Source organism: Clarias gariepinus, chromosome 11 (genome assembly GCF_024256425.1).
Source record: "Clarias gariepinus isolate MV-2021 ecotype Netherlands chromosome 11, CGAR_prim_01v2, whole genome shotgun sequence".
In the NCBI taxonomy this organism is placed as follows: domain Eukaryota; kingdom Metazoa; phylum Chordata; class Actinopteri; order Siluriformes; family Clariidae; genus Clarias; species Clarias gariepinus.
In genome coordinates this window covers 23,681,843-23,826,021 of record NC_071110.1, presented here as the reverse complement: position 1 = coordinate 23,826,021, position 144,179 = coordinate 23,681,843, and the positions used below count along the sequence as shown (strand labels likewise).

Below are 144,179 nucleotides of genomic sequence, written 5' to 3'. Positions count from 1 at the left end.
ACATCACTGCTAATTTCACTGATGATACCTGTAAAACCATGCTTGATTTAGCAAGTCAGAAAAGTAAATTATAGTAGACTACGAGAAGCACTAAATTAACTAATGCTATCCCTAGCAAGCGCCACCAAATCCAGGAAGAATCAATCATTTATACAGCGTCTAAAGAAATCACATTATGATAACAAATCAAACATCTTCAAATTAATAGCCTTATTGCCCTCTTAATCCATTTTCACACATTTGTTTCTTTTTGATAAAGAGTAAGTTATGAGTTCGACCTCTACATACTGTATATGAAAATAATCAGCAGAACTGAATCAATTACTGTATCAATTACTATCAATTGCTAGGTTACACTTTTGTCTGAATGGCAAAGACTCAGGTAATCTGAAGGGTAATCTTATAAAGTAATCTTTCTGTTATTATTTGGCTCCGAAATACACCTCAAATGTCAATATCAGCGATAATACATACTAGCCTAATGTGAGTTAACAGTACTTCTGCTATCCACTGTTGTGACTAATGTCAAGGTAGTCACTTGCACCGATTTTCAACCCTACATCACTGACAACATCCTGACCAGGTGTTCTGTTATATTCTATGGAGTTTGCAATGGTACTAATGTCTAAGAATAAAATGCATTAAGATATACAAAAGTAGTGCAACTCTGGAAAATCCTTTGGGTTTGAATAGCTAGCTAGCAGGATTTTTTAGGTGACCAAACATTATGTCAATGTTAATTTGGCAACATTAATCACATTGGAAGGGCCATTGGTTGATCAGAGGGTTGGGGCTCAGATAAGGCTGATCAAAGGGTTGGGGGTAGGGCTGTAGCTATAGAATATTTTAGTAATCGGGTATTCTACCAAAAATGTAATCGATTAATCGAGTAATCGGATAAAATGGTCAGTGGTTAAGGCATTGGACTACGGTTTGGAAGACCCAGGTTCAAACCCCACAACCACCAAGTTGCCACTGTTGGGCCCTTGAGCGAGGCCCTTAACCCTCAACTGCTCAGATGTATAATGAGATAAAAATGTAAGTCGTTCTGGATAAGAGCGTCTGCCAAATGCCTAAATGTAAATGTAAACAGCAATGTAAAATTAAAAGATTAATTTGTTCCCTTTTTAGAAAAACCTACTTTTATTTTTTAAATGTATACAGGATTATATCAAAAATAAACATTGTCATTATTCATGTTACAAGGAATAGATTATACCCATATCTCACCTATGCGGTTTGACTTGCGGTGAGATGTGGGATTAGGCACCGTGAGCCGGCGCAATTGTCTGCCGACGTTCTGCAAGGTCTGCAAGCTTCAGTTAGGGCCCCTAAAAGAATTAAACATTTAAACATTTTTGCGCGGAAAGATAAAAACTTAATCACAGCGCCAAAACTCGCGATGAATGATGATGAATTGTACTTCCGGCTACCGCGCGAAACCGCATAGGTGAGATGGGGTATTAAAGTTAACTGAGATGAATTAAGTGCATTACAGTGCCATACATTCTTATTTTAAAGCCTTTCCTCAGATGCAAAAACTAAAAAAAAAAAAAAAAGGTATTTCAAATGACTTTAAGAATCAAAAAAACTAAGCCACTATTTAAAATAAATAATTATATAAACACTTAGTGTGCAACTAAACTTTCAGAACTAAACGTTTCAAAATCTATAGCTCAGGCACAACATTTACAAGCCTTCCTGACAATTTCTGTCATTTCTCTTGCTGGTTTCCTTACCTCTTGGCTTGCTGATAATTTTATCGCTCCGTTCAATTTTGCAGCACGCAACAGAACGCCATATACCCTCTGCCCATACAAGTTACTTTGTCGTTCCAATCCCCAATGCCTGGATGAGAAAGGAGGAGGTTTGGGTGGCAGGCTAGGAACCTGACCCTGTAAATAAACCACCATTGGCATTGAAATGACAGAACTCATCACCTGGTGTGCTCAACAACATGGGAACAACAAAATCACACTGTACACTCTTAGCATTGGGTTGTTTTTGAAAGTTTTAATTTCTTTGATAAAATTAAGTTGAACCCAAATTAACTACATGACTTTGGTCATTAAATGAATGACCCCAAAACAACGTTGTGCTTAATATTGCTTCTAGTGTTTCCTCTGTTGGAGATTTTTAGTCTTCCACTTGTTAATGTTACCTAATTATAAAACATTAAACAAAAGCTGTATCTTTAGAACGACTCAGGACTTTGCGCAGATCTGGATGAAGTAAGCAGGATTTATTGCAGCAATAAAACCCAAGTGAGCCGCACTTGTAATGCTTAGGTCGTAAACCCAAGCATTATCAAGAGCAGATTGTCTGACAGCTACATGCACACTCATTATATACAGTTTTCAAGGGTAGGGATGCACACCTTATCTTCTCCACTGTACTTCTTTTTCTATTCCTTACTAAAGTTTTAACCCATTATAGGCAAGCTTTTCCCAAGGAATTCTCCCATTATGTTTAAATTTTTTCTATTATATTATGTTACATCATATAGCTCTATTATATTTTTTCTCATTCTAATTAATTTTACTTGCAAATTACTTTCCATTATCTTTACACTTCTTTTCCTTATTTTGTAAAAAAAATAACAGGGCAGTGCATATTTTTACTATACATTCCTGACTATGGGTAAGCATCTCTTTGTTTGGTATTATGTAGATACACATACTAATTTATTTTTGTGTCTACTCTTTTTAAACTCAGTATTCGTAAAACTGATTATGTGTCTTTTGGTTATTTGACATGCATAAACGACTGCAGGTCCACGTGTAGCTCGCGTATCCAACACATGTTTCAATCCTGCATTAAGTGTGCTCGTGTCTCTGCCAAGTCCGGCACCTGGCGCCTTATCTTATGCTTGTGTCTCTGTCGGGTCCGGCACCTGGCACCTTATCTTGTCTACAGTGCATCCGGAAAGTATTCACAGCGCATCACTTTTTCCACATTTTTTTTTATGTCACAGCCTAATTCTAAAATGGATTAAAAAAAATTTTTTCCCTCAGAATTCTACACACATCACCCCATAATGACAACATGAAAAAAGTTTACTTGAGATTTTTGCAAATTTATAAACAAAAATAATAAGCACATGTACATAAGTATTCACAGCGTTTGCAAAACTGAGCTCAGGCACATCCTGTTTCCCCTGATCATCCTTAAGATGTTTCTGAAGCTTAATTGGAGTCTACCTGTGGTAAATTCAGTTGATTGGACATGATTTGAAAAGGCACACACCTGTCTATATAAGATACCACAGTTGACAGTTCATGTCAGAGCACAAACCAAGCATGAAGTCAAAGGATTTGTCTGTAGACCTCCGAGAAAGGATTGTCTCGAGGCACAAAGCTGGGGAAGGTTACAGAAAAATCTCTGCTGCTTTGAAGGTCCCAATGAGCACAGTGGCCTCCATCATCCATAAGTGGAAGAAGTTCGAAACCACCAGGACTCTTCCTAGAGCTGGCCGGCCATCTAAACTGAGCAATCGGGGGAGAAGGGCCTTAGTCAGGGAGGTGAGCAAAAACCCTATGGTTACTCTGTCAGTCGGTTCTCCCCCTCTTGGTCACCTCCCTGACTAAGGCCCTTCTCCCCCGATCGCCGGCCAGCTCTAGGAAAAGTCCTGGTGGCTTTAAACTTCTTCCACTTACAGATGATGGAGGCCACTCTGCTCATTGGGACCTTCAAAGCAGCAGAAATTTTTCTGTAACCTTCCCCAGCTTTGTGCCTCGAGACAATCCTTTCTCTGAGGTCTACAGACAAATCCTTTGACTTCATGCTTGGTTTGTGCTCTGACATGAACTGTCAACTGTGGTATCTTATATAGACAGGTGTGTGCCTTTCCAAATCATGTCCAATCAACTGAATTTACCACAGATGGACTCCAATTAAGCTGCAGAAACATCTCAAGGATGATCAGGAGAAACAGGATGCGCCTGAGCTCAGTTTTGCAAACGCTGTGAATACTTATGTACATGTGCTTTCTCAAAAAAAAAAAATTATATATATTTGCAAAAATCTCAAGTAAACTTTTTTCATGTTGTCATTATGGGGTGATGTGTGTAGAATTCTGAGGAAAAAAAAGAATTTAATCCATTTTAGAATAAGGATGTGACATAACAAAATGTGGAAACAGTAGCGCTGTGAATACTTTCCGAATGCACTGTATTTATCATACACACGACAGCTAATTATAAAATAAGCATAGTTCATGTCTGGGTCACTCCAGGGTTTTTTTCCCATGTACTTTTTGGTACACACTGTAGACTGAGTATCACTACCCATCCCTTTACTGTTTACGTTTTATGACCTGCTTTTCTTGTCTCACCTCTGAGTGAACCCATTATGTTTTATGCCCTGTCGTACTCTCTACCTACTTCTATATTAATTTCACTAAGAATAATATTAGGTTGATTAATATTATCATATTGTTACATTGCTGCATACACAAGTCGCGGGGGGCTTAAAGCCTATCCCAGGAGACTTAGGGCATGAGGCGAGGTATACCCTGGATGGGTGTGCGCAGGGCACACACACACTCATTTACACACTATGGGTGGGTAAAAATCTAAAAATCCCACCCGGGGTTAGCACTAACCTATTCCCACAAAGCACAGGACAAACATGCAAATTACATGCACACAAACCCTTGGTGAGAATTAAACCCAGATCCTGGAGGTGCAAGGCCACAGTGCTAATCACTAAGCCACCGTGCTGCCCGCAGATATATAGCCTTGTCAAATGATGACCACTGAAATCAAATAAATCTCAAAGTCAATACATCCAAGACTTAACACCCAAGATCCATTTGTGAAATCAGGCATAATTTAGTTTGGATGTGGTGCAAACACCATATTACAGTATAGTATTTTAAAAGCTATTATGCACTTTAAGGTAATATTTCTCGAAAGAAATTGAACAGAGAGATACCAATACACCACATGAGAGATGTGTGGCATGACATGCAAGTGCTCTTTCTAAGAATTTCTGTACTCTGTTAGAAATTAAACATCATAATTAAACATCATAATGTTATGAAGATTGAAATTCTGTTGTTTTGAATTTTAACTTGCATAATCGTGCTGGTGTGATTTATTCAATGTTATTTTATGAAAGTCATTTTAACTGGTAAACACAATGATGTCCACTGTTTTTGTTGAACAAAGCCACAACTTCATTCCAACATGAAAATGTTCATCCAACATTAGTCTTCCTGCTCTGTTAGTTTGTTAAAATAATCTGCCCAGAGGAAAAGAAAATTAGCGAAGAGTCGGTAAACTGTTACTATGGCATATTTCTCCAGTTCTTTAGCTGCTTTTAAGCTCCTTCTTAGGCAGAGAAATCAGTGAGCTTTCCATATAGCTTACACCCTTACTTATACATCCCATGCTGAGCTCAGAAAGCGCAAATAAACAGCTCTCCGCAAGCACTTACTGAATTCTTATTAACACTTAATATGATAATGTTATTGTTATCTGCATAATTCATTTTAATGATTAATTATATTTGTAGGCTGAATGAACAGATGATTGATTGCTGGTATTACCCAAATTATAATTTATGTGAATATCTGTAAGTATTTCACTAGACATTCATATTCAGTTTTAAATCATATACATCATTTAATATGGCAGCATGGTGGATTAGTGGTAAGCAAGGTCGCCTTGCCCTTCCAGAGTCCGTGTTAGATTCCAGCCTCGGGATCAGTGTGCATGGAGTTTGCATGTTCTTTGCTTGCTTGGTGGTTTATCTCTGGGTACTACGGTTTCCTCCCACAGTCCAAAGACATGAATGTGAGGCTAATTGGCGTTCCCAAATTGCGTATAGTGTGTGAATGTTGACAGAGGTCCTACCTTGGTCAGGGATAAATACAATAGTCACATTCATCCTTAATGGTCCCTGGTTGACTACAGAGGTTCCTAGATGTATGGATGAATGGATATCACTTAAAACATTATGATGATCATGTATTTGTGATTGATTTATTATGTGTTAAGTCTATAGAAACTGTAAAATAAAAACAAATATGATTTATTTGTTATTGTAGTGCAATAAAGTTACATTTTATCAAAATTGTTGGTAGTGTAATAGTGGGGATAATATTTTATTGGCATACTTTGGACCCATAGTATAAAAAAGGTGCATTGTTTAAATGCCTACACAGAGTTGCTGATCATATACCCACCTTTACAACCACAGAATACCATGCCACCAAGCAAAAATTAACCAAAACTAGTTCCTTGAACATGACAATGAGCTTACTGTTCTAAAATGGACTCCACACTCACCAGATCCCAATCCAATAGAGCACCTTTGGGATGTGAAACAGGAGATTCGCATCATTAATGTGTACCCGGCAAATCTGCAGCAACTGCATGTTGCTATCAGGTCAATATGGATCAAAATCTGTAAGCAATGTTACCTACACCTTGTTGGATCAATGCAACGAAAAAATAAAGGTAAATCTGAAGGCAAAAGAGGGTCCAAACGAGTAACAGCAAGATGAACCTAATGAACTGGCCAGTGAGTGTATATTATATAGACTCACATATTACTCCATAGTATTGCGTCACTAAAAGAGGAAAAAAAAGATCCATTAATAAAACAGAGTGGAGTTTAGTGAGGTTACCTCCATTAACTGTATGTCTTAAAGATGAATACTGTTGCTAACAGACCTGTCTCACCTATTTTATTTAAGTAAATTAAAGGAGAAACACATCAGAAATATATCGGACAAAACAGAAACGAGTAGTCTCAGAGAGTGATTCGTTCGTTTTCTACACTGTAAACCCGAAAAAGTTGGCAAAACTCAAAAAATTTAAGGTAATCAGTTACATCAAATGTTTCCAGTTTTAAGTAAATGGAACTATGAGTTTTTGAGTTTGTTGTATTCATTCATATAAATAGTTTTTTACTTGCATTATTGAGTGGCCTAACTCATACTATTTAATAGCAATTATCTTTTTTTTTTTTAGTTGTTGCAAATCAAATAAATTGTTGTTGGTCTTTCGGTTGCTACCAGCAAAATATGGATTCGGCCCTTCCTGACACAACCCTCCCATATTATCTGGGCCTGGGACAGGCACTTCATCCAGTTGTTGGGAATCGAACCCAGGCCTTTCGCATGGCGGGAAAAACACCGACCACTGAGCCACCAGTGCCCTATTGCAGTACTCAATATGTTTAATTACTTTGAGCATTAGGGTTTACAGTGATACTGGGTGCGCATGCATGAGCAAAGCATCCCATAACCTCTGTAGGTTATGTACAGGAAACAGAAATGAGTAGTTACCTTTGAGCCTCGGTCTGAATAGTTTGTTCTTTTATCACATGACTCCCATAGACGCTATGCAGTGCAGCACACAGGAAACAGAACTGAGCGGTTCTTATAAGTCTTCTGGTCTGAACGACTTGGACCAGAAGATATGAGAGGTGAGCTGCTCATTCTGTTTATTATAATATGTCCTTAGCTGCATTGTAATATTTTCATTACTGGAACTATATATGGGTGCTGGAGCCTCTCCCAGGAGACTCAGGGCACAAGGCGGGGTACACCTTGGACAGGGTGCCAATACATCGCAGAAAGATTTCAATTTGCATTTATTAACTCAAGACATTATTCACTTACCATGACACAATCAGACTCTAAAATGTTTGTGAAGTCCCTATGCAAAAATGATTAACAGTAAGTCTGGTAATACTTTATAATTAAGTAGTGATGCCAATCGATGAAATAGTTAATCACAGTCATTACAATTTTAAAATATTTAGAATTTTAAAATTACTGGTATTTTAAACGTGCAATGTTAAAATAAAGAAATGCATGACAAACTAGTTTGAGAAAACAGATTGTGCAATTTTATAAAATCTTAAACATTAACATTTAACAACTTTAAATGAAAATCTCTCGAATCTCTTTAGTAAACTCCATTTTAACTTGATTAGCGCAATTTCCTAACACATGCGTCGGCAAAATGTCTTTATTTTTGTTTTTAACACCCCGAGTGAAATGTGCAGTTTTCATTAGTCATTAATTAGTTGTGTTGTTACACCGAGGTAGTTATGGTTACTTACATCTCACATGTCCAGTAGTCCTCAGTTAGTAACTGCCTGACTTTCAGCCTTTTTCAGTGTCATAGAGTTCATGTATTCTTGTAAAAAAAAGGTTCCCCTCGAATGTAGCTTGAGCACCTTTTTAAACTTAAATGTATTTTTGGTTTTATTTTAACTTATATCTGGAAGTTTTTTTTATAAATTAAACTTGCCCTTCAGCACATATTGGTGATGTTTCCGTGGTCATCTTATTATCGGCGTTAAACTGCACACAGCCGTGAAACTATGCTGCGATTATGGGAAGCCATCAGGGTCAAACTTGGTCCGATGGTTAATTGGCTAAAAAAAAAAGTAACGCATTTAAATTTCTAAATTAAATACATGTATTAACGTGTATATTGACAAGCAATATCACACGAGAAGAAGTGCTGTTGTGCTGGATATCAGCACAGCTGTGATAGGGTTGTTTAAGATGACATACCATTATCAGATGTGTTTTCTTGATGAAAGTGCTTCTGTGACTAATTTTTAAATGTGGATTTTGCCAGGCAGTTGCTCCCTCCTCAGTATAACGGATTGTACCTACCCACATATAGTTAAATGTCCCAATGCAATCACTGGCTTTTATTACCATTCATGGAAAGCCTCTCGTCCAATCAGATTGCTTGATCGGAATTAATTGTTGTATAATGGGCAACTTGACATCATGACAACATAACACTGTATGGCCAATGATACTGCTATATTATGCAAACCTATTCTCTATTAAAGCCTACTTTTGTAGTTTACAGAATGTGATTGGCACTTCCAGGAACTGGGTGCTATGAATATTTGAAAGACCCTAATGTAATTAATGTTTTTTTGTAATGTTCTATGGGGTGATGTTCAACAAGCTCTTTATACTTCAGGCCTTTGTTAATGATGTCCTCTGGGATAAGTTTGTCATAGCCTACATGGGAGATATGAAAGATAATATACTTCATGCTAAATTGCTCATTAAAGTTGAGAAGTATGAATTTAAAATACCCAAAAGTGTCTTTCATGGGGCACATTATTAGCAAATTGGGGATTTTCATGGATGACACAAACATTGGTGTGGTTTCACAATGGTAGACACAGCTAAAGTTTAAGGACCCCTAGAGGTTTTTAATTTTACCACTGTATCCTAGGTGCCCTGATTGTAATTGGACAGCACCAGTTACAGATGTGAATAGTTTAGTGTGTTGTAGAAACACACTGGAAACGAGTCAGTCAACCAGCTTTAGAGATGGTCTGGGTCACACAACCACAAAACTTTTGTAATGTGACTGCAAATATGTCCCAGTGCGTCCGAAGGAAACAAAGGGCTGGCTTTTCAACTGCACCATTGCTGGAGCTGAAAAATATGTAAACTGTGCAGGATAGTTTGGAAAATGCACTGCGCAGTAGAGGGCTACCACTAGGCTGATTGATAAAAGCAATGCAGAGGAAGGCGAAAGTGATAAACGAAAACAATCCACAAATATTTACACAGTAACAACATTTGTAATTTTCCTCCACACACCATCACAATGGATTTGAAATAAAGCAATCAATTGGGATTGATGTTTTCACTTTCAGCTTGTATGCTATGTGCTAAACACTGTTTGGGAATCATAGCCATTTTCATCTTAGCCCCTTCATTTTTTCATAGGCTCAAAAGAACTTGAACAACCTAAAATAATTATAATTGTTTTAATCCTTAGATACAAATTCCTTGTAGTCAATCATAGTCTGAAGTCTGTAATCCATGAATATTATCTCACCAAATGCTGAGTTTCCACCCTTTGCCAGACCTTTATTGCAGCCTCTTTCAGGTGCTGCATGTTTGTGGGGTTTTCTGACTTCACTTTTGCCTTCAGTAAGTGAAAAGCATGCTCTACTGAGTTGAGGTCGGTGACTGATCTGGCCATTTAAAAAACAATCCATTTGTTTGTCTAAGAAGCTCTTGGGTTGTTTTCACTGTAGGTTGCAGGTCATTATGCAATGGTAGTCCTATCAGTTGTGCAGCATGTGACCGACTGAGCGGAGAGTATGATTCAACGCACTTCTATCATCAATCCCAATACCAAAAACTACCGGTTTTTGGTATTGGGATTAACTCAAAATTCAAAATTCAAAATTAACTCAAAACTCAAAATTGGGACAAAACTCAAAATTCCAATTAATTTGGCAGTCATACATGCCCAAACTAAAACATGCCTTCATCATGCTGACAGATAATGTTGAATGTTTTAAATAATAAACCCTTCTCCATACTCTTCTTTTCATTTGGCCACACTGTTTTTTTGTCCAAATAATCTTCTTCTGAGCTATGCATATGTTTTCAGATGTGTTCTATCAAAATCCAATCTGGCCTTTCTGTTCTTGAGTTTGCATCTTGAGATCTTGAGATAAGATATTCGTTAAGGCATCTCTTTAGTGTTGTCTTTGACTGTAGAAGACTTACTTTCTTCAAAGTGTTCTTGACTTGACTGAATGTTGTAGTGGTGTTTGTCCTTACCAGGGAAAGATCCACTTTAATTGTCTTCTGTGTTTTTACTGGCCTTTTGGTGCTGCTAAGCTCACAAGTGCAGTAGTTGTTTAACAATGTACTAAATAGTTGATCAGGGACTACTACATTTTCTGCTGTCTCTCTGACATCTTTTTTTTTTTCCCAGATCAACATCATCAAGATGGTCTTTGATTAAAACTTTTTTGGACTGCAAAATAAGGGTTTCCATGAACAGCTACCAAATGCAAATCATCTCCTAAATGGTTCATTAAATAACAAGGAAACAGTCCATAAATTCCCATTAAACTTATCAGTTAATTGTCTGTTTACTTTTGACCATGTAAAAACAAAGGGACTTTGCAAAATGTATTTAGTTTATAAGTTTACAGTAGAAAAAAAAAGTAAAATTACCATAAAGTCACTGTTCAAATACTTATGGACCTACCCCTAAATGTGCCTAACAACGTTCCCTCTCAAAAATATGTATAAAAATCACTCAAAATGCATTTTGGCTGTCCATCCACTCAAGATAGATGTTAATAACAAGGAGTTATCAGGTTTATAGAATATCTGAATACCCAGATGGATCTCAGGATCTGTGATTGGAAATTAATGTACAGTATCTATCCCAGCTCCAGAATTAAACAGACTCAACATGCAGGACATTATTCTTCCTAATTCTCCTTTCCCAGGCACCATAATGACAACTTATACAGTGGGGCAAAAAAGTATTTAGTCAGCCACAAATTGTGCAAGTTGAAAAGATGAGAAAGGCCTGTAATTTTCATCATAGGTATACCTCAACTATGAGAGACAAAATAAAGTAAAAAATCACATTGTGGTTTTTTTTTAAATAATTTATTTGCGAATTATGGTGGAAAATAAGTATTTGGTCACCTATAAACAAGCAAGATTTCTGGCTCTCACAGACCTGTAACTTCTTCTTTAAGCGGCTCCTTTGTCCTCCACTCATTACCTGTATTAATGGCATCTGTTATTAGTATAAAAGACACCTGTCCAGAACCTCAAACAGTCACACCCCAAACTCCACTAGGGCCAAGACCAAAGAGCTGTCAAAGGACACCAGAAACATAAGTGCAGAGCTGCATAGAGCTGGGACCAAAGTAACAAAGGCTCCATCAGTTACATACTGCGCCACCAGAGACTTAAATCCTGCAGTGCCAGACGTGCCCCCTGCTTAAGCTAGTACATGTCCAGGCCAATCTGAAGTTTGCTAAAGAGCATTTGAATGATCCAGAAGAGAATTGGGAGAATTTCATATAGTCAGATGAAACCAAAATAGAACTTCGTGTTTGTAGGAGAAAGAATGTTGAGTTGCATTCAAAGAACACCATATTTGTTAAAGCATGGGGGTGGAAACATCATGCTTTGGGGCTGTTTTTCTGCAAAGGGACCAGGACGACTCATCCATGTAAAGGAAAGAATGAATGGGGCCATATATGAGATTTTAAGTGAAAACCTCCTTCCATCAGCAAGGGCATTAAAGATGAAACGTCGCTGGGTCTTTCAGCATTTTGATCCCAAAACACACCGCCCAGACAACGGTGTGGCTTTGCAAGAAGCATTTCAAGGTCCTGGAGTGGCCTAGCCAGTTTCCAGATCTCAACCCCATAGAAAATCTTTGGAGGGAGTTGAAAGTCTGTGTTGCCCAGCGACAGCCCCAAAACATCAACAGGAATGGGCCAAAATACCAGCAACAGTGTGTGAAAACCTTGTGAAGACTTACAGCCAATATCAGGATCTCACTTACAGTACAAGCACATAGCCAAATACAAAACAATCAGAACAATCATGGACAATCAAGCGACTGGGAGGTTCCTGACACACTTTTATCCTGAGAGACTTGTGCAACCCTCCATCCAGTGGCCTAAATATAGTTGTGTACTTGGAAACCAACATAGATTTTATTTGCCTTTGGAATTATAGTCTTAAAACTGTGGTCCATTAGAGGAGGCATCTCCAGTTAAGGTGTCCCCAATACATACAATAAGGGCCATTTTTAACACTCCTCATTGCAGAAGGGCATTTACAGTACACTATGTCATAGACTTTTGATTGTGGGTTAGTACTGTTAACCAGCACTATTCATGGAATTCTAACCTCTTACTGGACACAATTAGTATACCCAATAGATTTATTGTATATGTTTATTTGTTAGAACTATAAATTAGTACAAAATGCACTTTATGTTCTGTTTACAAATTTAAAAGACTCTAATTGGGATGGTCAAGGTACCTGGATGCAACCAAACAAGTGTACATTATTTTACAGAAGGTCTATAACATTGTGCATGAGGAATTCAAGTATTACAACTATCCAAGATATTAAATTTTCATTAAAATGGGGATTCTGTATACTGCAATTTTTCAATTGTAGACTTTTGTGGTAATTGTAGACAATTGCGGTAAAGTTTTTTTTTTTAGGCAACTAAAAGAACAATTACTACTGTTATCCAACCTAATTTGTTTTAGTATGTGTAGTAGAAAGTGCACATACAAAATGAATTCTTTATCAACTTTACATACTGTAAACAGACCCCCACCACCATGTTGTTCTATGGGTAATCTTAGGCCACAGCAAAGTCTAAAAGCTCAGATTACAGCCTTAGTTATCTATGAGACACAGGCAACAAATGAGCTAATCACTATAAGGGAATGAATAAAAGGTCATAAAGTAAAATGATTAAAATCCTGATCTACAAGAATACCTCTGATGCTATGCGAGTTAATAGGAAGAAATTTGTTTACTAGTTCTAAAACTCTAAAAACTCATTTTACACAACACATATTTAACTAATGAACTGATGCAGATATGTTTTTAGGACTCAGGCACTTTTAGGTAGAAATGCAATTAGAAATATCATGATAATGAGATAATAATATTAGATATGTTATTCATTAACATTACTAAACAATAATAATAATAATAATAATAATAGTGATAAATAAGGCACTGCCACAGGTCATGCATACAGCCAAAGTCATTTATAGTCATCTATTGTTGTATGACAGATTGCAACTATTTTCCTTAGAAACATCCTACAGTAGGATATACTGTACAGTCCCAAAACATCTGTAGCATTTAAGTTTTAAAGGACAATCTCTTTTTTAGTTTAAATGTTCCCAATATGTTCATGATTACACCCACATTGCACATTTCCGATCTATTAACCCCTTTTTCCCAACACATACACAGCATTAAAATATCTCTATAAAGTTCATGAATCAGGTCAAATATTAAAACAAGCAGATTTTTTTGTCCTTAAAGCCACTAAGCCAAAATACTGACCAAAATTGCAGACTATGAGTTTGTCCCTCGACTTCCTCCTCAAACTTCACACCTTCTGTTCTCTCTCTCTCCCAAGTCTCAGAGGCAGAGGCGGTGTAAGGGAGGGAAACCTCTTCACACACTTGTTTTGTGTTTCCTTGTTTCATTTGTTTGTTCCTTTTTTAAGACGAATCCACTGTCCATCCCTCCTCCCACTCGGCAGGATGTATAAAGATGAGGCACGCAGAAAGAGAGAGAGAGAGAGAGAGAGAGAGAGAGAGAGAGAGCTAGACAGACGAGTGCTACATGAAAAATATCTACAGGAGAACTTCACCTCCCTATTAAGAGGCTGGGTTTCAGGGGAGCCAAGCAAGCCTCAGCAAGCTTGTTCTGAAATAAAAGACACACTTTTATACACATAGGACTTCCTCTTCCAGCCCCTGGGTCCCTCTTTCTCTTTGCTTGTGTCCCTCCCTGTCTCTCTCTACAACCTCCTTCTCACTTTAAACAGAACTCACAGACTTCATGTGACTCAGCAGTATACCTTAGTGTAAAATTCCGTCTGAACTATAGATACTGTATATAAATACAGTAGGCTGATTAATACATCAAACGGATAATTAATGAATCGATGGGTAATAAGGTCCTTTTTGTTAAATCAAATGATATGAGTAAGATGACTGGATTGAGACTATTTCAGGCTTAAGATGAGTTATTATCTAAACCCGATAAATATTAGATTTGTTAAGAAATCAATACGTGTCAAGACATGTAAAATGCCTTTATATAGACTATTAAAACCAGACAATGGTTACCACAGCCACAACACTGTCCTTCCACAGCTGACGAAGGATTTTTTTTTTTTTTTTTTGAGATTTTTCTGCAAACTTTATGCTGTATACTGAACTGTTTGCTGACAGGAAAGCCCAGTCCATTATATTACCTCCAACATGCTTGACTCATGAGCTATGTCTTGGATCAGATCCTTTTTTTTCTCCTGACTTTCGGATTTCCATTATTTGCTAGAGGATAATCTGGGTTCCAAAACGTTTGTGGCTCATCTCTCTACTTCTTAGCAAATTCCACGTCGGTCTTTTGAATCTAACTGCTGATGAGTGGTTTGTGTCCTGTGGTATGGTTTTTATATTTCTACTGTAAAAGTCTTCTTCTAGTGATGGATTGATTTATCTTTACTTCGGTTTTATGAACTCTGTTGGCAATGTCACAGAATGCTGTTTTGGGGTTTTTTTCTTTCACAGGTCTCATATTGTTTCTGTCATCATTCACTGTTATTTTCTTGGCCCAGCTGTTTTGCTGTCTGATTGTCAGTACATCATTGGTTTCTTCCATTTTTAGGACATTATATTACATTTTGTATTGGCTACTGTATCTCCAGTGTTTGTTTGTTTATTAACTCCTAGGTATGTCAAGCATTTATAAGTGGTGAAATTTACTGCCTGGCCAAAAAGAATTCACTGCACCTTCAGAAAGGTCATATTAATGGCCTAAATCAAGCAAAAAAAAAAAAAAAAAAAAACTAAGAAAATCTTAAAATACTGAAATTGGAGAATTGGAAAGTAAAGAATTTCTATCACATTATTAAAACCTGGAAGGTTAGGGCTAAACTATCACCTTTGTGGAAGACATGTAGACATACAGTAAATGATTATAAATAAGACAACCTAAATGCTTGTGAAAATGCATTGTACAGAAACAAAGAACAAGAAAAAAAACAAACATCTAAATCTCTGATCAGAATTCTAAACCAGTATCAGAAACTAAAGGGATTGTGGATGTGGTTGAATGTTGTGGAAATGAATGTTAATCAGCATAAATGCTGTGCTAAGGTTGTACCTCTAATGTTATGTTCGCATTATTCAGATGTTATAAAAGGAAAAGACCAACTTGCCTGCAAGTTTTGAACATAAAAACACTTGTAAAGAACCACAGCATAAACTTTGCAGGGACAAATTTTTGTTATTGTTATTTCTGTAAATTGTCTTTTTATTCCAAAAGCATTTATAATTTATACAGGTAGGCCCCAAAGCTGAGAGCATTTTAGCCATTATTTGCCCCCCGCCTTTTTTTTTTATAAACATATATATGGCTCAGTATATAGTGCAGTATGGATTGACATATCCTTTTTGTATTTTAGCAAAAAATAGGCAATATGATGACCAGAATTTCAGTGCATTGTAACCAACTATATAAAAATGAATAAGCAAAAAAAAAAAAAAATAGGTCACATACATTAGGCAAAGAAATAGTACAGATATACATGATCACATGAATGCAGGGTCACAGGAGAGGTAAACCATGGACATTGTGCCAATCTTGGAGCAAAACCTTTTGGAGCAGTACTGTCCTGTACTACAGAACTATACTTAATAATACAATGATCTATGTGGATTAAGCCGTGCCTCTAAGACTAGTTAATTTAAAGCCTTACAGTACATAGAATTATACAGGAAATACCTAATCTCTCACCTTTGCATACAAGAACAACAACAAGAACTTATGCTAGCATAAAAGAAAAAAAAGGTATGAACTAGGTGTATTGCATAAGCACTCCATTGCATCTACCGTAATACACACTCATGTTAAATAACATTGCCTCCGTTACATTAATTGCACAAAAGGCTAGTTTTGGTTTGTGTAGGCGGCCGCCAATACTAAAAAAAAAAAAAAAAGCTGTTGGAAATTAATTAAAAAAGTTACAAATTGGGCTGTAGATTACCTTTTGTATTTTGTTTTGCCAACACTGTCTATAAACTCTACCTTCTGAATTTTAGATTATTTTATATAACGTCTCAGCAGCAATGTGGAAGAGAACCTGTCAGAGATGAAAGTACAAGATACATGTTTACATCTAGTATAAAGTAGCACATAAAAAAAAAAACAAGTTTTCATGTTATCTTTTATCTATGGTTTGGGTATTTCTATAATTAGTTGATTTAGCTTTTTTCTGCATATTGTGCATTCTGCATATTGTGAACATAAGGCTCTTTTTTTTACTGTCAGATCAAAAGTTGTACAATGAGTGCATAATTTCCTAGAAGCTAGTCTTCTTTAAACTTGCAGCTTTTATATCTTCCTCTCCCTCTATCCCTCTCTCTGACCTCAGTTTGTCAGTTCACAGCTGCTCATTACTGAAACCACTGTCAAAGTATGCACAATAATCAGCTCATTGTTAATCAACCTGCTTCTCTTTATGTGGTGGAAGACTTGCAAATTAAGTGCTTGAATTGCTTGTGGGTAATTCTTATTTCACAATATTTGCAGAATCGTTAAATAGTGGAACTGACTGCAACAGTTCGTAATGTAAAGAACCCATAATATAGTATCTGTGAAAATGTACAGTAGAACAAAAGCATTTCTGAACTGCGCAATATAGTACTGTACTGTATATTGACATCTTGCAGTGCGATCTATGTGCACTCTATTGATGGTTTTGCTGAATGGCACAGATACAGGTATAAAAACGTATAGTGTCAGATAATTGCTGTGTATGGGGATGCCACAACAGATGAGGTCAAAAACCTGGAAGACAGTTTTATTGCTGTCCCACTGACAAAAGAAAAAGGAGATTTGAAGGGTAATTCTGGACAAAGATGAAATGCTGTTGGTGAACATCTTTTTTTTTAGTCTTGATTTCTAAACGCTTTGGTTTTAGCAGTTCTAAATTGCTAAATGGCTAATCATAACTTCAGCGTATCCTCAATCACTTGTCATCAGACAGACAGCACAGATGGCAGAGTGTCAAGTGAATCGCAAGGTAGCGAGGAAAACTGGTCAGAAACTGACACGTTTAATAACAGAATGCAAATTGTGCTGATGTTCTGCCTTAGCAATGTTTCAGTTTCACTAAATGATAGTTTAACATTTTATACAAGACAAGGATGCAATAGCACACAGTTATCTGGTGTCTCACCACATGTTCAGTAAAATGTTTGGGAGTAAATTTAGCCAGCGTTAAGTCTTTTTTTTTTTTTTTTTTTTTTTAATTGGTTTGGCATTATTATGTATGGCATACATGATTGCCTGACAAAATTGAGAATGTTTTGATTGGATTTTGATTGGATTGCGTGACTGCAGGAGTGCTACTGACACAATATTATATTATTTAATTCTGTGATGTAAATCGAAGTTAAACAGGTTTATTATTAAAGCATATCATAAAGCACAGTTCCGATCTGATTGGATGACAGACATTCCACCATTGGTGAAAATAGACAGCAACAGCTCTAGGACATTTACAGTACAGTACTGCATGTATCACTCCACATTAGTACACTAGAGAAACAGGAGAGCAGCTGCATGCCAAAACCCACTCAAAACCCACATCATCTCAAACATCCATACGTCTATAAAATAAATGATTATGAGTTGTTCTGAATTGCCTCCATGTCGTTTTATTTACATCTAAGTGTGGCTAAAAAGCTAGCTTCTAACACAATGCTGAATCCCAAATCCCTCTCTAACCAAATGTAAGACTCACTGATTATTCCTAGGGATGTAAGGGGTTAAGCTGGACACCACAACAGTTCCCTCCCTCTGACTGCAGGAAAAGGGAATTAAAAAGCGGAGTTTTTTTTTTTTTTGCATGCAGAGCTGTCAGAAAGGTCAGAGGCTACAGGGGACAAAGACAGATGAGAGCACTTACACTGACGTGAAGGCGGTGGCCAGACTGCACCAGAACAATACCACCTATAGAGGTGAGGAAGGGGGTGGAGGCTTGTCGACAAGGTGACCAAAATAAAAGCACTAAGCTCAGGACACTTCAAAGCCTGAATATAAAGCCTCTTAAACATTTTAAGAGACCGTGGCATGTAAACAGCCAGTGCCCTAAGCCTCTGGTCTCATTAATCACTTTTAATGTCTAGTCTAAACACTGGAAATTGTCTCTATACAAAAACTACAAGGCAGAACAAAGCTGGCAAGTTTACCGCTTTACAAAGATCAGTTTTCACAATGTTCAATGATCCGAGCATCTCATTAAAAATAAATACGTTTCGGATTATAATGGAGTTGGTGTGAGCTGGCACATTCAAATGCAAATTCAATTACAAACTGACTAGCCCAAAACTGAAAAGGGGAAAAACACTTTTTGAGACTTCATTTCAATTCCACTGGAACCTAATCTACTACAAAATTTAAAACCTAATCTATTATGCGAAAAAATAAATTACTGCCACATTTAAAATTCAATTTGATGACATGATGACTGATGTAATTTGTTCCCAAATGTATTTGATTAAGGATTATGATGACAGGTAGCTACACTCCAAGCAATAAATAAATAAATAAGTGGTTTAAGGTGGCTTGCTGGCGTAGTGGCTAGCATGTTTGGCCTGCACCTCCAGGGTCCAGTTTTAATTCCTATCTTAAGTGTGTGTGCATGAAGTTTGCCTGTTCTCCATGTGTTTGGTGGGTTTCCTCTAGGTACTCTAGTTTCCTTCCACAGTCCAAAGACATGCAGATTTGGCTAACTGTGCTGTGGTATGTGTATGAGCATGTAAGTGTGTGTACAGTATGTGTGTCCTCTGTGACAGTGTGTACCCTCCCTCATGCCCTGAGTCTCCTGGGATAGGCTCCAGGCCCTCTGCGACCCTGTATACAGAATAAAGCAGTATAGAGGATGTGTGAGTGAGTAGTTCAACTCACTCTCATCAATACAAGATCTCAGCCAAAAATAAGCCTCATACAGTATGAGGACCACTAAGTAATACTCTTTTAGCATTCTTCTTCCTATCTGACATTGACATTGATCAAGTTCAATAGTTTTGAGGTGCAAATAAACACAGCTGTAAAAATAAATGACAAGGCACATAGCCTTAGAGTTTGGATCTCAGGAGGTTAATGGGATTACCTCTTTAATTTTCAAATAAATGCTTTGAAAATTGTCAATGCAACAGCATCTAGCCATCATAATCAAAGCTAAAGGCAGTTGAAGAAAATATTAATGTGTTAAAAAATCTTTTTGGCCTGGCAGTGTAAAACAATCCGATCATGAGAGAAGCACACTCTTTTTGCAAGGACATCTTATTCAAATTGACTGCATTTATCACTGTGTTTGTTAAACTGGGCAACGTCTGAAGATGTCAAGGCAAAGTAAGAAAATGACTAATAAAATTGCATTTTTTTTTGTTATTCATGCTTTTTCAATAGATTCAAAGCATGCTACTGGCAGAAAAACAAATTTTTTGATTATGCTGGTTTGTTTTCCTGCTAAGGCCACTTTGAACACCACCGCACAAAATACTACACATCCACTAAAAATATTATTACTCCAGTTTTTCTATCCATACCAAGGACAATTTTTTTCACATTGAATGCAGCCAAGGTAATTATAGTCCCAGGGTCGTGTAATACTTGCAATATGTAGGATTTACACAGTAGATATAGATTATCCGAAAATGCTCTAGCGGGCAATAAACAGAAATGTGAAATTATAGTAATTTGCGTTTTGCAATGCATTTTGTAGATTACTCTGACAACTTACCCAATGTACACATTTCACATACAGTGAAAATCTGAAAGTATTGGAATGGCAAGATTTTAAAAAAGCCACTGCTGGTATGGAAGTCCTGCCAGTATGTGTCAGCAATGGAGGACTATAAACATCAATCTCTATTTGAGGTATTTGAGTTTTTGAATACAGTAGATCACGTAGAACTAAAATTATCATTGTTTTTTTTAATACATATATTTTTACCACTACAGAAATATAGGAATGACATTGCGACAGTGTCAAAAATTCAGTTCATCATATTGCAAAGGTTGTACTAAAAAAGATGTCATTCTATATTGAACAATCCTGACCCCATAAAAAAAAACAAAGTAATGCAAAAAGTGGATAAAATTATTCTTTTACAATGGCTTGCTTTTCTTTCCAATGGACAGCTCTCTGGTCTCTATGTTAATTTAACCATTTAAAAAAATACAGGCTTCACAGATGAAACTTAAAGCACAAACCAAGCGTAGACATCCAGAGCTATTTATTGTTTGAGTAATCAATATAACAGGGCAAACCTGGTCAACAATATATTACTGTCAGTAACATGTTTTAATATTTGAATCACATATATGGCAGGTTTAAACAAAAGGTGCCATGTTCCAAGTTGTTCAACCCATCTAGATTTCAATACCAGGAAGTGCAAGCTGATCTGTTATCTCATAGTAATTTTTTTTTTTTATCTCGCACCCAAATGTCTTTACTGTGTAGGAAAAACAGCAGAATTGGCTTTTCCATTTCAGTCCTTTCAGATGTATTACAGGTGGATTAACAAATGAATGAGCAATGGATTCAATGCCATTTCATTCTTTTTATCCAGCATTGACTATGCAGTATGAACATTAATCAGGAGGCAGATGTGAGCAATACTGTAAATGCACAGCAATATGTTACCTAGCTGGCTGTAGCTTGGCTAATGCATGATAATTCTATAGTCATCGTGTCAATTACAGTGCACTTACATTCTGACTTACATTTAATAGGCTTCAATTAACTCATGCTAGTGACAGATAAATCTTCTGGTCATGGTATTACACTAGTTGTGTTGTGGCATTGTTTTGATTTAATCAGAAAAATGCGCCATACGTGTATGTTCTTTATTAGTGCAAAAAATATCACTCTATAGTTTTTCCATTATTTATCTCCTTCAATTCCCTCATAAATCTGCACAAGTGTCCGCTTATATCATCGGATTAAACTGCGTAGTCTTAAAACTTGGAGGCATGGTGGCGTAGTTGTTAGCACTGTTGTCGTACACCTCCAGGGTCCAGGTCCAATTTCCACTCAAACTGTGTGCATGGAGTTTGCATGTTCTCCCTGTGCTTGGTGGGTTTCCTCTGGGTACTCCGGTTTCTTTCCCGAATCCAAAAACGTAACCAAGGGACTTACCACAGTTATAAAGATTTACAGTTTATGCATTTGGCAGACGCTCTTATCCAGAGTGACTTACATTTTTATCTCATTACACATCTGAGCAGTTAAGGGCCTTGCTCAAGGGCCCAACAGTGGCAACTTGTTGGTTGTGGGGTTTGAACCTGGGATCTTCTGAACCGTAGTCCAATGCCTTAATGCCACGGTCCCTAGCTGAACTACAGAGGTTTTAAGAACCAATGGATGGAGTTTTAAGACTTGCCACTTTAAATATAGATGACAAACAGGATTTGGGATTGATTTCTTTTCACACCTTTGTCTCTGACATCATGTGACAGATCATGTGACACTTGGATTGCACACTGGTTGCACTTACTTCTGATGTTAATTTTCTGGATAAAATTTTATATTTTATAGCAAGCGAATAGTCTGGAACCCATGAACGTGAAGAATATGCAATTTCTTTGCCTTGAGTAGTTTTCCTGTATGTTTTCTGTCATTATTCATCAACAATATGAAGCAGCATCTTATCAGACAGTATAGCCCTACTTCAGATTCAGCCCGCTACTTTTATCAGCAGTCAGGTCATCAATAAACACCAGTGACCTGGGTCCACTGGCAGCCATACATGCTATTGCCATCACACCACTTCAACCCTGATTGACATATGACGTGGTATGCTTTGGTTCATGACTAGTTGGTTTTCTTCGCTATACTTTCCCCATCATATTGGTAAAAGTTACTTTTGACTCCATCAGTCCAAAGAATGTAGAAAAGTTTTTAGGCAGAGAGTTTTTTGGTGCATTGTGAATTGTCTGTCTCTATTTCATAAAGCTCATAAAGTCTCTTGACTTTCTACAGTACTTTGACAATGACACATCCAACTCCCCAAAGAGTGTTTCTTGGCTAGATTAAGTGTTTTTCTTTATCATGGACTGGATTCTGTAATCACTTCTGTGATCTTACAGGTGTTTAATGTTTCTGAGCTTGCCAGGTAATTCAAATTATAAAAAAAGTGTTTCATTTCACTTTTAATGGGGTGGTGTACAGAGGACAAATGCCCAAAGCTAATCTTTGTTCCAAAATTTATGAACCTTACTTTATTCTTTAAGTAATTATAGGTCCATTACATTAAAAAAACATGAAGGTTAGTTTTCTCTCTCTAACTAATATAAAAAGCTATTCTGTTAGAAATATTAAGTGCCTTTAAACACTGAATGTGTATAGATAGACTACTGTGGTGCAGTACTGTATGTTTACTATATCTGAAATACAATTAATCGTATTAATATTGCAAAATATGTCAATATCATGGACACCTTGTAAGGTATTTCATATATGGATTAGTTATCCAACCAGAACCTGGATCATTTGAAAGGAATGTAGCGAGACCAGTTAAATTAGTCTAGAACATTATTTTGTGGAGTTATGAAAGAATTAATTATATTTCTTGTACATATATTCAATTAATAAAGCTTCATGAAAAAAATACATTCAAAGAAAACTATACAACATGGGCAAGCAACATGAGCTTTTTAAATGACTTAAAAAAACATCTGTCACTTTTAGAATTGAAAAATGAACACAAATGCCAGGTAGATGGCAGTATTGCAGCACTGGAAAAACCCTACAGTGCAAATATTCTGGTAACCTAAATTTAGACTTCTTCAACATGTAGACAAATAACAACCGCATAGTTACTTGTCTATATTTTATATAATATTGTGCATCTGACTCCAGGGTCTAATTGCTTTACAAAAACCAGATCAGTAAACCTGGAGCAAACAGTCTTAAAGTCACTGAACACTTTATTATGTAAACTGTACTAATACTGGGCAGGGCGTACTTTTGCTCTTAAAATAGCCCAAGTCTTTATGGCCTTGATTGTACAAGATGATGATTTTGGCCCATGTTGACCATTATGATTGCATAACTCAATTCCTGCAGACTTTTCATGTGTACTTTAATGCTTTAACTCCACAGATCTGACACTACTGGATTCAGAGCTGGTGACTGGGAAGCCCACTAAAATACACCAACTTACCATCATGTTCATGAGACTTTTGATCTGGGACATGCATTATCATGCTGGAAGTAAAGTCAAAAGATAGGTAAATTGTGGTTGTAAAGGGAAGCGCATGGTCAGCAATTATAATTGAGTGGGCTGAGTTGGAACCCGATTCAGTCCTCTGCATCTGTAGCTGAAACACCTCATGGTTTCATATGTTGTGCGCTCTGAGGTGCTTTTCTGCTCACCACAATCGTATAGAGAGAGTATTTAATTCACTGTAGTCATCCTGACAGTTTGGAACAGTCTTTACGCATTAAGGCATTTTATATTTAGAGAATCACTTTTTTTTTTTTGTGCACTATTCTGAGTAACCTTTAGAGACCAGAGTAAATGAAAACCACAAGAATTATAGATCAGAAATTTTAGGAATACTCAATGCATGCCATGGTCAAAAAGCTGCTCGTCCATACTGCCATGATTTTACTCATTCTGTTGCAAGATGATTAGCTCATAAGATGAACGAGTAGGTATTTCTAAATAATAATAATAATAATAATAATAATATGCTCTGTGAGTGTATATAGTATGCTTTTGCTCTGTCTAGGTGCAAGAAAACATAGTAGTTCAGCACTGCTGCTGTAAACCTCTACTGCCTCCTACTGGCACTGATTGCAACAAGTGCTTAAAGTACTGGATTGTCTGAGTAAAGAACTAGCAAAATATGGGTGTGCTAGTATCAGTCAGGAAAGTAAAAGTAAAAAATGATCTCATGTAAAACAATAAAATATCTTTTAAAAAATAGTTAAGAGCAACTAAAAAGTGATGTGATTTGATAAGTAATAAAAGCAGGCTTTGTAGATACTATTTGCACACATACTAAATGATTTCCTGGTTATATAGGTGCATACAGTAAAGTGCAAACAACTGAAAATACAAAAGGCAAATCACTCACCTATACAGTGCATGTCATCAACAAGTCTTTAATTCTCAAGATGTTCTCAAGTTCCGTGACCAAACGGTGCATTACAGCTGTGACTGTCCTAATCTGTGATAAGCAAACATGAAAGCAGGATTCATAACCAAACCTTTAAAGTATGTTAAAAAATTTCATTTGAAAAAGAAAATTTCACCTGGAAGCTTATTCTCACATAACTAGTGCTTCAGAGTCTTTTAACTTGCTGCTCTTGTTGCACTCAACAGACTTATATATAGGTTCAGTCTTTAGACAGGCATTTTCTCTTCCTCTTTCTCTCTTTCTTTGACTGGAGCTGAAATCAATGGTCACACAATTAAGGACTGTGGATCTGTCAAGCAAAGTGCATAGGGAGGAAGGTATTAAACAAATGCCCAATGAGAAGTTCAATAACAGCAATAACGATGTCGGGTGGCGAGGCTACGGTACTATCAAAACCAGGCTAGACATTTATGTGTCAGGTGGTTTATTTTTGTTGAGAAGCAATTTCCAGTATTGGCAAAGGCCATCAATGATCACTCAACTGTCTGGCGGCTGAGTATCGACTCTCTACCGGGGGGAGGCCGATTCGACCGTTCGAAAGTTATAGGCCCTTTTAAACAGTTTGGAGATAGGAACACATGCTTGGAATGGGAAAGTGCAGTCTCAAGAGGCTCCATCACTGATAATTAGCAATCAATCACAAATTAGTTTAAAAGCTTGAAAAGAACACTGAGAGCATTATTAGATTGCAGGGATTCAGAGCTCTCAGATAATGACTTGCATTTTTAGAGGAATTGAAGGCCCCAGCCATTTATTGGCCTTTTTACTTTTTCTTTTTTTTTTTTTTACCAATCACTGCCATAAATCAAGGGAAAATGCAACTGCCCACAAGCTGAAATACTACAGGTGTCAGAAGAGAACCATAGGAAGAAAAATGGCTGCTTAAAACCTGTGTAATTAGTCCGTAAGGATTTTCCAGATGTGCCGTTACAATGTGATTAAAGATCCTTTTAACCTTTACAACCTTTGGGCATAGTGCACATACAGCTCCTGGATTCCTTTATTATATGCATTATAATGGCTTCTTAGCTATCTCAAAATTTACTCACTTGCCACTTAAATAGGAAAACCTGTACCCCTTCTTATTCATGAAGTAGCAATCAGGCAATCATGTGAGAGAAGTGCAATGTACTGTATAAAACTGTGCTGATACAGTCCAGGAGTTTCATTTAAGTTCACATTTAAATTTATTTCTCATTAATGTTCTGTACTAGGCGTGGTACACCCTGGACAGGGTGCCAATCCATCGCAGGGCAAACAAACACACTACTGATAAGACGCTGCTTCATATTGTTGATGAACTATGCCACCATGCCACCCACTACAAAATTTAAAATAAGAAAAATACAAGCTTAATATTTACCCATGACATAATTATTGGTTTTGAAACTACTGTACTTTCCTAAACCATTTACTCTAGACAAGAAATTATACATAGTGGTGCAAAAAGCAACCACTGCCACAACAACAAACACATCTACTGGGCAGCAACTCTGTGGGCCAAGTGAAAATGATGAGGTGAATGGTTAGAGGAGAATGATGCACTCTTGAGAATTAAGCACAAAGCACATTGAACCTTAGGCTGTAGTTATCACGATTCTAGTCCTAATTGGTGGCCACTGGTTAATTGTGAGATTAAATGTCTTTACTGCAATTTAATTTGGGAACTCTAGGAAGAAGACAACACTGAAATTGAAAAACAAATATCTCCAGTTAATTAGGGTATAAACCATACACCTAATAGGCAGAAGGGGGTCATGAAGAACATGTTTGCTGCTGAGCTTTATGCCTTTCTAGGCAAGAAGCTGCATTTCGCTGTCAACTCTGATATGTAGTCTAGAACTGAGCCCCTAATACTGCATGCATTAATTTTAATTTAACTAAACAAAAAATGTGTTCCAGAGTCACCTTATACAGGTCCTGGAATACATTTACATTTATTAATTTAGCTTAATGTAGATGCATCCCAGGGTTGTCTAATACTGGTCCTGGGATACGTTTACTGTACATTTATTAATTGAACAAAACATTAATGTAACCCAGAGCCACTAATACCCACTCTGAAATATAGTAACACTGAAATCCATGCATAGTTTATCTAAAGAAGTTAATATATGAGTCACACCTGGGCCTGGACTGGAAAATATACCATATATACATTTTATAAATAGAAGTATACACAGTACTGTGCAAAAATCCTGAGAAACCCTTCGTTTCTTTATATTTTGCTTCCAACAAGCTGGAGCTCAACATTATTGAAGCAGTGTGGGATCATCTTGACAGAGAACGGAACAAAATGCACCCAGTGTCCAAAAAAGAGCTTTGGAATGTCCTTCAAAAAGCGTGGAGAACTATTCGTGAAGACAACTTAAAGAAACTCAAGAAAGCTTGCCTAAGAAAGTTCAGGCTGTCTTCAGGAATAACACCAGTCATTAAATAATAACTTTAAACCTAAATAGAATTATACACTTTCTCTTTGTACTATACAGTATAATGTATTCACATGTACATTATGTGTATCTGTCCTCATTGACTAATTTTCTAGGAAAATATAGAGAATTATGTGTTTCTCAAGTCTTTGGCAGAATACTGTAGGTCTAAGGAATTTATTCTGTTATTTACATAATTAATAGCCTAGCAAAAAGGTCGTCTCACTGTGTAGTATGGGAAACAAGAAACTATAATGAACTGTAAAAAGAGTTGAAAAGATCATTAGGGTCACTCTACCTACCATCAACACCTCATACAACAACCTCCATACAGTATCTATAAAGCAATGGATATGGCCTATCCCACCTCCCACCTCTATCCGCAACTCTTCACCCTCCTGCCATGTGTCAGAACTGACATGACCATCTGTGCCACAACACCAGCAGACTGTGCACAGTCTCGCCCCAGAGCCAGTCAGATTACTCAACATCCTGCTGCCTTTGAGTGCTCACCTGGGCTTGTCAAACACCTAACCCAGTATGACTCGCTACACTTTTTACACATTGTTGCTACACTGAAAATAATTTAAAGATTACAGACCATGTTCTGTATATTAACTGCCATGTGCTTTTACAGGGTCTCGCAAATTTATACATACATACAGTAGAGGAAATTCACATTTTAGCAAATTGTTGCACCAGGGGCATTTGAAGGTCATGGTGTACCAGGTACTGCACAAACATAATTTCAAGGAACGTATCCAACATGCGTACTCATACATGCTCATTTACAGAGGTGAAAGTAGTTTTAAATTCATCCCTGAAGTACTTCCACAACCTTCACTGATTCAAGTTTTTCCACAAGGTTTTATTATTTTATTACCTGTATGGAGTATAAAGAAATTAGAAACACTTGACATTGTGAATAGCAAAAGATTTGTTTTAATGATTAAGGTGCAACCTTTAACAGGCTTATGTGAAAATTGACAAACTTTTAAAAACCTTGTAACTTCTTTCTTTTTAATTGAACCTCCCAAAACAATAAATCAAATGCACCCTTTCGTACCCGATCCTTAGGAAGTATGTCCTTAGGAAGTACAGAACGACATGCATGCACAGCCGCACACCGTTTACGGGGAAAATCCCTGTCCGTCACCTTACACACAACTTGTTTTGTGTTGTTGGAATAAAACATAGACCTATTCTTCGACGAATTTTACTTGGGATATTTTTGTAAACGACTGCAAGCCAAAACCCCACAGTACAGGATATCAGTCTTCTGTAGTGGGTTGGCAGAAGCTCTTACACACATTAACTTGCAGCAGTGAAAGATCAAAACACAACACAGATGGTTCAAGAGAAAATTCGGAATGGCTTAGAAGCATTTACTAAGGAGACTAAGTGCTGTTTAAGATGACATAACGTTCAATCAGGAGCGGTGGTAGCTCAGCATGTTAAGGCTATGAGTTCCTGATTGGATGACGGTTCCACTCCCAGCTCTTTCAGGTGGCCTCTGTTGGGCCCTTGAGCAAGGGCCTTAACGCTGCCTACCCCAAGGGTGCTGTATAATAGCTGACTCTGTGCTCTGACCCAAGCCTACTTACAAAAACAATGGGATATGTGGAGAATAAAGAATTTCACTGTATGTGTGACAAATAAAGGCTAAACATAATTAGATGTATTTTCTTGAGTGTGGGGTTTGGCAGGCTGCTGCTCTTCCCTCCTTCCAGTACTGCAGACCACCACTGAATCTAGTGGTACACAGTACCAGACTGTACCAGCCTACATTCTTCCATGCTCACTCATGTGTTAATACAAGTACATCACATCTGGGTGAGACAACTCTTTGAGTGTTTATAAATAACAATCATGGTACAATAATTTTCCTTAAAGATTGACAGAGACATACATACATACATGGTTCTCAAAATGTATATTACATGTGCAAGAATGTATGTGAAAATAAAGTCACTATTACAAATACAATTGGTATAATCATTGAAATTATTGAGCACAGAGGAGACTGATCCTGTGTACACGTCCATACAGTATAAAATTAATGAGTATGCAAATGCAACGGTTACATGATAAGGTGTCAAAACAAACAAGATGTAGGGGGTAAAAAGCTTTTTTGTGTCTGTTGTTGTTTTAAAGAGAAAATGATAATGAGGTCTCAGGTCACATGATCTCAGCGCCATGAAAGAGAGTTAAGGCCTAATTAGCATACTTTTTTTTTTTATAGCAAGATGTGCAAGGCCAAGACCATACCGGTATCATTAGTAATTTTAATGAATATTCTTTTTATTTATTGTAAACTTGTATAGTCTGAATTAATCTTTAAGTATTAAGACATTTGTGACATCTCGTATTGTCATGTGTATTTATTGGTTTGTTTTCTGTATTTACTGTACTCACATACATGATATTCATACTTTTTTGGTCTGTCGTATTGTAATGTATTGCACCACTCTCATGGAGAAACAGCATCGTGTTTTAACGTAAAGGACAATAAAACTCTACTTGACTCAATACAGTCCAAACTAATTAATTAACTTACAGTTTAATTCCCTTCCAAACAAATCTGTTGCATTTTTTTCTGAGAATTTTATTCCCTCTATAATTACACATTTTAAGTAAATTAGTTAATCCTGAGCTATGGCTGTTTTCCCCCTTTTTAATTAATAAGCATTTGTATCAGAGACCTCAGAATAATAAAAAGGCCCTCAAGGTGTTGAATCCCTCTTTGATTTTACAATTAATTTCATTTACTTCAATTTAGACAAATAAATAAAACCCTAAATAATGTTTTCCGTAGTGTTTAGACGCCTCTGGTTTCTAATTAGGTCAAAAGGAACAAACACTTAAAAATATCATTATATAGAAATTCCTAAATTGATATATTTTTCTTCATAAATACTTTTTTTGCCTTCTCCATATAAATTCCATACTGATATTATATAAATAACCATCAAAAAATCCCCACGAATAAAAACTTGACCTGTTTCCAGCAGGATTGGATTTGGTTGCAACACCATGTACAATATACCACGTTGTGTTAAAATGTGACATTTATTAAATCCAGTCCAACTGTTCTTAAGATTTAAAATGCTCGCCCTATCATCCGGAGGTCGCTGGTTACCTCTCACAGCCGGAGGTCTAGGGAGAGCTGATTGGCCGAGCTCTCTCGGGAGGGATGAGAGGTACTTACGCTCCCACATTAATCACGGCTCTACGGCCATTCAGGGGCATCTGTGAGCTCGCGCACGTTGAAGGAGCGGCTAGCGCTTTCCTCCGAGTGTGTTACTCCGCCCCTAACGGTGCGTGAGCAAGCAGTTCGCAAAGATGCGGTCGGCTGGCGTCACGCGGTTCGGAGCAAACACGTGATAGTCTTCAGCCCTCCAGGCTGAATGGTAGTAGTAGCCTTAATGTGGGAGCCCCCTAGTGACGGGGAGGAATTGGCCATGACTAAATTATGGAGAAAATCTGGAAAAAAATTTGAATTTTGAAAAATTTGAAATTTGATTTGTCTGACTGCATAGCTTTAAGTTCTATGTTTTAAATTTAGTCTTTTTTGCTCTGGTGCTGTGGCACATGAATTTACCTCTAATACAAATTTGTTCAAATGAATCCATCATACGATTTAATAGGGTAAATATTTCAGCTTCAGAAGTGTGCAGTAATGAGAAATTGGTAAGGCTTTCCTACAGTTTCCTCATTAACATGTCTTTACTGTTTTCAAAAGTATATGAATTAGCACAATTACACAATTCAACTTTAAGGGTTGTCTCTCATTTAAGCCCTTGATACAATAATGTCCTCATGTAAGGACATGATACGTTCTCCCAACTACTCTTTTTCCAAAAAAAAGTCTTTTGGCTGTTCACTTTTAGGGGTCGCCACAGTGAATCATCCGCCTCCATCTAACCCTATCCTCTGCATCCTCTTCTCTCACACCAGCCAACTCATGTCCTCTCTCACTGCTTCCTCCTTGGTCTCAAATCTCCTCCATGGTCTTCCTCACACTACAGTACTGTAAAATAGTCATAAGCCACCACTCATTTTTTCATACTGTATTTTTGCTTTGAAGGCATGAACCATTGAGAAACAGGTACAGATATGTACCTTACCGCTCACTCTAAACAGTATATCCTTGTATTTGTATATATATATATATATATATATACTGTATATATGATGGCTGCACGTGTTTCTTTGCACCATGGTTAACAATGGAAGAACAATGATTTCAAGCATCATCCTCATTTTAACATGTCAAGTCTGCCATTATAACCGAATCAGCCTGACATTAAGATCTCCAGCCTTGTGCTCGTCAACATTCTCAGCTGAGTTAACAAGACGATTACTGAAATGATCTCAGCAGGTCCTTTAATGACAGCAATGAAATGCAGTGGAAAGGTTTTTTTGGGATTAAGTTAATTTTCTGATCACTCTTCATAACATTCTGGAATATATGCAAATTGCTATTATAAAAACTTAAGGAGCATAAAAACATTTGGCCACGACTGTATATATATATATATATATAGCTCAAAAAAATTGAAGAGAACACTTAGTCCCCGTTTGACTTAAACGTCCCTCATACAGTATGTGTATGTATACACAGCAAAAAAAGAAACGTCCTCTGACTTTCAACTGTTTTTACTTTCAGTAAACTTAATGTGTAAATATTTGTATGAACACTAAAAGAGTCAACACCATAAGACATAAACTAAAAATGTTACACAATGTGTCCCTGAATGAAGGGAGGCTCAAAATCAAAAGTACCAGTCAGTATCTGGTGTGGCCACCAGCTGCTTGAAGTACTGCAGTGCATCTCCTCCTCATGGACTGCCTATTGCGGACAGTCTGAGCACTGATGGAGGGATTGTGTGTTCCTGGTGTGACTCGGGCAGTTGTTGTGGCCATCCTGTACCTGTCACGCAGGTGTGATATTCAGATGTACCGATCCTGTGCGGGTGTTGTTACACGTGGTCTTCCACTGCGAGGATGATCAGCCGTCCTTCCTGTCTCCCTGTAGCGCTGTCTTAGGCGTCTCACAGTGACAATCTCACAGTCTCACAATGGTAATTTATTGCCCTGGCCACATCAGCAGTCCTCATGCCTCCCTCCTCATGCCTCCCTTTTTCAGTCGGTAGACAAGTCTCTTTAGTGTCCTGCGTTTTTAGAACTGTGACCTTAAATGCCTACTTTCTGCAAGCTGTTAAGGTCTTAACGACCATTTCACAGGTGCATGTTAATTAATTGATTATGGTTAATTGAACATGCATGGAAAACATTTTTTAAACCCTTTACAATGAAGATCTGTAAAGTTATTTGGATTTTTACATTATTGTTGAAATACACAGTCCTGAAAAAGGGACATTTCTTTTTTTGCTGAGTATATAATATATTAGTGTCTTTGATTAAACCAGTGCTAGACTTTTGATAAAATAACTCAGTTGCTTTAAAATGTAACGCAGGTTTTCAATAGCAAACCACAAAGAACCCAGTGCAAACATATGCATTTAATTCTACGTTAATTGACACACCAAAAACCTTACCTTCAAACCTAATAAAAGATACTAGTAAAAAATAAACCTTTGCATTAAGGACATACTATTGTTAGAGGACATCATGTCAATAATGTTTTATCACATAGGGAAAAAGAACGGCGACACCTGCCTATAACTGATCAAAATTCTTCAATAATTCAATAAGGTTGTTTAGCTGCTTGTTAGTTAAGTGTCTTTATTTACTTACAGACTTTCAAAGTAAAACACAAAGCAGTGCCTTAATACAATTTTAAAGTTTGATCAAGTTAATATGCATAGCATGATTATAAAAAGTGCTAAAAGAGTTGCAGATATTTCCCTGCCAATCATCTTTTTCAGATCAGAACAATCTTACATAAGAACAGAACAAGCTGTTCTATGCATCTGGCCCCAAACTCATGTCTGAAGACAGTCTGGGGGTATTATACTGTTTGTGCAATTGGTCTTGTGCTTTAGAGTGATTACCAATGCCCTGAGAATACCCTGCCTCCAAGATAACCATATCACATGTTTAAATAAATACATCCATCAGTTTACTGTTCCTATTCCATGTACAGTATAAATGTAAAACATGATGTTAATATCCCAGAGATTAATTACACAAGCACAAAAATCTTGATCAGAGTTCCAGTGCACCTAAGACAGCAGGATGAGCAGCCCTATAGAGGTGTTAGCAGACAGGTCAGGGAATGTCATTCCTGCTGTAAAGTTTCTCGCCAACTGAAGCTGTGATTGGGTCCATGGGTGAGGGGGAGGATGGGTGGTTCTACCAGCTGCCACACACCAGTGTCTTGCTCTTCACATGCGCATAGACCCAGATATGGAATCTGGTAGGAAAGATGTTAATTTACTAAGCATTATTAGCATAATTTTGGTTGAAAAATTTAAATGGTATAGATGTTTTCTGAAGGCCAGATTTGTCATGAATAAATATTTATTCCAATCCCAATAATCCAAATCCCAATTGGGATAAATATCCCAATTTATCTAAATATTAATGGAATATATCTATGTGGAGGTGAAATTAAAAAAGCTATCAAAAGGTGCAGAAGAAAAGAGAAAGAAAGAATCACACCTTCCTGACAACTTGGACAAACTCTTTGGCGTTATGTGGGGTAAGGCCTTGGAGCTGGCGGGTGCAACCCTCTAGAGATGAAGCATGGGCCACGATGAGAACGTTGTTTCCTAACAACAAAAACTCAAGCACATTATGCACTTGTCTGTAGCAGTAATACCATAAACCATTGACGAGTGCACACTTATTTGGTGCTCACCCTTATTTTTGCAGTCTGCTAGGATGTCTTTAACCACCCTGTAGCTGCGGCTCATGTAGGTGTCATAGGACTCTGACACATTTAGTTTAGTAATTGGTATATGAGGTCTGTGGATATAGACATATTTCTTCTGATGATTTATGTTTAATTCTGATAGCAGTTGCATGATATATAGATTGAAAAATAATGTAGCATTGAATAATATTCAGGTGAATTGTCTGTACTTGTATGTTGTGTCAACACTGAGATTGGCTGCAGCAAGGCCTATAGGAGATATCCATGCAGGTAAGGAATTTCCAGAGACCCATTTTGTCCATTCAAATAACCCTGGCTCCACTCGTATTCTCAACTTTCCTTCCTGCTTCAAACCTGTACATGGAAAGACACAAAAAGGGGGGGGGGGGGGGGGGAAATCTGTATATAGTCAAACCCTTAAATTGAGGTATTTATTAAACATAATCAAAATAAGACTTTTCTATCATTTACCATATTTAATAGCTTTCATGGATAAGTAAAAATATCACTAATCAAATAAAAAACTTAGACAATAAATTAAATTGTACTGTACATTAAAGGTACAGTATCATGACATGGTTTCAAACTGCACATTTTAAGTCAATGATTTAAGGTATTCTTTTAATCTGTCAGTGAATTCTTAAAAATAACTTGTCATTTTCACACACTTTATCTGTTTTACAGGACTCCTACCTTTTACGCTACCAACACTTTAACATTTAAATATTTCTTCTATTTTATTTCTTGCCATGTCCATGTAATTAAACATCAAGGCTACTACAGCTTCTGGTTCTGAGCTACTCTGAAATACATGAATGAATGTCTGTGTCTGTGTATGTATGCATAGTGCACTGCATCAGGAAGCTGAAGATGAATTAAATATTTAGTTATTGGATTGAGATCTTTTCATTTACATTTACATTACATTACGGCATTTTACAGACGCCCTTATCCAGAGAAACTTACATTTTTATCTCATTATACATCTGGGCCCGATTTCCCCAAAACGCACACCCTTAGCGCGCTAAGAAGACTTTTAAGATATATCTTACGTAAGTTGATTACTTTTTAAGTGTGTTTCCCGAACTGTCCTTTAGAAGTCTTTTTAAGTCGCTGCCTCTTACGTCCAACGTTAAAAGGCGCTGTCTACAGTGAAGGTACTGAAATAGCTGACATCGATTGCTCAGGAAACGATTTTTCACTTACAGTATTTTGCATGACAGCGTTAAGAAAGACAGCACTTTCTATGCAAATTAAACATTTAAAATTAAATGTTTTAAAAATTCTTTCAATAACGTTTATTTCGACATGGGTTAACTTACTATATCAGTAGCATTCCACAATAGACAAATATATAAATTAAATCACTGTCGCTAATATTTTCATGTAACCTGTAGTGGCGGTGAAACGAACCAGGTATACAATCATAGTTGATTAAACAGCTGACAATACTCTTCAATAGCTTCAGAAACAATGTGAAGCATGTCAGTTGTTGGGGTTGTATAGGGCACTTATGGAATGAATATGATGAGATAACAGAGTAGAGGTTTAATACCCCTAACTCACCTACGCGGTTTCTTGCAGTGGCTATAAGTACAGGTCATTATGATTCAGTGCGAATTTTTGCGCTGTGAGTATGTTTCCATCTTTCTGTGCAAAAAATTAAACGTTGAATATTTTGGGCAGTCCTCACGTTTTGCCTAAAGAAAAAAATTACATGAACCACACGGCTCCGCGGACTTCAGTTTAGCACAATAACACGCTGTATTGCTGCCAGATTGTATGCCACCTGTTTAACATTAAAAGTGATTGGCAATTTTAATGCATTAGTCACATTATGAAATAGGCTAATTAAAAGTCACTCTATTAGTTCTGATATTAAATAAAATAAAATTCTTAACCCTGTAAGACCCAAATATAGAAAAACATGAGCAAATTTTTTTGACATCTCAGATATTGTTTTAGGAGGCCTCTGATGTAGGAATTAAAGATTTTTAATTTTTTTTTACATTTTAGTAAGTTTTTAGGGAAATGTTATAATATTGCAACGTTGGGCCTAGTTGAGAAGCAGAATTTCTGTATTTGTTCTCACTTTGTCTGATCAGGTATACAGAACATTTAGGCATTCATTTGCAGGGTCGTTCACTTACGTAGCCCCATAGCAGTATACTGTATATCATAAGTAATAATTACACAACAATCATGTTTTTTTATGAATAAGCATTTATTCATAAAAATATTAAAAAATAATAATAATTTGATCACATTCAGCGTGGTTTGAATGAAGTCTGTGTTTACTTGCAGTGATAGTCCCTAAGACAATTCTTTTTATCTGAGAAGCACAGGCGAACATTGCACTTGTTACACAGAGTGTTTGCGTATCCATTATTGCAGTGTCTGCAGCGTCCTCTTTTCGTCTTTACTGGGAAATGTACAATCATGTCTTTGCATACATCCAGTTTAGCCATGGTCTGAGTTTCCAGAGTTTGTCCTTCTTTTCCATCTCTGACACAAATAAGTTGTTTATGAAGTGTAATGAAGTCAACAGAGATTGAAATCTGTTGCGGGACATCACATCAGAAACAGGTGTACCGTGTGTCTGTCTCCCAATGCATACGGACTAGTGATCCGCGGGTCATCTGGAAACTTGCGGACCCCCACGGGTCGGGTTGGGGCGGGTAAAGAAATTGTCACTTTATTTGCGGGGCGCGTCATTAAAATCTAAATTTAATTTAAAAAAATTATGTATATTGTGTGCAATTTCCTATAACCTATATTAAATATTTGGAAATATTGATTTTCATATTTTATTAAGTTCACAAAAACATTGGTGTTTTTTGTCAGAGCCTCAATCATATCTTCTGTCACAAACTTTTGGAAGTACGCCAGTGGGGTGAGAAGATAGGTAGCATCATTGGTAATTTCTGAACCAGAAAAGTCAGAAACCTGTCACAGGCCACTGTATGTTTTTTTGGTAGGGGCTTGATGTCCACATCATCATTGGTTGAGCAGTCAGTGGGTTGGTGGTTTTGTTTGACCATTTCACCTGCATCACCTTGCATCAGTGTAATCCGAGTCCATTTCAAAATCGCTTTCTCCATTTTGGACTGCAGCAATCACATCCTGCACACTGAATAGATGACCATTCTTTAGTGGTGGCATTCTGAAACTGAAAAAGTTTTGGAAAAATGTAAATAAATATGTAAATAACACATATAGATCTTATATTGTAGCAGATAAACAAAGAATAGACAGGGTGGTAGACCGTGTGTCAAGAGTGGAGATCTAAGTATTATCCATCAAAGTACTACAATTTCAATGCAAATGCTAATCAAAATTCCACTACATACATGGCCTGTTATGTTCTCTACTTATCATACTAAAAGAGACACAAAATTCCCCCCCTAGAGCACTAACGGGTTCACATTCACACCTGTCCCTGAACAATGCAACAGGCTACCACTCTGACCCAACGTTGTAGAATTACGACATAGACATAATAAGCTCTGAAACAAATTTAATTAATGGTTTCTAAAATAAATATATATGTACAGTATGTGTTCTAGACATTGTAATAAACACACAAAAAATATTTAAGGAATTTTACTTACTTAAATCTTGACAAACCCAGTCATGCAAAAAACGAAGATCCATTCAAAGCGAAGTTTGTAGGTAGAGTAAGTTCATGGCAAGATGACCAGACCTATAAACACTTTTTCTATCCAATAAGCATCGTGAGGACAAACAATAAGACCCACTAAATATGTATATGTGGTTTTGAGAGAAATAACCATTTGCTGGCCTTTTTTTAGAATTGTAAAAGTGAGTAATTCTGCAACAGTGGGCTTCACAGGGTTAAACAGGCCTAGAGTATATTCCATCATTAATACCACTTTGATAACATGCCATAATGTGCTTCCATACACCGCTGATTTATAAAGACTGCTGCACAGTGGCGGCAACTAGCGTCTTGAGCTGAAACAACACTAAGAGTGAGTTAAGGTTGGTTCAGACCAACCTTATGAACGTGTGACTTACCTAAGAGATACTTAGAGTACGAATGTTTCGGGAATTGCACCATAATGTTAAGAGAGAGGTTAAGGTACAACTTAAGAACTACTTGCAGTAGCAATAAGAAGCCTTCGGGAAACCGGGCCCTGAGCAGTTGAGGGTTAAGGCCCTACAATGGAATAAATAAACAAAAAAATAATAGGAAAGTATCTATTCTAATTCATGCTTTTCTGTATTGACAATAAAGAACGGACACTCGAAACTAAACAATCACACGCAAATAAATGGATCATTAATACAAGTAAATTAAAATAAAATCAGAGAAAAAGTAGAACCATAGTGCAACAATAACGGTTTAACGTCGGCATGTTAATTGCAGAGGAACAATATATAAGGAAACATTCGGTATTATATATGTAATTTAATTTATTCCAGTGTGTATGCTGATGTTTTTGTATTTTTGTTAAAAATTTATATTTTATCAGGCAGTACTAGTCTGTATGTAGCTTAAAGACAATGTATAGAGGAAATATATGTGGGTATCTTATTTACGGGATTATTTACGCAGCTATTGAATTCGGAGATGCGAATATCAAACTAACTTTACGCGGACACAAACCGGGTCAGTAGCGTACTGTATGTAGTGAGCATAATAACGTCAATGGATACATTTGTTACATGGACCACAAAAAAGAAAGCAACACTATCAGCCTAATCAACTAAAAAGCCAGCTGAAAGGAAAACATGATGAAGCCTATGTTGTGCTTGGATTCATGGTGGGGATGGTGAGGGCAGAGGAGAGACCCGTGTGTGTTTTGCGTCTTAAACCGCTGGCAGCAGACAACATGAGACCCAACAAAGTAGGAAGACACTTAGAGACAACACACCCCAGTCACGTTAATAAGCCACTTGACTTCTTTGAAAGAAAGCTCTAGATAAGGGACGAAGTAAGCCTGTTATAACAATTGCACATGTATTTTATCTGTTTTAAACTTGGTGTTATTTGATCTTATTGGTTTAGAAATTGATATTTCAATGAATTATAAACTTGCCCCGATTTCGTTATCATTTTGTTGACAAGTGGGGCTTGAAAATTCGCCCACCCCCTTAATTAGGGAATGAGAGAAAATGTTTGAGAACCACTGATCTAGTATAAGACCAAAATCTCGACAATTTCAGAAAATTGCTTCTCTTTGTTATTTTTTTTTACACTGCAATCCCAGATTCACAGATAAGTATATTAGTCCATAATGATTTGGTGAGATAGCTGTTTATATCTGAATATACCCATCATACCAATGTAATATTCAGACATCATAATATATATATTCTTTTGCTATGTAGAGTTTGTCCTAATGGGAGCATGTAATCAATTAAATGAAGAGAGCTGAAGAATTGAAATCAGTCATAATATCCTTATAATATATGTATGGCTACTGTGCAAAAGTCATGAACTACCCCTCAGATCTTACATTCTGCTTCCAAATAGACAGACTTTTAATTGTATTTTTAATGTAGTGTTAAGGAATAGTTCCTTCCTGGTAGACTTTTGCTCTCAATTTCAGTTCCTGTACCTGACCAGGTTCACACAGACGATTTCTCTTTGTTAAGTCATTACGTGACCGATGAATCATCCAAAAAAAAAAAATATATATATATATATATATATATATATATATATCTAATTTAAGGCAGTGAAAAACAAGTCCAGATGATGGAAAGCAATCAAAAAGCAGTTTACTGGTGATGCTGTATGCTGAGTGGTTGGAACAGACTAGAGGAGAAAAGAGGTTGCTGCTGAGGTTCTTAAATACAAAACAAAACATTTGTTTTCATTAATTTAAATAATTTATCTTAATTTAATTTTGAATTTAATGTGAAGAGAAATGAGGGGTGGCTCAAGACCTTTGCACAGTACTGTATTTTACCAAAGAATTTAACATTTGTTGGATAAAAATAACAGATATTGAATAGTGATTATTAAAGAAACAATTACCTTTGAGAATCTCGTGGGCGGTTTGGACACAGCGGAGACTGGGCGAGCAGTACACAAAGTCGATAGCAGTATTATTCTCTAGTAACGCTTCACCTGTGACACACATTCAGACAGCTGAAGTGCCTTTAATATGTTATGGTGTATATAAATGCTAAAAGGTTCCTACATACCGACAGTCTTGGCCTGTATTGCTCCAAACACTGTAATGGGAGCATCCATGTCATAATCTCGGTTTCCACCCCAAGCAGGTAGAAAAGGGGGCATGTTCAGGTTACTTCGCACATATCTGCCTGCAGAAAGACCAAATTACACTGAACTTACTCTTTAAAGTGTTTGCGTGAGAAAATGAGAAAGTGTTCGTTTGAGTGGTATAGGGATCACTACCTTTGGCATCTGAGCACTGTGAGAGCCAGTGTTTCCCAAACACCACATCCATCCTCTCTCCATGACGACATATAAACAGGGTCCTTTTAGGTGACTGAGAGCGACTGTTAACTCTGAGTACCTGTACCAACACAAAGCATTTTGTAGTCAGCTTTACTTCTTTGTATGAGCTTTTTTAAACAAATATGAACTTAATAAGAATATGGAAAAAACTATTAAATTACTGTTTGTGTATAGCAAAAAATACATTAAACACCATAATTATCCTATTAACTGATAGTAAGTGATATTCCTTTGAAAAATAGCACCTGCATGGGTTGGCAGACCACATTCATAATAGATGAGTCTCCAGCTTTTGTGTTATCTAGGCACTGAATGCTGAGCAGCCCATCCAGTGTTCTGCTCTCTTTGTTGCTTTTTTCTGAAGGTAAGGCACTGAAGAATGAGTGCGACCTGTGTATAAGGAAAACAGTAACCTTCTTATGATGCTTAAACATGTGACAATACTATTACAGCAAAAAAGTATTTGAATAAGAGATTACGTTCAGATCTTTTTCACTTTCATAAAATAATGACACTGAATTGGCCACACTGAACTTTTTAAAGTATGAACAGGCATGTGAATATCTCTTACATCATGCCTAGTTTTTAGAGAATAGACCAAGATAAAGATGTTGCAGAAGGTGCATGAATGAATGAATGAATGCATGACCTTGCTAAGTGAAATAATTTTACTCATTAATAAATAAAAAGACAGATTACGAGTGTTAAACATGCTCACCCATGGAAGACCCAGGTGTCGCACTCGTCAGCCCGATTAATATAATTTTCAGGAAGTAGCCCTGAAAGCCCCGTGCTTAGAGAAGTGCCATACACCCATCCCTCACTGGTGCTCATATGCTCCACTGTAGAGGTGAAAATAAAGTCGCCTGGTACCAACTCCAACTCATCTTCATTCTGAGGAATGTATGGGTACATCACCTTCAGAGTCTGAAGAAACAGAGAGAAGAGGTTAGACACATGCATATTTTGTTCCAAGACATGAACTACAGTATATTACTTCATCAGTTATTTAGCCGTGAATTGCGTAGGCCTAAGTTGGGTCTAATAAAAACCAGAATAATTCAAGCAGTCATTGAACAATCCTTCAGTCAGAATTAATCTCCAAAACCTACCTCATGATTCGCAAATCTAATGTCCCGTGAGAAAAGAACAGCAAGCCAATCACAGCTGAGCTTGACTTCAATTCCTCTTGCCAATTTTTCCAAGGAAGCCAAATGGCTGCTTGGAAAGTTGTAGGCTAGAGTTACATGCAACTGTTTTTTATGTGGTTCCACTTGTACATCTATGAGATGATGAAAAGTTTCCATTAGCTCACATCCTTTCAAGCTCATTTCCTTTTAAATATTGTACAGTACAGTAATCATTTAAATCACTTAATAGTTCATTATTGTGACGGATCAAAATGGTCTCATTTACAATGAGAAGTAATATGATTATATGTTTTGCAACCAGCTAAATTTTAACTAGAAAAAAAGTAACTTCCAATGTATTTTAATAAAACAAGCAGTATAAATAGAGGTGAGTTGGTGATATTAGGTTACTAGATTTAACAATTAGTTGATACAAGGTATTCTGGTTTTAAACTTATCATATAAATATTAAGTTTAGATCGCTATTAAGTCTAATCAGTTTCCTCTTTACACCACTAGTTTCACCTGCTTTGGAGGCAGCCTCTGCAGCAAAGTCAAAAGCAAACTTCTTTAGGGTCTCAGCCACCTGTTCCTCGACAAAGAGGCCAATAAAATTGGAAGAGGTATAGAGCTCTAAGGGCAAAGGGCTAGGAAAGCGGCCTCTCCACTGACTAACTGTGGACTGCAACGCCCCACACAGAGCTTCCACTTTACTGTCTGCACACTAGGAAAGTGAGAAACAATCAATAAGATAACAATATGAGCTAATTGTAGAGTTCAATCACCTAAACAAACACTAGTAAACTATAATTATAAAAATTACCATTATACATGTTATTCCAGCAGTATGTATAAATTTATAGAAATGTTTTTTTTGTTTGTTTTAAAAATAGGTATAAGACAAAAAAAACTTTGCGAAGACTATATTATTACTATATTATATACTATATATATTTTTAAAAAGAAATTCTGTGCTGGCCAAGCAATGCAGTTAGAAACATTGATCCAAGATAATGCATTTTAATATGTATGTCATTTCGATTTGTTGTAAAAAAGGATTGATGTCATTTTGGTGTTACTTGCTGATTTCATAGGTAATATCCATGTTAAACAAATGTCAATTCACCTTCTATTATGTACAGTATACAGTATGGTATATGTCTAAAGAATAAAAAAAGCCTTTGGGTAAGCCATATTAAAGTAAAAAAATTCAGAGAACCCAGAGGGGACCCACACAGACATTGTGAAAAGCCGAGGATCAACACGAAGAGTCTGGATTTATCCACTGTCCCAACATGCCAATTAGTATTGATAAAGCATAAACTACCTTACATATTATCTTAAAGAGAAGGTAGGAACATAAACTACCAGAAAAAAAGCTCACCATAAAGAACTGACAGAGTGTGATGTGAGGAAATATGTTGTGGGCTTTGTTCTTGCCACAGGTGAGGCGTGACTGCTGCCAGAAGTGAGAGAGCTGGTTCTGAAGAGGGCCACTAGGCCGTAGGTAAAGTACATACTCTCTGGGTAAGGGGTCGTCCAGAAAAGGGTCATCTACATGGGAGAAAAGCCTACAGAGAGGAGCTTGATAGGTCACATATCTCAGACAAGATTATATTTTTACAATATAGCACAAAGAATTATGTTATATTGCTATGAATAGCCCAAAGACTTTTAATTACTTCACTCATATTAAATAACTACACATTTACACACTCTTGCCCAGGGACAATTTAGATTTGCTGACTAACCTGCTGCCATTATGAGAAACCAGATTTAAAAAGAAAAGATACCATGCTGCGTAAGAGCAATGCAGGGAAATGTTATTTTCTCTAAATAAATCCCAAAAAACTGCATAACTCTAAGCTCCACAGCTCCAAATTATTTCCTTTTTTGCTATTTTTACAGTAATTGTCTAGACATATGGGTACCCCTTCTAAAGGACGTCATATGTAATGTACACCTGCAAATTACAAAATCCCAGAAAGTGCACTTTTAAAATATCTTTTCTTGAAATTTTTTGTCTTTTCTTTAAAGAGAGCATTAAAAGGCATCAAAAGCATTAATGGTCATGCAGGATAATTAGCTTATGAATAATACATCATATTTATTTTAAAAATTTGCAGTCATTATTACATGACAAAACAATGTTTCAGCAGGTAGGATAAAAAAATTGAAAAAATTATGAGGGGCATTCAAGTCAAACAGAAATTTGCAGAATAACTATCCATAGTTCGGAGAATATAAACTTTCTTCCTCATGTATTAAATGCTGGCCTCCCAGGAACTACTTTAAAGGCCCAAACATGTGGAAATGGCTTGGAGCGAGGTCAGGACTATACAGTGCATCCGGAAAGTATTCAGATAGCTCAGTTTAAGATGGCCAGCCAGCTCTAGGGAGAGTCCTGGTGGTTTCAAACTTCTTCCACTTACGAATGATGGAGGCCACTGTGCTCATTGGGACCTTCAAAGCAGCAGAAATTATTTTGTAACCTTCCCCAGATTTGTGCCTCGAGACAATCCTTTCTCGGAGGTCTACAGACAAATCCTTTGACTTCATGCTTGGTTTGTGCTCTGACATGAACTGTCAACTGTGGGACCGTATATAGACAGGTGTGTGCCTTTCCAAATCATGTTCAACCAACTGAATTTACCACAGATGGACTCCAATTAAGCTGCAGAAACATTTCAAGGATGATCAGGAGAAACAGGATGCGTCTGAGCTCAATTTTAAGCTTCATGGCAAAGACTGTGAGTACTTGTGCTTTTTCTATTTTTTTATTTTAAAATAAATTTGCAAAAATCTTAAGTATACCTTTTTCATGATGTCATTATGGGGTGTTGTGTGTAGAATTCTGATGGAAAAAAATTTATTTAATCCATTTTAGAATAAGGCTGTAACATAACAAAATGTGGAAAAAGTGATGTGCTGTAAATACTTTCCGGATGCACTGTATGAGGGGATGTCGCAATTACTTCACTGAGTTCCTATTATATGCAAGTAATGTTGGCGAATGATTGTGTGTACATTTCCCACAGACAGATGTATTTCTTATGCAAGTGGGCGACAAGTTATCTCTTGATTTTCAAGCGCTCCAACTACAGTGGGCTCCAAGCCACCTTGGCTGGGATTGTCATTTATGGACATATGGCCGTCTGTAAAACTTTTGAACCATTCAGATGTTTTACTGTGAGTTTCATCACATTTCTGTGCTTCTGTAAAAATCACAGCTTCATTCACAAAAAAAATTATCACAATTCTTGGTTTGATTTGAACACCATTGTATTTTGATTCAGGGTGCCAAGACAATTATTAAGGCATTTCCCTTGCTGTAAACATTATAACCACTTTTTGTTTTTGCAATGCAAGTTTTAAAATGGTTCACGCTTGCAAGAAAAAGTGTACAGCATATTTCACTCAGAATTGTTAAAACATTTAAACATCATATAAATAATATTTTATTTCTTGCCTTAATGTAAATACAACAAAACACATATTTGTCAGGCTTTTTAATTAATACAGTATTGTGCTGAGATATGACATGACATAAACACAGTATTGCCAGTAGGAGGCAGCAGAACACAGTGGGAAGGAACCAAATTTGGGAGTTGCATATAGTTTTTGTTTTCTTACAAGATGAAGGAAATGAAAAGAGGTCTTACCAGTCACATGCAAGTTGTACGTTTCTACCTCCTGTAGAAACCAGTGCCTTTAACCTGCAGTCAGGATAAAAGAACAGAAGCACAAACTCAGTGGACAGCAAAAACATTCATCTTTCATTCAAATACAATATAAATGCCTGATGTTCAACCTGTTTTTTTTTTTCTCGTTTCATTTCTTTATGTGCATGGTGGAACCATATTGATTTCCTACATTCATTTTGTTTTACACCACATTAACTGTAACACCTTTAATGAGTGCAAACGGAAAATATGAAACATATATTGATGTTTCTTTAACATATTGCAACAGTGTCTCTTTTTCTTGTTGCACATGGCTTATCATAGGAGGGGTTCGTGCTTGAGCTGACTAAAACCGTGTGGGCGGACATGAAGCTACAGAGCCAAGAAGTGATACTCTGTGTTCCATGATGTGACTCACAATCAAAGACATGACATACTGGGGTTTGTATACAATACAGTGTATTAACGTGACTGGTGACAAAATGGAGAACGTTTGACAGAGAGATCTGTATGATGGATAAAACTCCTCTCTGATGCTTTCGCAAGAGTGTGTGGAAACTGTAAAGCTTTGTGGAAGAGAACATGAATATACTGTTTCCTTGTATATTAAGCAATTAAAAATAATGGAACCAAATCGTCTTTCTCGGCCACTTGAAAAAAAAAAAATGAAATCATGGCAACTATTTGTAGAAGTTTAACGTACCTAATACTGGCTACTATGTTTCGCATAGTAATATGCTCCTCCATACCATATGGAAAAATAAAGTTGACAGTAGCACAATTAAGTAGAACTAAGAGTTTTCAGTATTCTTTAGCACCACCACAAAAATATGCTCTATATTCATATCAGGACATAGTTTTTATGCGTGTTCCTCTTTTTACCTCAACTACATCTGCCTGAATTGACTTGTACTCAACAGGGACTTGTTTCGTGGTGGATTTTGTATATCTGGGATAATTAATGCCGTCTGACCTGACGCGTACTCGCTAATGAGATAATTAGCAAAAATGAATCATTAGAAAGTGTGTCAAATCCATTGCCTCAGTAAAATAGCAAGGGAATGAGTATTACAGAATATTTTTAGCTGGATTTTTATCCTTTTTTTTTTGTAATGCTTTACATTAGTTCCCTTATTTGATTCTTTAACTTTTCTTAAATTTTATTAAATCAAACCTAGAAATGTGAATTTTGGTAAACCTAATGTAACATTATTAAATATATATATATATTTTTAAGTTAATAATCCAAATAATCATCACCTGCATAAAAAGTGTTTATTCCACTTATTAAAAAAAATATATACATGTAACCTGACGTACTGTACATAACATGGGAAAAAAAATCCACAAAGAATATCATTGTTCACAATTTATACTTCCGAGCTCAGTAAGTTCATCATTTAATGGCAGACGTTTTGTTAATCAAGGTGTTCCTATTTTTAGCTATGAAAGGAATAAACACAAGTAGCATAGTAGGGTCTCTTTGTTAGATTTATTTATCGTTTATTAATTTCAGTTCATGCTAACTAGTGCAAGACATAATGTTAGATAAGAGAACAAGGAACGTGTTATGTAAATATTGTAGTGTATTTAGACTGCCTAGCCAAAAATAAATGATTGTTTTATACGGGTCAAATTACTATCCTGTGTTAAGCAAGGGAAACATTAAAATGACTTAAATTAGGTTAGGAACATTGGCATTGGCATAATTAAAAAAAGATAAAGCGTTACCACACACAATGTGATGAGAACCATATGTTAAGGAAAAAAGGTTTCAGTTTGCAAGGGAGCATAAAAATTGGACTAGGGCACAATGAGAAAAGGTCATGTGGTCTAAAGAATCCAGATTTACCCTGTTCGAAAGCAATGGGTGTGTCAAGGCAAGATGGTCAAGTCTAGGCTTAGTTTAAGTTTCAAGCTTATTTTCAGAGGTGTCAAGTAACAAAGTACAAATACTTTGTTACCTTAATTAAGTAGAAATTTTGGGTATCTATACTACACTGAAGTAATAATTTTTTAGCCGACTTTTTACTTCTACTCCTTAAATTTTCACGCAATTATCTGTACTTTCTACTCCTTACATTTTAAAAATAGCCTCGTTACTCCTATTTTATTTCAGCTTGTCATTCAAAAAACGAAACAAAAAAAAGCATCCGGATAAATCGCGCCATCCGGATGGAGCGAATTTGATTGTGGTTGGATGAGAAGTATAAACATACCCTTCCGATACCCTATAGGTTGGCACGCAATCCATCGCACCTGCACATGATGTCACGTCACACACTCCAGCAAGGACGTTTGAATATATATATATATATATATATATATATATATATATATATATATATAAAAAAAATTATTAATCACTTGGATTAATCATTGATTCTGATAGCACTAATGTTTATTGTATACAACCATACAAGTGTAATTGTTACTAAGCCTGCCCTGGGTACACTAATTTTCTTGTATTCCAATAAAGGTTACTGATGACATGCCTCTGAAGTTTGCATCATTAAAATACTTATAAGCAACTAGTTATTATATTTTCTTCTCCATGAAACATGTTAATGCTCAGTATTTGCATTGTACTAAAATGCATCCTTTTTTAATTGCCATATACAGTATCACAAATCACTATGGCCGTTAAAAAATACAACAAAACAACAACACATTTTTCTTTTTTTTAAATGAGGTGTTAGTGCAGTATATAGGCCCGTGGCACAGCCTGAGCTTTTATCCTTAATGCTTTTTTACCCCTCATGTTACTTTTACTTTTATACTTTAAGTAGTTTTGAAACCAGTACTTTTATACTTTTACTTGAGTGAAAAACTTGAGTTGATACTTCAACTTCTAAAAAAGTCTTTTTAAACCCTTGTATCTATACTTCTACTCAAGTAATGAATGTAAATACTTTTGACACCACTGCTTATTTTATTATGTGATTCTTTCCTAATGACATTAGGGTTGGCTATCATTTGTTTATTTACTTTTATTTTTTACGATACCGGTGTAAAATCGATACTTTTAAAATGGTACCGGTGACTACACAGCGCCTAAATCAATACTTTAAAAAAAGAGCCACAAAAATGGTAGATAACATTAAGGAGTGGTTGTTTTTAATTTTACAATATATTGAAAGTTTAAAGTATACATAAATATAAGTTAATAAAAATCAACAAATTTAGAACACAACTACAAAAATGTAACACTAATAGCAGCAAAGTAGTTGCTTTCCGGGTATGCTACAAACCAGCTTCAAATTTATTTTTTTTCTTTTATACTTGTCTTATCTGGCAAAGTACAACACTTCTCCTGACTGCTAGTGTTGCTCTGACTGGGGATGCCCACACTACCAGCTGATGTTTGTAAACTGTTAAACATGGTGCATCCATGGTGTCTCCCCCTTTACACGCAATTGTTGAAAGACGTTTGTTGCATGTCACGGTGTCTGAATCCTTTGTTGTGAAATACAGCCACACTTTAAAACCTTCAGCTTTAAGCATTTTAATTTAACCATGTTTTGTATTGGGAGCTAACGTTACCTGCTGCCATCAGAGCAAGTAATTACTGCATTCATGATCTCAATTCTGAGTTTTGCACTTCTTTTCTCACAGTCGGAATGTGAAAACAACATGGACACCCGTTTTACTGTAAAGATTAGTTGAAATTGTCAGACTTGTGTTCACATGCATTTTCTTAGCCCGGAAAATTGTCACTCGAGTGTGTTCTTCTTCTTTTTTGTCTGGGTAGCAGTGGATCTGACAACACTGAATACAGTTGCAATTTTTTTTTTTAAGTCTGCTGCACAGCAATCACTTGCCTTTCAGTCTGAATAGGATTAGTAGGTTAATTTTACCCATAGCGTGACTGCATTAAAACCTCATGACTATGATACAGGTGTCCAGAAAGATCTTTCACGATGGCTTTATTAACTATTGAAGTGAAACCCCACAGTTAGAGCTTCCCGTTAAGGTTACGGTTTCCAAATGCCTCTCAGACACAGTACTAAACTGTACAGTAAGGCAATTCTTTAGAAATTGCCCATCCAGAGACCTTTAACCTAGTACACAATAGAGTCTTCACAGTCTTTGATGATTTACTATAAACGCTGTTATATAACAGAATCTATTTTGCAAACTGGAAATTGTTTGTGCTATTGAAAAACAGTGGCCCATGGAAGGTAGTGGTGTCACATGAATGTAATAAAAGCAGTGGTTTGTTACTTTTCACACAATTAAATTAAGAAATGCATGCAAAAAGGCTTCTAGTCACCTTTACCCTTAATCACACGCAGATGGTATATGACAAGCAACTTGTTTAAATGCACAATTACCAGAAGTTGATTTTAAGCCTGAGGTTTTATCAAGCTAACCATTACATCAATAAGCTGTCTTCTAAACGTACACCACAGTGGTGAGCTAACCATAATGCACTTACAGAAAGGCCACACTTCCTGATTACTTTGAGAACACTCAAGCCTTACTCACACTAAACACAGAAATGAGAGATCAGATATAAGGCACGCAAAATTACAGTAAACACGTTTTAACGGGTCATGCTCATTCTCTAATCACTGGTGCACTGACCTGAATAAAATACTTATATAGTAGTAATAATTCACTTAAATGTAATGTAAATGTACAATGCATAAAACAAGCAAATTCAAGTTTAAGTTTTTCTGCTTTTTCTAAACATGCATATTATGATAAATAACCATTTAAGCAAATAAACTAATTATTTGGCTAGCTAGAGCTAGTAAGGTTATTTCACGTTATACCTGTTTCTAACGACACAGTTGGTGTCTAAAAAGATGCCTTTATACAATGTCGTTAGGTATACGCATTAGCACTTAGATATAAGTGCGAAACAAGAAAGTTGTAAACATTTAAGTTTAATAAAAAAATCTACATACAGTACAGCTTCAAATATCAGCCTGGTAGTGTAGGGTTGCCATTTGTCCCGGTTTTCCCAGAAATGTCCCTTTTTTAACCATGTGTCCCAGAAAATAGTTTGTGACCACTTACAGTATCTAAAATTTATTAGATTTTTGCCACCCAAACAGCCCTGACCCTTTGAGGCATGAACTCCTCTACACCTAGGTTTGCTGTGGTATCTGATACCATTAGTAGCAGATCCTTTAAGTCCTGTAAATGGTAAGGTGGGGACTCCATGGCTCAGCCTTATTTTTTCAGCACCTCTCACAGAAATTTGGTTAAGGTTTGGATTATTTGGAATTTGGAGGCCAATTCAACACTTTGTTGTGTTTCCTCAAACCGTTCTTCAACCATTTTTGAAATGTGGATTATTCTGCTGAAAGGGGCCACTGCCATCAGGAAATCTCCAGGAAATTGACACACACCATATCAACATCCCATCCACAAGATGTGAAAGAAAACGTAATTAATTAGACCAGTCCACCTTCTTCCATTGCTCTGTGGCCCAGTTCTGATATTCAAGGGTCATCAAGGTCTAAGCGCCTAAACGGTCTCTGGGCCACTGGAGACTGGGGATACTCCACAGTACTGGGGTTAGGAGTTTTGAAGTTGCTCTATCCATCACAATTTGGCCCTTGCAATTTAACCTTTTTTTTGCTTCCAACACATTAAGTTCAGAAATAAAATTTCACTTGCTGCCTAAAATATTTCACTGGCTACCAGATGGAGATAATCAGACTTTACCTGTCAGTGACAATATGACATTTTTTGACAACTTTATGGCCAGTGTTGGGTATAGTACTTGGATTACTTTTCTGATGTTACAAGTAATCTACTGCGTTAGGTCCGCCATTTAAGTACTCAGTTATTTTTTCAATGTAATCTGTTATTTAGACAAGTTATGTAATCCGTGAGGCAGACAGCAGTCATTCCCAATCCGTTGGTGTGTGTGTGTGAAAGTCGTCCTACAAACCCCGCCTACGATAACCCGCCTGTTATCCCTGCTGTTATACCCCATCTCACCTACAGTATGCGGTTTGACCCAGAAGGATCGGTGAGGCTACAGGGAGCAGAGGTAAAGAAGGTGCAGGATTTTAAGTAGTTAGGGTCAACGGTCCAGAGCAACGGAGAGTGTTCAAAGGAGGTGAAGAGGCGGGTACAGGCAGGTTGGAATGGGTGGAGAAAAGTGTCAGGTGTGTTGTGCGATAAAAGAGTATCAGCGAGAATGAAAGGAAAGGTGTACAGGACAGTGGTGAGACCAGCGATGCTCTACGGCTTAGAGACAGTGGCGCTGAAGAAAAGACAGGAGGCAGAGTTGGAGGTAGCAGAGCTGAAGATGTTGACGTTCTCTTTGGGAGTGACAAGGATGGATAGGATTAAGAATGAGTTCATCAGAGGGACAACCCACGTTAGATGTTTTGGAGATAAAGTCAGAGAGGCCAGATTGAGGTGGTTTGGACATGTTCAGAGGAGAGATTGTGAATATATCGGTAGAAGGATGCTGAAGTTGGAACTGCCAAGCAGGAGGTCTAGAGGAAGACCTAAGAGGCGATTTATGGATGCAGTGAGAGAGGACATGAAGTTAGTTGGTGTGAGAGAAGAGGATGCAGAGGATAGGGTTAGATGGAGGCAAATGATTCGCTGTGGCGACCCCTGAAAGGGAACAGCCGAAAGACAAAGAAGAAGAAAGGTAGAATAATTATAAAGGTCTTGACTAAAACAACATGCATGTAAAAAAAAAAAAAAAGGAAAAATTTGCAACCCAAAGTTGAGCTCACTCTGTTACGACTTACCCATACGTTGTTCCAGTTTGTATGTTAAACTGTTAAATACTGCTATCCACGAATTTGGCTAACAATTATGTGGTGCACATAATTATCATGCTACTTTCTCATAGGCATTTAAGCATAAGCATAACCATAAATTGGGCCAGGGATGCTCACATGTTTCTACTGTCAGACACTGCTGCTGTCTAAACACTTGGGTGTACAGACTTTTGGTAGACTTTTTTTTTTCTTCTCATGTTTTGACTAAGATTTTAAATAAATTAACTAATATTGTTATTAGATTGCTTTCAACACATTTATATTCTGTAATGATGAAAAAAAGTAATATGATTTAATTATATTCAACTGAAATGACCAAAAGACCAGCTTATAAAAATTGAGTATTGCAGCTGTACAAAATAAATACTAAATTTGCACATGATTTCAGACATATAAAGAGGAATAAACCTTCAGAAAAAAAATCTTATCTACATGTATAATATAAACAGTATGTATTATTCTAAGGGGGTCTTCTGTAGTGATACTTCTGAAATGAGTACTGTTAGTGAAACAGTTTCCACTCTTAAACAACAAAGTAACCACAAATGTGGAGAGAAAAAAATTATGAATTTCCGTTAGTATAAAAAAAAATCAAAAAAGTCTGTGATCAGCAAATGCCCTTATGAAAAAAAAAACATCCGTTTTTGACTATCAACATGGAATAAAAGATCACTGTGTGCTGAGTTATTCATCATATTTATCTTCACGCAAGGGTGTAAAAATGTTAAAGTTTATGAACTGTAATTATTCTTATACTTACGTTTGTTTGCTTTTTACATACTTGGTACAGCTTGACTTTATACCATACACTTATAAAAAGTAAAATTATTTATAATTACACCATCAGTGTCACCCGGATGAGTCTGGTTTCTTTCAAGGATGTTTTTATTTTGTCACCTCAGGGTGTGTTCCTAGCCTCTGTCACTTCTGGCATGCTTATAGGGCATACATTTTAAATTTTACATCCAGATTTCTGTAAAGCTACTGTAATTCATGGTAATGGTTTTTGGTTAAGTCACCAAACAAGTAAAAAGTGAATTAAACTGAATTTAATTGAATGAATTTAGCAACATTAAAAATAGATTGGGAACATCTTGTCATTTAGTGTAAAAAATCTGTGTTATTATAATTCACACTTGCCTGAGTCTTACCCTAACCTCAGACACTAAGGGAGTAGGGAGTGGGCGCATGTAGCAATCTTTATTATTTTTTTTTGTATACAGATTTGAATATGAGGCGCTTTTAAGTATTTACCAGAGTAAAAATGTAACTAGAGATTTTAGGTTAAGCAGACAACCAACTTGTCCAGTAATAAAGAATTCTGCTACCATTTTTACACACTAACATCGTACTGTGATTGTCAGATTTTTAAGGAAAGCGCAATAACAGCAGGAAAACCCTCTCATAATGAAAAATGTTTAATTTATAATAAAGTAATGAACATCAACAACAAGCACAATCTACGATCTACTATTTAGCTAGCTATTTAGCATGTTAGCTAGCAGTGCTTATACCTCTTATTCACTTAAACTTGTTTTCTTAGATTATTCAAGCTACAATATTTAAAAAAGAGAAAGGAAGGAAAAATAAAATAATATAAGGCCCTTTACTGCCTTGGGGGCAAGGTTTTACACCCAGTGGCACATAGTTTTTACAGTAAAAGGTATAATTATGTCACAGTTTTGGTGCACTAAACAGAATTTCACAGCATATTCTGTAATTTGATCGAAATAAATGCCTATCATCGGAACCTGGCTGAACAGATGGTTGGAGACCTTAATTTGTGTCCCTATGCAGGCCTCATAACAACGATGATATACAGATGGAGCACATAAAGACATTTTCAATCCATATGCAAGCCTCCTGTGAACCAAAACCACATGATTAAATTACTGCAATTGCACTGTGCATCTGTGCATCAAAGTGTTATTGTTTAAGACTTAACAAGGTGACTATTTTTTCATATTTAACTAATTTAACATCATCTGCTGGAAACTAGGCCTAACTGTTCGTTGTAAACATGGCTTTTTACATATTCCAGTATGCCATTAGAGCTTGCTGACCTTCACCCTGCGTTTACGTTTTTCCACCCCCACACAGCTGTCCATATAGGCACTAGCACACAAGCACATCTCCTCTGTGCTGCTCTTCAGAGGGGAAATCTCTCCGCATTAGGCGCAGCATCCTTATGCTTCCTGTTTATAGTGATGATTTGTGATAAATTAAAGAGCAGTTCTATTTATAACCATCATTCATACACTGTACACCAGGATTATATGTTCTTTTTGCATCTACAGTAAGTGGCCGAAAAAGTAATAAAAAAATAGTGAAATTTAATGATTTGGTGAGATTCTAAAATTTATTTAATGATGGATAAGAATAAATGCTCAAGATAATAAGAATAATTTGAGATTTTATTTAATGAAATGTCTAAACAACAATCATTATTCAGTATGAAGTCCTTTACAATTCAAAACCTCCTGGATTCCGCAGGGCATAAAGTCAAAAATATGTCTATGGTGCTCTGGTGTCAGTTGCTCAATCCATATCTTGCTGAAGTTTACAATTTAACTGAGAATTCCCTAGTTGTAGTCATTTTGTGCAGTGTTGGACACCCCAGCTTCAGAAAGTCCTGCCACATATTCATTCCATCCATTATCTAAACCACATTGGTTTGTGCACAGGGAGAACTATTATACATGGAATATGTTGACCTAATACATGGCGGCCACTGTACAGTATATGACCTTTTGTATTTCATGTTCAGGAAGAGAGACAAAATACAAAATGTACAAATAACTTTTTATTTCCTCTAACTGTTCTATGAAGTCATCTCTGAAGATCTATCAATATAATCTTCTCAGCAAACAGCCATTCACAGGTACTAACCATACCATCTGAAAGACTGTGCAATCCTGCAATATGACTTTATTTGCTCCCTACACTAATAATACTTGACCATCAGCACCAGCTATGTTTAAAAAAACAACAACTAGCAAGTAGCAATACCATTTCTGGATACATAATTTATTATACTGTCGTCTTGTGGCAGTAAAGTTTAATCAAAAGCAAACAAAAGCCAAATTGTGCCTATGGGGGTTCCCTTCATAACTGTAATAAGAACTTATTGTATGTTTGTACTGGAAAAGTACGGCAGTGTTCAGAATATTATTTTATTTGAGTACATATCTGAACTGATCAACAATCATGCTAAGACTGTGGGGCAAGGAGTTTGTAGTTCGTCAATATAACTTCATTAAAAGTTTAAATTGAAAATAATACACAATTGTTTCGGGAAGGGCATCATTACCACACTTTAATTTTAAATTAAATATATTGAGTAGCATTTCTAAATTCAGCATGTGTGGGCAACATGGTTACTGCATTCCTTTTGCTTGGCAGATCGACACAAATTGGATCTTCTCACAGCTATATTTCTTATAATAGTTTATGGAATTTGCCAAGGAACATGCCAAAAGGTCTTAAAAGTAAAAAAAAAAAAAATTAAAAAAGAAGGAGAAGAAAAATAGAAACAGAAGAAGATCCATTACTTTCTTCAGAAGCTCTGCTCAGGAGGATAGTAGTGTGACAAGATGTTCTCTAGGCTACAAAAGATAACTACAAGCCTTTCCATTTAAAAATGAACATGTTGTCACTATTTAAAAGGCCAAATATTCAAACAAGAATTTAAAACACTCTCTATCCATCTGACTGAGAGCATGAATCTCCCAGAGCTTAAGAGTGAGGCTCTGTAGCAGCACGTTGGAAGGACACTGACTTTTGGATGCACGTTCTTTTTTTGGCAAGTGCACAAAAGACACAGATGGTGGACTCACTACTGAGAGGATACCCACACAAACTCTGGCGAATACATTCTCTACAATGATGGTGGTGAAGCAAACTACAAAAAAAAAAAAAAGGCAGAGTGTATGCCTTTACCAGAGCTTGTCAGTGCTTTTCAGTGTTTTTTTTTCGAACATTGCTAAAATTGTCTCAGTAGCTCCTGTGGTCAGAGTGTAGTGCTGCATCAGATTCTGTTATTCTCAGAACATGAGTTGGCATATGATGGAGTGGCAGCAATGAGACTAGTCCAAACGCATTCCCGTTGGCTTAAGTACAGCCCATGAAACAACAGCTGCTATGTCTGCTAAACATGAGCTCGAATCAGGAATTGAGTGAGGGAACAAGAGGCGCACAGCTGTCTATCCAAAAACATGAACCACACCCCCTGCAAGCACAACTGCAAGTGCTGCCCAGCCTACAGCTGGGCTCGAACAAGATGTCTTCAAAAGGCCAGGGTATACCCTTTAGTTCCACAGAAATAATAACAGTCAGACCTGAATAAACACATTAATGATATTCTCACTCAATGAAATAATAGCAACGTAGAGTAATCTATTTAAACTGCTGTGGGTATAATTTTTCATGATGGAAACTGACAGCAACCCAACTAAACCATAATGACACAGCATGGTTTGAATGTCACCCTGCTTGTAGGAAACTTAACTGCTAGCCTCTGATGCACAGGACATCGAAACAGGTAGAAGATTTTACTTTGATACCTCACAAATCGAGGTATAAAAATAATCAAATATTTATACATAATCAAAAAGCTAACGAGATTTAAGGTAGTTTAAATGTAAAGGGAAATTCCTCTAAGAAAGGATATGAAAGAATAAGGTTTGATGTAACATTATATAGCGTTGGCAACCAATGGATTGGCAACCGGTCCAGGGTGTACCCCGGCTCGTGCCCTAAGCCACCTGGGATAGGCTCCAGGCCCCCCGCGGCCCTGAATACAGGATAAAGTGGCGATGAGTGAGAGAGAGTAAGTAACGTTATATTCAGTCTGTATTTTGGTGGCTTCTACAGGTAAGACATTTAATAATAAATTACTACATTCAGTTTAAAATTTAGTCCTGTACAACCCCTGATACCTTTAACTAATCAATGCAGAACTGAGTGTTTTCATATTAAGTAGTTTCAGTTTTAGGAAGCTAAGAGCCCTTGACTTGACAAAGAAACTATAAAGGGTTGTACAATGTACAGTTTAAAGAAACCAACCAAAGGAGAGTCCTTTTGCATTAAACCCATGAGTCAGAGATTACAGGGAGGCGTTCTGGTCAGAAAACATCCAGATCATAGCTGTCTTTAAAACCAGCTGCAAGGCTTTAGACTCCCACACATGGCAAATGTGCTTGTGTCAAAAGAAGATTGAAAGACAACACCTTGTGACTTGAACATCGGTCATGGGGTGATAAGCACAGATGCTATCTGCCCTTGTGTTTCCACTCTACAGCGCACCCATTTAGTTATTAAGAATACAGTGACACTTCTGAATGTCTCTCATCAGTCTGTAAGGTTATGTGATAATTCTCTTAAACAAATATGGGACATTCCCTTTTCATTTGGGAGAACAATAAAATGGGCCAATATTTCAAAAATAAGATGGTGATAAGTGGTATTAATAACCGCCGTGGTAAAGCTCAAAGGAAAACTTCTCTATAAAACATTAAGTATGTTTACGATGGTATTTTTTGTGATATGAGGAGTTATCAGATTTGCGGTAACTTTATTTACAGATGAAGTCACTAACTCTAACCTCTAAAATAGTGGTCGTCCACTATGCTGCTCTTTTAGGGCTACACAGTGGTCTTTAACAAGGGAGAAAAATAAATTCAACATTCTCAAATAAAATTGCGAGCTTTTGCTTTAAGCTCCTAAAAGCAGAGGAGCACTTTTCTCCTCACTATATTCCAGCTATGTTTAATATCATATAATGAAAAATCCAATAAAGAATATTATACTGTTAGTTTAGACCAAGTAATCTGAGCGAGAGAATGAGAGGCAACTGGTTATATAGAGCTTACTGTAACAGCCCTGGGACATTTAACTATGTTTCGCTCTAAGCAACAGGCTTCCTAAATATAGTTAATTACAGTACACTGATTGCTGGGCAGCACATGGGTGAAAGTAGGTATACGGTACTAATGAAAACTATAAAACTAACTAGCTTTAAACACAAGACTGAATCCCAAACCCCTATCTAACCCCAGATCAAGAACACTACTTGGCATGTGGAGCATGGAATTGTACACCCTACTGTACATAGCACACTAGCTTTTCATATTACACTATTTGGAAATTAACCCTGGAACCCAGAGGTAACTCATATTCTACAGCAGGATAAGTGGAAACATAAAAAGAACCTTATAAGATTTAAAGTACTGTCCACCACCTCTAGGGTTTATTCTCCTTACATTTTGGCTACAAGGTACTGGTAGGAAAAAACTACTTATACCCCTGTTAATTACACTAACTCGGTCGCGATACATATAGTTAATTGTTCCAGTGTACAAGGTCATGTTGTTGTACTGAATACCAGGACGGCTGTAATATCTTCAGCACTCGTACTGCACCCTTATGCCTACAACCACATCCTAGCTGTGCTAATATTAAGTAGAACGGCACTTCCTCTTATGATATTGCTTAAATACATACCCCTACTAGTTAAAGATTCATGAGATGACAAGAATCATGTAATTAACGGCTGTATTAACATCACATGTGGAAGGTCTGGAACCTTATTAGTTTAAGCACAGTCTACAGATTAAAAGCTGAGAGAGCTGAGCAGAATAAAGGACCGAAGTACTAATGCATTGTGGGTAATATTGGAAATGTTAGCTAATATGATAGACAAACATGTCAGAAGTAAAATAATAATAATAATAATAATAATAATAATAATAATTATTATTATTATTATTTTAATTTTATGAAAAATTAATCTAAAAAAGCTTTTAAGGTCATATTTTAATTCTAAAAAGAAATGTGTCTTATTTTATGGTTGTGTGTAAAAGTAAGTGCCCCCTCTATATAATTCTATGTTTTTGTATAAAAAATCATAAAAGTATAGACAAAGTAGTGTAGTAAATAGAATTAGGCAAATTTATGTAACAAAAATAAAGCCAAAAAGAAAAAAAAAATCATATGAGCAATACTAAGTACTCCCTTGTAAATCCACCTTTAGCAGTAAGATGTTGAAGTAATAGTTTCCTGTGTGAATTTATCAGTCTCTCACATCGCTTTTGGCACATTCTTTTTATAAACATTGCTCCAGCTCATTAAGTTTTTTTTTTTTTTGGCATTTTCTTATGCACATCTCTTTTAAGGTAATGCCACATCGCTTCAGTTAGGTTGATGTCTGGATTTTGACTAGGCCAAACCTTTTCAAAACCTTGTTTCTTGTATTTTTCAGCCATTCTGACGTAGATTTACTGCTGTGCTTCAGATCATTGTTGCATGACCCAATTTCGACCAAGCTTTAGCTGTTCTACAGATGGCTTCACCTTTGTCTTTTAAAATACTCTGCTACACACAGCAGTTACTGGGTAATCAGTGACTGCAAGGTGACTGCAAGGTGATTGCAAATTCCTGTGGCAGAAAAAACTATCCCAAATCATCACCCCTCTACCACTGTGCTTGACAGTGTGTATAATGTGTTTCAGCTGAAAAACATGGTGCTGGGCATTAAGGCTGAACAACTCTTTGGTCTTATTTGTCCATAAGGCATTGTTATAAAAGACTTGAGGTTTGTTCAGATGCAGTTTTGTAAAGCTCAGTCGTACTTCCATGTTTTTTTTTTCAGACAGAAGAGGCTTTGTGCTGGCAACCCTTCCAAGCATACCGTACTCGTTCTATCCTTGTACTTGTTTTGTACTTGTTTATCTAATTCTGCTGTCATGGCAGGGAGGTCTGTATGGTCTGAGATGTAGCTCTTTTTCTTTTTTTTTTTTTTTGTATTTCTTTGACCTTGGAGTGAATGTGCTGCCATGTCCATTCCTGGGAAGATTGGCAGCTGTCTTGAATGCTTTTCACTTGTGAATAATCTATAACTATTTATGGTTGTATAACCTTTTCCAGATGGATGTCAGCAGCAATTGCTTGTCTAAGACCAATAACTATGTCTTTCCCTCTTGGCATTGTCTTAACACACACCTGAATGCTTCAGACTGACAACCTGCCAAAACCTTCCACTTTTACAGTATATAATTCTGCACGCCTGCTGATGATCAATTTAAAGAATGATGATTAGAAACTTACTCTCTTAAGTGAAAGCAGTAAGGGAGTATGTACATGTTTTTTGGCTTAATTTGTATTAAATAAATAATTATATCATAATTGTATTTCATAAATAAATCATAAAAGAGAGGCACTAACTTTTAACACATGACTATACATGGACTGCAAACACAATAGCATATTCCCAGAGGAATCAGAACACATTCTTTTTTCCTTTACCAAAAAGTCACATATACTTTTTCTTATCTGCTTCCTGATATTAAGGATCAGAGGAACTGTGTGGAAGGCTAAATTTCCTGGGCTAAAGCTAAAAACTTTGAGGTAATGTCTAACATGATTATTTATACAATGCAAAAATTGCACTGAAGGGAATTTGTAATCATAAAGCATTAATGGACACATCTTAAAAGGATGAGTTGGCTTAGGTTTAAAAGTAATAAAGAAAAAACTGAAGCTCCAAACACTACTGGAGTGACCGTAGCAATATGATCCCGTTAAGTGTAATTCATTTCATAACTAAAACTCCTTCTCTGATGAATTTCCATTAGTCCAGTGGGTAGAGTCAGACCTGATGTGAGAGATCCACTCATAATATCTTTCCATTGTTCTAAGTCAAAAACTTTTTTTTCCCTCCCTTTAATTTTTTTTCCTACAGTAGTCTGGTCTAATTATGCATCGCACCACACGGAAGTTCAATGGTTGACATACTACTCAAACATTCGAATGGTCTTTATTTTGCTAACCTTTCACTTCTGCCTGCTTAAAACATGAAAGTTCTGACCATGAAACATTTGCTAACCTCTTTTTCTGTTCTCTGCAAAGAGATCCACTTCGCTAATGCACTACTAACATTTCGCAGTTGTTAACTCCAGCAACTCCAGCAGTGGGAAGTTGTTAACATAAAATTTATGCTATAATGATTTAGATACAAATTTAGATATAGGAACAAAATAGCCTACACAAGTTCCTGATCAAAATTTCTTTCCATGTCTTTGTAAAAGGGAGAAGAAATTGTCAAAGATTTGTAGCAATCCCTGGAAAAGCTATTCCTACATGTTTTCTGTTATTGAAAAATCTAAGCAGGGGTGCGCTTCTTGGTTTGTCTGTATCAAGCGGCATTATTTACTGTATTTTTTTTTAATCAAACAGTCGTGAGGCAGCAACTGCAGTATATAGCTGCTATAAGAAAGATTATATATATATATATATATATATATATATATATATATATATATATATATATATTTACACCACTTTAACAGTGAGAAGCTATAGATGAGACTCAAATTCTTGTAACCAATCATAATGCAAAACAGAGAATTTATCTAAAATAAATTCTTAATTATTTTTTTTTGTTTCATTTTACTGTATCTATTAATCCTCTAACATTTCTAGTCGCTTGTTCTTCGTACAGTAACACTTCTGTTACGAGAGAAATAAAAATTTCTCAGTCTCAGTTTTTGCTATTTTTTTCTAATTTAAGTGTCGGCATCTGCCAGAAGTGTGGCTAACAGTCTAATCTTATTTATCTAAAATGTCTGTGGTGTTACTTTTTAATTTAAAAAAAATATTTAATCATTGGCACATTGCTGTGATCATTACTGACCATTTAATGAGTGAAATGCCTGATAATTAAAGAATCAACTAATAACTTGTTGCCAACTTGTGTAAGACTACAGTACATATCTGTCTGTGAGAACTGCACACACAATCATTGACGAGCACCACTTGTACACTACAGGAACTCGGCTAAGAGTTACTGCCACATTCTCAGTGCAGTACCTTGAGGGTATTGATGCACTAGTGAAACCCTGGAATAATTGTAATAGTATAGCAGGATATTATACAGAAAAATTTGGGTATTTTTTATTTTCACAAGTATGTTCTCTTAACCTGCACAATTAAAAGTCCTGTTTTGACTTATACATGTTTTATATACAACCATCCTATATAAAACATATTCTGTTATTTATCTTGCCAGTTGTTTTGCCATAGCTTAGTGCATGGACATATTTATCTTTGAAAAACAACTAGCTGGGCAAAAATTGAGTAAGAGAGTTTCTGATCCCCTATAGTGTACGCCAATAACAAATGACTCGGGAGTTGGGTCAAAGCCAACCACTTACTGTACTTTTTTCACAACAATAACCAGCTGTAGTGCATGAGATTATATTATTAAAAACAAACAAACAGAAAGTATGACCACAAGAAAAACATCAACAAAGATGTTGCAACTGTGCCAGCCTAGAAAATGTAGTTTTTTTATACTCTACTGTGTACACCAATAAAACAAGAAATGAGACCTGGATTACAGTCAACCACCCACTGCACTTTTCCATAACAACAACCAAAACATGTTTTCTTTTTTTCAAGTGTGGTGCAAAAGATTACATGTTAACGAGTGAAAACACAGTGAATGTCATAGGATTTTGTTAGTATTTCCTTTTATAAGTGTACAAGACACCAAATATAATATTACTAAGCCAATTTCTGGACTTTGTAACATTAGGATAGGAAGTACATTTGACTATTTTTTTAAGGGTATACTGTGTACACATTACCAGGTGAAAGGTAGATACTAAAAGTAGACGTTTTGTTACCTCTAATACTGCCACTCTGTTAATACATTAAATGCACTTCAATTTGTTTTATTGTTTAATAATGTATTATTCTTGATTAATCTGTTATCACATTTTGATCACATTTGTGGTTTGTTTATTTATCCGTATTTTTTTTTTGATAAACCACATCTATAATATCTTCTCTCAACCTGTAGCAATATAAACGCAACAGAATAATGTTTTCTTACTGGTTTCTTTTTTTCACTTATTAACAGTGCTGAATTTTAAAACAGACTTTATTCTCTACCTACGTGGCATCAGCATAGCATGTCCTAGATCCATGAGAATCTTGTTTCCTGATTATTCATTCCCCTTTATTAGGAACAGTGGTATCACAACACACTTATGCAATTATTTTAATCTAATCATGCAGATTTCAACCAAATCCATCCTATCAATATCCATTAAAAATGAGAATGGAAAAAAAATGTGATCTCTGTGAATTTGCCCAGTGAAATTGTCTAGTTTCAGATTTTACAGAAACTTCTGATCTCCTGGGATTTTTACACACAATAGACGGGAAAGTTTTCACAAAATGGTGCAAAATACAAACAATAACATACAGTATGTTTGGCCGTTCTGTAAGTGAAAATGCCATGTTGGTGACAAAGTCAAAGGTCAGACTTGTTTAGGTTGACAGAAAGGCAAGTGTTACTCAAATAACCATGGCTTTACAACAGTACTGAGTAGAAAAGCACATCAGAGCACACCAAATCTTTCACGTGGACGGATTACAGCAACAGAGGACCTAGTCACTTTTTAATTTTCTTTCTAGTTTTTAAATGCAAACATTGACTGAGCTGCATGATTTTGTGAATTGCACCGCTGCCACAGAACTGCATGACACAATAATTGCAAGTATGAGTTTTCCTATTAGAACAGCCAGTGAGAGCTTGTGTAACTTTATTTGTCACATACGCCTTATAAGCACATCAACTAGTGTGTAAACACTTTAAATCACAACACAATTTTTCTGTATTTAGAACCCAAATCTCTTGATCACATGCACTCATGCAACGTTACATGTTTGTTTCAATCCATATTAAGAAGAGTTTCCCTAAAATCTGATTATTGTTGTATATTATACTGGAAATTATAGTATTATATTAATATTATAATAAATCAATTATATTTTTAGTTCATATTATATATGGAAGATTTCTTTTAAATCAATAAATGACTGGAATTTCAGAGAAAGCTTATTTTTGGAAAAACAAACAATACAAAACAATACAACGATATTTCTCTCTCTCTCTCTCTCTCTCTCTCTATATATATATATATATATATATATATATACACCTGAGACCCAGTACGTGAAAACCCAGCTGAGCATTTTTATTCAGATTTTTATAATTTTTAAAATCTGTACTGTAGTGTCACTACTTAGCAGCCATAAAAAGTTCAAGTTGATCAAATGTCCAAACACAAGCGCTGACAGAGACGCGAGAGCCCCATGAAGCAGGTAGAATACAGACCCAGTTGTCCACAGTGTACTCACGCTCTGTTGTGAGGGAAGCCCATCGATAACAAGACGTCCAAATGCGAGCCGTGTTTAACAGCGTTTTGTCGGTTTGGCCGGAGTCTGCGTGGAATAATTTTGGAGTAAATGTCTTCCTTTGCTGCCATGCTTTAGGACGCCAGTTCACTTTTCGGTCAGGGGATAAAACGGCACAGAGACAGAGCGTGCTACAGAGATAATTTCGAGTTCCGTATGACCATGTTGGTTGCCCTCCTCCCCCGCTACTGTGAGGCAGCTTTTACTGTACTAAACACCCCGTTATACAGGCTAAATACGCCGTACACTACATACTACACTACTACCACACGGTGGCGGACTAGCCTGACATACTACTTAGCAGAGGAGTGTTTAGTACGCCAAAACACCAAGGCAGCAATTTATCAACTTTAAATACACTGTGGTCAAAGAGTGGTAGAAGAAATAGAAAACTCTCTATTTTTATCACGATACATTCAGTAACTTTCAAAACACTAGCCAACACTTGACACTTATGCTTGTACCTCATAACTTTATCATAATTCTTCTTCTTTGTCTTTCGGCTGTTCCCTTTCAGGGGTCGCCACAGCGAATCATCTGCCTCCATCTAACCCTATCCTCTGCATCCTCTTCTCTTACACCAACTACATGTCTTCTCTCACTGCATCCATAAATCTCCTCGTTGGTCTTCCTCTAGACCTCCTGCCTGACAGTTTCAACCTCCTTCTCTCCTCTTAACATGTCCAAACCACTTCAATCTGGCCTCTCTAAGTTTATCTCCGAAACATCTAACATGGGTTGTCCCTCTGATGAACTCATTCTTGATCCTATTCACCCTTGTCAATCCCGAAGAGAACCTCAACATCTTCAGCTCTGCTACCTCTAGCTCTCCCTCCTGTCTTTTTTTCAGTGCCACTGTCTCTAAGCCGTAGAGCATTGCTGGTCTTACCACTGGCCTGTACACCTTAACTTTATCATATTTACCACTGTAGTACCACTTTTCCTGTACAGGGTTGCAGGGAGCGCATGGGGATAGGGGCACGAGGTGGGGTACACCCTAGACAGGGTGACAGTCCATACTCACTACAGGCATTTTATTATTATTATTATTATTATTAATATCCTTTTTGGAAACACCAATTAGCCTTATCTGATAGAAAATGCACACACTTCACACACACAGACTCGTTGGGCCCGAACCCTTGACCCTGGAAGTATGAGGGCACAGTGCTAACCACTACGCCACCATGCAACCTATTAAACTACTTGTATGTATGTACACTGAACATTATAGAGTAGGTACAACCAAATCTGTAATGATCTGTGACACCTTTCTATTGAAATCAGCATTAAGCAGTACAAATATTTTGTGTAATAATGTAATTTCTTTATTTAAGAACAAAAAAAAATCTCAAAATTCATTTACAACCTCAAAATATACATAATTTTATCATCATTATGGGTGTGGCGTACAAACTTTTATAAGATAGTACGTTTTCTATCAATTTGGTGAATTGTAAAGACAACTGTAACTATTTTTTCAATTACACATGCACAATGAGACTTGAACAAACACAAAATTTTTTTTTTCTCATAGTTTTATGATAAAATGTATGCATCAACATTTACAATTGTATTCTTTTGAGTTTGAAATATGCCCATCTTTAAGCATGCCTAGAAGTGAAAAGACATTTTTAATCTTCAAACAGGTCGGATTGTGAATCCAATCTAAGTGTGGACTGTCCAAGAGACAAACAGCTATGAATCTTAAAATACTGTTTTCTACTATTAACAGAATCATATGATGTAAATCAATGATGCAAATCTCCTCATTTACCACATCCCAAAGGTGCTCTATTGGATTAAGATGTAGGGGGTCCAAGTTGGCCAAGAAAATATCCCCACACCATTACACTGCAAGGACAAGGCAGGATGGATCCAAGAATCTTGATACAAGACATAACAGATCTATGCTTTCATGTTCTTTATGCTAAATTCTGCCCTTAGCATTCAAATGTCAAATGCAGTGACAATAAAGTTGTATCTAATCTAATCTTTTAATCAGCTCGAACAAGTCTAGTATTAACAAGGCATTTTCACCAAGAAACTGTTGTTCACTGATTTTTCTTTTCTTTTAATGCATTCTCTGTAAAAACCTAGAGATTATGTATGAAAATCCCAGGAGATTAGCAGTTTCGGAAATACTCAGACCAGCACATCTGGCACCAACAACAATCCATGTTTAAGGTCACTTAAATTATGTGCATACTTTCTTTTCCCATTCTGATGTGCGCTTTGAACTTCAGAAGATCGTCTTCACCATGTCTATATGCCTAAATGCATAGAGCTGCTGCCATAAGATTGGGTGACTAAACAGCAGTGTGTACCTGGTAGCTGGTGAGTGTTAGTCTAGGCTATTTATAATTAAAACAGCTAAGGGAACCTCAACAAATGCATTAATAACACATTAATAGCTAAGCGTTATATGCTATATAAATATTTTATGCATAGATTTTCTCATAGAACGATGGTATCTGTTTACTCCTTGTATGTCTATGCACAGACCTTTAGACTGTGCCAGTCAACTATTACTATAATTAAAATAATTAAAGTTTTATTTTGTATTTCGACAGGAAGATTATTGAAAGTCTCAACCAATTCCATGTATTAGTCAAAATGGCCAATGTGCTTGCACTGAATACCTGCTTTACTAAAACCGCAGAAACTGAAGCGATTTCTTTCCCGCTTCCTCAGTCTCAATTCACATGACTAACCATGCATCTAGCAAGCATTTTTCTAGCATCTTGTATTTATGCATTCATCCCTATTTGACATATTTCATGAGTCACATGTTCAACAGGAAACTGCACCATTCAAATTTTCCAAAAGATCATAGCAAGAAACAAATTAAATTTTCTCATTCATTTTTCTTTACTGTCAATGACCCTGTAATACTCAGAACGGGAAACAGCCCCTGGAACCAAAATTATAGATGTGTCGATTATATACATGTATTTGCTAAACCTATGCTAATGTCTTAACCGTTACTTTCACATAGTTTAAGAGTAAAATTCAAGCACTTAGTCAACAAAGAAGGCTTGTAAAAAAAGACATTACTGTCGAAGATGGGTTAAAAATTTCTTAATGTTTAAAGGCTTCTAATAGCTTCAATCTTCATCAAAGAAAAAAAAAATTACATTTTTACATATTTAAAAGTAATTAGTTAAACATAATTGGGCTTAAATAGCACTCAAACAATGGAATGTTTTGAAACTATGATATTATAAAATTATTATAGCTAATGATTATTATTATTATTATAATTATTATTATATACTATGTGCACCAATGTCATCAAATTATACTACTGTGATTTGTAATATATAAATAAAAAAATGACTGTTTTTATATGGAATACATTACAACCCTTCCAACAAACATTTTGGTTATGAGTCTGTGGCCGTTATTGTACTGAGATACAGGGACAGGAAGGGTGTACAATGCTGGTATTGATAGCACTTTAAATAGACAATTGTTTGTGCTGCCTGAAACGCACAGCAACCGGAGCTCCGTGACTCTTATGTGCAGCCAGGGTTACACTGTCCACACTCCATAGTCAACACTGTAGCAAGCACTGATGACCACTAATACATAATGATCTCTTACGTCTGGATAGAATAGTGTGTGGAACAAAAATGCAATCTAATTAGCTGTATGTTGTTGATAGGAAAATCAACTGTACACCATGCATTAAGATGGCCTGTGGGGCACAACTAGGCAGAAAACAAAGCCAGCCTCCTGGAATGCCCTCTTCATCTCCACCTAAGAGGTATGACAAACAAGCATACTCGTAAAAACCATGGAAGAAATATCTCACTTACACTAACTTTTTTTCAAAGTAAGATTCTTGAACCAGTCCTCCTTTCTTCATATTCAATTAAACTTTGTAATTTAAAGTAAATACATTGGAACAAAAGTTTTACTACGACAGGCTGCGAAGCACCTAAAGATGTAACAACTTTAGCAGCAACCTTATTTCTCCTCTCATCTGTTCCAACCACTCAGCCTTCAGCTAATCAACACAGCCCTAAACACCAGCCTACCATCAGTCATCATCTGCATCTGTTTCTCACTGGTTCATGACATAAGTTAGATGTTTTTATGCTTGAATAATTTAAAGGTCACTGTGTGGATTAGCAATTTAAATTGTAATGTAAAATTTTCATTTAGTAAAAAAAAAAAATTATTTACCATTCTGTCAGGATCCATACACAGGCCCACTACAGCTCCCCCGCTCCCAGGGAGTTTCACAGCAGAGCCGAACTGTATGCACAAAAATATTTCAACACAGCTGTTGATTTATTTTCATGACTAACAATATTACTATTGTTTAAAGCTACTGTGGTGACCTCACTATTATCTGCATTAAATATTAAGATCTGCATTAAAGATCTGTATTATCTCTCTCTTTTTGGCCTATTTTTAAAGGTGAATTTGCAGATGTCATGTGATATCTGTGATATGATATTTGTACATCAGAATTAGCAACGTTTGTGCTAATTTCCTGCCTTTACCCTAAATATAGAAATTGACCTAACTTTATTCCTGTTAAATAAGTCTCTTAATACAAAATACAGTTGAGAAGATAAGTGTTTAAAAGTTTGCTTAATGACCCAACATTGACAGACTGGCAGTAATGGGATTTTAGTTCACAACGTTCTCATCAGCCTTAACCATAGTGCCATTAGCTTGGTTTTAGATTCTAGTAACTTCACCCTTTGACATACTTAACCAGTTTCATCATAGTACTGGCCATGTTTTAGGACAGTAAAGGTACTTTTTTTTTTACACAAAAAGCGTTAACTATGCAGCATCCTATGCTAATCAGTGTGGCTTTTAAAAAACATTTGGAAATGCCAGTGCAGGGCTGAAGCACACGTCCTGTTTTTCTTGCTTGTCGCCAAGGGTTCAAGAAAAGGCATTCCTGCAATGTTTTTGACTTAAGAATAACAAAAGCACAGTAGACACATTCTAGTTTGTCAATCCTACCATCTTTTCCATTATTGTGTTCTGTTGTTTACTGTACTGGAGAGCCACCATTGCCTTTTATTGTGTAATCTAACAAACCCACACAGGGACTTTTGTTGCATTTATTTATAATTAAACTTAAGTTAAGGTACATATCCCTAATATACTCTTGGTTAATGTGTATCAAATTACACATTTTGGAACCATGAACAAATACCATTTGAATCAGGTTGCTGACTTTAATGACAATAATAATAATGAAACAAATAATAATAATAATAATAATAATAATAATAATTAAAAATAATAATAAAAACAATATGTCAAAATCTATATCCTCGCCAGACTTTACCTGTCTTGCCATTTGTACCATTTTAAGATTTGCTGTGCCCAAACAGGCTTCAGTGTAAACAGACCTGCAGTTAAAAAAAAAAAAAAAAAGAGCACTTACATCTAGAGTTTGTACAGGATGTTGCATCTGAAGTAAGTGGTGAGAAAGATATTACCGTCTTAGTTCAAAGTTTTCATCCATAAGCTGAGCCAGTTTGGGCCAGTCCTTAGATTCGAAGGCTTCCCTGCATGAAGAAAAGAAAGCATCTAGTAACACTGATAAGCAACAATCCCTTCAATCGTTTTCAGGAATCATCTTACTCTTACTCTTTCTCAATCAAACAATTAGTCAGATGACAAATAAAACTGTGAAAAAAAAAATGTGTGTTCATTCTGCAGCAGGAATGAAGGGAATGTATTGTGTAAATGCTCATAATTATTTTTATTTTTTTTTGAAAAATAGTAGAAACAATGATTTTAGATACACTACAGTATATAGCCAAAAGTTTGCGGACCATCCTGTATCTCTTCCCCAAACTGTAGCCATGAAATGTGAAGCACACAATTACATACATTGTCTTTGCATGCCCTAGTTATGCATTTTACCTTGTGTTCACTGGAATTAAGAAGCCCAAACCTCTTCCAGCATGACAACGCCACATGCACAGACAAGACCCATTAACATATGGTTTGTGAATGATGGCGTGGAAGAACTGAACCTGAACATACCAGAACACCTTTGGGACCAGCTGGAATGCTAAATGCCCTCCAGGGGGCATTGCACAAAATCAGAACCCATCCAACCCATGGCTGAATGGCCAAATCACCACATCCACAATACGAAAAATCTAGTGTAAAACCCTCCCAAAAGACTGGGGAGTATTATAACACCAGAGGGGGAATGGGATAATAATAAAAAAAAATGCATATGGGTATTTTAGTCAGATGTCCACAATCTTTTGGTTAATAGTGTATAATATTTAATTAGGATTATATGGATTTTAATTACCTTTAAAACCTTAAAATGCAAGTACTAATAAAAACATTTGTGACAGAGCAGCAGGTAGCTAAGATGGTTTTTGATTGGTATGTAGTCTTGCAATAGTGTCATTTACAGGCATGGTTCTCTCTATAGTATACAGTATTTTTTAAAAATATATCCTGTTATGACCCTAGAATCATACATACAAACTCATTCAAACCTAGGACCTATGCATCTACTTCCTTTTTTTTGCCAATGGGTGGAAACAGGAAAACCCAACAGGAAACCACACTAACATGGTTTCTTACATGAGAAGACAAAAAAAAAAAAAAAAAGTTTAATGATTAAAGCTACCTAGACTAATAGTCTAAATTTGGATAGTAAATGTGCAGGGCTTGAACAAACCGGGCCTGGTCTGTGAGCTTAGCAAAGCTTTTCATGGCTTCCACCACTTCAGGTTCACCTGGTCAAAGACAACAGGGCATAAGAAATAAGCAGAAGAGCGACATTAAAAATTACGGTGCTTGTGTTTACTCTGTGGACTTACCCTTCAGCCAGCGCTCTCTCACATTGCTGTGGATGCGGCCAGAGTCGCTTGGATACCCTGAGTAAGCTAACCAAAACGTAGGAAGATCGCTCATATCCATAGGGATGTACTCCCCTAAACGAGTATACAGATATTAGGAAGCTCCAGATGTGTGAAGCCCAAGACTAAGTACAATGCACACAACTGTTGCAAAACATTATGTGATTAGGTAAATATACTATGCTTCCTAGATCCAAAATATATGCACTGAATCTGGCATGCTCTCTACAGTATATGACAGCATCTGTGCACACTAAAGGTCAGAAACCTAAAAAGAGTGTTCAAGTAAAATTGTGACTTGTGATGAAATTTCTTGTGACCAAGGCATACGTCTATGAATGACAATCCCGGCCAAGGTGGCTCGAAACCCACGGCAAGCACCCCTGTGAACACTCAGAAAGTGGAATGCCTGGAAATTGACAGCTTACTTGTCGAAAAGCTTGCAAGAGGCACATCTGGCTGGGAGTTACTGCCATATCTCTGTGTTGTCCTGAACTCCAACCATATTTTCACATGATCTGATCATGTCTCCAGAATACTGCGAAACCTTTCTACTTTGATACAGTATATCCATCTATCTATAATATTCTAGGGGCAATTTCGCAGAGTCAATCCACTTTCTGCATTCAGTCCTGAATAAAAACATGTTTACATATAATATTACTGTCTAACTATATTACCAAACCACAACACTCCTTAAAGCAATATATCATCTGAATCAAGTACTGTAATAAAGTAATAAGCTGAGGCAGGATCAGTACCATAACCTTGCTTGTCCATTAGCTGCTTGTTAAAGTCCATGTACACCAAACCCTGGTACACCTGCAAGAATGTCATGGAACAATAATGTACAAAAAGTGGATGCTACAGTGAAAGACTTAACTGAGTTGTGCAAGACTAACCTGTACCACTCTGTCCTGCAACCCAGCCGTGATAAAAAGCTCATCTGTCTCCACGTTCAGTATAAAGTTGGCTCGGATTGGTTTAGAAAGATCCTAACAATAAAGGCTCTAATATTATTCTCTTTTTCACACATTAATGAAATTAAAACAGAATTTTCAAGGGAAAAAAAAGATAAACTTACATCTTCAGTAAGGTTGTAGAATTTTAACAGGCAGTTCAAGGTAGCAGACACAATTGCACTACACACAAAATACACCCAGTAAGAACACCAGTAAAAGTACAGGCCATAAAAGTAATATTGTAAAAACAACACATCAAGTTTTAAAACAAATCATCCTCAATATAGTATACTCTATTTGTGGTTTATTCATCATTTTCATCGTAATGTATACAACAGCTTTACTATTATGATAGTCATTATTTAATTTGATTATTTTTATTATTATAAAATAACCAAAAAACCTTGGTGATCCACAGTGAAGATTACTTACCTACTGCCAGCTAGGCCCTGGAAGTGACCAGAAACAGGTATTACATGAAAATTTCAGTTATGGAGCAACTTAAACATTAATTAACTGTGAGATCTATAAAGAACAATGCAGCACTATTGAACTTACCACCTGGCGTGGAATGTTGGTGTCGTACTTTAGAGTGAAATTCTGCTTGGTAAGAGCAATGCTGTCCAGATATTTAAGAGATATCAGTTAGATTTTATTAATTTATTTTTACAGTTTCTTTAGGTTGCTTTAAAACACTTAGCACAAGAAACTACTACAATTATTTTCTTTAGAAATCTTAGGGTCTTTTTTGTTTTTTAGAATAAACTGATCAGCCATAAAATTGCAACGTAAAACGTTATGGCCAGTATTGTGTAGATTGCCGCTTGGCTGTGACACCAAAAGACCTCTGTTGCTGTGCTATGGTGTGTAGAACAAGAACATTTGCAGTGGATCCTCTGGATTCCCCATAGTTTGAAGCCTGGGTGTGCTGGGCTCTTTGCCTGCTAGGTCCCATGCATGTAAGGGAATTGGGGCACTGGCTATTCTGATGCCTTTATATCGTGAGCAGCATTGACTTTTTTTTTTCAGCGAGTTGTGCGGCACTTGCTTTTCTGTAAAATCGGACCAGACAGGCTGGCCTTTGCTCCCCACTGGCATGGGTGAGCTTCGAGTACAAATGATACCGTCACCAATTATATATTTCTCTTTTATACCACTTATTCAGTGTATACAGTTGCGAGGGCCCGAAGCTTATCCCAGGAAACTTAGGGTGTGAGGCAGCGTAACGCCGTAACGCGTAACGCCACCGCCACTCCCTTTTAATGGGAACAAATTAGCATTTGGACACATGCCCATGAACAGTCACTAAGTAAAGACTTTATTGATAGTCATACTAATCAAGGAAGCAAGGACAAAATAAAATACTCCACTAGTTTTGAAGCAAACTAGTAGTGCAATTGTCAGATGAGAAAGCACTGCTATCTTGTTCTTCTTATGTCTGTGTGTCTGTCTGTCTCTCTGTGTGTCTGTCTGTGTGTGTGTGTGTGTGTGTGTGTGTGTGTGTGTGTGTGTGTGTGTGAGAGTGAGAGTGAGTGTGTGTATGGCTGGCTTGGGTAACCAAAAGTTAAAACTGTAGGACCTATTTCAACAGAATGTAGGGCATACAATATTGAACGCAGTAGGCAGACTGATTGTAACGAGAAAATACCAAGTGATGAAAATGTTGCCAGAAGGAGAAGGGTATTCATGGGTGTATGGGGGAGTGTTTAGTTTTGGATTTATTAATATGCTTTAAGATGATTAGATGTGTTATGGACACAATGTTCTGTCCAGCCTTCCCAAGAGCCTCAATGCTGCCTTAGCTGAAGTGGGTAGTCTGGCTTCAGTCGCATTAGTGATCACCCACGTGGCATAAAACAAATACAAGGATATATGGTAGAAGCTGTTTAATCTATGTTGCAAAAACGCCCAAGAGTTAAAGTGAAGTAAGTTAAGTGAAGTAAGTTATGTGTACCCAGAAAGGACAATAAGATTTCTTCTTTCAAGCATTTCTTGTTTCAGTGAGAAACACCAGATGTAAATAAATTCACAGATCGTTGATCTAATAGATCCTGATCTAATGCTCTTTTACTTACAAAATTTTCATGAGCTTGCGTACATTTACGTGATGAACTCAGAACTGCAAGGCATCTTTCTGTAAGATACCACTGTGAAATATCTCCAGCTGTGTTTTCAAAGAATGCTTTTCCCCAAAAAAGAAGTGTCAAATTGGTCTGTTCAGAGACTTTAACTATAAAAGGGAATGAGGTGCACTGGGATATGATACTGTAGGTGATCGATGTTCCAGTGTGTAGGAGTTGAAGTCTTTATTGCCTGTTACAGAGACTGGTCGATTCCAGGCACTGACAATGTCAATGTCAATATTTCATAGCATAGATTTGTAAGTTAAACCCTAAATGAATGATTGCGTTACTATAATATTTGCTTTAAAAAATGCCTGGTTTGACATTTTGTGGGTGAATATGCCTCTGACATTCTGGAAAAAAAAAGTCTACTTACTCAGGTCATAGTAAGTAACAACCCCCTCCATTTTTTTCCTTTTCTTCTTTTTTCCTTTTTAATTATACACCCACTACATTTTGATTCATGTTTGAACTTACCCTTGATTTGAGCAGAACTGATAAAACTTTTTACAGGTGGCCTGTAACAGTCTCAGACCTCCTAAATACCTGGCCAAAGGGAACATGAGATAATGTTGTTTCCTTATAATTTCATACAGGATATATTGACTGCACATGTAGCAAATAGAGACAGGAAGTATTACTGAGAAAAAAAGAACAAACCCTTCTTTGTGGCTGATGCGAAACAGATCCTGTAGGCTGCCGAACTCAGTGGGATCATTCAGTGGATGAGGAAGGAGGACCTACACACAAACACAGTGTTAAAGGAGTTCAAAAAGAAAGCAGACTGTGTCTTTTAGTTAGGATTTACGTAATATAGAGTTTTATCTACCAAGGACTGGCTTTCTATTAGTGTCACTTCAGCCCAGAAATTAGAGATGGTCATAGCAATGGTTTTGCCATTGAAGCCATCAGAGGGATTTCCCATCAGGCCTACCCTGTGGAGGGGCAAACACTGATTATGCAGGATTCAAAAGATTACAACTAGACTGTATTGATGGTGGTGGGTGTATTTTCACCAACCTGGCATAAGATCGGAATGTAATGGGTTTCACTGAAAGCTCTTGCTGCTTATTTGAGTAGTGTGTAAGCCATTTTGTATAGTCAGATAGACCCTGTAAAGTAAAACATAAAAGTAACAACCTTGCGTGTTTGAATTTGTCCGAATATTACAGCAAGTGCTACATAAAATGAACTTATAAACAGATGTTATGGCTAATCATTTTATTCATGCTCTCACCACTTGTCCAATCAACTGAAACCCTGTGGGTAGCTTCATTCCATACACAGGCAACTGTTCTTCATTTATAAGCCATTCCTTAGAACCAGAACATGAACAGAACAAGCAAAGTGAGCTATGTGTAATTCCCCAAATTAAATCCTGGCATAGTAATTCAATGTTTGGCAAAGCTGTGTTTCTATTGTTCAACACTCTGACGATGTTGTTTGCATTGTTTTTTTTTTCTTCTTCTTCTTCTTATAAGTGAACTTAAGCAACGCACTGACCCAGAACCTGCCGAGCGTCCTGTATTCCACATCCGGCTGCTTGAGCAGGAAGTCTGAGAGGTAAGATAGCGTCTCTTTGCGAAGGCAGTAGAAGACCACACTGGCCAGACGAGATGCTGTGACGCCCTCCTGTGGCTTTTCAAAGAAACGTTTGATCCTGACAGACAACAAGTCAAATATGAACGTCTTTATGCATTATTGATAAATGTATATAAAGTTTTCTACAATAATATATTTTACATTTGATTATATGTGATAGTAAAGTACATTATTATACAGAGCAGGTAACCTGATCAATGACGTTATTCTGCTTTGCGACAATGACAATTGTTAAATGCGCTATACAAATTTAAAAAATAATAAAAATGTGAAACAATTTCTTTTCGACATTTTAGACAATGTTTTATTAAACACTGCATGAATTTTTTTGCCTGTAAATCCTTATAGGGCAACCCTTACCTATTAGAATCTGGACATACTTCTACAATGCCTCTGGTGTAACATTTCTCCCCTGGCTCCAGCTCATAATATATAGCCAACTCTCCAGACTAAAAAATTAAACAAATGAAAAAAAAAATTGAGTTGAAGCAGTCTTTAAATTACATTGAAAAGTTTAAATTACATTGAAAAGTTCTAATTAATGATGCAATTGTCATTAATTTGTTAAAAAAAAAAAAATCTTAGTGGTCGAAAATATTATATTAATACTTTGCTATTTATATACGAATATTATTTGGCATACATAAAGCCATTTCTTTCGGACAAAAAGCAGCTATTCTTACCTTGAACCTAAAAAAACGAATAACTTGAGCAATGTCGAAGTTCTGGTCAGAAGAAAGCATATCTCCTGCAATCTACAGAAACACACATGCCTAAAAGTACAGCAAGTGCAGTTAAATAAAGGCTTATGTATCTAGAAATGTAAATGCATATCAAGTCTAAGCCATACCACCATGATGTCATCTTGAAGGTGGCGGCTTCGGATGGCCAGGTCCAAGTCAGCGACGGCCCCAAGCCGATCCTCCAAAGTGGTGCTACCATTATTCACCAAATTCTCCACTGGGAAGTCATTGGCAGTTGCCCACCGCTCATAATGTTTGTACCTAGAATGATGGGGAGATCTTTAGTCAAAACAACTTAAATATTACAAACTTAAAATATGAATAATGAATTCATCATTTATTAACAAAATTATTGAGGAAGAATGTTGATAGATGTACTCACTTATCTGCATTTGTGACCAAATAAACTTCACTGAACAGTTGTCGCCTACAAAGGACAACATGATGAGTATGGCTGATTGAAACATATCCTTTAAAAACAACAAATTCAATCGAAGTCAACTTACGTGTTGACTGCTTCCCACCAGAAATCTAGAATTTTCTTCCCCCCAACACCAGGTAACAATGCTTTGGGTACCCCAGCTAGATGGGCATACAAGCCAGTGACATCATTCTGCCAGAAAGAGAAAAATAGAAAAGAGGATCATAAACTGCCTTAAAACCTTCTCTTCATCTCAAGGGACATTTTTTTAGACGAGCATTTGAGAAGCAGAGGAATCAGGTCAACCCTAATTTAGACCAACTTTTCCTCAAGGTTATCTGAGGGCTTTTAGTTTGAAAGCTTTATATCAGCCAATGCTGTTTACATACTGTATGTAAAAAAAAGATTTTAAAAAAATGGCAAAGTAAAGACTAAAATATTTTATAAACATGTTCAATATTTGTTTATTCAATATCATACATTTTATTTGTTACATTTTGTAAAACTGGAACCTAATATACATTGATACAGCTAAAAAAAAAAAAAACACGAAATGCAACTGAAACTTGGGTAATACCACATCTGTAAGGTTCATTCACATGCTGACAATATCCCAGAGCAACAGATCTGTAGACTTATATATGAAATAATAATAATAATAAATATATTATTTATACTGATAATACTGAACAGCCATAACATCATGACCATGTGCTTTAAATGCCACCAAAACAGCAAAGACCTACTGTATGTGTTCTGACCTTTTGAGGGAGACCAGAATTAACCTTTTCAGCAACTAGAGCTACAGTGGTAGCTGTACCAAAACTGCAGCTCTTGTGGGATGTTCCCAGTCTGCAGTGATCAGGACCTAGCAAAGGTGCTCCAAAGCAGGAAAAATGGTAAACTTGCAGCAGGATCATGGGTATGCAAGGCTCATTGATGAATATGGGGAGCGAAACCTAGGCCATGTAAGCTGATCCTATATACAGTACTGTAAGAGTTACTGCAACTCTGATGGGTGAAAAGGTTAGGGCTGGTTTTCTAAAAAATATCAGGTCATTATTTTTTTGGTGGGATTATGGATGATTGGTATGTGCATGTGTATGTATATGTGTGTGTATAATCTTCCCAGATTGCTGAAGGGAGTTTTTTGTAGCAACCTAAAGAGAACTTATACAGAACATTCTGTAATGGTAATTCATTAATTTATTCTCCTATTTAATTTAATCTCCTATACTGCTTATACTGTACATGCTCCGGTGCTCCAGTTAACCTAATGTCTTTGGACTTGTGAGAGGAAACCCAGACAGACCCAAGGCAGGAATTAATGTCACCATGCCATCTCTAATTTTTAGGTTTTAATAACCATTTGAAAATGTTGGATATAACCTGGCAAACACCAGGCATGAGTCCACAGTGAGACAAAGATATGTGAGACAAAGCAAAGCAACAAAATCTTTAAGAATGAGTGAACTATTTGTCCAAGAAGAGTCCAAAAAGTGTATGATCATGCATTGGACATTGATATACTTTACTTCTTTAGTATTAACGTGATATATTATTGCTTAAATAAAAATTAGTCTAAGTGCATTCCTAGGGGGAAAGTCCACTGTCTCCTCTACCCCCATTCCCTTGTCCCAAGCTAGTGGGAACTTAAAGAAAGTAAATGAGAACAAAGGGGGACTCAGTTATGATTGTGTGTATTTATACAAATTGTTCTACACAAGCACCGTAACACGTGTAACTGTGTGTGTGTGTGTGTGTGTGTGTGTGATGGAAAAGCAACCACTCATGCAGCAGATTTTTCTCGATTTATACAGAAAACTAAATTAAACACTCATATGGAAAGATTGTAGTTCTGTACCTTAATCTGTGTCTCTAAAACAGTACCATGACCTGCAACAAGTAAAATACAAATCATTGTAAAGCGTGATCTTTACTATTAAGAGAGTTGTGCAAGATGTTCAAAGTGAGTCCATAGTTCAGCAGCAACCCGGAAGTGGGCGTGTTGTTACGTTTCTTAAAGTCACAGCGTCCACAAAATAACTTGACTGACTAAAAAACAAAACGAGTTGAGCGATGATTCCGAAAAAGTCCTATATGTACTTTATTTATTTTTAAAATTATTTTTTACATAAGTTTTTCCATCTAAAATATAAATTTCTTACTTAGTTAACAGCTTCCATTCTTCCTTCAATGAAGTCTGCCCCCCCCCCCCCCCCCTGTTTGCAGATGAGAAACCTACTACTGAGCCACCAAAGTTAAAAAAAAAAAAAAAAACAGCACTGGGTTTATTAAACCCATTAAATTCGATGACCAAGGAAAATCTTCTGGTTGATTGAATCAGATGCATCAGGAGCAGGGAAACAATGGAAGTTCCAGGGCTTGGAACCTGATGAATGACAGAGTTGCATATTTTCTTCCTGGCAGAAAGTTAAATATAATAAATAGCCAAGATGTACACTGTACACATTTAAATAACCAGCCCAACATGTCTGACTAATTGAGACAAGATTTGATGCTTTTATTTATTTTTTTTATTTTTTACATAGGCTAAATACAGATTTCAGTCTTTTTGCTTGAAGCAATTTTTTTAGTCAGATATCAATCATATTAGATATCTCTGGACAGTTGTATTGTTAGAGATATCCAGTATGATTGCAGTGTATTCTATGCATTATAGCAAGCAAAGATACACCAGAACACTTGGAACCTACAAAATAGGCTTAAAACTATTTAAACTCAATTAGAAATAAAATAACAATTTTAATGTTTTTTAACAGTTAAAACGAATAAATATTTGCTGTGTAAAGATCAAACCCCTTCATTCTTCTTCCAAATACAGTTTATGGCAATCCTTCATTCTCGTAAAAATAAACAAATGAAATAATAATAATCCAATGTCAATTCCTATTGTTCCACATGATATACAGGTCTATTTCTAATACCTTACACTGTTTAGCAAATTTTTCATTTCACGCATCTGCTATAACTTCTGAATCACTTGAAGCAAATGACGCAAATATAATTTGTTTGCTGTAATGCCTAATTCCTGTTTCTTTTTTTTTTTTGACATATTGCTTTCAATACTGGCCACAGAATTTATGAATTTCTAATGGCTAATAAAGAATTTGCTAATATTGAGTCCTACACTAAAAATGATAATCAACAAATTTTATTATTTTATTATGCCTTGTTTCACATGTAGGTTTTCTTGCAAATGTCTTTGTCATGTAAGTGACAAACCTCACTGTGGGTGGTTGGGGGGCTGAAGCCTATCTCAGGAGGCGGGGTACCAATCCATTTGCAGGGCACACACATACACACGCTCATTCTCACACACACACACTACAGGCAATTTGCAAAGGACACATAACAATCTGCATGTTTTTAGATTGTGAAAGGAAATTCACCAAGCACAGAGAGAACATGCAAACGGCACAGGGAAAACATTGGCACCCTGTCCAGGGTGTACCCCCCTGCCTCATGACCTAAGTCTCCTGGGATAGGCTTCAGGCCCCCTGCAACCATGTATACAGGATTAAGCAGGATACATGATGAGTAAATGAGTGGTCATATAAGTTTTTTTGAACTTGATGCTTCATTTTGTCACCTGAAAAAAAGTAATCTAGTTTTTATTTTTTTTCTGTTAAAATTATAATAAAAAATATTAGAATTTTTGTTATTCTTCCAAAAAAATTGTGATAAGCTTATTTTTTTTTAATGCTTGTTTTCAGTATCAGAAAAACAATTATTGTCGGGTATATCAAGTGCTAGTCGTAACTGCAATTTCAAAATTAACCATTAAATCTCAACATCTAATAGCACCTAAACAACAGGGTACTGGATAAAGATGCAAGAGAAAAGTAAAAAATATGTTGTATAAAAGATTTGTCAGAAATCAAGTGCACAGTAAAGGTGAGCTCCAGTACTCTCTTCCTAGAGGGCTGATTTATTTTACTAACATGCATTACTCATTGTCTATTGAAATAGACAGATTAGATATCAAATTGTTAAATTTGCCCTGAATTTATATTTCAAATAGTGTCCAAATACATGTATTAGTTATATTACATTCAATTTATTAACAATATTTTAATGTTGTATTTCAATTTATAAAATAACGACTGCACACAACGTTCAAACATCCAAATCATTCCTTGACTGTCATTCCATCATTCCTACTGGTACAGTAACCAGTATTCTCATCAGGGTTATGATCAAACAACCAATGTTAGAGCCAGAACTAAACTACAACTCATAAAACACACTTCACCTTTATATTTAAGCAATATGCTTTAATATCAAAACAAGTCAAGCTGGAATGTTGTTTTCATCTCTCCATTGGATATTAAAATAACCCCCTCAAAAAGTATGTCTGACAAGGTTTTGGGAAGATACAAAAATTATATCAGTGAGAAAATATTTTCCACTTAAGAAAAAAAAAAACAATTTGTTTGGTATTCTTAAATCCATCTGAACAAAATACATGAAAATACATGATATATTGTGAATGCTTGTGCATACTATGAAAGCATGTTTAAGTGCTTTAAATAAATGTTTAAAATGTAAAAGTTGAAACTAATCACTGAGCACTTGGATTAAAGTAAATTTTTTTTTAAACATTTGACTGTTTAAATCAGACTTCACTTGAATCAATGTATGATTTGGACAGACAAATTTAGAGCACCCAGGAAACGTATTTCCAGGCGCAAATCTGGTCAACATATATAAAGTTTGAGTTTAGGTATCAGATTGCTTAAAACTAGTTATATGAATGAAGAATAGCAAGGCCTCTCTTGCACATCCATCACTGTTTCAGTGATTTCTTTAGCGTGTTTAAGACCTACAGCTCTTAACAGTGGGTAGCAGCTACCAGAGGACAAGAAAACATTTTAATCAGGTGGGGTTTCTGTCCTTATCAAAATCGTTGCAGATTTATGTAACTGATGTATTACTGTAAAAAAAAAAAAAAAAAAAAAAGATACAGAAAGTAAATTAATTTTAAAAGCAGACAGAAAACAATATTGTGCCTGGATGGGCCTTGAATGGATCTAAAATAAAAATTAGAAACAAGAATAAAAACAAGAACTGCCCTCCTAAATACAGAAACCAGTAAAAACTTGCTATTTATATTTCAACACAGAGCCATGATCAGTTCATTATGAATGAACGTAAAATGGAAAAACTTCCTGTTATTTCATTCATTCTATCAAATGAGTCAGTTTACATATTATTAGTTGAGTGTTGGTGCCTCTGTAAGGTTAAAATAGAGAAATATATTACACTCGGGCAACTCTCATGTTCCTCCTATAATTTATTTCAGGGGTCATGAAGACTCATAGGTCAAGATTTATTATATTACTGTACGTGTGTGGTATATGATGTGATGTGATGTAAAGCCATCCCAGTGACCTAAAGTCACAAAGTTCAAGGTCCATCTGTATGTTAAGGATGTGGTTCGTTTATCATTTAGATTTATTTTATATAAACATATATAATTTCTTTTGCCATACAAACAAATACACAAATACTGCACGCCATTGGGAGAAATTCGGACACTCCGATTGTACCGTGTCCAAACCGTTACACAGGTAGGCAGGCAGGCTAGAAACATGGAAAAGTCTTTTAGAGTATCTCATACTTGTCAACAACAAAGGAAGTGTTGGTGGAGAATTTCACCGGGGTGTCCCCTTCTACCTGGGTCACTTTGGCCACCTATGGTAACAGGAAGAAAGATTTGGTTACATTGTTTTTTACATCATAATCATCATCATAACTTTGAATCCTAAACACTACAGCTCACCTCAATGTTGGAATAGGTGCGTTTAGAAACAAATGAGACATTCACTGGGAAGAAGTCATTTGGCCTTCCAGCTATGCTAAACTCCAAACTTCCACTTTTGTTGTTTTCATCAATGACAGGCAGGCACCATTCAAGAATGTTTTTCCTGCTGTCATGGCGATACTCGCCATCAAGATCTCCAACAACAGGAGCACCTACTCCTGACCTGCAAATTTGGGATGCATAATACAATAAATAAACGTAATGTCACTTCCTAAAACACGACACATATAAATCATAAGACTGTGTAACACACTCAGAAGAACATACTTCCTGCCTTTTTCTGCATACATGACTATACAGATGCCCACAATTGCCTAGCATCACTGTGACTGAAATGGACATAATGTCATCCCTCACATCATCAGAGGATTATTACATGCCACAAATTGATGAAAAATCAATTTAAACTTGTGATCTCTTAAACATAAGGCAATCGTTTTTTTTGTTGCACCACTTATGGGGTTATGGCTGTCTTTTAACAGGAACTCACGGCACAGGGATGGTGATGACTACATCATTGAGTTCAAGATCATCCTCCTGGAGCTCATACTCAATGTTGACGTCGCAGCTGCTTCCACTTTCTGAAGGCCAGCAGTTTACTATCCGGGGAAAACAAGCATAACGTTAATAGGCAAATTATGAAAAAACATTTTGGTTCGTGTTTAATATTTTAAGAGTAAAGCATTAATTAAATCATAAGCATGTTCTAATTCAAGACGAACGCACTGGTTAAAGGGATGAGGGATTCGTCTGTGCTTTGTAGCCTCCACTTCAGCACGCCCACATCGCTGTTCAGGGGAAAAGACTTTTCTGGATTTTTTAGGACAATCAAAGATTCTGCAGTGAACAGCTTCTTATCTACATTAGGATGGGTCTGAAAAAAGGGGACATTTTTAATAATAAAGATTTGCATTTATCTTGTTATAAAGAACTCTTAAAGGACAGAGCTGCAGACATAGACTTTTAGCATCCTACTCAAGCGAGATTAAAATCAATAAAACATCCAACAGTGCAGAGGTGTTGGCAAGACTGTCTTTTATTCCCACTCCTACTTACTCCCAGAAGAATCTTGCAAACCCTATTGACCAATCCTGTAAATTCGCACTCAAAATCTTTGCATCCGAGAACCCCTTCAACTGTAAAATAAAGTTCTTTCTACTGTATATATGAAACACCATCATGCAAAATTACCTGCAGTTGCACGCCTTTCTTGTCATTGTTGTTGATATGCAAGCGGATGCGGCCATTTTTCTCATCTGAGACTCTCAGTGTGATCATACCCAAGACCTCCATGTTCTGCACTCCACCATCCCGTCCACAGGTTAGAGACATTTTCTCCTCTATCTTCAAATGTACACTAAGACACAGGAGTAGTACATGAGCCATGCAAAATCTTACTCTCTGAAGATTTCCAAAATACAGTCAACTTAATAACTATGTAGAATTACTGCTAGAATATGAAGCATACCTTTCTGTGTTCACTGGAGGCTGAAGGACATTGGATACATCTGAAGCTTTCTTTCCTGCACTGGTCATCACAATATTTTCACCCTCCGACTTGAGTTTGTCTACAAAGTTATCAATCTCTTTTCCTTTAGCACCCAGCTTCAGTGCTTTACTAGGACCACTAGGCCTGGAGATGACAACCTCACGTTAATTCTCTTCAATTTATAAGCAAATAATAAAATGCATTCTTGTGTATGTAATGATGTGGTACACATACCTAACTGATACAGGAGCTGATTTAGGCTTCTCTGGTTCCACCAAGTCTGTTATAATTGTAGCTGTGCTGCTCATTCCTGAACTTCCAAAACCTCCAAAGCCAGGTGCTTTTTTGCCGGAACGTTCTGCATCCCGTCTCGCCTGCTGCAGCTCTTTAGCCTTCCGCCTCATCTCTAAATTAGCTTCGCGTTCTTGGGTCTGGTGTGAGGAAAATAATAATTAAAAAATAATCGTCAACAGATTCTGTATTTACAGTCATTATCAAAGGGATCAAGGATTTTAAAACAAATGTTTCATCTTATAAGTAAATTTACATTATTGAAAGTGCTTTATACAGTATTAGTGCACAAGCGTAGTACATAATTTAGTAATGAATACTTGCAAAAAATACCTGTATCCTTTGTTTATATTAAAGCACCTCATTAGCTAACTACAGTAGCTCTTCATCCAATGCTAGTTATACTTTTCATTCAATTCAAATAAAAAATTAAATTATCATCTGAGCACCCTGATTGATAAAATCATATTGAAAGTGCTCCTTTGTCACACTTTTTAGCCAAACGAACCAATCCACTTTACCTCTCTGACTGCACGGAAGACCTTCTCCTCATGTGAGTCCATTTCGGTGAAAGTTCTGATCTGGGCCAAGTTAACATTTTCCCTGTAGCCCAAAGCAACAATTTCATCAAAAGCAAATATGAGATCGAAGCAGTGTTCCGAGATCTCACTCTCCTCCAGCACACGGCAGTACTCGGGGATCTGAAAACAAAACCAGACAATTAAATGCAATTTCAAACTGAACAGAATACAAAGAACAGCAATGGAGAGGGGAAGTAAAGCAGAAAATCATTTCATACCACACGAGAGAAAAGACGTAGTGTCTCCAAGTCCTCCAGAATGTTGCTGTTCTTTGTGGTGACGAGAACCATATAAAGTTTCTCTAAGGGCTGGTAGACGTAGCGCACGCTGTCTGTCTCCACAAAGGTGTGCTGCTTCCCTGTGCTCATCAGTTTTGGAAAGGCAGCAAGGAGACCCTCGATGCGAGTGCGGGTCATCTCAACAAACTGTCGCGATACGATGGCTTTTCCTGACTTCGTGCACACTGCAGCTGCCAAGAGCACCTGAATAAAGGATAGTAAACAATAAGATACACTGAAAAGAACAAGCAAGAAAGAAAATTTAATGAAGAGCTTAAGTCCTTTTCCTCTAATTTTATAAATACTTGTTCGTAGAACCTGTGATACATGACTAATTACTTATGACACATATTAACTTGCGCATTTCTTCATAAGCTGGGTGAGGGCCCTAATAGAGAGATGGGTGGGAACTGGAAACAAGTAAATTAGGGAGAAAATCAGGGTAAAATACAAAAACCACGAACAGACAAAGAAAGAAACAAACAGACATACTCCATGACAGACATACATATATCATTGTGGGCTTATAAAAAATATCCATGGATGACTTAAGTCATGATGAAAGTTACATGTCCATATACGTATATCATGTTACTGATGTTTAACAGTAATTGTTCATCAACAGTCACTTGTTCTACATGCACCAATTGAGTTTTCACAGCCATCTAAATAATTCATACAATATTTTCTTGTTTTATATTTTGATATTTTTATATATCTAGTTTTGGACTGTAGAAATACATTTTCATGAACTAGTACATGCCTGGCGGCTACTTATTGGAGTAAAAATGTTTTTAATAATATGCTATATTTCTGAAAACATGTCATAGAAAAGGAATCAAATAATAATGAAGCCAGTCCTGGAGTGTTTTATTGGCCTTGTATTTAATTAGTTATTGATGATATGCTTGCTTTTTTTAATTCAATATAAAAAAAACATCTATTTAAAAATGCTAGTGAATTAAATGCTTATACATTTTTTTATAAGTATACAAATGGTGTATACTTGCATACTTTTTACAGTTTCTGTTGCAGACAATTAATCAACCTTCTGATCAATTAGACTGTATTAAGCAGCATTAAAGTATTTACTAAATACATAGACCGAGAGACAGGATAGATAAGGTACTGTGCACTTGTGCCCCACCCCAACTTCTTTATATCTTGCTTCCAAAGAACCAGACTTTCTTGTATTCATTCTGTGTTAATCCAAATAATGACCTATAAATTACTCCAACATAAACTAAAAAACATCAAACTTATGAGATGAACCAGGTGCAGATGACAGATGATCAGGCCGGTGATCATCAAGTATACTGATGATGGTGAATGTTGAGTGGTTGGAACAGATGAGAGGGGAAATGAGGTTGCAGCTGAGGTTGTTACATAAACAGCCAATTTTTAAATTGTATCAATATGCACTGGGCAGCCTGTCACAAGAAGATTTTAGGTTCCCACATATTTAATTAAATCTATGTGATTTAATATAAAGAAAAGAGGGGTGTCTCAAGATTTTTGCACAGTGGTATAGATAGATAAATACATAGAAAGTTAAAGCCAATGAGTAAAATTCTAAACATTATGTGCAAACAATCTGAGTCAAATGTATTAATTCAGATTAAAAATAGATTAGGTACACGATTATTGAATTAAGTGCACATTCATGAGCTCTTCCTTTAAACATTATGATGTTTTTTTCCAACTGCATTAGTGTATCCTTATAGCAAGTTGCGTTTGATATTTCATAATATATATAAAAAACATTTTAGACTTATACAAAATACAAAAACTAATATTCCATAGTTTTCTTTATAATATACCTTTTTATTCCTAGTGTCTAACTTATTCTGGTCAAGTTGCACATAAACAAATTGTAAGTTTTGTGACTGAAACACAACCTGGTCAGTGATTAAATACATGATAACTGTTTAATCTGAAACTACAAACTATGCACTTTCTGATCTGGTTCTACCTTTAACGTCTAACAGTAATAGCTTAGCTAGCTAAAACCAGGTAGCTAACAACACAGGACATAAACGTATGAGCAGCTCGCTAATACATCAATCTAATTTTAACAATATGTGCTAATATAAAGTTCTAAGAATAATAGTTTTAATAAAAACTCGTGCTGTCAGACCGAACAGCTGTGACAGTAGCGCGGTCTCCTGTCAGTACTCAGCTAACCTGCTCTATGTTAGCCGGTAGCTAGTTCAGTAACTCTGTTCCGCTTTATAATCAAAGATAAAAGTGACTCAATTACCATTTTGGATCCGTCTTAAGGTGCTGAATTCCCCAGCTAAAATAAAGAATCGTTTAAAAAAAACAATAAACCCGTGATTAACGCTACACGGTCTTTGTTTATTTCTTGTCAGGCTAACGTAATCAGACTTGCAGCAGGCACAGAGAAAGCAGAGCCACGTCTCCAACCGGAAAAAGTTCCCGTCTGAAACAGGTTTCTCTGAAATGAGCTGGAGCTGAAACAGCGCCCCCGTGTGGAGAGGAGAAACGTCGCCTCTCCTTGTCTACAACAAGACACCCTTTCATAATTCCTCCAAGGATTTAGGAGAACCCAAGGATTAGAGTACAGGCTCCTGGACCTGTTCTGGTGCCACAACAGTATCTAAGTTTTACGCATGATATACAGTACTTGTGTATATTTTATGTTCTTTATATTTACAAAATTATAGTAAAAAAATAAAAATAAAAAACAAAAATACGTAGAGAACACACAAAAAGTATGCCCAGTATGTTAAATATGAAACTTATGACTTATATATATTAATAAAAATACAATTTGATTGACACTTGTAAAGGGCAACGAAGAGCTGCTAATGTGGGGGTTAATTATCTTTTACGTGTGATCTACCAGACGTGCAAATAGTAGGGTACTGTATACACAACAGTGCAAATATTGGCATTGCTTTAATTAATTTTCTTATAAATTGTATGCTTATTTTGCATCATTCCCCAATAAACTTTCTACAACATAAATGAATGAAAAAAATTCAAGAATTGCTGCTTGAAAGACACAATTTTGACTAATAGTAGCTTAATTGGGTTTGAAGTAGGTTTATAGTGTGTTAAGTGACATTTTTTTTAACTTTCTTGAAAGTATTAAACTAAAAAAGGGAACGTGATAAAATAATAAATTATGACTTTTGTGCCATGTAGTGTTGTAATTTGTTATTGAAAACCCTCCAGAGTTTCATTTTAGATGTGAGCACAGATTATATGAATATATATGAATAATTGAAGCACTAAATAGATATACTGTACAGATATTCATTGCATGTATAATACGTGCCCTAAATTTAAATGCATTTTTTAAAAATGTATTATTATTTCACAGTTCTTTGCGCCTGATGGTGCTGAAATTCTGTAGACAGACACTCTTTAATTAAAAAACAGAACAGAGGAAATTATACCACCCTCTTGTGGTAAAGAACATGAATCGCTATCATTATATTGAAAAGGATTTTTATTGCACATCCCATATTTTTGGTATTTTAATCTACAGAGGCAGGTGGTCGTTTAGACATTGCTGTAAAATTAGTGGCTTTCCTTTTTGCATACAAATTAGTAAATAAAAAAAAAGAATATTCGAGGTAAATAAAAAAATATTGTCAACATAGCTTATGTAATGTCCAATGAATAAACTGCTGGAACGAAAGCCAATGGATTTTTAAATTATTTATTATTAATATTGTTCAATTATTATTATTCATTTATTAAGATGAATAACAGACATAAAATATTTAGTTATTGCCTCCCTGAGTAGTATCAGTTGTTTTTAATATACGACTGGGGTGTAAAAATCAATAAAGTATATAATGGATGGCAGTAGGGACAAATATAAATCACTGATACCCACTTGCTCCAACAAGTAAATATGCTAATGGCTAGTCTCGCCTGAAGAGCTAAGAAATAGCTAAGAAATTCCAGTCCTGAAATATTAAGTGACTGCAGTCACAAGTCCTTAAAGAACAGCTGTCTGCATCAGCCAGGAGGCTGGTAAAATGGAACCGTCCTGTTCTGTATGTAGCTCATAGAACTGACCAGTTATTTAGTCTACTTTAACTAATTCATGTCAACTGGACTTCTTTCTTCTATGTAGATACATTTCACTACTCATCCAAATAGCTTTTTCGGTCTGAAGTAAGTTGATAAGTTTCTCATATTTGAGTCCCCCAAGGGCAAATGATACTCAGGATCCAGTTAACATGACTTACAAATCTTTTCACTAAAATGTGTAATTGAATGGGAAAGGAACATGGCTTCAATTAAATTTCATGTAGGTTTAAAAATGTCTTTTAGTGAAAGCTAAGATCAGTTGCCTGTGAAATGCCTAGCATGTTTTTATAGACCCTAGCTTCAGCAATAGTGAAACAGAGAATTGTACAACATGAAGCAGTATGGAAATATCGGGATATCCAACTTAAGCCTATAGACAGCAGTTTACTTTGATGTAGAAGCCTTCTCATTGCATGTAATAGGAATGTTGTGCTCGGAGAGATTGTGCAGTGTCCAGGGAGCATGGACACTCAGTACAATATTAGCTGATTGACAGGAGGTGACGGCCCTTAAGTAAAGTCTTTCTGGCACCTTACATGTCCTGAAAAACTCCCTTGTCACATGCTCATGCTCATCGTGAGAAGAAATGTATGAAGTAATAAGGATTAACCATACTCACTTGCCACTTCATTAGGTAGACCTGTTCAGCTGCTCGTTAACCCAAATACTGAATCAGTCATGGACATCTGCTGAAGTTCAAACTGACCAGAAGTTCAAACTGCAGATCTACTGGGATTTACACAAAACCACCTTAAGGGTTTACAGAGAATGGTCTGAAAGATATTCAGTGCCCCAATAGAACATACATATCCAGTGCCCCAAAGTTCTCATGGCGAAAATGACTTGTTCGTTACACAGGTCAGAGCAGAATGGCTAGACTGATAAAACTGATAAAATAGGCAACTGAGGTATGCTAAAAAGCATCTTTGAATGCACCACACCTCAAACCTTGAAGCAGACTTGCTATAACAGTAGAAGACCACACAAAGTGCCATTTTTATCAGTTAAGAACAGGAAACTGGGGCAGTAGAGAGAGTTACTAGGAACAATAGTCACTGCAGCGGGTGGTGAAAATCATCGGGACTAGTCTCCTGGAGATTAACACAATCTGCACTACTCACTGCCTTAGTTGGGTGCACAGCATCCTGTGTGATCAGCATCACCCTGCCCATCACCTAATCCAGTTACTGCCCTCAGGTAGAAGGTACAGGTCCAACCACCAAACTCTCACACAGCCCCTTTCAACAGACTGTGAGGCTGCTGAATGATCAGTTATCCCCATCTATGACCTTGCCCCCATCTATTCTTATATATCACACATCACTATTACAATAACTGTGAACTGAACTTAGCATTGATGCGGCACACAAAATACCCACACTCTTCTTGTGATTCATGCCCCTCTCCCTCATATTTCACATAGCCGTTATGGTTACTGCACAGCTGCACTATGGTTGCACTTTATTACATGCCGGAAAAGATGATGCCTAATGGTATCTTGTTGTTACAGTATTTATACTTTGTTATTAATAACAAAAACAATAAAGTTCAATTTAATTAAATTGACTTGAAACTTGGGTTACAGTTCACATGGGCTTACCAAAATTAGACAATAGAAGATTGGAAAAACATTTTGGTCTTGATTTTTGCTGTGACACTTTAATGATAGGGTCAGAAATTGGAAAAAACAACTTGACAGCATGGAGCCATCCTGCCTTCTATATAAACAGTTCAGGCTGGTTGTGATAGAGTCATTGTGTGGGGCAATTTTTTTTGCCATACTTTGGGCGAATTAGTACCAATTGAGCATTGTTTAAATGTCACACTCTACTTGAATATTGTTACTGACCACGTCCATCACTTTATGACCACAGGGTGATGTCACAAAGATAAAATCATTTCAAACTGGTTTTTAGAACATGACAGTGAGTTCACTATACTGAAATGGCCTTTACAATCACCAGATCTCAATCCAACAGAGCTCCTTTGTGATGTGGTGGAACATTCGATTTGATCAAAATGATCTGGACTGGTAGTGGTTAGCACTGTCGCCTTGCACCTTTAGGGTCCGAGTTCGATTCCCGGCCAGACTCGATTCCCGTCCCTGCGTGCATGGAGTTTGGATGTTCTCTCCGTGCTTGGTGGGTTTCCACCGGGTACTTCGGTTTACTCCCACATTCCAATGTTTAGACTAATTGACATTCTCAAATTGCCTGTAGTGTGTGAATTAGTGTGTAAGTGTGTATGTATGTGTGCCTTGCAATGGATTGGCACCCTGTCCAGGAGCCTTCTGGGAAAGACTTAAGGTCCCCGCGACCCTGAATACAGGATAAAGTGGTATAGAAGATGAGTGAGTAATGGAGAGTGATTATGACTGACTGACATGCACTTCAGTGAGTAATGCTCCTGAAATAAGTAAAAAACCAAACATATTTATTTATTTAGCTTAAAACAATTTTTTTCAAGTAAAAAAAAAACTCTTGCACACTATCAGCATAGTCATTAATTAGTCATTGTCTATTTTACTTTTCTCTGACATAATTGTTACCAGTCAATTTAATTTATGCCAGAAATAAGGTTGGTAGAAAAAAAAAAAATCACTTTCCCACTCATCTAAAAAATTTTCAAAGTTTCGCAATAAGGGAAAAAAAGGCTGGAAAAGAAACTGTTGAAATCAACATCTCTGAATTAACATCTCTATTATCATATAAAAGTGGTATGGATGACAGTTATGCATAAACTTTAGGTATACAGCTCTTGCCCCTTTTACCAGCCCATATTTATGCTTTGCCCATGCATTCACTCGTCTTTATCCAATGATGAGCTAAAGTGTTTGGGTGGCTTTTTTAGCCTCTGTCCATCTTAACTTACGCTACAAATCCTACAATAGATCAATCACTTACAGAACCCTGGATTACTCTCAGGGATTTGAATATGACTGCCACTCGTCTACTCACACCTACCGAAAGATGTCCAACAGATTTAGCTGGAATGGTTTTGATCAAAGCCTTTTGTAAATTGGCCTAAGCCCCAGTGGCAACTTTTTCCAAGGGGATTTGGGATGGAAAATGCCAGATACATGCTGTTTTCACCCTGTCTGGGTCAAAGGAAAAGTCAGGCAGAAGGATAATATGATTTCTTGCAAAAAATAGTGGTAATACAGAACTAAGCAGAATAAGTGATCCATTTCTAATCAACCAGAATAAAAAGGAAAAAAAAGGGGGAAAACAGCTTTGAATCTGGCAACAAGCACAGCCACTCCTCACCCTTTTAACCTCAGTGTGTGAAAAGGATTGTTCCTTATCATACAAAAGATTTCTAGGCATAAAAGCCTTGAAATATACTGTAGATAGTGCAATGCAGACATATTTTCAACACCTCTCTTGTCCTACAGGTTACCATGGAAACAATTCTCAGAATATGTTATGTGGTTTGAATAAAATGACCTAGGAAAGGAAGATAATGCACACTATACGGATACAATAACAAAATGTATTTAGTTTAATTAAGTAAATTAAGAAATCATATTTAAGAGAAACAATTCTGAAACATGTTGATCATTCATTAATTTTCTGTAAGCACTTTATCTTTCCAAGAGTCGTGGGAGCTCCAAAATCTACCCCACTGGGAACATTGGAAACGAGTGATGACACTCCTTGGATGGGACACACATTCACACACTATTTTAAACCTCAGGGCTGTTCGGGGTAGCAAATTGATGCAACAGTATATTTTTGGGAGCTGTAGGAAACAGCCCAGAGAACCCAGAGGAAAACCACATTGCACAGTGACCTTGCCTTTATTGGCTTAATGGTTAACACCACAGCCTAGGGCTTTGTTAGCCTATTTATCAACATAACCTGTTAAATTTGTGTTTCCATTCAAAAAACAGGCAGAAATCACAAAATTAAAGAAAAGTAAGTAATAAAAAATAACATTGCTTATAGAGCCAGATACAGTAAATAATATTAATAATATCTACAATCAGGGTATTTCAATTTCATTCTGACATATCTGGGTGGCATCTTTCCTTCTTTCTTTCTTTCTTTCTTGCTAATGTTATGATTTTTCGGACTCTTATACCAATCTCTTCTTTTTTTTTATTTAAAATGATGAAAATGTCTTTATAGTACATGAAGAGAGATGTGAAAGTAAATGAGAAACATGAGAAAAAACTCTGTACACCATGTACACACTTATGTAGACACAAAGAGGCACTGTCTGGTACAGTAGCACATCCAGTTACTGTAACAGCATGTGTTGAGGAGATAGAAGGGAAACCTTGTTGGATGCTGAAGAAAACAATACTGACACAGAGACAGAGGCAATAACCAGAACTGGGGACGTTGCGGCTTATATACTGTATATTTCACAAAATGCCTAAATACCATATTGAACATATAAATAAACTGACTTATAGCATATTAGAAAGTAAATTGTTATAGCATAGTATTATTATTATTTTTATTTCTCTAGGGGGCAGGCACCCTTACAGTAATGTAGAAACAGAACATGCCAGTAGTTTCTTGACAAACAGTGTTCATTATAAGAAATACAAATAATGTTTTTTTTTTTTTGCATCCACATCGAAGCTACACAGTTGCTCAACAAACTGAGGCCTCACAGATTGAGGGTGCTGGTTTTCACACTGATCTCAGGTTTCTGTCTGTTTTTTTCCCCACCATGTCTGTGTGAAATTTCTGCAAATCTTCCAAAAACTTGTAGTTCAGTGGACTTGCTACTTTAAATAGCCGTTAGGTGTGAATTAATGTGCGAGGGTGTGTGGGTTTGTGTTCCACAAATATCCAATTCAGGGTGTGTCCTTGCCTTCCTGCCAGTGTTCCCAAAATATGCCTTCTGATTTACTTTTACCTTGATCAGAATGAAGTGGTTATTGAAGACTAATAAATAAATGGTAACTGTTCTGATTATCCCAGTAACTAAATAACTAAATGTTTATCCCATACATGCATATTTTCTTTTTATGTTGTGTTCGTAGTGCCAGATACCTCAGCAAACCTTTAGAGACATTGTGGAGTCCATGCCTCAATGGTCAAAACTGTTTTAGGGGCAAAAGCTGGCTTTGAGCAGGTGGGTTTGATACAAGAGACATGCTGAACTGAAATGGCAGATAGTCCTAAGAGCAAGAAAAATACCTGGAGGTGACTTCCCAAAAACAGACTTCACTGTCTTAAATGTAAATGTATTTGAAAAGTATGTGAAATGTAATATTGTTCTATTCTTCAAGTCTAATTGTTTTTTTTCAAAGAATCAAATAGATACATCAAGATTTGTGTGCCATTTCAATCTTTTATATAAAAAAAGGTTTCTATTTTATTTACACATGATGTATTATTGTATGGAACAATTTATTAAAACAATATGTTATTGCTCAGCAATAAGAGCAATTCGCTCTAAGTCATACTGTGAGGTGGTGTTGTATTATGTAAAACATGATTGTAAAAAATAAACTCCATATTTTTCCACATACAGTAATATATATATATATATATATATATATATATATATATATATATATATATATATATATATATATATATATTTTAAAAATTAACCCGCTCTTAGTGTTACTAAGAAGTAAGTGCAGTAGATTTCAGCTTCTCTGCCTAGAGGAGGATTTTGTGACCATGGACCCAGTAGCCAGCCCCTTGGTGGGGGCTGCTTGGTATGTGAGGGAGGGGTGAGAAGGAGGAGATGCTGGTGAAGGGGGAGGGTAAACAAACCAGTCTGAGCCATCTGAACAGAAACAGGAACAAGAGCGTGGGATATGAAGACATGAAACTAATTCTTCTTATTAATCACAGAGAACACCATGACTACAATGAAGAGGAGAGGAGATACACAATTTGCAAGGAACAAGCCTGAGGAACCATGCAAAATTCTGCAGCCAGGAGACATGGCATACTATCCCATTCCTCTGTTCTTTCTTGTTATGCCTCTGAACTGAAAACAGGGATGCTTCATTCGTCATATACCAGATACTTACACACATGCTGGTCAGTTTATTTAATTCAAAAGAGGATTTAGTTGGGGATTTGAGCCCTGTTGACTCTCATATTTTGGAGGATTTACCAAAGCAAGCAGAGATCTGGATTTATACATGCTGACAGAGATATTGTCCCAGTGTGTGAGGGCTGCTTCCCATCACTGGCTGAGTGCGCTCAGTGCAGGCTGCTTTTGTTGTGTGACTGACTAATGTGCCCACCCTTTTGGCTGAGGCTGCTTCATTTCGTTATGGTCTTGTCCCATTCTATCTTGTACCACACCTTGGAAAGAAAGAGCATGGAGGGTTAGAAAAGCATCTACGTACAAGCATGGGAGGCAAGCCAATGAAATGGTATGAATGAAATTCTATCCATTTACTTACTACCTGCTCTTGTTTTGTTTTCTCGCTAATATACCCTGATCTTATATCAGTAGGTACTAAAAACTGATTATTTTATTATATATACATTTAACTATAATTTGCACCAGTCTGATATTCAGGATTGGATTTGGGCCGATACCAGCAAAAATGGTGGATCAAATATTGAGGGGAAAAAATAATTAATTTAAGTAGATTCTGGAAAATGGAAAAGATTTTGTTTTATAAACCTGGAGTTTATTAGTGTTGTGTGCAGTGTGCTTGCAATATACAGAATAAGCAGATTTTGTGTGATCACAGGTTTTGAATAAGTTGTGTCTTAATTATGTGTTTTTCTGTATTGTTATGGGCTATATAAAAAAAATAGTTGCTTATAAAGCAATAATAACAGGGTCTTAAAATTGGCTGATACTCAAATTTGTAGTTTCAGTATTAGAAAAAAAATGGTTTTGTGCCGTCTCCAAAATATAACTGATGAATGTAGACCATGGTAATGTTATTGTTAGAATATTAATAGAATTTGTATTATCAATACATATATATTGATAGCATTATAATCTTTATTAAGTCTAATGAGCCTTCTTGGCTCTGTCAAGCATAACCCAGACTTCACGTCATTCATTTCATTCCTAATATGATTAATCTGGTTGCTTCAGTTTTCATGTGAGCCTGACTTGAGGGTGTTGGTGCTGGAATAAAACTGCCTGGCAACCACAAACCATTGTATTTTGAATAGAACTGTAACATGACAGTGGTATCCATCCATCTGTCCTGAGTCATGCACAAACTTCTGAGCAAAATCTGTATAAATCTCCTGTGTATGGTTGCTTAATAATTTCTCAGATTAGTCTAATTCCAAAACAGAATTTATATACAGTACTATCGGGGTAATCGTTGGAACAATTTTGTGCCAAATACTTATTTAGTCATTACATGCATTACAGTACTTAAATTTGATCCTGTTTTTTTTTTTTGACTGTGCTGTCTCATTTTCACGTGCTGAATTTTGTCATGTCAGTCTATGCACCTCTGTTCCTTAGCAACTGTACAAAGCAACTATAAAAAGAACCGAATATGACTAGGAGACTGTTTAGCATTTTGTTGAAGAAAGTAAACAGTTTGTAAGCCAAAAACTAACAAAAAAGAGTTAGGAATTATGGGCCAATGGATTCTTTTAAAAATAAAAAATAGTTATATGGTGATACTGTATCACCTTGATAAACATTTTTTTTAATTACAAAGTTTTAAAACGCCTAAAGTAGCATATCATTAATACTGCTTCCTTTTTATATGTACTGCATACAATCATAACTGGAGGTGCAGTAATATGAGACAAAGTAATTCTCTATATCCAAATTATCTTTCCCCTTTAGTACATAACACCATCACTGAAGATCACTGTATTTTGGAATAGTTGGCATGGGTTTCCCATTTCACATCTATTGAAATCTTATGAGCACACATTCCTATGAAATATTTCAGCAAAAAGTAAAAACCTACATGGGAATGGAATTTATTTACTGTTGTGTAGAATCAGCACTAACAATGCACAGATCAATCATTTAATGCTTATTAAAAGGATTGTTATTGAAACCTTTTTCACCTAGACAGTCCCCTGTGTGAATGTGTGCTTCAACTGCTGAAGCTAATTGTTTCTTTAGCAGTATTTTTGCTGTTTGCTTTACCTCTACAGTCTCAGTTCATCCAGCCCTACACACTCACCTAAAGAAGAATACATCATTGGCCAGTCTGAAGAACAGGGCAAGAGTGTAGGAAACCACACAGAGCAACCACAGAGCCTGAATGGTAAGATGAAAATATAGATCAAGTATCGATCAAAAATCATCATCCACAATTGCTTCTGCTCTTGTTTTAGTAGATGCAATAAAGTTGTCATCCAATGAGCCAACTCCAGGACCAGAGAACACTGGGACAGGAGATGGGAGCTCCTGGGAGGAGCAGCTATATATCCAGCAGGAGCAGCTGGAGAAGGAGATGCAGGAGACTAGGAAGATGGTGACAAGACTTCAAGTCAGTATTTATTTATTGTTGTTTATACATATGCCATATAATATATTGTGCAAAAATATGTGGACATCTACCTACTGTATACATTTGTGAATCTTTACAAAACATGTTCCAGTAAGACTGGACATGCACATAAATGAATCTCTATAAAGTTATGTTTATGGAAGAACTTAAGTGTTCTACACAGTAATAAAATGTAGAAAAGTATGACTTTTTTTAAAAAATTGTAGACTAAATAAAATATTTTCTTATCTAGGTCCAATTGGTAGCGATATACTGAACACTGAATAATAAAACACTGAATGCTATAGATATTGCTTCATTAGAGATATTATCTGACATTGAGCTATTACTATTTAAAAAGTTTCTTTTATATACTGTATATCACTTAAAGCCATAAAATATTCCAAGATGGGAAATAATAAGGACACAGGCCTTACCTCTTAGTTTCCAATTCCTGTTAAAAAATCATGTTTTTGCCAGATTAAAAAATAATAAATTCCTTACCTATGATCTTCAAAAAACAGATGAAGGCTGTCACAGAACCAAGGAAGGCATACGTGAATAGTTTTAATTGAAACTTATTCCCCATTTTTACTTGCTTCAACCAGCTTTCATCCACCAAGTGTAACCAAATGAAAAAGTAAAATCATGTATAGGCTACAAGAGAGGACATTTGAACAAGCTTAATACCTAAACCTACAGGGATTTAAAGACAAAAAATAAAATATTATAATCTACATGTTGATCCTACATAACATCCAGGGTCTGATTTATGTCTTACTTTTAACATTTGCATGTATTATTTCATTCAGGCTTTGCTGCTTCATGGATCGCTTCCTGAAGATGAGCAAACAGCTTCTCTATTTGGAGACAGCATTATTAATGCAGAACAGCAGCTGGTAACTTACTTGCATGCAAAAAAAATTTATGCATTTGCAGATTATTTTGTGATAGACAAAAACTTAATTTCATGTAATTTTTAAGACAGATTATACTTATAGCTTTCATTTTTTTCTGGTTTGTTCAGATATTAATTCGCAGTCGCCTGGATCAGAGCATGGAAGAGTCCTTGGACCTGAAAGTAAGTATTTAATAGCATGAGCTGAATACTCAGATAAGATTGACCGGTAGGTTTAATATTTAACATTCTTTTCAGAGGGAGTTGTTGAGGTACAAGCAGGAGGCACGCAATCTTCAGGCGGTTAAGGTAAACCAGAACATAATTTATCATTAAATGTTTTTATTTACTTTCTGTCAACCTTACCTGAAGGGTATTTGTGATCACCACAGAGAGTTGTAACTTTTAATTATTAAATACCAAATTATATAATCCAATAGCATGGTGGTTTAAAAACATTTATTCTCCATCCCAACTATTTTGCCTTTCAGGTTACTGTTTCAACCTTTCTCTGGAACTTTGTTTATTACTCTAAAATAAATACATATACAGTAGTTTGTGGAATAGGGATAAATATTACACTGGTCAGTCATAAAATTACCACCTGCCTAATATTAAGTAGATAACCTAATTTGCCACCAAAACAGTAATGATCTGTATGTTCTGACACAATCCTATCAGAACCAGCGTTAATCTTTTCCTCAATGTGAGGTACAGTAGCTCTTCTATTGAATTGGACTACACAGGAAAGGGTTCACTCCCCATGTGCATCAGTGGGCCTTGGTCACCTGTGAGGCTCCCCCTGTTGCCAGTTCATGGGTTTTCCATCTATGGATCACTTTTGGTAGGTCCTGACCACTGCAGATTAAGAATATTCCACAAGAGCTGCAGTTGTTCTAATCCAGTTATAGTCATTACAATTTGGCCCTTCTTACAGTAGATTCATTTTTAATATCTCTTTTCAATGGCTAAAAGATGTTGGAACATAGACAGCAAGTAAACCTTTTTTTCCTGTAGTAACAAATGGGCAAGCATAAGGATTTGAGTTATTTTTTATAAGGGCCAAATTATGATGGCTAGAGGACTGGGTCAGTGCAACTCCAAAACTGTAGCTCTTTTTGTGGAATGTCCCTAGTCTGCAATAGCCACGCCCTACCAAAAGTAATCCAAGGAAGGACAACCGTTGAACTGATTTCAGGATCATGGGTAGTCATGGCTTACTAAAACACATGTGGAGTGTGGAGTCCGATTCAATAATAGAAGCGCTAGTGTAGATAAAAAAAAATAATAGAAAGATTATAGAAGGGTGTCAGAACACAGTGCATCTATGGTATTGTGGCAAAAAGAGAACCTACTCAATATTAGGGAATCATAATGTTATGGTTGATCGGTGTATTTAGCAATTTTGAACTACAGGACAAAGAAATGAAATGGAAACTTCACTTAATGCCTACAGTATGTTCTTGACCTGCTACTCTAGGATTCCTTGCAGTACCGCATGTCAATACAGGAAGACTCAGTACTGCAGCTTAAGCAGGAACTACTCCGATCCAGCATGGACAAGGAGGAGCTAGCAGGGCAGAATGTGAGTGTAAAGTCTATAATTTAAAGCACCATTTTCTGAAGATAAATGCTCCATGCTCAATATGGTGTCATATAAGAACATGGATGTGATAAGCAGGTGGATAAACTATTAATATAAACAGAATGTGTTCGCAGATGGAACTGCAAAGGAAGCTGAATGATAGAGACAGATTGCTGAGTGAATACAAAGTAGGTGCTATCTCTTGTTCTTATAATGATTCATAATTACAGTTCTTATTTGATTATAAAGGTTGAATAAAATAAAAAATAAAGTACTTTATTAAAGTAAGTATTTTCTTTGCAGAAAGAAATTGCACAGAAAGACAGACAACTTCAGCAGCACCAGTCCAAACTGGACGAGTCAGTTTGCAAACTCAATGAGACAAATCATAACATGGTAAATTTCACAACTAATATAATATACAGTACAAGACATATAATTACCATTGCAATGTTTTGCAACCAGGCAGAATCGTAATTATGTATGGTACAACACAAGTCATTGTTTTTCACATTGTCTTATTCGATGTTTTGTTGCTTAGATGTCTAGTTGTGAGAACAACGGCTACAGCCATACAGTGGAACGGTTGTCTTCACCATTTCCACATAGAGTGGTAAGTTAAAGAGTTTTTCATTTCAACTGTAAGTAAATGTGTGTGATTTTTGGCCTTTAGACAATGGTACAATATTTGGTATGCACTATATGTGTTAGAATGATGAGCTGCAGCTGGTCCGGGATGCTCTACGCAGCCTGAGGAACACTTTCAGTGGTCATGACCCCCAGCATCACACACTGGACACCCTGGAGCAGGGAGTGTCCAGCCTGATAGACCGTCTCCATTCTGCTGACTCAAAGAGGAGGCAGGATAGAAAGGCCAGCATTTAAAAACTGCATTTTTCCGTAAGTATTTATTACTTGTGCATATTTATTTATATCATTGTGTCCAAATGCAGGGTTCAAACAAGTCACCAGGGCGAAGAGCAAATCACACTGATCGAGAGTCATGGCCACCTAGTTCGAGTAAGACACATTTTATTTACTAAATTACAATATAAGAAAGCAATAGACAATAGTGGGTTGTTTTAGAAAAATTATCAGTTACAGTCCAGTATAATGTAAAGCCCTATACAATGTGAATAATTTTCTAATAACAGAACACCCTGAAGTGTTTTATTTGTCTTGTATCACAGCAACTTGCCAACTTCAACATGTTTTATTTATTATAAAATGAAACACCATATTTTATAGTTGTTTATTAAAATTAAATAAGGTGTAAAATAAAATAAAATTTATAAAATTTCTAGATAAGTAAAAAAGATTAATTTGTATTTTATCATGTTTAACAGTCTTGAAGGAAGCTACTGTAAGCTAACAGAACAGCTTTATCTGTGACCTATCTCTTTACACCTTAAATGAAACTTCTGACCATTCAAAATAAAGGATTAATTATTCATGTATTGTAAATGAGTTGTGTTCTTTCATTTTGCAGAAATACCCCACTCTCACAGTAGTCCTGTGATCAGTGCCTCAACCTCAACAAAAATACTTTATTTCACAGATCGCTCTCTTACACCTTTCCTAGTAAACATTCCTAAAAGGTAATAAAGACACATTTATATTCCTGAGTTCTCTTCTGTGCAATATTTTAATGAAATCATTATTTTTAGACTGGGGGAGGTCACACTACAGGATTTCAAGGCTGCTGTTGGAAGACACATCAATTACCGATATCACTTTAAGTCTCAGGACCCTGAGTTTGGGACAGTGAAGGAGGAGGCAAGTATATACTGTAGCATACGAGGTGGTATCACAAAAAGTTTTAGGACTAGTTTAGTAACATGGCAACGGATGGTAGCGCAAAGCTGCATGCATAGTCACAGGGAGCAACAACCTTCATAAGTCAGTGTGCCAAAAGGCCCCCTGTACATCGGAAGTTGTGCAACTGGTGCTATTCTGACCTCGTTTCATCCATTGACCACTATTTCATTATAAACAGCAAGTTGGAACAAGGAACAAACATGAAAGTGAGCAAATCAGCCACAGAGACACTTGATGTTGAAGTTTACAACGATGCTACAATGAGTTGTTCAAAGTTTTTTAAGCGGCATGCGCACTTCAAGTGTCATACAAAACAGTAACAGGTGTGTCATTCAAAAAAGCCCAGGCAATCCTTATGTGTGATTTAAACATGTGCCGTGTTGCTGCCAAGCTCGTCCCCAGGCTGCTGACCCAGGAGCATTGTGTCAAAGTCTGCCAAGAACTCGTTCAGCATGATGTGGATGACCCGTTTCGCGTAATATTATCAGTGATGAAATTTGGGTGTATGGGCATGATCCCAAGGTGAAGCAACAGTCTTCAAGGTGGAAGAATCATCTCCATGACCAAAAAAGATGAGCAGTGTCCGCAGCTTAACCAAATGCACACTCATTGTCTTTTTTGACATCCATGGCATTATGCATTAGGAATTTGTCCCCAGGGGCCCAAGGGACTGTTGGTTGTGAATTCTAATGCCAGGTTTTAAGGCGTATAAGGGAGGATGTATGGCAAAAGCAATGGATCTGTGGTGCCCAAAACTTGAAACCTTTTGATACCCTCTCGTATAACAGCTAATAGGTCTAAAGTTGTAAAATAATTCAGGTAACACATTATTTTGCAGTGTATTAAAGTGCTGACTATTTACATTGTGTTAATCAGGTATTCCAGGATGATGCTATTATACCTGGCTGGGAAGGGAAGATTGTCGCCTGGGTGGAAGAAGACCATACTGAAGGCAGGTAACTGAAGACTGAAGAACATCCTTAATCTGGGATTTGGTTTCCATAATTTGCTGAATGCATTCATTTTATATGTGTTTATACCTCAGCACTTCACAGATCTGCACCTGTCATCCCTTATAATGCAATGGTCCATTTTTGTGTGACAAATGATTGTAAAAGTTGTTTACAAAACCATGCCTGACCTTGCTTTAAAAGTATTTATACTATGATTTTTTTTGGGGGGAGACAACTTTCTATAGTGTTCAAAAAAGACAAACATATTAGTATTGACTGTATACAAGCTACCAACTTTTTGCCAAAATAAACATATAAAGTATTTACCCCAACCAAATAAATTTTAATAAGACCTGTTGCCATTAAGAAGTCACATAATTAGTTACAAAAAAAGAATCCAAGAATTTTTTTCCCATCCTCAATAATATGAATTAATTTAATATAGATTAATGACATACAGTATAGGTCATAAAAGTCCATTTTAGTTCAAAATTAAAATGTGGAAAAGGGGGTGAAAACTTAATCAAGGGACTGTATCAACATATGTGTTTCAAGTCACAGCTTATAGTGTCATGCTGGAGTATCTTGCTGAAACCATAAATTAACATATAATTAACTCATTTTTTAAAAAATGATAAAAAATATCCTTTTTAGATTTTGTATTATTGTTGTTCCAAAATGTGAACCTTAAAAGAGCAAAGAGTTAATTTGTTAAAAAGTATCATTTTAATACACAATGTGCTGTTGAAAATAATTTCTGTATAGTGTGCATGTTGGTCTAGTGGTTTTATTCATGTTAAATCGAATGTTTGTCCACTGTGTTAATAAAGATGCATTTCCTGTACATCATGAGTTTATCAACTCCTTAAATTTTATTGTCTGCAAACCTGTCAATTTGAAAAATTTATTCAGTTAATTTAATGTCATGAATATCACTATAAGGATAAAGACACTGATATACCATAGCATACAGTAGATGTTTGATTTAATCAAAAAGGAGAAAAAGGAGTGTAAGCAGTAGATTATGATTTTCAGGAAACCTACTCATTGAATTTACAGTACAGTTACTGTAACAGTGAGGATATGTTTCTTCTTGTTGAATGTTGCATGGCACGTGTCCTCTTTCACTCGCTCAGGAAACCAAAGATGAAGAAAATACAACTGTTCCACTTCCAGCATTATGTCATCCTGAAAATACAAATGTTGGTATCAAAAGACAATATATAAAAATACTTCAGTAAAATAAACATCTGATAAAAGTGATTAAAAACAACAGCAAAAAAAAAATTGTAACAACAACAACAACAACAATAATAATAATTCATTCATATTCTTTTCTATACGTGTGTGTGTGTACCATGGAAAATTTGGGAACTTTAATTAACCTAATGTACATGTCTTTGGACTGTGGGAGAGAACCAGAGTACGCAGAAAAACCCACCAAGCACAGGGAGAATATGCAAACTCAGACATAAAGTGAGAATCGAACATTTGACACTGAAGTTGCGAGGTCACAATGCTAACCACTACACCACTGTGCTGGACAATAATAATTATAATTATAATAATGATACAAATTATTATTATTATTATTATTATTATTATATAAATATTACAATAATTATGCAAGAATTTCTATTCAATTGAATTCAATTAATCCAAGTTTACAGTTCTTATGTTAAATTTATTTCAGAGCAGTTGTGAGTTGCTTTGGATAAGGGCTCCCACTAAATGCATAGTAAATGTAAATACATGTGGTGCGTCTAACCTGGCTGATGCTGAGCTGGCACTGGGAGACAGAGCTTATTTCAGGCAGTTCTACACACAGCTTTATCTTCTTGACTGAGTCACTGCTCAGTGAGCACACTGTCATCTGATGTTTTGGCTGCTGAGGCGGAACAATCTCTGTGCTGGAGATCACCTCTATCAGTCCTGGCCTGACCTTTTCTTTGTCTTTTTGTCCCTCATTTAGCTGAATGCAGGACTCCTCTTCTTCTATTCGCAGTGAGCTGATCTGCTGAAGCAACGACTGGGCTGTGGAAATTAATTGTCAAAACTAAATAACACACTTTAAAATCACTGGCACGGTGACCAAAAATTCATACTAATAAGAACTGAATATAGGATCAAATATCAAGGCATCTTCTTACATCCGAAAACAAGTAATAATTTTCTCCCCTCTGTCTTTCAGACTGGTTAATATTTGTCTTTTACCTGGTTTAAATTGAAATTGAGAATTATCCTGGCTTAGTGGCCGATGAAGTGACATTAGCCGGTGTTTCATATCCTGTAGAATGCCCTTTAGTTTGGCCTTCATGACAGTGTAGTGTTGTGACAGGTGCAGCTTATGCTGCTTTTGGATAAAGTTTAGAGCCAGGAGGTGTATCTGCTCCTTTTCTTGTGAGTTTTTCTCTGCTCTGTGAAGAACCTCTGGGTTGAAGGCCACATCCACTATATTGTAAATCTCTACAAAAAACAAACAAACAAAAAAACAAGCATATAGCCATATAGCCAGAGATTGCACTGTCTGTTATTCCTTGGCAGCAATATGTAAAACTCAAACAAAAAAGGGACCCTGGAGCTGTTAGGTGGTAATACATGCTTTAGTTAATGGTCACATCATACATAAGAATAAGGGAAAAAAGAAGTGTGGCATAGTTGTTAAAACTAGACAGGCTGATTTGAGTATTTCACAAACTACTGATATGATGAATATGGATTTTTAAATAATTTTTTTATTCATACAAACTGTAAGAATTTTTTACAAACAGAAGCCTGTTGATTATACCCTTAAAAACCTTTTTAAATGTTTGCCACAGTACTATTGCATTTTTTACACATAATTCGTCAATGACAATTGTTAAACAGTTACCAGTTAGTCCTTGTTTACCAACCAGACTGGCACAGTGGCATTGCAAAACTGCTCATATTGATTATAATTGCACCAAGATGTTTCAGTGTTTGTATGCGCAGAATGGTGCGATTGCAGGGAGTATAGGTGGTGAAGGTGTAGTGTGTTCAAATACTTACCATTACTGGTAAGTCCAAAGTAATGTCCAAAGTAATGGAAGGTGTAATAGAGAAGTGGAGAAAAGTGCATGCAGGGTGGTAATAGTTTGTGATAAAAAGGTATGTGCATGTGTGAAAATGAAAACAGCAGTATGACATTATGTTACATGGTTTGGAGGCAGTAGCACAGACAAAGAGGAGGTGAAGCTGGAGATGGCAGATTTGAAGAGGTTGTGATATACATTGTGGATGATTTTGATGGGCAGGATTAGACATAAGTGCATTAGGGTGACAGCATAGCTAGGACAGACTGGAGACAAAATGAAAGAAGCTATATTGAGATAGCTTGAGTATGTGCACATTGAGGACAAATAAGTTGGGCAGAAGGAGAGAAAAAGGCCGAGGACGAGGTTTATGGACATGGGGAGAGAGAACATGCTCATGGATGTGAATCACAAAGGAGTTTTCATTTTCTGCAATGGAAAAGTACTCTAACTAGTTACTTTTATCAGAAAGTAATGCTGTAATGTAACTGATTACTTTTAATAGAGAGTAATTTTGTAATGTAATTAGTTACTTTAAAAAGTAACATCCCCCAACATTGGTGAAGCTGCAGAGGACAGGTGCAGTTTGATGGCCCCTATAAGGAGCACCCATTATGCATAGTGGCCACTGTACAAGCCTCTAGAGGCAGTGCTATGATCTGGAGTTGCTTCAATTGCTCAGGTACAGGGTCAGTTATGTGGCAAAAAAAAATAAAAATAAATTTTAAAAAATCAACTGACAACCTGAATGTACTGAATTGCCAGATTATTCCATCAGTTGGGTTTTCTTTCCTTATGCCACGAGCATATTCCCGGATAACAATGGTTAAAATTTTTCAGGAAGCTTGAGGAAACACAAATTGGCCACCAAAGTGTCATGAGCATAGCCTTATTAAGTATCTATTGAATGAACTGGAAAATACTTTATAGAGTTCTTTGACTTTCCCATCATCAATACAAGATCTCAGCCAAAAAAATAATGCCTCTGGACAGAATGAATAATAAATTGTATGTTATTGCATGATGTTTTCAAAACAATTGCACAGCCAATGTGCTCTGTAATCAAACCTAAAGGTTGTTCAATGATGTCAGAACCAGGACAACAACTAACAAGAACTACAACTCCCAATGCTCTAGCTCACCTGAATTCTGTTGTTGGTCTTTCGGCTGCTCCAGGCAAGGGGTCGCCACAGCGGAATACCCAGTCCGCACTACAACTTGGCACAGGTTTTACCCGGATGCCATTCCTGACGCAACCCTCCCATTTTATCCGGGCTTGGGACCGGCACTGAATTCTAACACACCTAATTACAGACTAATTACAGACCCAGATAAAAGATATTCACACACTTCTGGTCTTTGCGAAGTAAATGCTCTGTGTGGCTTGTTCGTTATTAAAAAGGTTTTTGATATTTGCATGCGATTTTGGATTTTGACCATGTTTGCTTCTTCGTTTATAAGTTTAGCATGATGTAGTTAATGCACATTGTACATCGCCTGACACTTGCCTGTTTACTGGACATTCGAACTTGGATTACCCCTGCTGGTTTTCATTGATGTAATCTTTGAATTGTGAGTTGCATTCTTCGAGTCTGGGTTTCTAAAACATCAAATATTACAGTGCATGGCTTATTTTGTATTTTTTTTTGGCCAGGGAGATTAATTTGTTTATAGCTGTAACAATAGCCTACTGACTGAAAATGTCCATTAAAATGGTACATTGTCAAAATGTAACGCTGGTGTACTGTGTGAAAGGGTTAAAAGGCATAATAACCTAGCAAACAGTGGACACTTTTTTGACATTGACATTTAGTCCCCATGCAAATGTTTTTAGTCTTTCAGATTTATTGCCCGTAATGGCTGCACGTCATTAATTAAGACCCTGCAGTAATTCACCATATGTTTCTGTGTGCTGCAACAGCAACGTATTCACTCTATCATCTGGTGAAGATGATATCAGCAATAATATATTAGCCTATTATTAGTACTAGTATTAGTAGTGTCAATGATTTTGGCCAACATAAAATGTTTGTAGGACATTCTCCGAACGTTTGCATACTGTCTTACAAAGGTCCAGAGGACATCCGAGGAATGTACCCCCAATATTATCCTCGAGACATACAGTAAAGGGAACCCTACACAATGATTTTTAGGGGTTGTTTGTATGGGACCTTTTTTTCCTTTAAAGTTAGTTATTAATAAAATTTAAAAAAAAGTGTTGACCAACTACTGTGCTATAAAATATAAATAAATATTTTTATGCTGAAAATAGTCAATGCAGGGGCAATAAACTTTGCTTTGTGTAGGGATTAGCACACAAAGCTACAACTGCATCCTCCAAAAAAGTTTGCAGATAAGTTCATGTTAGACTGAACTTTACATTGAACTTATCATATTTTGTTTATTTAATTTTAATTATGTTGTAGATGTCATACGGAAAATCAGGTTTACCTTGACCTTGAGAAATGCTCTCCAATTTTCCACCACACACGGGAACAGGCTGAGTAGGAGAGGCCGGAGCAGGGACTCGCTTCCAGCTGCACACGTTTACGTACAGCATCCCAAGTTGTGGCTTCTGGAAGGAGTCGTACAAGCTTTAAAACATGATGCCATCTGCTCTAGGTGTATTACCTGCTTTTTTTTTTTATTCTTTTTTTTAATTTACCTGTACAGATACGCGGAGACAGGTGTAAGGCTCAGGTGGTGAAAAATATTCCGCACCGTCTCGCATCTGTCGTGCGATAAAATTATTGTACTCATCAGGATTATTTTGTGCCATTTCATCCAGCATGGACCAGAAATCGTTCACATGGTTTAGAGCAGATGCGGAAACCTCCATGCTTTAATAACTTATCTACACTTAACTAATTTAGTTGGCTAACTGCGCGCCAGTGCTTGTCTAAACTCGCAGTTTAATGTTAGTGAGATAACTTTAAGATTAGCTAAGAATCAGATACCTAATTGTTTATTTTGGTCGCAAATGTAGTTTTAATAAACTATGAAACACACTAAAACTATACCGAACAGACCAGTGTAAAACAAAACTTTTGTTAGTATCGTCCGTTTCCATAGATACAAGCCCCAACTAACAGCTAAATCACAAATAGGTCACTGCTTACTACATTGGTGCACTTCAGTAGGGTTTAAAGACTTCGTACACCCTCCGCAGGGCACTATATTAGAATGTAGGGCTGCGTTCTATTCCGAAGTGTATGTCGGTTAAGGGAACTTCCCTCGACAAAAATCGTTCGAAACACCCTGCAACGTCACCATCACAGACGTCACTTCCTCCGTGCGAACCTCGGATTAATGTTGCTCCCGTTGTTTCACACGGCGGACATTATAAAGTATAAATAAATTATTTGATTAATAAGTTACGATAAACTGTGTCATATTACTATTAAGTCATCCTCTTTAATAATGATACTATTTTATAGCTCTATTTTTCCCGCGCATCAGCAAGGTCCAATATATATTGCAAATCTTTTCACTCCCTGTGTATTGGAATCATACTTAACACGGCTGAACATCATGTGCTGTATACTTTACAGGGTACTTCAGGCTGATCTGGACGCACCTAAGCAAGTACCATAGTCATCAACATGTCCAGTAGATGGCGCACTGGTCTGTTCAGCTGTGGTACATCATCGGTTTCGTCATAAAAGGTCTGACGAGCTGGCCTTAAAAAAAAAAAAATAATAAGAATAAAAAACTCAACGGATCTCTGTAAAGAATGCCATAAAATGACACTGTCAAGTATATACAGGAGAGGATATATAATGGCACAAATCCAAGAACTAGGGAGAGTAAAAAAGCAATGTTCAGAGTCCTTTAGAATAGAAGTAACTGATCAGAGAAAGAAGCATTTAATACTCTTTTTTTGCGGAAGATTTGACTGGAAAATAAGCTTTAATGGACAGGGAAGCAGAGGAGCGAGCGAGAGAGAGATCTATTGGTGGCGGTGAAACAACCTATAGAACTTTAATTAGATGCTGAGTATTACTGAGAGTTGAGACAGTGAAGATGAGAGAGAATGAGAGAATTTTTATTTATTTACTACATTTGGAGGTAACATAACCTACCTACTGGATTCTAACCACTGTTAAACAACAAAAATCAGAAGAAGAAGAAGGTGTCACTTATAGCCAGCTCGACAATAACATTTACATTTCTCAAACAGTTTTAGTAGGATTTTTTTTACTGGTTTATGATGTACTGTATTAAAAAAGTTTTGTCAGCTGTTATTTCAAATATTGATACAGTACTACAAGGTTTTGTAATATGATGTGAACTTTCCCATCGCTCTATGCTAAGAGCTCTATGCTCTAATATTGCTGATTCCTTATTCAAGGTTGCAGCCAGTAAGTGCAGCCAATAATTCTTTTTATTTTTATTAATCTTAAAACGTAAGAATTTGATTATGCTTTCTAAACAAAGACTTTGGCCATAATTGCCACAGTACTAGATGCTCAAGAAAGGAAGTGTGCGTCAACAATCGGCTTCCATGAACTGATTTACTTATTTGCGCAAGATAATTAATTGTTATTAATTACAATTCATAATAAATATATAATAACATAAATTATATATATTATTTTGTATACAGGGTCCCTGGGACCTGTTACTTATCCCATGAGATTTAGGGTGAGGTACACCCTGGACAGGGTGCCAATCCATTGCAAAGCACACACACAGGCACACACACGCACACACAATGAGCAATTTTGGAACTTCAGGTAACCTAATATGTATGTCTTCGGACTAAAGTACCCATAGGAAATTCCAAGGGAGGGAGGGATATGCAAACTCCAAGCTACAGACCTGAGGCAGAAATGAAACCCTAGACTCTTAAGGTACTAGACCACAGTGCTAACCACTACACTACCATGCCACCTTCATTGTTATTATGAATTGTAAAAACTTATGGTTATCAAGCATAGGTTTAACTAATATTTGTGTAAACATTCCCAGGGGATTCGGTAGGATTATATTTTATGTACATGAACCACCTTTCACCTTTCGGTAGGATTATATTTTAAGTACATTACTTACCTTTATGAACCACCTTTCAACTTGTTTCTTTGATTCTCGTTTATCAAAATGGACAAATCTTTTTTTGAGTCATTTTATTCATTTCGTTCTTTTGATCAGAAATAAATTAAATTGTTACGTTTTCAATAAAAATATCCCCAATACATCTACATACACAAATTTTGGCTATAGTTCCAGTTATGAAAATATTACAGTACAACTAAGGACATATTATAATAAACAGTATGAGAAGCTCACCTCTTATATCTTCCAATCTGAGTTGTTCGTTCTTTTGAATCTATTGCACCGCATAGCATCTATGGGAGTCACGTGACTAAGGAACGAACAACTCGAGACTTGAAGACTCATTGCTGAGAATCGTTCAATTCTGTTTTCTGTGTACTGCCTTACATAGCGTCTATGGGAGTCACGTGTCAAAAGAATGAACGACTCTGAGTAGAAGAATCATTGAAAAAGAATCGTTCAGTTCTGTTTTCTGTGTACTGTACTGCATAACGTCTTTGGGAGTCACGTGTCAAAAGAACGAACGGTTCGGGACTCGAAGACTTACTAGCAGAATCGTTCAATACTGTTTCCTGTGTACTGCACTGCATAGCGTCTATGGGAGTCACGTGACAAAACAAGGAACGACTAACAACTGAAAAGACTCAAAGGTAACTACTCATTTCTGTTTCCTGTATATAACATACGGAGGTGTTACGATGCTCTCAGCATGCGCGCCTAATAGAAAATGAATGAATCACTCTCCGAGACTACTCGTTCATCTAAATCATGTTAAAGATTCATTCAAAAAGAACGAATCGTTCATGAACGACCCATCACAACAATCTAGTACATAAATAACATTGAAAGAACTATACATCCAACTCGGTGTATATTGCCGTTGGTCCAACATCACTGTGTTGTTCCTATTCTCCCTGATAGGCGGCGACACTTTATTCTGCATTTGCTCTACTGGCTGACCAATGCTGTAAGTATGTGCATGGATGTCAGAAAGTAGTACCACTTTACACATGTGAAAAATGTGTACAAGGACAGACAGTGCTTTTTTTGAGGATTTCTGTGCGATAGCGTGTGTTAAACACAAACATTTTGCCAAAAGATTTTTAACAATATTACTGGAAGTATATATATCCTATTATCATAAACTATACAGGTAAGACTCTAAAAAAGTTCATTTATTTCAGTAATGCAGTAACATTAGAGATAAAATTAATATATGAGATAGACTCATTACATGCAAAGCAAGATAGTTCAAGCCCTGATTTGTCATAATTTAAATGATTAGGAATTCTTAGCCTTTAAATGGTCTCTCAGTCTGGTTCAGTAGGAAGCACAATCATGGGAAAGACTGCTGACCTGACAGTTGTCTAGAAAACCATCATTGACATCCTCCATAAGGAGGGAAAGCCTTAAAAGGTAATTGCAAAAGAAGTTGGATGTTCCCTTCCAAAAGCTACACTCGATGCTGCAGAAAAACGCTATGGGAACATCTCCTTGTTCCCCGGTTGTGACGCACGTGTGTGTCAAACACGGCAAAAACTTTGGCTTATATAACCTCGGTCAGGTGACGTCATCTGATGAGGTGCATCTGCAGGTTATAAATGGGACTGAACCGGAAACATTCTTAGGACTTTTTGTCTTCAAGATCCGCATTGTGTGTGTGCATGTGTGCAAGCACTTTTTAGCTAAGAAAGCGAAATAGAAAGTTATTACTCACCATAAATATGGCAGAGTCAAAGGAGATGTGTGCATCCATGTGAAAGAGATCTCCACGCTTATTGTTTTGAGTGTTTGGAGGAAGAGCTCGCACCCAAGACAAGGCTAAATGTGAAGAAATCTTAAAATGTACACTGACTACCAGATGGCAGTGATGTAAAAAGTGGCCAAATATTTAAAAAAAACCTGTACATTCAGCATGTACAGAAAAGTGCTTACTTTTTTAAAATAACTAACTACATTAAAAAATTACTGTGTTTAAAAAGTAATCAGTTACATTACAGCGTTACTTTTTGATAAAAGTAATTAGTTAGACTACTTTTCCATTGAAGAAAATGAAAACTCCTTTGTGATTCCTCATATTGTTTTAGTCAAGACCTTTATAATTATTCTACCCTCATGACTCAGCAAAGTTATATATAACATAATCTGGTAACTACTTATACTCCTTTTTTACCTACGCGATTTCGCACGGTGGCCGTAAGTACGGTTCATCATGATTCACTGCAAGTTTTGGCACTGTGATTAGGCACACACAAACACACACACACAAACACACACACACACATACACACACACACACACACACACTAATGGATTGGGAGTCACTGCTGTCTGGCTCACGGATTACATAAATTGTCTGAATAACAGATTATATTTTTGAAAAAATAACTAAATAACAGTACTTAAATGGCGAACCTAACACGTTAGATTACTCGTTACATCAAAAAAGTAATCCAAGTACTCTAACGCGTTACTTTGTAATGCGTTACACCCAACATTGGTACAGGATTATGTGTAATGCTGCAGGTGTTGTATAATAAAAAATTCTGTTTTTTTTTCTTTTTTTTTCTAAATCTACATTTCCATTGTAGCTTTTCCTGTACTCTAGGTTAAAACACAGCACATTTACTTGACTAAATAAATACCTAGCTAGCTAGCTAGCTAGATTGATTGATTGATTTAGACAAATATAGTAATTATACATCCTTAAGTACTAATAATTGATTATAATCGAGAAAACTGAAACAAATTTTATAATCTCTAACAATATATGCATTGTCAAAACAACCCGGTTTTACATCAAATCAAAAAAATTTGATGAAGTTCTGAATAAAGCCATGTGAGTCAGTGAATAAGAATTTGTGGAAGTGCATGATTAGATTTATTTCTTTTTAAACATTTAAAACATGGCAACCTTTGTTTGAACCCATCCATCCTTCAAGTGATCAAAAATATTGCATTTAAATTTATTTTCTGGTAATTCTACAGTCAGTTTATTACTGTAAATGTACAGAAAACTAAAGTGTATGTAACTGTATCCAGAAGGACTTATGTCATTTAATGTTACATACTCAATGTTAAACACATGTAAATCAGTATAAGATAATTCATTATAAAAATAAACATTTTAGATGTTAAAATTCCACTGAGATTTACAAGGATAAATAATGAGCTAATGAAGGTAAATGAAACAAAAAGAATATTAAGCAGTTTCTTCAAAAATAACTTTTCATGTACACACTGAATGATTATATTAAGTAAAATTTAAATAGCATTTTTTATATTGAAAGAAAAGTGGTCCCAGTATGTGCAACAGCTGTGTGTGTGTGTGTGTGTGTGTGTGTGTGTGTGTGTGAGAGAGAGAGAGAGAGAGAGAGAGAGAGAGAGAGAAATAGAGAGAGTGGCTCATGACAATTTCCATTCCAAGAATGACTTGAAGTAGATTGTGATGTACAATAAGGTACAAAATGTAAGGCACTAAAGGAGGTACAAAATCTTCATCAAATCATGACTGCTATTGTTAGCAAATAAAAAGTGAACTGAGCTTAACTGGTCAGTTCAGTTGTTAATATAAATTTGTGATTATAATTACTAGTAGTGATTTGCTCTACTCAGTGGCGTCATTAGGCTTGTGTAAAAACTCTGATGTTAAATCTGCTTTGATGGTGTCACCAAATGCGATAGGGGACACAGTAGTCTAGTTACTCATCTATTATACTAATCAATTACAATGAATGCCTTTTAATTTATTTAAGCTGTTTATAATTAAATAACAAGCCTGATATTTTCATCTTTAAGAGCTTTAATTGCTGTACTTTATTAGTGGATGTAAAATTAATCATTGCTGAGGCATCCTATAATCATAGACATTAATAAGTACATAATACATTGTCATTAAAATTGTCAAAATCAACAAACTAAAAGAATATAAATAATACTAAAAGAATATACTGTACATTCTGATTGGCTATTTCTGATAAGCAAGGAATCAACTGTCCTCCAGGATTTCTTATTTAGATAAGAGATGGCTGGCCTCTTGACCTCCACATAATGCTGACCCCGCCAGTAGCAGTATTTTTTATTCCTTGGAATAGCCAAGTATAAGCCCCGTCCTCCACTGTGACTTCGGGTTGGTGCAGGTTTTTGAAACATTCCATGTATCAGCAATCACATAATAACAAAACAAAAAGCAATCCACTGACATGGCTGCACACTTTTCCCAAACATGCCATACAGGTATACAGAATGGTTTATAATTTATAATGTAAATAGACATCCTGTTGCCAACAAAAAGACTGCATTGCCACCAAGGTCATGTGACCTCATTTGACATGTCTATAAGATGTAGGTCTCTAAATTTCTTTTTTGTATTATATTTTAAACAACAATTTAAACAAGAGCAAACACAGTTCAATGCAAAGTAATTAAGGGAATAAATAAATAATAATAATTTAATAATGTAAAGAAATGGTCTTATAAACATGGAATATTATTGAATAACATGTTTTAAACTTATAGAGTATGGGAAAATATTAAATAGTCTGTAAAGAGGAAACAGTTTTATGCCAAAATATAAAAGTGTCATAACATTTGGGGAACGTGATTATAAATTGTCCCTAATAGATATGACATTTTAGTGGTGATATTATTACAAAAATAAATCTCATACAATGTCCATAATAACTTGAAGATCCAACTTTTACAGTAGTTCTTTTACAGGAGAACTTCACTCAGTTTCCTAGTTAGTCTGCATGGAAGGAAATACAGGAAATATATCAAGGCTAGTTAATACTGTAACCAATTAATGGCCTAAATGTTCATTTTTACAACATACCTCTATTATCCCATAAATCCAGCCTAGAAATGCAGATACTTTTGTGTAGACTCCAGGATGATTAGCCTCAGCACAGCCTGTTCCCCAACTAACAACTCCAACCAGCCTCCAAACATTATTATCTTGGCAAACCAGTGGGCCTCCACTGTCTCCCTGTGGAAAAGCGGAAATGTCTTACTATCTTTTCTTTTCCAAAAAGAAGTCTTATTGTCTAAGTGTGTTCAGATCAAAACTTTACCTGACAGGCATCAACATTAACCTCTGTGTTGCCAGCACAAAGCATTCTTTTCGTGATCTCTCCATTATACATACAAGAGCTGTTGCATTTCTTTGTGCTTATCAAGGGCACTTGAGCTTCTTTCAGCGTGTCAGGAATATGTACTGTTCAGAGCAAAATAAACTGACATTTATGGTAATCAACTTTTACTCCCAGTTAGAATAATACTTACACACACACACACACACACACACACACACACACACACACACACACACACACACACACACACCATGTGTTTTCTTTATTCTTTATTTACATTGGTAGATTCTCACTAAAGGCATCAAAACTATGAATGAACACGTGGCGTTATATACTTAACAAAAAAAAGGTCTCCATAGTCACCGGGTTGGGGGTGAGCTGGACCGCAGAGTGAAGGCAAAGGGGCCAACAAGTGCTAAACACCTGTGGGAACTCTTTCAAGACTGTTGGAAAACCATTTCAGATGACTATCACTTGAAGCTCATAGAGAGAATGCCAAGAGTGTGTAAAGCAGTAATCAGAGCAAAGGGTGGCTATTTTAAAGAAACTAGAATATAAAACATGTTTTCAGTTATTTCACCTTTTTTTGTTAAGTACATAACTCCACATGTGTTCATTCATAGTTTTAATACCTTCAGTGAGAATCTACCAATGTAAATGGTCATGAAAATAAAGAAAACACATTGAGTGAAGGTGTGTCCAAAAATTTGGCCTGTACTGTATACTTTTACCATCCTCAGACTGTGTGTATCCCCAACCAGATATCCAACACAATGTTCCTCCTGGTAGTTCATGGTCATACTGTGGTAGACATACTGGCCTGATGGTGTCTGTATTTAAATAAAACATTTTTTTTATGTAATATATAATCATATTTCCTCACATAACTTTAGATGACATGAAGAGATTAACAATGATTAACTACCATTTAATAACTGTGTAATATATATAAAGCTGTAATGTCAAAAATGATATTGCAATATATTTTTGTTGAGTCCCCTGAGGTAAAGCTTAGATTCCACTCTTTAATTATGTTTTTTAAAGCAAAAAATAAAATAAATAAATAAAAAATTATGGATGTCTTAAACAATATAACAATATTTAGTTGCTAATATTTTGCTTGTATAACTGACATAGATCCAGAATGACATTTATTTCTAATAATTTTGATTCATTGTACATTAGTTTTTTTTTTTTTTTTAGTTCTTTTTTGGTTTAAGAGATTTTTCCTATTCCTCAGGTTTTGAGTCATTGCATTGTATAATGAGGTTCCAATAAAACTGGATGCATTTCTTTCTAAACAGGCAGACAAAATGAGTCTATGGACTTCAGAATTTATTCTGATGGCACTATTACTATCATCATCAGTAGAAGTTAGTCAGTTTATTCTTTAAGCAGATATGCAAGCCACAAGCCATGTCTCTAATGACACCACCTAAAAATTTAGCTTATACATATGTTTTGGCTCATAAGCAGATTTGGCCTTTACGATACCTTGGCAATGATTAAGCTTTGCTCCAGAACTATTGCAGGTCATCTCTTTATTTCTATTCTGGCATTCTCAATCCTACTGATGATAGGTTGTTTGCATCTTCTGTTAATGCCATGTCTGGTAAAGTGCATTGAAATACCTCTGTTCCTGGGGTATAAAGGTTTTCAGTGATATAAATGTTCCTTTTATTTTGACCAACCTATTTAGTGCCTTGTATACCAGTGGTTTCTCAGGACATTACACATTGTTATACTGACCCTGCCATGTGTGTGGGAGGCTGTATTTTTTAATACAAATACATTGCACAGACAACAAAATCTATACCTATTAACAGTAGTAATAAAACCACTTAATCTTAAGCCATACATTTTATGTAGGGCCTACTTTTGCTGACAAAACAGGTCTGATTTTTTCAGGCTTTGACTTCACAAGACCTCTGAATGTATCTGGCACCAAGGAATAAGCAGCAGATCCTTTAAGTCCTGTTGCAAGGAGGTGACATGAATTAGAACTTCAAGATCTTGGAGAAACTGGAGGCCAAATCAATACTCTGAACTTTGTTCCTCAAACTATGTTTTAACAGTTTGTGTAGTGTAAAAGTGCTCACTATATTGCGGAAAGGATCTTGCTGAAAGAGGCCACTAGGACCATTAAGGAATGCTGTTTACATGAAAGGGTTCACTTGATCTGCAACAGTATTTAGGTCAGTGGTGGCATATGTCAAAGTGACAGCCACATGAATGCCAGGAGAAAGTGGTGGCATGTGTCAAAGTGACATCCACATGAATGCAAAGCCTTCCCAAGGAGAAAATGCCAAGTTGGATTTATCAGAACAGGCCACTTCCTAATCTGTGTATATGGTAATTGGCTTAGGCTTTACTGGAAAATTTTAGTTATAGACACAAAAATATTGCTGGTCATGTCAAAAGTTTTGCCAATACTTATGGCATTGCTTGTACTGTGTACGTGCCTACTGTATGCTATCATTACAATATCAACTAAAAAGTATTTTAATAATAACAACATCAAATTTTTTATAATTATTTTTGATTTTGTTTAATTGTTTTTTTTTTATATTTAAAAATACCAAAAAATACTTTGCCTAAAAAAAAGAGAAAACAAATAAATAAATAAATAAATAAAACATTATCCTAGTCAAAACAAGACATTAGTAGCGTGGCTAAAATGTCATCCTGACCTGTACCCTCATGCCCACATCTGCATTACAGCAATGCTATATTCATCAATCCAGCACTCCATATTATGAGATATTGCTTATTAAATGATGTAGTACCCATAACATACTTCATCAAACAGTCAACACATAACTGATGGTAAAATTTGTTGACAAAAACATTTATTTATAACAATTCATTTATGACTATTTAAAAGTCATAAATAAAATAATTAATTAATAATAATAAAATAATTTTTTTTTAAATCTGCAGCCGTTGCTATTAAATAGAATGAATATAAAAAGTGCAGTATAAGGACAATGCATGTGAGCTAGTATCACCTGAAAAATTCAAAGGATTCTTTAACTTCATCAGCGCAATATCACTGTCATGACTCCTGTGATTGTAATCCTTATTGTAGATAATTTTTTCCACACTGTAGCTGATATACTGAGCCAACTTAGCTGCATTGCGAGTAACAATCCCAGCATAGACTATCCAATTGAAAACATGATGCAACCTGTTGTTTAAATAAGATAAAATAATGAGACAGGATGCCAGATGCAGCAGAATACACATTAGTGAGTCATGACAGGTTTTGTGAAGTGGTAATATTCTTGTTAAGAGGAATCTTACGTGGACACACAGTGTGCAGCTGTGATGATCCACTGGCTTGTTATAATGGATCCTCCACAGGTGTGACGATTACTGTAGTAGAGACTTACTTGCCATGGCCATCTGCCTAGTGTGGCCTCTACACCGCCAATTATCCTGGGTACCTTTGCTCTTGTGCCACAATCTACTTGGAGTAAACAATTCAGCCTCAATTTCAGATCAACGCTTTTGTTGCTTCACCAGAATATTTCATATGCATCTTTTTCATTACCAAAACATTTTAAAGCTACAATCTTTCCTGTGCTGCAGCTTCCCCTGAAAGAAAAAAATCCAATTATTGTATAGTATTGTCTAATTATGTGTCAGAGTTTGTAGGTGAAAACGAATACCTGAATTGCCACATATGTTCAAGTTTGCTTTGATGTTCTGAAGTAATTTGAACAAAGCCATCAGTGTAGCTTTGGCCAATGTCTGTCAAATTTACACCCTTGTGTTTGGTTAATCTATGAAAAGTAAAAAAATTGTTATTTAGTTCATTGACATAATTTACAACAGCAATTAAAATGTACACTGTACAAATAACCTAATGATTTTTCTAATAAACTAGAAGTATCACATCTGAAACAACTATCAGCACTTCTGGCACTGTAGAACAGTCAGGCTACATAAACAGTGTAACTCCAGTAATACTAGTTAAGTGCCTAAAAGGGCATTCCTAAATTAACTTGCATGGTTGTATTATTTTATCTCTAATTGCATGTCTTGGCCACCTGTTAATAAATAGAGCTGTAAAAACACACAGACAGAAGTCACAGCTGCCTGACATATACAAAGTGTTGATAGGTGGAGGTGTGTGTGTGATTGAGCTGTCAGCTTTGCTCACCTCAGCTGACCCAACTGTCGACACACGAGGGTGCCTAATGAAGAGTTCCAGCGCTCGTAACACACAGGCAGCCACGTTTGCAGGCTCTCCAACTGGATCTCCAGTAAAGAGTTCTCAGCACTGATTCTGTAAAACACTGAGCCCTTTTCAGTCAAAACCTCTCCAAGCACTTTCCAGCACAGTACAGATTATGCAAAAAAAAAAAATTGGGAAGAGAACGTATGGAGTGCTTTTCACAAATGCAGTGTTTTGCAAACAAACACAATCTGCTTTGCAAAGAAATTTTTTTTTCGACTTTCTCACGAATGCACCCAACAATCATTCATGCGCAGCTGGAACTATCTCTGCTGTCATAAGATAATTATGCACACATTTTAAAAAGTCAGATTCCCATATTTAACTGTGCATACATTTAAATACTATACAGTCCTACCGTACAATTTTTAACTCCACTCATTTTACTTTATTCATAATGCATGTGTAGTTTTTTCTATGATGGAGTCTTTCATTCAACACTTTTATTCGTGCCGCTGTCTTCTTGAATGAAAAGCCTGAACATACCTTTCCTGGGATCAGTCACACTGCTGTCATCTGATATATTACAGAATGAGGTCTTCTTGATGTCATCTATCACTGACAAACTATTTGAGGTAGTTTTTAAGAGCAGTTTGACTATATGAAAAAAAAATAATAATAAATAAACAAAAGAAAACTAAAAGTGTCCATGTACAGTACAACACAAATATTCATCTCTATGTTTAAAACACGACCCTTGATAAAGGCTTACCTATTAACCAAACACTTACAGTAACACCTCCAAGTAGTCCCAGAGCACAAAGAGCTGCCAAAACTTGAACTGCTTTTTGAATAGAAACTTTTGGGAAATTAAATCAAAAACTCCTCAATGGTTATATACTAATCACAACATAACACTGGCCCATTCATGCACATACATTATATAGTATAACCTGTCAGTTCTGTTGTTGTGTAAAGCATAATTTAAATATGTCAGAATAATTATGCAATGTGTTTGCATCAGCATATGGATGTTAGTAATATGCAATGTATGTACCTGGGTGTGAAGACTGCTGGTGCCTTAATGAGGAACTGCACTTATCTACTTTTCTGCTCATCCTCTCAGTCCTGAAAGGATGTGTGATTGCCACAGATGTCTCAATTACCGCTACAGTATTTTCCTCAAGACTCTTCTGGTCAGTGTCCTCATAATGTAACGTAATGCACAGTGTAATTAATTTAAATATATAGTCACTAGTGTAGTCATTTCTGCTACCACATACCACATACAGTATAATGCCCAACGGTGTGCCACTGTTTTGCTCGACTCAGTAAAAACTTCACCTTTTATTTTTTAATCACTAAGTAATTTAAATATAACATGATCTTTGACAATGACAACAAAAGTCCTTTTACATCATGAATGTAGTGAAGCTTTATTAATGTTACACATACTTCTTGCACTATATCTATGACACTATGAAATCTATTTCCCTTCAAGCCCTTATGTTAATATGTTGAGATTACAAGCTTGCTATATATAACATATAATAAATATAACAATAAATAATAATAATAATAATAATAATTTAAAAGTAAATAATAATTTTAAGAATAAATACATTTTATACTTTTTACGGAATTTTTCAACAATTTAATTCAGAAAAATATAATTGCCTATGCACATACAACATATACATAACTATATTAATAAAAAGCCATTTAAAATAAATTATGAGCAATCTCATGTTTTTACCTTGCTTGTATGGGGGAGGTTCTAGTAAGGTTCTAGCAGCTCCTGCTCTTCCTCATTTGCAATTTTATTACTGCCACATTTTCCTACTGCCTGGTTCATGGCCATTTAGGGGAATGCAACTCAGGGTTTTTGTTTTAAAAAGAAATACTGAGGTCAGCATTGGAGCAAAGAATGAGCCTGTTGTTTTATGTAGGGGTCACGGGGGCCTAAGCTGAATTAGTGATCTTTTCTTTGCACTGCTAAACATCTCCAAAGATATTTCCTTGTCATCGACATGATAAAGGTTGGTAAGTAACACACCCAAGTGCTTGTGCCAACAGTGTGTTAACTTATGAAAAAAAGCAATTATCTGATGATTCACAGCCTTAGAACAACTCTTCTAATTGCAAAATGTTGAAAAGCTGATGGTAGTTCTTCAGTTCCAACACAGTAAACAATGCACCATTCAGCAGCGCACACCTGCTTTTGTAACTGATAATACTATAAACATTATTTAGTAAGGACTGCATAAGGAAAACCTTGTTCATAAAATATCATATTAATTTTGGTATTTTGGCAGTTGTAAAAAACTAAATTTACCTTAAGCATACAGTAATTAAAACCTAAAGCCCCTCGTTTGTTTTACATCTAATTAAAATTCTAAATTTCTTTTTCCCCAAAGAATCAAAACGTGGACTGGCCCAATTAAATTGAAAGAGAATGTGGGTTTTAAAGGAATTAAAATTATTTTAAAATTTAACAGTAATATTATTTAGTCTTCATTGTGAGGATAGAGGACATCACTGTGTGCAAATGCCCAATCTGCAATTAAATGCAACTGGCATGATCTCGAAAATTCCTGAGATTTTATGGAGATTTGAGATTTACATAGAACATAGTGAACTGGTGTTAGTGTGTTAAAAATGCACATATCTACTTTATTTTCAGAGAAGAATTCTATATATATATATTTTTAGTGACTTTTTTTGTCAAATGAACTACTATTATAGCTCTATAATAATAATAATAATAATAATACATACATACATACATACTGTACATACATACATTTCAAACTGGCCTTATTTTTAGTTTGCTTTTAAACACTGCTGACAAAAGGTGGTCAGTACCACACAAAGCACAATGCTTTAAAACTATAAAAAAATGTTCATCTCTGACACCATAAACCAAAGGACTAAGGCTACGTGGTGCAAACAAGAAAACAATAAAATTGGAATATCTTACATTCCTAAGAGTTATTTCCTCAACCTTCCAAAATGCCATTTCTATGTATGGGTTGAAAAATTGCACCATGCACAAAAACAATTGAACACCATGAAGCAGCACAGTTCTGAGACTCTTATTGGTTGATTTCTTTTTCTCATTGGAAGCAGCTCTGGCTGCAGTCATTATCTTGAGGTAGGTGAAGACAATAATGATGACCATAAAAATAAAAAGGATGACATACATTACAGCACGACCATGTGCCTGCCAATCCTTAATTAACACTGTCTCTGCATTACACACAGCAGAGGAGAAGAGAGCATCAGGTGGGGCTGATGCCCAGAATCCTATAAAATTAAACATTGGAATTATAGAACTGATACTCCATATGATAACAAGCCCATATAATCTGGTCCTACTTGTGGAAATGTCAGCATGTCTTAAAGGCATGCATATAGCCACATAGCGTTCCAAGCACATTGCCACCAAAGTCAGTGGTGTACAACAGGTGAAAAAATTCTGAGTTAAAAAACTTAAAGTACAAATGGCCATGTTTACAGGGTACTGAAAAAAACTCCCGACAGCAAGCACATAAGATTCCAAAATGAAAGCAGTGTCCACGATTAGAGTTTGTGCGAACAAAATATATCTAGTTTCTTCTCTAAACACATCCTTTTTCAAGAATGTAAATATCATTAAGCAGTTAATATAAAGGAAAATTACAACCAGGATCTGCAATAACAAAAACTTTTCAAACAAATGTCTTGAAATATCAGATAACAAATAGCTGGTTGCATTACTTCTTGCTCCTGCACTCTGCATTCCTGAAGAAAAAAAAAAAGTTTTAATTATAACAAGTATTTAGTGGTAATTGTGTTGGGGGAGCAAGAACAAAGCAACATGTTCGTGACAAGATTTTCAGGTATTTAAAGTGTTTTTATAGTGAGGGGGACAACCACTAGTAATATATTGTGATGGCAGAATTACTGATGCTGGGGTTGAGAACATTAATATTTAATAATGTCCTTTTAATGGTATTCTCTGTGTTTGTGTGTGTGTGTGTGTGTGTGTTTGTGTGTGTGTTAGCCAGAGAGAGAGAGAGAGATGCCCACCAATATAATGTTTTCTATTTAAAAAAAAAATTAAGTATTTCATTTTTTAAGATGAACCTTTAAAACACTGAAACTATTATAAAAACTATAGAAAGGATATAACTATGGAGATACCTCAGCAATAACATAAAAACTGCATGGCTTGCATTGGCCTCATGGAGGTGCATTGCCCCTGTGCTCTTTGCCTGCTGGGGCTGAATGTGGTGGGTGGTGGAGCTCTGGGTGTTCTGGGAAATTTTTGTCATTTCCACTATTGACTTTTTTGTGCTATTTGTGCTGTATGGCTTTTCTGTTAAATCAGACTGGACATGCTGGCCTTTAGTTGCTGTGGGAATGGGTGAGCCCCGGGTGACGATGATTTTCTCACCAGTTTGGTGGTGTACAACATTGTACAGTTTACCTAGAGGTAGTGTTGATGTTACGGTATGTCTGATTGCCTCCCAAAACCTTGACCAATATTCTTGTAGCTATAAATCCCAACACAAATAAAGTGCATGTGTCTTAAAAAACTCTCTTTGGTTAACCTCCCCGAAATTCCTTACCATGATAAAAGCCTCCTTTAACTTAAAATTAACAGAAAATTGTACATAAACTTAGTTTGCTCTTCCTCTATATGTGCCTACCACTGCCTAATCCAATGCAAAGTCCTCTACAAAGTTTACTACACAAATGCAAAACTAGTCAGGATTTACCTCACTGTATCTGATGCCTGCTATAGATGTTAACAAGCCCCATATAAGTCAAATTAATGACTTTCTGGGATAATAATTTTGATGTAGTAATTAAAGCTTACAACCAGACCATTACTCCTTATCCATTATTAGCTATTTTTGGTACCCCTTATGCCACTAAGTCCCTGTGGCAATTCCCTGTTGAGCTGATGGCCACATCACAACTGTGCTAAGATTCAACTCAATCCTTCAACACTTCCTCTTGTGTGATATTGCTTAATACCAATATAATGAAGTGCACTTTGGCCCAACATGATTAGGTGAAAGTAATTCTAACATTCAAAACATAAAACCTGTAGTATCTCCAAGTCTATAACCGGTTAACATGTTTTCACAATGTTTTGACGATAAAAAATGCCTGCTTGCATATTACTATAAATTTTAACTACTTAGTGATTATTGGATTAGAGCCCACTTGATCTAAGCAGTTTTTCATAGGTCAGAAAGCTAAGCTGTGATATGTCCATCTCAGTATTACAGCCTTCATAACTTGTGCAAACACACAAACACACACTGCACCTGTGCGCATAAACAGAAACACTTATCTGTTGGGATTTATTTAAAAAATTTTTTTTAAGGGGTCATACGGTCCTACATGCACTTTTTCAAGCTGTTTGTACTAAAATGTGTTATAGGAGAGTGTGTACACAACCACTCTACAATGATAAAGAGCCGCCCAGTGATTTTCTTTTCATTTATTAAAATAAGATGCCCCTTCTGAAATCAGGCCAATCTCAAATGCCTGTTGATGTGACGCCACACCGACAGAGGCCGCTCCTACTATAGTTGATTGACCCTGGTGTTTTAGCAAAGACCCGCCCCGAGTGAGAAGAAGCTGTCAGCCATTGTTTTTCGACGCTGGAGCAAAATGTTGGCTAAGTGTAGTGTACAGTTGTTGGGTGTAATAGCGAACACAGCAGTCGTCATTCACTACCGACATCTGAGCCGTTGAGGATGCAGTGGCTGAATTTTGTTTTTGAAGCTAACATCCCTGCTGATCTACCTAAATGCCTATACCTTTCTAATAATCACGATGAATGCGGAGTGTAAGTTAACTTACACTCTCATAAAACATGGTTATGTCGTCTTCTCTTTGTACATCCGTCTCTATATAATTCCTAATTGCACGTTTATAATAAACAATGAATTAAGGTGATTGTCTAGTTGCAAACTGTGTACGTAGTCAGAAAACTATATTATGCTTACCTTTGTAACGCTAGATGGTTTATAACGGTGTCTGTCAATGATAAAGAAGTCATGTAACACATCAGTAAACACATCGTGTTCGTATCTCTGTCAGTAAGTCTCTCCGCTTTTTAATGTCGTTGCTCGCGGCAGCATAACAGCCCGTTAATTCATGCCCATGCAGTGATGAGAAAGACAAACGTACTTGTACTTGGTTCTTTTAGCTCCTGTAGCATGAATAACTGCATTAATGTGGCATGGCATACTGTAGAGACGATCAGCCTGTGGTACTGCTGAGGCATTAGTGAACACCAGGTTGCTTTGATATCAGCCTTCAGCTCATCTGTTTTGTTAAGTCAGATGTTTCTCATCTTCCTCTTGACAATACACCAAATATTCTAATTGGGGTTCAGTTCAGCTGTTCACTCAATCAAGTTGAGACTTTTTTTGGTTGAAAGAGGTTTTTAAGAATTTTATTTTGAGACTACATCTACATTTACATTTAAATATGGGTCTATAATATCTATATCTCAAACATGAGGTGCTAAAGGTAAAACAGGTAGCAGGTGTCACAAATGCATTAGTGACAGGCATCATCAATCTTTTTCCATGCCTTGATCATTTGGCATGCAGCCCCTCCCTTAGGAGATGTATGAAGGGATGGAGCCGCAAAATTTGGCATAGCTATTGGGAGATGATCATCTGGAAGTTGAGAAATGAGGAGAAAGCATGGTGGGCGTTAATCATGACAGCGTTATGTTTTCCAGGTGATGCCATGCACCTCCGGGACTTCAAAGGCGAGCAGACTGTACACTGTCGTTTGATCTCCAGGCAAGAGACGGTGCCTAAAAGGACTGCACAAGCTGCTCCGGCACTTTCATTGAGAAGCCAGTCTTTGTTATCCAGCTGCTGAAGAGGAAAAGACCACTGCATTCAATGTTAGGGCCCTTTTTAACAACTGAGATCGCTGCTGCGGTTGCTGGAGGAGCGACAGCTGAGGAAAAGGCCACTGCATTTAATGTTAGGGCCCTTTTCCCCAGCTGAGATTGCTGCTGCGGTTGCTGGAGGAGCGACAGCTAAAGTTTCTGTCTGCAGACACACATACAAAGGACTGGGTGCCAGGTGGCTGTTACTGCGGGCGCTGTTGTCCACCTGGGTCTCTTTGCTGCTGCCATCACTCTACAGGGGAGTGCCCATATGCCAGCTGGGCACTGCCTCTGGACCTGCATGTGTACATCCTCACTTCTTACCTCCCTGTCTTTCCTTCCTCTCTTCTTAAATCACTTTCTTTCCCGATTTTTCCAATAAACTACCCCTTTTTCCATAAAAACTCACCTCGTGTCTCTGTGTCTATTCAGTGCCCCAGGTCAAAGATCTTATACTGGAAATTACTATGGTCTTTACAATGTCTTTAATTCCCTTGGTACCCTTAAATAATAATAACAAAAATTCTGATGAAAAAACATTTTACCTATTGTGTTTGTTAAACTATTACCTTAATGAGCAAAGTTTATTTGCAAAAGTTAAAGCACATTAAAGATGTCACTTTATTTTTTGTTTAAACCACACAAGTAATTAACAAAGTTGTTTTATGTTTACCCAATTAGCAAAGGATACTGATTAAATGCCTGTGTGTAAAAATAACTAATTGCTCCAAAATTATGAAGTTAATAATTAATGAATATTTCCAAAAGATAATGAGCCACCATGGGCTCCAATAAACTCAAGGGTAAACTGTTAGATGCACACAGATGGGCTTATTACAGAAGCCCTTGTAAGTAAATTCAGTAAATATTATATAACATGGCTATTCAGTAACTACAAAATCGATAATGCCATAAAGTGCAACATGGAATATAAACAGGATATGTTTGTATGTGTGTGCGTTAGTATGTATATTATTCATAAATAAATAAAAATTATTAATTATTATTAACAAAATTATTCTCTATAAAGTATTATAATATTATATACAGGTAGTTCCTGACTTACGAACATTCGAGTTATGAATTTTCACAGGTACGAACAGATCTTGGTTCGCATTTAACATTCATAGATGCGAACAAATCGCAGAAGTAGCTTACATGTATTGTACAAAAATAGACATTGCAGTTCACTGGATACCAATATTTACAATTATATAGAACATTTTCAGTGTGTAGGTGAATGTATGAAATGTCTAATGAGTTGACCTCACCGGTTTAAATGAATGAGTCCAGGACCACAATGATAGAAAATGGCTGTCCTGTAAAGTTTTCCTGATAGAGAATAATCCTAATTTCGGAAAATCCTTAAGGAGGTCCAATTATGCCATTTTAAAGGTTGCTAATATTGCTTAATGATTCTCCTAAAACTGGTTTACATGTATGCAAGTTCAAAAAACACTTCAGTTTTCTCTAAAAACAGATTTAATTTTATCCTATTTCTAAATGATTCGTAATCGACTTGTGTGAAGCAGTTCGAAGATTCAGTCTGTCTAAACCCCTTCTTTCCGTGAGCCCTCACTGCTGTGATTGGTGAGATGGCGCGGTGATTTATGACTGGTCTACCGCTACAGCATGTGTCGGAAAACGAAACGCCCATGACCATAACTGAAAAACAGCTCTGGAGACCCTCAATACATAGAAAAGATGGCGTTGGTTTTACCGTGTAAGGACCAGCTAATTTTATATTAACTGTGGCTACAAAAATCGAGAGGTCTTTTATCTTTGTGTCGATGTTGCGTTAAAAGGCCGGAGATCAAAAAGGACAAACACAAACAATTAGATAAAGCAAACGTGTATTATACAAAACTAAATAAACGAAAAAGGTGCACAACAACCAAACAAAAATATAAACAATATTTAAAAACTACATATAATAAACGGTATGTGTGCGAGTGAGTGGAAAATGTCTGAAGTCCGTGTTTATTGTATGCGTGTTATTCGAGTATACCGAGTATGGTTTGGTCTCACCGGGGTTAATGAAGTCCGAGAGGCCGATGACAGAGGCTGAGAAGTCCATAGAATATGTCCAGTCAAAGATAATCCGGTTAAAAAAATCTTCGAAAGGAAATGATCCACAACAATCTCTCCTTCTCTCGTCCAAACAAATAACTGCAGCGCTGTTCCACCATTACTACTACTTCCCCCTATAGTCCCTACGGCAAACCCAGAGGAAAAAAATGCCTCCGCACACGCAAAGTGCGCATGCACCTTGCTACTTTGGAGTTTTAAGTTCAGTTTTGGTAAATGGTGGAGAATAAACATTTAAAAAGGATTTCGTTTGCTTACGTTTTTATTGTTTTTATGTATTCCAAAGTGTCTGCCTTTTTTTTTATTAGAAAAAAACTCAATTTTCCGTGCACTGTCAGCGTCACAGATAGTGCAGATAGTTTATGTTCACATACAGCTACATGACACATTGCATGAAAGAAAATATTTGAAAAAGCATAATAGGACCTCTTTAACAAAACAGATTCCAAAAACAGTCCAAGAAAGTGGAAAAGAATGGCATCCATGATTCCCCATGCAAACAGTTTGCAGTTAGTAAGTAAAGTCAACATCCATTTTTTTTTCATTAGCTTTACTGTCCTGATTTATCTATTTATTTTATTTTGTTAGCTTTTATCTTCTTGTTATATTTTTATACTTTTATGAAAATGCTTACTTTGTGGCACTTTGAGATTGTCTTAAATGTGAAGTGCGATACAAATAAAATATATTATTATTATTATTATTATTATCCATGCATGTGTGTGCCTATGTTTGTGTGTGCGCATTTGTGCTAGTGTGAAACTTATCCTACACAATAACTCCCATCCTCCTCTCCTTTCGGGGGGTGATTCTTTTCAAAAGTAAAGTGCAGGTTAATTTTTTTATTTTATATTTTTCTACCAATTCAGTTTAAAAAGGGCCCTGACCCTGCAGACACGGCTCAGACCTGAGGAGGAAACAAACCAAACTACTTGCGTAGAGTAAACACATAACATGGACAAATACAACAGTGAACGGACAAGAAGCTACTGGATCAGCTAGTATAAATAGGGAAACACAAGGGGGGGAGACAGAGGTGAAACTAATTTGGTGCTACCGTGAAACGTCTCGGGAAACTTTGCTGTAAACCTGTTCCCTGAAAAAGCAGGAACGGGATGCTGCGTGAAAACGCTAAGGGAACATATTTTCGTGTTGCCGGTTGTGAAGCATGTGTTTATTAAACACGGCAAATTTTGGCTTATATAACCTCGGTCAGATGACGTCACCTGATGAGATGCACCTGCAGGTTATAAATAGGAGTAAACCGGAAATATTCCTCAGATTGATTTTGTCTGAAGGGACGTCCGGTCACGTGGGCAGTGCGGCATTGGAGCGCAGCATCTTGTTCCCGCCTTTTCAGGAAACAGGGTTTCAGCAAAGTAACCTGAGACGTTCCCTTTCAAAGGCTACAGCCGATGCTGCGTGAAAATGCTAAGGGAACAAGCATACCAACTTCGCCACATTGTGTCTGGACCCCCGGGTTGTGTAACGTGTGCGCACAAAGACCGAGGAGGTCTCAGAACTATCTTTGGGAAGCTGACTAGAGTACCTGTGAGCCCGGAGTAGCAGGAACACCAGGGTATAAAATCTAACAAATGTGTGCGGAGAGGACCAACCTGCTGCGTCGCACACTTGCTGCAGGGGAACACCTCTCGCCAGAGCGATAGATGAGGCAATCCTCCTGGTTGAATGAGCCCTAATTCCTAGAGGCTAAGTAAGCCCAAGCGCCTCATAAGAGAGGGCAATAGCATCTCTCACCCAGTGCGACAGAGTCTGTGTAGGGGCGGCCGCCCCCCGGTTCCGGCCCCGATAGCATATAAAGAGCTGCTTTGACTTACGCCACTGGCCGGTGCGGTGGACGTAAATCTGAAGAGCACGTACTGGACACCCTAAGTAAAGTCTCTCCTGCTCCGGAGCTGTAAAAGGCGGAGGACAGAAGGCATCAAGAACAACAGGGTGCATGGTTGAGAATGGAACTTTCGGAGGATAGTTCTGGTGAGGATGCAGAATGGCCCTGACTAGCCCAGGGGCAAAGTCTAGGCAGGATGGGGAGACTGACAAGGCGTGCAGATCTCCAACCCTCTTCAGAGAGGTAATGGCCATCAGAAAAACCATCTTAAGGGTCAGAAACCTGACAGGCGCTGACTCTAGTGGTTCGAAAGGGGTGTTTATTATACCTTCGAGCACGATAGATAAATCCCATGACGGGACAGTGGCTCTAGTGGGTGGCCTCAACCGTTTAGCTCCACAAATGAAACGGGCAACTAAAGGGTGCTTTCCCACCGTTACCCCATCAGTCGGAATGTGGCAGGCTAAAATAGCAGCTACGTACGTCCTGAGAGTACTAGGGCACAAGCCCGAGGACAACTTTTCCTGCAGGAACTCCAGCACTGAAACAATTCGGCAGTGGACTGGGTCTACCTGCTTCGTCATGTGCCAACTTTTAAATACATTCCATTTAAGGGCGTAGGCTTTTATAGTGGATGGAGCCCTAGCCTTTAAAATAATGTCAATAACGCTGGCTGAAAGACCAGCATGACTTAGTTGGTCCCGTTCAGGGGCCAAATGTGAAGGTTCCAAAGCTTGGGCTTTGTCCCCTGCGCCTAAGACAGAAGATCCCTCCTCACTGGAATCACCCATGGTAAGCTGTCGAGGAGAGATATTAGGTCAGAGAACCACACTCTGGTCGGCCAACGGGGCACTATCAATAAGAGGCGCAAACGCTGTTGACGGACCCTTGGCAGGACTTGCGCTATCGGAGGAAACGCATAAAGGCATAATTTGGGCCACGTATGGGCCATGGCGTCCAGACCCAGGGGAGCTAGATGAGTCAGATAGTAGTAGAGGGAACATTGTGCTGTCTCTTGGGAGGCAAAGAGGTCCACCTCTGCTGTAAAGAATTTTTCCCAGATCTGACTGACTACTTTGGGATGGAGCCTCCATTCCTCGTGTGTCACAGCTTGTCTGGACAATAAGTCTGCTCCCACATTCATGTACCCTGGAATGTAAATCGCCCTGAGGGACAGGAACTTGTCCTGTGCCCAAAGCAGAACCTGGTGCGCTAGCTTGTTCAAGTTGCGCGAGCGCAGTCCGCTCTGGCGATTTATGTAGGAGACTACCGATGTGTTGTCCACCCACACTAGAACATGGTAGCCTCTCAACTGCTGGAGGAAATGCTGTAAGGCCAAGAATAGAGCCAACATTTCGAGGCAATTAATGTGCCATGCGTGAAGATGGCCTCTCCAGCTCCCTTGGGCTGGACGGCCATCCAAGACCGCACCCTAGCCGGTAAGTGAAGCATCGTTAGCATCTTGCGATGACAAGACGGACCTAGAGTGGGACCCAAAGTCAGGAACTGGGGTCTGAACCACATAGAAAGGGTACGAAGTCCTTTGTGTGCAACCAAATTCAAATTCGAATTTTATTTGTCACATACACAGTCATACACAGTATGATATGCAGTGAAATGCATATACGACTGCCAGTGACCTTAAAACAAAAAATAGTAAAAGCTTATACATAAGAAATATTAGGAATAAAAGAAATACTTAAAAAAATGTAGTGCAAATGTACTGTAAGTAAAAGTAAAATATACTTTACAAATAAGAACAAGATATCTATAAAAAAGCAAAATATCAATATATCAAATATAAAAATATAGAAAAGAAAATAGAAATAGAAATTTGTCTAAAACAAATTTAGAATTTTTAAATGGCTGTGATGTGCAAGTATGCATAAAAAGTGACTTTTGTAAAGTGTCTTATTTAAAGTGATTTGTGCATTATTTAAAGTGATTTGTGCCGTGGAGTTACAAAAAGATGGCAGTTAGTCCTGTATTGTGTTGTGGTTGAGAGACCTTATCGCCTGCGGGAAGAAGCTCTTCCTCAGTCTCTCTGTGTTGGCCTTCAGGGAGCGGAATCGCTTCCCAGACCGCAACAGAGAGAAAAGTCTATTGTTGGAATGGATGAGGTCCTTCACTATCTTTCTGGCTTTGATCCAGCACCGCTTGTTGTAGATTGAGTGCAGGTCAGGGAGCTCGGTACGGATGTTGCGCGCAGCTGATCGCACCACCCTCTGTAGAGCTCGTTTGTCCTGCAAGGTGCTGTTTCCAAACCAGGTAGTAATGTTTCTCATCAGGATGCTCCCTATGGTGCAGGAGTAGAAATTCCTGAGCACCTTGGAGGGCAGTCTGAAGTCTCTCAAGCATCTGAAGTGGTAAAGACGCTGCCAAGCCTTTTTTACCACGGTGTTGATGTGACAGGACCATGACCTGTCCTGCATGATGTGAACACCAAGGTATCGAAAGCTGTCCACTCTCTCCACTGGGCTCCTGTTGATGATGGGGGTCTGGTAGTTCCTCTCCTGCTTTGTACAAAAGTCCCCTATCCGCCTCTTTTGTCTTGCTGACGTTCAGGAGAAGATTGTTCCTCTGGCACCAGTTCTCCAGATTTCCAATCTCCTCTAGGTAGGCCGACTCATCGTTGTTCGTGATCAGGCCCACCACGATAGTGTCGTCAGCAAACTTGATGACGGTGGTGGAGTTGGTAGTGGCCACGCAGTCAAAGGTGTATAGAGAGTACAGCAGGGGGCTCAGAACACAACCCTGGGGGGCTCCAGTGCTGAGAGTGTAACCCTTATTTGCCTTCGGGGATTGGCCTTTGCATGAAGTTCCCTGGCTCTTAGCCACAGCTGAAAAGCTCTCATGTGCAGATGGCCCAAAGGTATCACCGTGGATGCAGCTGCCATGAGGCCTAAACATTTTTGAAAGTGATGTACAGTCACTCTCAGGTCTAGCCTGATTTCCTTTAGGGCGTTGAGAATGGATTTGATACGAGCAGGAGACATCTGTGCCCGCATAACGATCGAATCCCAAATGACACCCAAGTACAGTATGTTGTCCTCTGAGCCGGAAAGAGTTGAGTCTCAATCCTAATTAATGTAGATGAGCTAGGACATCATCCCGATGTCGAAGCGTTAGCTCCAGAGACTGGGCCAGAATGAGCCAGTCGTCTATGTAATTTAAAATACAGATGCCCTGGAATCGCAAGGGAACCAGGACTGCATCCATGCACTTTGTGTATGTGCGGGGTAATAGAGCTAGACCAAATGGAAGGACCCGATATTGGTAAGCTTTTCCCCCCGAAAGCGAACCTCAAGAACTTCCTGTGTTGTGGCAAAATTTCTATGTAAAAATATGCATCCTTCAGATCTATTGTCACAAACCCCTCCCTTGTTTGGATTTGTAAAACAATGATTTTGACAGTCAACATCTTGAATCTGTACTTTTTGAGATAGCGGTTCAGCCCGCAAGGCTCTAGGATTGAACGCAGCCCCCCGTCCTTCTTGGGAATCAAGTAATAACAACTAGTAGCCTGACTCTATGTCCGGAGGGGGAACCTGTTCTATGGCCCCTTTTTCCAGCAATGCCTGCAGTTCGAGAGTCAACAGATGCGCCCTTTCCGGTATCACAGAAGTGGTAACCACGCTGTTGAAACGCGGAGGTCGATGTGCAAACTGAATCCTGTAGCCTTTTTCTACAGTCTTTAACACCCAGAGAGATATGCTTGGCAGTAGCTTCCACGCTGCCAGCTTCTTCAAAAGAGGCACAAGTTTTAGCACTTCAGCTACATGGGGGATGTTAGTGGTTCGGCATCCTGGATTACAGCAGGCTAATACCGAAGGACTAACGTACTGTTGGAGGCCTGTGTTGTTCAAAACACACTGAGTGTTTTGGGCAGAAACTGAGCACCGACCCCCTGGGGGTGCCAGGGAGGGCGCCTGACTATAGGAAAGAGTGTTACGCGCCCCTCCCCGGGGGGGACCACCCCCATTGTCCTGGGCGCATAAGCTTCAGGATGACTTCTTTGGAAAGAAGACAGTGCGGCGATCTGACCTCTTTGAGGCGGCTTGTGAGGGGCGGCGAACCGTACCCCAGTCTTTACGAGGGGGTGCCCGACTGCTGATTTTGGGAGAATTTTCCCAAAAGCCTGTTAATAAAGCCTAGCCTCCCGAAACCTGGTGACGACGGAATTTACAGCGTTGCCGAACAGGCCGGAAGGTGAGACAGGGGCATCAAGGAGGAATGTTCGATCCTTATCCTTGATGCCTGTCAAATTTAACCACAGTTGCCTTTCTGCAGACACCAGGGAGGCCATGGAACGGCCGATAGTCTACTTGGTCGCACGAAGGGACAAATCTAGTTTTAAACTCCGCCATTATATCGGTGAGTTAACACTTTTCTTTGCTTTTTAATTTGCTTTTGATTTGTTTGTGACACACGCGCATAATGCGGTCATGAAGACAAAGGATCTGAGGAATGTTTCCGGTTTACTCCTATTTATAACCTGCAGGTGCGTCTCATCAGATGACGTCACCTGACCAAGGTTATATAAGCCAAAATTTGGCGTGTTTGATACACACATGCTTCACAACCGGCAACACGAAAAGTTGTTCCCATAGCGTTTTCACGCAGCATTGAGTGAATCCTTTGAAAGGGAATATATACAAACGTAGACACACTAGGGGGAGACAAAGCGGTGGCTCAGTAATCTGGAGAACCAGATCTTATTCCCTTAGTCCACAGGTGTGACACCAATTTCTATTATTTTTGGGTTGTGGAATACAGCAGAGACAAAATTTCACTTAACACTCCCTCTTGTGTGATATTGCTTAATACCAATATAATGAAGTGCACTTTGGTCCAACATTATTATATAAAAGTAATTCTAACATTCAAAACAACAAAAAACCTGCACTATCTCCAAATCTATAACAGGTTGACATGTTTTCACAATGTTTCGACGATTAAAAATGCCTGCTTGGATATTACTATAAATTATAACTAATTAGTGATTATTGGATTGGAGCCTACTTGATTTAAAGCATTAGGTCAGAAGGCAAAGCTGTGACATGTCCATCTCAGTATTACAGCCTTCACAAGTTTATACTGTAGCCTACTTTTGAATTTGAATATCAAATTCAAATAATTAAAATTTAAATTTTATTTGTCACATGCACAGTACAATATGTAGTGAAATGCTTATACAACTGCCTGTGACCCTAAAATTCTTAAAAACAATTGACAAGAAATGAGAGAGAAATAGAAAAAGAAGCAATAAATAAATAAATAGTTTACCTATAAAAAGTTAGACCAAAATATAAGTAAGTTTTTAAAAATATATAAGAAATATAAAACTTTTCTGTATGACAAAATAAATTAAAATTTAAATGCAAATAAAAAGTTGAATGAATGAAAAATGTCCAGAAGTGTGCAAATGAGCATTATGAGTGCAAGTGTGCAATATGCAATATGTGTGCAAATGTTGCAATGTGTGTGCAATCTCACAATGACCACAAAAACATTAAATGTAGCCTTTTTTTTTTTTTTTTTTTTTAAACATCAGTAGCAACACACTGCAGAATTGATACAGTACATGTGGCCATGAAAGAACTGGGTGCAAATTACTGATAAGGCACAGCAATGGTGCGCACATTTTTTTTCTGATATGGCATTACAATCTTACATTAGCATTATTCACCCACATACAGTTTTATTACAGTGAACAAGTAAACTGTTTATCCACAGATTTCAAAATATTGGGAACAAGTACTTGTCTTCAGGATGAGTCCAGCCCCATAAATCTGTTGCTAAATTCTTTTTTCAGCTACCAATCAAGTAGTAATTGGAAGTTTAAATCATTTGAGTGTCTTGGTTCTTTGAATCTCCCAAAATGAACAAATCTTTTATTTTTAAATCATTTAGTTAATTTAGTTCTTTTGATCTAAAATAAAATAAAACGTTACATTTTCAATATGTCTATTCAATTCAATTCTATTTGATTTATATAGTGCTTTCAACAATGGTCATTGTCTCAAAGCAGCTTCACAAGCATGAAAATCTAGAAAAGAAAATTATTGGAAGTGTGCATGTGTGAGAAAAATGTGTCTAGATAATAATGAGATGAATGAATGAATGATGAATGAAATGTCTCTGATGAGCAAGCCAAGGGTGATGGCTATCGTGTCAAGGAAAAACTCCCTGGCATTAGGAAGAAACCTTGAGAGGAACCAGACTCAATCAGGGAACCCATCGTCATTTGAGTGATAACAGATAGAAATTACATAACATCATGTGTGTTGTGCAGGTGAAAGTTCAATATAACAGAAGTTCTTTAAATTACCATGAGGTTCAGTTCAGCATAGGGATGAATCAGTAGGTGCAAAGGGCAGATGAGGTCTGGATCACTGGAAGCACAGGAGCAGGATGTGTAGTTCCAACCATCATAAAGCAGAATCCAGCTGGAGCTGGTCCTTCTCTGGATGCCTCAGAAACCTTACAGGGTCGGCCTTTGTCTACTGAAGCTGGCACAATCTCCCGATGCATCAGGATGGGTAGAAAAATACAGAACAGATGGAGAGAATTAGCGTAGTTGCCATTCAGGATAGGTGTACTGGAGTATGAGGTTATGGGATGAGTTACATGTATGCCAGATGAAGAGATGCGTCTTGAGTCTACTTTTGAATTGGGAAACCGTGTCTGCTCCCCGAACACTGTCTGGAAGGCTAATCCAAAGCTTTGGAGCTAAATATGAAAATGCCCTCCCCCCCTTTTGTAGATTTTACAATTCTGGGACCTACCAGAAGTCCGGAGTTTTGTGATCTTAAGGAACGTGGTGGATTGTAGCGTATCAGAAGACTGGTTAGGTATGTGGGAGCTAAACCATTTAAGGCCTTGTATGTAAGTAATACTATTTTGTAATTAATTCTAAACTGAACAGGTAGCCAGTGCAGGGATGATAATATTGGGGTTATATGATCATATTTTCTGGATCTAGTGAGAACCCTTGCAGCTGCATTTTGGACTAACTGAACCTTGTTTATTGAGGATGCAGGACAACCACCTAGTAATGCATTATACTAGTCCAGTCTGGAGGTCATGAATGCATGAACTAGCTTTTCTGCATCAGACACAGATGAGATGCTCCTAAGTTTGGCAGTATTTTTAAGATTGAAAAAGGCTGTTTTTGTGATATTGGAAATATGATTTTCAAAGGACAAGTTACTGTCTAATATTACACCCAGGTTTTTTACTGTTGAGCTAAAGAAATTCATAATTTTTAGGAATTTTATTTACAAGAATTTTATATATAAGAATTTTTATTTACCTACATTTACAGTCTACATTTAAATATGGGTCTATTATATCTATATCTCAGACATGAGGTGCTAAATGTGAATGTTAAACAGGTAGCAGGTGTCACAAATCCATTAGTGAAAGGCATTATTAATCTTTTTCCATGCCCTGATCATTTGGCATGCAGCCTCACCCTTAGGAGATGTAAGAAGGGATGAAGTCACTAAATTTGGCATGCAGCTATTGGGAGATGATCATCTGGAAGTTGAGGAGTGAGGAGAAAGCATGGTGGGCGTTAATCACGAGAGTGGCATGTATACCAGGTGATGCCATCCACCCCCGGGACTTTAAAGGCGAGCAGACTGTACACTGTCGTTTAATTTCCAGGCAAGAGACAGTGGCTAAAGGACTGCACAAGCTACCCCAGCACTTTCATTAAGAAAGCCAGTTTTTGTTATCAGGCTGCCGAAGAGGAAAAGGCCACTGCATTCAATGTTAGGGCCCTTTTCCCCAGCTGACATTGCTGCTTGCTGGAGCGACAGCCAAAGTTTCTATCTGCGGGTGCACCTATGAGGGACTGGGCGGGGTCAGGTGACTGTTACTGCGGGAGCCGATGTCCATGCGATGCCTTTGCCACTGCCATCATTCGACAGGGGAGTGCCCATATGCCAGCTCGGCACTGCTTCTGGACCTGCATGAGTACATCCTCAATTCCTCACCTTCCTTTTCCGATTTTTCCAATAAACTACCACTTTTCCCATAAAAACTCATCTTGTGTCTGTGTATCTATTCAGTGCCCCAGGTCAAAGATCTTACACAGGAAATTACTATGGTCTTTATAACATCTTTAATTCTCTTGCTACCCTTAAATAATAATAACAAAAATTCTGATACAAAACATAAAAAACTATTACCTCAATGAGCAAAGTTTATTTGCAAACGGTAAAGCACATTAAATATGTCACTTTTCTTCTTGTTTAAACCACACAAGTAATTAACAAAGTTGTTGATATTTTATGTTTACCCAATTAGCAAAAGATACTGATTGAATGCCTATGTGTAAAATTAACTAACTGCTTCAAAATTATGAAGCAAGTTAAAAATTAATGACTATTTTCCAAAAGATAATGAGCCACCATGGGCTCCAATATACTCCAAGGGTAAACTGTTAGATGCACACAGATAGGCGCTTATTACAGAAGCCCTTGTAAGTAAATTCAGTAAATATTACTGTATATAACATGGCTATGCAGTAACTACAGAAGTGATAATGTCATGAAGTGCAAAACGGAATATACACAGAATATGTTTGTATGTGTGTGTGTGTGTGTGTGTGTGTGTGTGTGTGAGTTAGTGTGTATATTATTCCTAAATAAATAATAATTATTAATTATTAATAAATAATTCTATCTATAGTATTATAACAATATACAGGTAGTCCCTGACTTATAAACGTTTGAGTTATGAATTACCGCAGATATGAAAAGATAATGGTCCACATTTAACATTCGTAGATGCGAACAAATCGCAGAAGTAGTTCACATGTAATGTATAAAAATAGACATTGCAGTTCACTAGATACCAATATTTACAATTATATACAACATTTTTAGTGTGTAGGTGAATAAATAAAATGTCTAATGAGTCAGCCTTAAAAAAATCCTTAACAAAAGTCCAAAAACAGTCCGTGATTTCCCTCGCAAAAAGTTTGCAGTTAGTAAGTAAAGTCAGCATCCGTGCATGTGTGCTCGCGTGTGCGTTTGTGTGAGTTAGTATGTAAAGTCAGCATCCGTGCATGTGTGCCCGCGTGTGCGTTTGTGTGAGTGTGAAACTCATCCTACACAATAACTTCCATCCTCCTCTGCTTTCAGGGGGGTGATTCTTTTCAAAAGTAAAGTGCAGGTTAATTAATTTTATTTTATATTTTTCTACCAATTTCTATTATTTTTGGGTTGTGGAATACAGCAGAGACAACATTTCACTGTAATTTATTTCCTTAGGCACTTTTTGTGGATTGATATGATTAATATTGTTTGTATGTGTGTGTCAAAGGCATACGACTTACGTTGTTTGTCTTACAAACAAATCCGACTTACAAACGTGTACCTGGAATAGAATAATTATAGGATGTAATAAAGTGTAACAAGTTTTAATTGTGCACTGAAATGATGGGGTGTGAATATGAAACTCCTGAGACAAAACAATTGGCTTTGTTAGGAACATGTTAAAAACATAATATTTATTAGTATTTATACTAAACTAGTATTATACTATACTATATTATACTAATTTATAGGATTATGTGTTCATAGTTACCAAGATAGAACCAAGTAAATTAATTATGCATGTACAGATAAAAGCAATAATTTTATGAGTGGGATTAGGAAAAAAAGCCTATTTAGCCCAAGTGCTGTGCATGTGGCAACATTTTATGCCAAAAATATCTAAAAAACCTAATTCTCTTAAAAATTGTATGTTAGGTCACGTGACCCGAAGTAGAATGACAGCCTAGGAGTTTTGCTCCGGATCCAAACACCATATTTTTCTTATTACGCCCTATTTTTTACCCACTTTGTGATTAGTTAATAACATATTTAGAAATGGAAAGTGGAGGAGATAAGGACATTCCTATTTACAGCGACAAGATCACAAAAAAAGTAAAGAAAAAAAAAAAAAAAACACCGCGCGTGGTGGAGAAGGGGAAGAGGCCAGCGCTAGTCTTCAGTCAGACACCTCGTTAATTTTAACCAAAATTAGGGCTGTTGGTACTCGTTTAGATGGTATTGAGGGACAGCTGGGAAAAATAGCTGCCTCAGTAACAGTTCTTGAGAACTCTTTCGCTGCTCTCACAGCACGGGTTACCGACACTGAAACCCGACTTAGTACAGCTGAGCAGCGGATTTCTGCGGTAGAGGACTCGGGAAGCGCACGCAGCACTCAGATGGCCGACTTGCGTGCGACCGTGGAACAACTCCAAGTGAAAGTGGATGACTCGGAGAACCATGGTTGCCGCAAAAATTTATGGATTGTTGGGCTTCCTGAGAAAGCGGAGGGCAACGAGCCTCTGACTACATTTCTACAGAAAATGTTTCCATTGTGGTTACAGCTTCCTGCGAATTTCCCTGCTGTTGAGATTGAGAGAGTGCACAGGGCCCGCATCCATCCCAGTCTATGCCGAGCGCACCGCCGAGTGTTATTGTGCGCTTCCTACGTTTCCCGGTAAAGCAGCTAAGAAAACTAAAGTCAGTTATAAAGGTGCCACATTACGCTTCTTCCTCGACTTATCTGTGGAGATTGTGCGGAGGCGGTGGGCGTTTTGGGCGGTGTGCAAGTCTACACTGATAAAAATATCCAGCCTGATTTACTTAAAAAAATAAGGTAACTTTTTGCATCAGATTATTATGTTTTAAGCAAGACTATTCTTTGTATTTAATACTTACATTTCTTTATGTAAAAAAAATTTTTTGCTAGTAAAGTCTACTTAATTTTTTCTAGTTAAGTCTATTATTCTTTTTAAGTTCTTTTATTCTATCATTCTTTTGTGTCCATGCTCTACTTAACTTTAAAAAAGAGTTTCAAATATGTATTTTTAATTGAAATTTAACTATTTTTTTGTTTGTTTCCATATTACTTGGAGTGGGGCCTACTTTGTTTTATTAAATGTCCTAGTCTTATTTTAAAGTTACGTATACTCACATTATCTAGTTAGGCATTTCTTATATATTATGGTAAAACGCTACATTGGTGTCAGAAGTGGGATGGAGAGTAACGAGTTGGAGCGCACTACGGAGGACCTACGGAAAATCCAAGCAGGCCGCCGAGTAGCGGAGCAACTACTGGGTAAGAGAAAGCTCTTACCTGACCGAGCTAGCTCCGCTTTGGTCGCCGTGGTGGGCGAGGAGCTGGCGGTCCGCGAGCGGTGCGCTTCCGAGCCACTGGGGACATTTGCCACGGATTTAAGATGTCTCGCGCGCCAGAGCTACTCGGAATTCGAGCATGACAAGCGGGAAGAGCTAGTGCGACGCGCATTTGTCCGGGGACTCTGACCGCCGCGGCTCCTCGAGCACATCAGGTTAGCGGGACCAGCTTCCCTTTCCGAGGCGCTGCGCAAGGTCGAGCGCACTGAGCCCATAATGGCGGAACATCCCAGCAAAAGAGCCGAGCGACTGCCCACAGCTCAGTGGCGCTCGGTAGGTGAACCTAGCCGGGGACAGGGCTACCCATCGCGGCTAGGCAACGAGCAAGTCTCAGAGGTTTCGCGGGGATGCCGAGGCACGGGACCTCGAGACTACCGTTGCAACGTCCTCAGGCCTGAGGGACAGCGTACTCCAGCACCCGCTAAACTAGCGCCGGGGAACCAGGTTGCTAAGAAACAAACCACAGCCGGATATGTTAGTAGCACACACCCGGGAGGCGGAACTTCTGGTAGCAGACCGAGCAGAAAACCTACACGCTAATGCCGGTGCGTTATCCCGTCGGCCGGGCAGCAAAGCGCGTGGTCGCGACTGCAAACGAGTGGAGCGCTGTGGCAACATAGAACCCTCGACTCCGAATATTCTCCCCGTGCAGTCCTCCAGGCTCTCCGGCGGTGATCAGCCGTCCGAGCCAGCGTGCAGCCGAGTTACTGCACCACCCAGAGCGTCACCCATAGTTGCTTCGCCGGTGTCTCAGCTGGACCGTGATCCGCTCATCGGCAAGCAGGGGAAGGGCCCCACCCAGCGCTCGCGGGCACCGCGAGGAGCATATGGGCGTGGACATTTAAAGCCGGGGGTGAAATTTTGCTACTGGAGAGCAGGTATGGGTGTGTTCCTTTGGAAGGCAGAGGGGGCTCTCGGCCAAGCTTATGTCCCACTGGGTGGGTCCCTGATTGCCCAGCTTTCCGATGTCATCCAACGGGTGCGGTTGGCGGGGCGGGCAACAAGTTGTGCTCCACCGGGACCTTCTTGCACCTTACCAGCCGCACGCCGACGAAACATCGAACTCTGTGGAGGCCAGACCGCCTCAACACAATATTTGCGCTTATCCCTCCCTCGCCAAAGGACTCCGGCGTTCCCAACGCCAGCGTCGACCGCATTCACGCCTCCGAGACGGAGTTCGTCATGGTGACCGGGGACAGTCAAGGCTCGGGTGGGGGCAGTGTGGCGTGAGCAGAGCGGCGGCTGACGACCAGCATGCCTTGCGGGGGTTTCTATGTGTTCACCATGTTGGGGAAGGGTGTTTGAGGTAGTGGCTTCGGCCCTGTTTGTGTGACCTGTTGAATGTGCCCCGGTTCATGCTTAGGCTGAATTAGATGTAGGTTCTCGTATGAATGTGATGCTCATGCTATTTATTCTGTATACAAAATAAAGCACTCCCAGCCATTGCATTGGGCAGCAATTAAGCTCACTCATC

General features: G+C 37.0%; 7 protein-coding genes across 10 annotated transcripts; 1 reads left to right on the top strand and 6 right to left on the bottom strand.

The window, feature by feature from the left end:
- Positions 1-32,929: 32,929 nt before the first annotated feature.
- Positions 32,930-64,536, bottom strand: ubash3bb (ubiquitin associated and SH3 domain containing Bb). Its single transcript, XM_053507274.1, has 14 exons — positions 64,272-64,536; positions 45,286-45,339; positions 43,008-43,194; positions 42,149-42,347; positions 41,606-41,775; positions 41,212-41,420; positions 40,739-40,883; positions 40,431-40,551; positions 40,217-40,336; positions 40,047-40,139; positions 34,249-34,393; positions 34,025-34,131; positions 33,826-33,935; positions 32,930-33,577 (listed from the first exon to the last, which is right to left on the bottom strand). Exons 1-14 carry the CDS (start codon positions 64,397-64,399, stop codon positions 33,443-33,445), a joined length of 1,923 nt encoding a protein of 640 aa, XP_053363249.1. The 5' UTR covers positions 64,400-64,536; the 3' UTR covers positions 32,930-33,442.
- Positions 64,537-67,583: 3,047 nt separating this feature from the next.
- On the bottom strand, positions 67,584-79,040 carry gkup (glucuronokinase with putative uridyl pyrophosphorylase). Of its 2 annotated transcripts, XM_053507275.1 has the most exons (23): positions 78,910-79,040; positions 77,131-77,237; positions 77,007-77,051; positions 76,732-76,885; positions 76,565-76,636; positions 76,242-76,330; positions 75,783-75,939; positions 75,517-75,594; positions 75,300-75,391; positions 75,109-75,214; positions 74,940-75,019; positions 74,757-74,825; positions 72,715-72,775; positions 72,589-72,605; positions 72,279-72,336; positions 72,097-72,189; positions 71,956-72,016; positions 71,156-71,269; positions 71,014-71,071; positions 69,803-69,871; positions 69,649-69,712; positions 68,520-68,591; positions 67,584-68,090 (listed from the first exon to the last, which is right to left on the bottom strand). In XM_053507275.1, the coding sequence occupies exons 1-23, from the start codon at positions 78,964-78,966 to the stop codon at positions 68,019-68,021; spliced, it is 1,845 nt and encodes a 614-aa protein (XP_053363250.1). In that variant the 5' UTR covers positions 78,967-79,040; the 3' UTR covers positions 67,584-68,018. The 2 variants fall into 2 exon arrangements, with proteins under 2 accessions (XP_053363250.1, XP_053363251.1); XM_053507276.1 differs by lacking the exons at positions 67,584-68,090; positions 68,520-68,591; positions 69,649-69,712 and having other exon boundaries at positions 70,963-71,071.
- Positions 79,041-82,008: 2,968 nt separating this feature from the next.
- arcn1b (archain 1b) lies at positions 82,009-87,969 on the bottom strand. The gene is made up of 10 exons (XM_053507278.1): positions 87,793-87,969; positions 85,473-85,736; positions 85,195-85,374; positions 84,617-84,813; positions 84,362-84,526; positions 84,085-84,250; positions 83,620-83,767; positions 83,384-83,492; positions 82,852-83,056; positions 82,009-82,763 (listed from the first exon to the last, which is right to left on the bottom strand). Exons 1-10 carry the CDS (start codon positions 87,793-87,795, stop codon positions 82,674-82,676), a joined length of 1,527 nt encoding a protein of 508 aa, XP_053363253.1. The 5' UTR covers positions 87,796-87,969; the 3' UTR covers positions 82,009-82,673.
- A 7,376-nt stretch (positions 87,970-95,345) lies between these two features.
- Positions 95,346-103,970, top strand: dixdc1a (DIX domain containing 1a). 2 transcript variants are annotated; one of them, XM_053507281.1, is made up of 15 exons: positions 95,346-95,961; positions 97,682-97,794; positions 97,868-98,019; positions 98,832-98,918; positions 99,047-99,100; positions 99,176-99,226; positions 100,398-100,502; positions 100,637-100,690; positions 100,806-100,898; positions 101,044-101,115; positions 101,214-101,375; positions 101,456-101,522; positions 101,992-102,100; positions 102,170-102,278; positions 103,197-103,970. In XM_053507281.1, the coding sequence occupies exons 1-15, from the start codon at positions 95,939-95,941 to the stop codon at positions 103,278-103,280; spliced, it is 1,335 nt and encodes a 444-aa protein (XP_053363256.1). In that variant the 5' UTR covers positions 95,346-95,938; the 3' UTR covers positions 103,281-103,970. The 2 variants fall into 2 exon arrangements, with proteins under 2 accessions (XP_053363256.1, XP_053363255.1); XM_053507280.1 differs by having other exon boundaries at positions 97,865-98,019.
- Positions 103,971-103,984: 14 nt separating this feature from the next.
- pih1d2 (PIH1 domain containing 2) lies at positions 103,985-109,463 on the bottom strand. Of its 2 annotated transcripts, XM_053507289.1 has the most exons (6): positions 109,446-109,463; positions 108,992-109,057; positions 108,778-108,901; positions 105,488-105,739; positions 105,042-105,307; positions 103,985-104,461 (listed from the first exon to the last, which is right to left on the bottom strand). In XM_053507289.1, the coding sequence occupies exons 2-6, from the start codon at positions 109,055-109,057 to the stop codon at positions 104,327-104,329; spliced, it is 843 nt and encodes a 280-aa protein (XP_053363264.1). In that variant the 5' UTR covers positions 109,446-109,463; the 3' UTR covers positions 103,985-104,326. The 2 variants fall into 2 exon arrangements, with proteins under 2 accessions (XP_053363264.1, XP_053363263.1); XM_053507288.1 differs by lacking the exon at positions 109,446-109,463 and having other exon boundaries at positions 108,992-109,354.
- A 6,656-nt stretch (positions 109,464-116,119) lies between these two features.
- tmprss5 (transmembrane serine protease 5) lies at positions 116,120-121,804 on the bottom strand. The gene is made up of 12 exons (XM_053506911.1): positions 121,712-121,804; positions 121,427-121,513; positions 121,201-121,311; positions 120,640-120,775; positions 120,146-120,259; positions 120,028-120,071; positions 119,776-119,940; positions 119,483-119,665; positions 117,206-117,304; positions 116,454-116,596; positions 116,216-116,368; positions 116,120-116,128 (listed from the first exon to the last, which is right to left on the bottom strand). The coding sequence occupies exons 1-12, from the start codon at positions 121,770-121,772 to the stop codon at positions 116,120-116,122; spliced, it is 1,305 nt and encodes a 434-aa protein (XP_053362886.1). The 5' UTR covers positions 121,773-121,804.
- A 1,656-nt stretch (positions 121,805-123,460) lies between these two features.
- LOC128533082 (odorant receptor 131-2-like) lies at positions 123,461-124,435 on the bottom strand. The gene has a single exon (XM_053507286.1). The coding sequence runs from the start codon at positions 124,433-124,435 to the stop codon at positions 123,461-123,463; it is 975 nt and encodes a 324-aa protein (XP_053363261.1).
- Positions 124,436-144,179: the final 19,744 nt, after the last annotated feature.

What these genes read in the sequence shown, in the direction of transcription:
- dixdc1a (XM_053507280.1), top strand. Translation starts at nt 95,939, where the DNA reads ATGGGAGGCAAGCCAATGAAATG. An exon ending in TTAATGCAGAACAGCAGCTG is followed by an intron (nt 98,919 to 99,046) that starts GTAACTTACTTG and finishes TGGTTTGTTCAG; the next exon opens with ATATTAATTCGCAGTCGCCT. An exon ending in CTAGTAAACATTCCTAAAAG is followed by an intron (nt 102,101 to 102,169) that starts GTAATAAAGACA and finishes CATTATTTTTAG; the next exon opens with ACTGGGGGAGGTCACACTAC.
- ubash3bb (XM_053507274.1), bottom strand. Translation starts at nt 64,399, where the DNA reads ATGGCAGCAAAGGAAGACATTTACTCCAAAATTATTCCACGCAGACTC. An exon ending in AGAGGCTGCCTCCAAAGCAG is followed by an intron (nt 41,776 to 42,148) that starts GTGAAACTAGTG and finishes ATCATCTCATAG; the next exon opens with ATGTACAAGTGGAACCACAT. An exon ending in ACAGTGCTCAGATGCCAAAG is followed by an intron (nt 40,337 to 40,430) that starts GTAGTGATCCCT and finishes GTCTTTCTGCAG; the next exon opens with GCAGATATGTGCGAAGTAAC.
- gkup (XM_053507275.1), bottom strand. Translation starts at nt 78,966, where the DNA reads ATGATTTGTATTTTACTTGTTGCAGGTCATGGTACTGTTTTAGAGACA. An exon ending in GGACGCTCGGCAGGTTCTGG is followed by an intron (nt 75,595 to 75,782) that starts GTCAGTGCGTTG and finishes TCTGGTTCTAAG; the next exon opens with GAATGGCTTATAAATGAAGA. An exon ending in TGCAGGACAGAGTGGTACAG is followed by an intron (nt 72,017 to 72,096) that starts GTTAGTCTTGCA and finishes ACATTCTTGCAG; the next exon opens with GTGTACCAGGGTTTGGTGTA.
- LOC128533082 (XM_053507286.1), bottom strand. Translation starts at nt 124,435, where the DNA reads ATGCAGAGTGCAGGAGCAAGAAGTAATGCAACCAGCTATTTGTTATCT.
- tmprss5 (XM_053506911.1), bottom strand. Translation starts at nt 121,772, where the DNA reads ATGAGCAGAAAAGTAGATAAGTGCAGTTCCTCATTAAGGCACCAGCAG. An exon ending in CCAGCAGTCTTCACACCCAG is followed by an intron (nt 121,514 to 121,711) that starts GTACATACATTG and finishes ATTTCCCAAAAG; the next exon opens with TTTCTATTCAAAAAGCAGTT. An exon ending in CGACAGTTGGGTCAGCTGAG is followed by an intron (nt 120,260 to 120,639) that starts GTGAGCAAAGCT and finishes TACTTTTCATAG; the next exon opens with ATTAACCAAACACAAGGGTG.
- pih1d2 (XM_053507288.1), bottom strand. Translation starts at nt 109,165, where the DNA reads ATGGAGGTTTCCGCATCTGCTCTAAACCATGTGAACGATTTCTGGTCC. An exon ending in GTCTCCGCGTATCTGTACAG is followed by an intron (nt 108,902 to 108,991) that starts GTAAATTAAAAA and finishes GACTCCTTCCAG; the next exon opens with AAGCCACAACTTGGGATGCT. An exon ending in GAGCATTTCTCAAGGTCAAG is followed by an intron (nt 105,740 to 108,777) that starts GTAAACCTGATT and finishes TGTTTTTTGTAG; the next exon opens with AGATTTACAATATAGTGGAT.
- arcn1b (XM_053507278.1), bottom strand. An exon ending in TACGTCTTTTCTCTCGTGTG is followed by an intron (nt 85,375 to 85,472) that starts GTATGAAATGAT and finishes TTTTGTTTTCAG; the next exon opens with ATCCCCGAGTACTGCCGTGT. An exon ending in TCTTCCGTGCAGTCAGAGAG is followed by an intron (nt 84,814 to 85,194) that starts GTAAAGTGGATT and finishes TCCTCACACCAG; the next exon opens with ACCCAAGAACGCGAAGCTAA.